This window comes from Oncorhynchus mykiss, chromosome 5 (assembly GCF_013265735.2).
Source record: "Oncorhynchus mykiss isolate Arlee chromosome 5, USDA_OmykA_1.1, whole genome shotgun sequence".
NCBI lineage: Eukaryota > Metazoa > Chordata > Actinopteri > Salmoniformes > Salmonidae > Oncorhynchus > Oncorhynchus mykiss.
The window spans coordinates 11,831,682-11,941,733 of record NC_048569.1 but is presented as its reverse complement, the minus strand read 5'-3'; the positions used below and the strand labels follow the sequence as shown (position 1 = coordinate 11,941,733).

The following is a 110,052-nucleotide window of genomic DNA, read 5'->3' as shown; positions in this document are numbered from 1 at the left end:
ACACATAAACTACTGTAGCATAAATACTGGAGGCTGAGTCAGGAGGGGTCGGAGACACTGTGGCCACATCCAACGACACCCCCGAACAGGGCCAAACAGGCTGGAATAACCCCATCCACTTTGCCAAAGCATATCTTCAACCACCAACTTACCATCCTGAGACAAGGCTGAGTATAGCCCACAAAGACAGGAAGATCACGTCAGTGACTCAGCCCACTCAAGTGATGCACCTCTCCTAGAGACGGCATGGAAGAGCACCAGTGAACCAGTAACTCAGCCCCTGTAATAGGGTTAGAGTCAGAGAATCCCAGTGGAGAGAGGGGAACCGGCCAGGCAGAGATGGCAAGGGTGGTTAGTTGTTCCAGTGCCTTTCCGTTCACCTTCACACTCCTGAGCCAGACTACACTCAATCATAGGACCTATTGAAGAGATGCGTCTTCAATGAAGACTTAAAGGTTGAGACAGAGTCTGCGTCTCTCACATGGGTAGGCAGACCATTCCATAAAAATGGAGCTCTGTAGGAGAAAGCCCTGCCTCCAGCAGTTTGCTTAGAAGTTCTAGGGACAGTTAGGAGGCTTGCGTCTTGTGACCGTAGCGTACATGTAGGTATGTACGGCAAGACCAAAAGGTGGACCACCAGTATTTCCCAGAGACGGAATGGATAGTGAGAGAAATACCTGAATAACTGTTGGTTAAGGGCTTGTAGGTAATAATTTCACGGGAAGGTGTACACTTGTTGTATTTGGCTCATGTGACAAATAAAGTTTGATTTGATTTTGATTACATTTCTCTAAAACAGGTTATAGGCTACATATGCACCACCAAGTCAGAACAGTAGGCAAAATTAAGAGGGGTAATATACCAAATTATTAGGGTGAGACACATGGGCTACTAACATCTTACTACACAACATACACTTAGTATTACTTTCTTAGCTACGGTATACAGTAGATATCTCCCTGGCATATTGCATCATTTACGCAGCAGCACACAATACATTTTTGGACTCAACTTGTGCTGTGCTCACTTGAACAGGAAGGTGGCGCGGCGGTCCTTGGTGGGCAAATTTTGTCATCAAAGTCTGGCATTCTCTGAATTTATGATGCTTTCAAAACAACAAGGTCGAATCATGATGATGTGACTGATCTTCAGGTCGTCGCTCTAGAAAGAGGCCGAATTTACAAATCCGAGTTGGATGACTGTTCAAAACATATTTTCCCATTCGGATCTCATTTATTCCCGACTTCCCAGTTGTATTGAACTCACTGAAGTCAAGTTTTCACAGTTCAGAGTTAACAGTTGTTTTGAGCGCGGCACAAATCATGCTTCATTGACAGCGTGGCCAATCTTGAATGTTTATCATTTTAAACTTGGAAAAGGGCCCCTTAAACCCAGATTTGGGACCACACAGTAAACTCCACTGAATAGCAGGCTAGTGATTGCTTTTCAATGCTTGCAGTTAGCCACTGTTAGCCACTTTCCAAGATGGCGTAGCAGTAGGACGTGTTGTCGTGTTCCTTGTATATATCGTTTGTTTTCGTTTCGTTTTCGTTTTTTTCTTCACATATCTTTAAAACTTTTTGCTGAACCTCAACTTCTTCTAAATACTCTCCTGCAACCCGCCTCACCCAACGTAGCTTTTTTCCTAAAGTATTTATATTTACTTCGGATCTGGAACCCCTCAACTGAAGCTAGCCAACTAGCCAACTAACTACCAGCTTCAGCAAAACATTGCTAGCGGTCTTCAGCTAACCGGTCAGCTAACCGGTCATCAGCTAACCTTTAGCTCGGAAAGCTCTCGCCAGTTCGAACAACGCGACTCTAACCAGAGCATAACGGACCTATCTTTTATTTTATTTTTCACCCCCGGATTCCCATCGCAAACGGAACATTTTGAACTCCTGGGCTACAATATCCAGACCCACGACCGGTCCATTGATGTCACCGCATGAAGAGGAATAAACAGACTCCCCCCATCGCGACGTCCCCAAAGGCTAACTCTCTAGCCCTTGCTATCTCCTTGCTTGCAAATTCGGCCTGCTAACTGCTAGCTTGTTTAGCCCGGTCCGCTAACTGCTACCGTGTTTAGCACCGTCTACTAACTGTTAGCTTGTTAGCACAGGCCTGCTAACCATCTGAATCGCCGCGTCCCAAACACTCACTGAACCCATATTTACTTTCTATCCCTTTTCGATTTTTAATTTGTTTATACCTTCCGGTAACCTGCCTCACCCAATGTGATACGGAACCGCTATTATCTTTACATTTTTAGAACACACTCAAGAACCTTCAGAAGCTAACCAGCTAACTGGCTACAAGCTATTTAGTCATTGTTAGTTTTCTAACCTGGATAACACTCGCCAGTCCAGCTTCCCTGCCCCATCCACCGCTGCCCCTTGGACACTGATCACTTGGCTACATAGCTGATGCAGGCTGGACTGTCCATTAATTCACGGTAATCCATTCTGCTTGTTTATGTTTTATCTGTCGGCCCCAGCCGCACTTAGGCTCTGTGTGTAGTTAATCCGACCCTCTCTGCCTAATCTATCGCCATTCTACCTGCTGTTGTTGTGCTAGCTGATTAGCTGTTGTTGTCTCACCTACTGTTTTAGCTAGCTCTCCCAATTCAACACCTGTGATTACTGTATGCCTTGCTGTATGTCTCTCTCAAATGTCAATATGCCTTGTATACTGTTGTGCAGGTTAGTTATCATTGTTTTAGTTTACAATGGAGCCCCTAGTTCCACTCTTTATACCCCTGATACCTCCTTTGTCCCACCCCCCACACATGCGGTGACCTCACCCATTACAACCAGCATGTCCAGAGATACAACCTCTCTCATCATCACCCAGTGCCTGGGCTTACCTCCGCTGTACCCGCACCCCACCATACCCCTGTTTGCGCATTATGCCCTGAATATATTCTACCATGCCCAGAAACCTGCTCCTCTTATTCTCTGTCCCCAACGCCCTAGGCGACCAGTTTTGATAGCCTTCAGCCGCACCCTCATACTACTCCTTCTCTGTTCCGCGGGTGATGTGGAGGTAAACCCAGGCCCTGCATGTCCCCAGGCACCCTCATTTGTTGACTTCTGTGATCGAAAAAGCCTTGGTTTCATGCATGTCAACATCAGAAGCCTCCTCCCTAAGTGTGTCTTACTCACTGCTCTAGCACACTCTGCTAACCCTGATGTCCTTGCCGTGTCTGAATCCTGGCTCAGGAAGGCCACCAAAAATTCTGAGATTTCCATACCCAACTATAACATCTTCCGTCAAGATAGAACTGCCAAAGGGGGAGGAGTTGCAGTCTACTGCAGAGATAGCCTGCAAAGTAATGTCATACTCTCCAGGTCCATACCCAAACAGTTCGAACTACTAATTTTGAAAATTACTCTCTCCAGAAATAAGTCTCTCACTGTTGCCGCCTGCTACCGACCCCCCTCAGCTCCCAGCTGTGCCCTGGACACCATTTGTGAATTGATCGCCCCCCATCTAGCTTCAGAGTTTGTTCTGTTAGGTGACCTAAACTGGGATATGCTTAACACCCCGGCAGTCCTACAATCTAAGCTAGATGCCCTCAATCTCACTCAAATCATCAAGGAACCCACCAGGTACAACCCTAACTCTGTAAACAAGGGCACCCTCATTGACGTCATCCTGACCAACTGGCCCTCCAAATACACCTCCGCTGTCTACAACCAGGATCTCAGCGATCACTGCCTCATTGCCTGTATCCGCTACGGAGCCGCAGTCAAACGACCACCCCTCATCACTGTCAAACGCTCCCTAAAACACTTCTGTGAGCAGGCCTTTCTAATCGACCTGGCCCGGGTATCCTGGAAGGACATTGACCTCATCCCGTCAGTTGAGGATGCCTGGTCTTTCTTTAAAAGTAACTTCCTCACCATTTTAGATAAGCATGCTCCGTTCAAAAAATGCAGAACTAAGAACAGATATAGCCCCTGGTTCACTCCAGACCTGACTGCCCTCGACCAGCACAAAAACATCCTGTGGCGGACTGCGCTAACATCGAATAGTCCCCGCGATATGCAACTGTTCAGGGAAGTCAGGAACCAATACACACAGTCAGTCAGGAAAGCTAAAGCCAACTTCTTCAGGCAGAAGTTTGCATCCTGTAGCTCCAACTCCAAAAAGTTCTGGGACACTGTGAAGTCCATGGAGAACAAGAGCACCTCCTCCCAGCTGCCCACTGCACTGAGACTAGGTAACATGGTCACCACCGATAAATCCATGATTATCGAAAACTTCAACAAGCATTTCTCAACGGCTGGCCATGCCTTCCGCCTGGCTACTCCAACCTCGGACAACAGCTCCCCCCCCCCCGCAGCTACTCGCCCAAGCCTCTCCAGGTTCTCCTTTACCCAAATCCAGATAGCAGATGTCCTGAAAGAGCTGCAAAACCTGGACCCGTACAAATCAGCTGGGCTGGACAATCTGGACCCTCTATTCCTGAAACTATCCGCCGCCATTGTCGCAACCCCTATTACCAGCCTGTTCAACCTCTCTTTCATATCGTCTGAGATCCCCAAGGATTGGAAAGCTGCCGCAGTCATCCCCCTCTTCAAAGGGGGCGACACCCTGGACCCAAACTGTTACAGACCTATATCCATCCTGCCCTGCCTATCTAAGGTCTTCGAAAGCCAAGTCAACAAACAGGTCACTGACCATCTTGAATCCCACCGTACCTTCTCCGCTGTGCAATCTGGTTTCCGAGCCGGTCACGGGTGTACCTCAGCCACGCTCAAGGTACTAAACGATATCATAACCGCCATCGATAAAAGACAGTACTGTGCAGCCGTCTTCATAGACCTTGCCAAGGCTTTCGACTCTGTCAATCACCGTATTCTTATCGGCAGACTCAGTAGCCTCGGTTTTTCGGATGACTGCCTTGCCTGGTTCACCAATTACTTTGCAGACAGAGTTCAGTGTGTCAAATCGGAGGGCATGCTGTCCGGTCCTCTGGCAGTCTCTATGGGGGTGCCACAGGGTTCAATTCTCGGGCCGACTCTTTTCTCTGTATATATCAATGATGTTTCTCATGCTGCGGGCGATTCCCTGATCCACCTCTACGCAGACGACACCATTCTATATACTTCCGGCCCGTCCTTGGACACTGTGCTATCTAACCTCCAAACGAGCTTCAATGCCATACAGCACTCCTTCCGTGGCCTCCAACTGCTCTTAAACGCTAGTAAAACCAAATGCATGCTTTTCAACCGTTCGCTGCCTGCACCCGCACGCCTGACCAGCATCACCACCCTGGATGGTTCCGACCTTGAATATGTGGACATCTATAAGTACCTAGGTGTCTGGCTAGACTCTAAACTCTCCTTCCAGACCCATATCAAACATCTCCAATCGAAAATCAAATCAAGAGTCGGCTTTCTATTCCGCAACAAAGCCTCCTTCACTCACGCCGCCAAACTTACCCTAGTAAAACTGACTATCTTACCGATCCTCGACTTCGGCGACGTCATCTACAAAATTGCTTCCAACACTCTACTCAGCAAACTGGATGCAGTTTATCACAGTGCCATCCGTTTTGTCACTAAAGCACCTTATACCACCCACCACTGCGACTTGTATGCTCTAGTCGGCTGGCCCTCGCTACATATTCGTCGCCAGACCCACTGGCTCCAGGTCATCTACAAGTCCATGCTAGGTAAAGCTCCGCCTTATCTCAGTTCACTGGTTACGATGGCAACACCCATCCGTAGCACGCGCTCCAGCAGGTGTATCTCACTGATCATCCCTAAAGCCAACACCTCATTTGGCCGCCTTTCGTTCCAGTTCTCTGCTGCCTGTGACTGGAACGAATTGCAAAAATCGCTGAAGTTGGAGACTTTTATCTCCCTCACCAACTTCAAACATCTGCTATCCGAGCAGCTAACCGATCGCTGCAGCTGTACATAGTCTATTGGTAAATAGCCCACCCATTTTCACCTACCTCATCCCCATACTGTTTTTATTTATTTATTTTTATTTTTCTGCTCTTTTGCACACCAATCTCTACCTGTACATAACCATCTGATCATTTATCACTCCAGTGTTAATCTGCATAATTGTAATTATTTGCCTACCTTCTCATGCCTTTTGCACACAATGTATATATAGACTCCCCTTTTTTCTACTGTGTTATTGACTTGTTAATTGTTTACTCCATGTGTAACTCTGTGTTGTCTGTTCACACTGCTATGCCTTATCTTGGCCAGGTCGCAGTTGCAAATGAGAACTTGTTCTCAACTAGCCTACCTGGTTAAATAAAGGTGAAATAAAAAAAATAAAATAAAAAACTGTCACTGATTCCTTCCAAACCACTCATTGTTGAATTAGAGATTTACAACTTGTTGTTTATGTCCAATGGCCGATGAGCACCGATATGTTTTATCTATAAATTCTCTTTATTATTTCTCTTCATATGACAAGGATTACAAATTATTTCCCAGTAGATTGTCGAGTTGATTCACGATGATTACTACTAGCTAAGATGTTGACATGATCAGTCCAATCAAAGCAACTGTACATATAACATTTCTGGGCAGTCTTTGACAACCCGCACGAGGGTAGAGAGGCGAGTGAACGTCTCTTCCCCCTGAGGCAGGGGATGAGGAGCGCCCAGGAGTTCACCCTGGACTTTCGGACCCTGGCCGCCGGAGCAGGATGGAGACAGGGCCCTTATCGACCACTATCGCTGCAGCCTGCGCAAGGATGTCCGTCAGGAGATGGCCTGCAGGGATATCACCCTCACCTTTGACCAGCTGGTGGACCTGTCCTGCTGGCCACCAGCAGACATTCAGAGAGGGCTCTGTCTGTTCCCTCTCCCAGCACCACTGCTCCAGTGCCCATGGAGCTGAGGTATCGATGACACGGGGGGAGGGATGGGGGATGGGCTTAGACACAGAAGTCAGAGGACTGTGAGACAAGGGCTTAATTCTGGACACATGAAAATTAGGGCGAACACGGAGGGTACGGGGCCACAGCAGGCGGACAGCAGTGGGACTAAGGACTATAGAAATGGGTGTCATGACGTTGGCCTGGGGGTAGGTTTATGACAGTCATAAATACCTTTTCTTCCCTTTTTTCTTCTCTCTACCCTACTGAGGTTACATTTGCAAAACCCTTGGTTAACATAGAGATTCTGAGAACATCAGAAGGCGAGGGGAAATTAACCATATTCTGGTAATCCGACCAATCGAACGGTATGCGGTGGTGCTTAATGAATATGATGTCAGTTCAGCTGTCATCTGAGACATTCTCATCAATGATAAGATGACATAAACTCTACAGTGGAAAGTCTACACATCAGAGTTATCGGATTCACATGGAATTGTTGTTCAATTTAAATGTTTGAATATGAAATTATTCGTGATGGGATGAAATGTGATTTTAGCTTCTAAAATGTGAGATTTGGGTTTTCATAAGATTCTCTGCTCAATCAGTGGCCCGCCCCTGTGAAGGGACATGGGCTATATAACGTTTCAAACACACCCTCCTCTCCCCCCCTATATAAGCCCTTGACGACAATATAACCTCCTGTTCCGAGGACGTGAGGACGACAGTCCTATGTCAGAATGGTTCAGATAATAACTACAGAACGAAGCCAACATAAGCGTGAGCTTTGGTTGCGAATGGTATTTACTTTGAACTCTTATTCACTACAGAAATGATACCTCCTAGCCGTTGAGTTAGCAACCGCAGCTGCAAACACAGGTTAGGAAGGAACAGACAGAGTATTCCACCTACACACAACTACATTACTACAACGTATCCAATTTACCAGCAGAGACATTCTTCAAAGGACTCGGTTGGGCAACACGGCCTTCCATCTACCACCAACCTACCGAAGCGCAGCTCAGAGTAAATATTTATTGCATTTTCCTTTTCCAAATGGGCGGTAATTTAGAATGTATAAGATACTGTATTTACGATAGCACAGCTTCTTCCCATTGTTCCTCAGTCTTCCCACTCTTTCACTCAAACCCAGCCCCTTTTCTTTTGTGTAACAAGCTGTCGTATCTGTTCCGCCCGCTAGGGACGTTTTCCTTTATGACGTAATTTGTAATCAAGTTATGATTTAATTATGTGTATATGTAATTCTGTGTGATTAGTTAGGTATTTAGTAAATGAATAATTCAATCAAATTTTGTATTGCTGATTCAACTTGTGAGCCAGGGTTCGTGCAGATAACCAAGAATTTGCAACTTTCAGATGAGACTGAATTAAGATGACGATTAATATGGACTGCTATTGATGTAAAATATTTCTAGGTCTTTAAGAGTTTATTCGGAAGATAACAGCTCTATAAATATTATTTTGTGGTGCCCCGACTCTCTAGTTAATTACATTTACATGATTAGCTCAATCAGGTAATATTGATTACGGATAAATTATTTTATAGAATAGCATGTCATATCACTTAATCCGGCATAGCCAAAGACACGCCATGGGGAAAGGACCAATGAAATGGGAGGAGAGTTTGTGGGATTTCACCTGGAGGGGCAGGTCCCGAGGAACAACAATACCCTCTGCCCGTTATGATAGCGGGGAGTCGGAGTCCGGTGGTGATCTTCTTGACAATACCTGGAGGTGGTCTTTAGAAGTGCCGCCCGAGCTCTTTTCCAGGTACGCCGACAGCGGCAGACGAACATCTGGGCTGAAGGTATGTTGACCTCAACTTCTTGCTCGGGGAAGAGCGGAGGCTGATACACCATGGAGCATTAAGTCTCTCACTGTTGCCACCAGCTACCGCCCCTTTCAGCTCCCCATTCAGCTGTGCCGTGGACACCATTTGTGAATTGATCGCCCCCCATCTAACTTCAGAGTTTGTTCTGTTAGGTGACCTAAACTGGGATATGCTTAATTTAACACCCCGGCAGTCCTACAATCTAAGCTAGATACCCTCAATCTCACACAAATCATCAAGGAACCCACCAGGTACAACCCTAAATCTGTAAACAAGGGCACCCTCATAGACGTTATCCTGACCAACTGGCCCTCCAAATACACCTCCGCTGTCTTCAATCAGGATCTCAGCGATCACTGCCTCATTGCCTGTATCCTCTACAGGTCAGCAGTCAAACGACCACCCTTAATCACTGTCAAACGCTCCCTAAAACACGAGCAGGCCTTTCTAATCGACCTGGCCCGGGTATCCTGGAAGGATATTGACCTCATCCCATCAGTTGAGGATGCCTGGTAATTCTTTAAAAGTAACTTCTTCACCATCTTAGATAAGCATGCTCCGTTCAAAAAATGCAGAACTAAGAACAGATATAGCCCCTGGTTCACTCCAGACCTGACTGCCCTCGACCAGCACAAAAACATTCTGTGGCAGAATAGTCCCCGCGAATAGTCCCTGCGATATGCAACTGTTCAGGAAAGTATGGAACCAATACACGCAGTCAGTCAGGAAAGCAAAGACCAGCTTTTTCAAGCAGAAATTTGCATCCTGTAGCTCTAGCTCCAAAAAGTTCTGGGATACTGTAAAGTCCATGGAGAACAAGAGCACCTCCTCCCAGCTGCCCACTGCACTGAGGCTAGGTAATACGGTCACCACCGATAAATCCATAATAATTGAAAACTTCAATAAGCATTTCTCAACGGCTGGCCATGCCTTCCTCCTGGCTACTCCAACCTCGGCCAACAGCTCCCCCCCCCCCCCCCCCCCACAACTACTCGCCCAAGCCTCCCCAGCTTCTCCTTTACCCAAATCCAGATAGCAGATGTTCTGAAAGTGCCACACCTGGACCCGTACAAATCAGCTGGGCTTGACCATCTGGACTCTCTATTTCTGAAACTATCCGCCGCCATTGTCGCAACCCCTATTACCAGCCTGTTCAACCTCTCTTTCATATCGTCTGAGATCCCCAAGGACTGGAAAGCTGCGCGGTCATCCCCCTCTTCAAAGGGGGAGACCCCCTGGACCCAAACTGTTACAGACCTATATCCATCCTGCCCTGCCTATCTAAGGTCTTCGAAAGCCAAGTCAAAAAACAGATCACTGACCATCTCGAATCCCACCGTACCTTCTCCGCTGTGCAATCTGGTTTCCGAGCCAGTCACGGGTGCACCTCAGCCACACTCAAGGTACTAAACGATATCATAACCGCCATTGATAAAAGACAGTACTGTGCAGCCGTCTTCATCGACCTGGCCAAGGCTTTCGACTCTGTCAATCACCATATTCTTATCGGCAGACTCAGTAGCCTCGGTTTTTCTAATGGCTGCCTTGCCTGGTTCACCAACTACTTTGCAGACAGAGTTCAGTGTGTCAAATCGGAGGGCATGTTGTCCGGTCCTCTGGCAGTCTCTATGGGAGTGCCACAGGGTTCAATTCTCGGGCCGACTCTTTTCTCTGTATATATCAATGATGTTGCTCTTGCTGCGGGTGATGCCCTGATCAACCTCTACGCAGACGACACCATTCTGTATACTTCTGGCCCTTCCTTGGACACTGTGCTATCTAACCTCCAAACGAGCTTCAACGCCATACAACACTCCTTCCGTGGCCTCCAACTGCTCTTAAACGCTAGTAAAACCAAATGCATGCTTTTCAACCGTTTGCTGCCTGCACCCGCACTCCCGATTAGCATCACCATTCTGGATGGTTCCGACCTAGAATATGTGGACATCTATAAGTACCTAGGTGTCTGGCTAGACTGTAAACTCTCCTTCCAGACTCATATCAAACATCTCCAATCCAAAATAAAATCTAGAATCGGCTTTCTATTTCGCAACAAAGCCTCCTTCACTCACGCCGCCAAACTTACCCTAGTAAAACTGACTATCCTACCAATCCTTGACTTTGGCGATGTCACCTACAAAATGGGTTCCAATACTCTACTCAGCAAACTGGATGCAGTTTATCACAGTGCCATCCGCTTTGTTACTAAAGCACCGTATACCACCCACCACTGCGACCTGGCTCTCGCTACATATTCGTCGCCAGACCCACTGGCTCACTGGTCATCTACAAGTCCATGCTAGGTAAAGCTCCGCCTTATCTCAGTTCACTGGTCACGATGGCAACACCCACCCGTAGCACGCGCTCCAGCAGGTGTATCTCACTGATCATCCCTAAAGCCAACACCTCATTTGGCCGCCTTTCCTTCCAGTTCTCTGCTGCCTGTGACTGGAACGAATTGCAAAAATCGTTGAAGTTGGAGACTTTTATCTCCCTCACCAACTTTAAACATCTGCTATCTGAGCAGCTAACTGATCGCTGCAGCTGTACACAGTCCATCGGTAAATAGCCCACCCAATTTACCTACCTCATCCCCATACTGTTTTCATTTATTTACTTTTCTGCTCTTTTGCACACCAGTATCTCTACCTGCACATGACCATCTGCTCATTTATCACTCCAGTGTTAATCTGCTAAAATTGTAATTATTTGTCTACATTGCACACAATGTATATTTTTTCTTTTTTTCTACTGTGTTATTGACTTGTTTATTGTTTACTCCATGTGTAACTCTGTGTTGCTGTCTGTTCACACTGCTATGCTTTATCTTGGCCAGGTCGCAGTTGTAAATGGGAACTTGTTCTCAACTAGCCTACCTGGTTAATCTCTTGAAACTAGCGGGCTGTTACGGTGCGTGAATGAGGACCCAAAAGCGAATTAACGTAAACAGAGCTTCTTTAATAACAAAACAAACGTAGGCTCAGATGGACCGGCAGATTCCGACAGGACAGGACAAGGTTGCAGCAAACATGACGATAGTCTGGTTCAGGCATGAATAACACAAACAAGAATCCGACAAAGACAGAAACAAAAACAGAGAGAGATATAGAGGACTAATCAGAGGGAAAAAGGGAACAGGTGGGAAAAGGGGTGACGAGGTAGTTAGGAGGAGACAAGGAACAGCTGGGGGAAAGAGGGGGAGAAAAGGTAACCTAATAACGACCAGCAGAGGGAGACAGGGTGAAGGGAAAGGACAGAAACAAGACACAACATGACAATACATGACAGTACCCCCCCACTCACCGAGCGCCTCCTGGCGCACTCGAGGAGGAAACCTGGCGGCAACGGAGGAAATCCTCGATCAGCGCACGGTCCAGCACGTCCCGAGAGGGAACCCAACTCCTCTCCTCAGGACCGTACCCCTCCCAATCTACTAGGTACTGATGACCACGGCCCCGAGGACGCATGTCCAAAATCCTACGGACCCTGTAGATGGGTGCGCCCTCGACAAGGATGGGGAGGGGGGGGAAGACGAGCGGGGGCGCGAAGAACGGGCTTGATACAGGAGACATGGAAGACCGGGTGGACGCGACGAAGATATCGCGGAAGAAGAAGTCGAACTGCGACAGGATTAATGATCTGAGAAATACGGAACGGACCAATGAACCGCGGGGTCAACTTGCGAGAAGCGGTCTTAAGGGGAAGGTTCTGAGTGGAGAGCCAAACTCTCTGACCGCGACAATATCTAGGACTCTTAGTTCTACGCTTATTAGCAGCCCTCACAGTCTGCGCCCTATAACGGCAAAGTGCAGACCTGACCCTCTTCCAGGTGCGCTCGCAACGTTGGACAAAAGCCTGAGCGGAGGGGACGCTGGACTCGGCGAACTGAGATGAGAACAGCGGAGGCTGGTACCCGAGGCTACTCTGAAAAGGAGATAGCCCGGTCGCAGACGAAGGAAGCGAGTTGTGGGCGTATTCTGCCCAGGGGAGCTGTTCTGACCAAGACGCAGGGTTGCGAAAAGAAAGACTGCGTAAGATGCGACCAATAGTCTGATTGGCCCGTTCTGCTTGACCGTTAGACTGGGGGTGAAAGCCGGAAGAGAGACTGACGGAAGCCCCAATCAAACGGCAAAACTCCCTCCAAAATTGAGACGTGAATTGCGGACCTCTGTCCGAAACGACGTCTGACGGAAGGCCATGAATTCTGAAAACATTCTCGATGATGATTTGTGCCGTCTCTTTAGCAGAAGGAAGCTTAGCAAGGGGAATAAAATGAGCCGCCTTAGAGAACCTGTCGACAACCGTAAGAATAACAGTCTTCCCCGCTGACGAAGGCAGTCCGGTGACAAAATCTAAGGCGATGTGAGACCACGGTCGAGAGGGAATGGGAAGCGGCCTGAGACGGCCGGCAGGAGGGGAGTTACCGGACTTAGTCTGCGCGCAGACCGAACAAGCAGCCACGAAGCGACGCGTGTCATGCTCCCGGGTGGGCCACCAAAAACGCTGGCGAATGGAAGCAAGCGTACCCCGAACGCCAGGGTGGCCGGCTAACTTGGCAGAGTGAGCCCACTGAAGAACGGCCAGACGAGTAGGAACGGGAACGAAAAGAAGGTTCCTAGGACAAGCGCGCGGCGACGGAGTTTGAGTGAGTGCTTGCTTTACCTGCCTCTCAATTCCCCAGACAGTCAACCCGACAACACGCCCCTCAGGGAGAATCCCCTCGGGGTCAGTGGAGGCTACTGAAGAACTGAAGAGACGAGATAAAGCATCAGGCTTGGTGTTCTTAGAGCCCGGACGATAAGAAATCACGAACTCGAAACGAGCGAAAAACAGCGCCCAGCGCGCCTGACGCGCATTAAGTCGTTTGGCAGAACGGATGTACTCAAGGTTCCTATGGTCAGTCCAAACGACAAAAGGAACGGTCGCCCCCTCCAACCACTGTCGCCATTCGCCTAGGGCTAAGCGGATGGCGAGCAGTTCGCGGTTTCCCACATCATAGTTACGTTCCGACGGCGACAGGCGATGAGAAAAATACGCGCAAGGGTGGACCTTGTCGTCAGAGAGGGAGCGCTGAGAAAGAATGGCTCCCACGCCCACCTCTGACGCGTCAACCTCGACAACGAACTGTCTAGTGACGTCAGGTGTAACAAGGATAGGTGCGGATGTAAAACGATTCTTGAGGAGATCAAAAGCTCCCTGGGCGGAAACGGACCACTTAAAGCACGTCTTGACAGAAGTAAGGGCTGTGAGAGGGGCTGCCACCTGACCGAAATTACGGATGAAACGACGATAGAAGTTCGCGAAGCCGAGAAAGCGCTGCAGCTCGACGCGTGACCTAGGGACGGGCCAATCAATGACAGCTTGGACCTTAGCGGGATCCATCTTAATGCCTTCAGCGGAAATAACAGAACCGAGAAATGTGACGGAGGAGGCATGAAAAGAGCACTTCTCAGCCTTCACAAAAAGACAATTCTCTAAAAGGCGCTGGAGGACACGTCGAACGTGCTGAACATGAATCTGGAGTGACGGTGAAAAAATCAGGATATCGTCAAGGTAAACGAAAACAAAGATGTTCAGCATGTCTCTCAGGACATCATTGACTAATGCCTGAAAGACAGCTGGAGCGTTAGCGAGGCCGAAAGGAAGAACCCGGTATTCAAAGTGCCCTAACGGAGTGTTAAACGCCGTCTTCCACTCGTCCCCCTCCCTGATGCGCACGAGATGGTAAGCGTTACGAAGGTCCAACTTAGTGAAAAACCTGGCTCCCTGCAGGATCTCGAAGGCTGAAGACATAAGAGGAAGCGGATAACGATTCTTCACTGTTATGTCATTCAGCCCTCGATAATCTATGCAGGGGCGCAGGGACCCGTCCGTCTTCTTAACAAAAAAAAACCCCGCTCCGGCGGGAGAGGAGGAGGGGACTATGGTACCGGCGGCAAGAGCTACAGACAAATAATCTTCGAGAGCCTTACGTTCGGGAGCCGACAGAGAGTATAGTCTACCCCGGGGGGGAGTGGTTCCCGGAAGGAGATCAATACTACAATCATACGACCGGTGTGGAGGAAGAGAGGTGGCCCTGGACCGACTGAACACCGTGCGCAGATCGTGATATTCCTCCGGCACCCCTGTCAAATCACCAGGCTCCTCCTGTGAAGAAGAGACAGAGGAAACAGGAGGGATAGCAGACATTAAACATTTCACATGACAAGAGACGTTCCAGGAGAGGATAGAATTACTAGACCAATTAATGGAAGGATTATGACAAACTAGCCAGGGATGGCCCAAAACAACAGGTGTAAAAGGTGAACGAAAAATTTAAAAAGAAATGGTTTCGCTATGATTACCAGAAACAGTGAGGGTTAAAGGTAGCGTCTCACGCTGAATCCTGGGGAGAGGACTACCATCCAGGGCGAACAAGGCCGTGGACTCCCTTAACTGTCTGAGAGGAATGTCATGTTCCCGAGCCCAGGTCTCGTCCATAAAACAGCCCTCCGCCCCAGAGTCTATTAAGGCACTGCAGGAAGCTGACGAACCGGTCCAGCGTAGATGGACCGACAAGGTAGTGCAGGATCTTGAAGGAGAGACAGGAGTAGTAGCGCTCACCAGTAGCCCTCCGCTTACTGATGAGCTCTGGCTTTTACTGGACATGAAGTGACAAAATGACCAGCAGAACCGCAATAGAGACAGAGGCGGTTGGTGATTCTCCGTTCCCTCTCCTTAGTCGAGATGCGGATACCTCCCAGCTGCATAGGCTCAGCACCCGAGCCGGCAGAGGAAGATGGTAGTGATGCGGAGAGGGGGGCAACGGAGAACGCGAGCTCCTTTCCACGAGCTCGGTGACGAAGATCAACCCGTCGCTCAATGCGAATAGCGAGTTCAATCAAGGAATCCACGCTGGAAGGAACCTCCCGGGAGAGAATCTCATCCTTTACCTCTGCGCGGAGACCCTCCAGAAAACGAGCGAGCAAAGCCGGCTCGTTCCAGCCACTGGAGGCAGCAAGAGTGCGAAACTCAATAGAGTAGTCTGTTATGGATCGATTACCTTGACATAGGGAAGACAGGACCCTGGAAGCCTCCTCCCCAAAAACAGATCGATCAAAAACCCGTATCATCTCCTCCTTAAAGTCCTGATACTGGTTAGTACACTCAGCCCTTGCCTCCCAGATTGCCGTGCCCCACTCACGAGCCCGTCCAATAAGGAGAGATATGACGTAGGCGACACGAGCAGTGCTCCTGGAGTAAGTGTTGGGCTGGAGAGAAAACACAATATCACACTGGGTGAGGAACGAGCGGCATTCCGTGGGCTCCCCAGAGTAACACGGCGGGTTATTGATTCTGGGCTCCGGAGATTCGAAAGCCCTGGAAGTGGCCGGTGGATCGAGGCGGAGATGGTGAACCTGTTCTGTGAGGTTGGAGACTTGGGTGGCCAGGGTCTCAACGGCATGTCGAGCAGCAGACAATTCCTGCTCGTGTCTGCCTAGCATCGCTCCCTGGATCTCGACGGCTGAGTGGAGAGGATCCGAAGTCGCTGGGTCCATTCTTGGTCGGATTCTTCTGTTACGGTGCGTGAATGAGGACCCAAAAGCGAATTAACGTAAACAGAGCTTCTTTAATAACAAAACAAACGTAGGCTCAGATGGACCGGCAGATTCCGACAGGACAGGACAAGGTTGCAGCAAACATGACGATAGTCTGGTTCAGGCATGAATAACACAAACAAGAATCCGACAAAGACAGAAACAAAAACAGAGAGAGATATAGAGGACTAATCAGAGGGAAAAAGGGAACAGGTGGGAAAAGGGGTGACGAGGTAGTTAGGAGGAGACAAGGAACAGCTGGGGGAAAGAGGGGGAGAAAAGGTAACCTAATAACGACCAGCAGAGGGAGACAGGGTGAAGGGAAAGGACAGAAACAAGACACAACATGACAATACATGACACGGGCACTATTTTCATTTTTGGAAAAATAATGTTCCCAAAGTAAACAGGCTATTTTGTCAGGACAAGATGATAGAATATGCATATAATTGACAGCTTAGGATGGAAAACACTCTAAAGTTTCCAAAACTGTAAAAATATTGTCTGTGAGTATAACAGAACTGTTTCTCTCGCTCCTACTAAGAAGCCAACTGTCCCAGTTGATATATTATCGAATAGATATTTGAAAAACACCTTGAGGATTAATTATAAAAAACGTTTGCCATGTTTCTGTCGATATTATGGATCTAATTTGGAATATTTTACACACACCATGCATCCGGCGATGAAGGCCGAGACATAAGGAGCCATGGTACGATGAGCACCAGGATGACAAGTAAGCCTGTAGGAGTGAGCCCATTCCAGGACTTGAGGTCGGGCCAAATCAATAACAAACATCCTGTCAGCTGGGCCCCCCCCAGGTTGGGAGCGTTGTGCTTTGCGGACCGGAGCCTCAGTACCCCAGACAACCGAAGCTACCAAACATGAGGCAGGAAGGGATGGTCTCTGATCCAGAGGGTGTGGCAGCGGAAGTGTACATGCGTGAAAGGGCATCCAGATTCACATTTTTGGACCCTGGGCGGTAGGAGATGGTGAAATTGAACCTGGTTAATAACAGGGCCCACTATTTGTTTACCAAATTGTGATTCCTACAGCCTTTCGGCAAAATGTGTTATCCCTTGCCCATGATCACCAGTGGTCCGGTCATTTAGGAATCACCAAGACTTATGATTGGGTCCTTCGACATTTCTTTTGGCCAGGTTTAAAACAAGATTTGGCTCAGTTCTGTAGGTTCTGCCACACATGTCAGATAAATGGAAAACCCAATCAGGTTATTCCTCCCGCTCCTCTTTGTCCAATACCTGCCATAGGTGAACCATTCGAACATGAGGTGGTTGATTGTGTTGGACCGTTATCGAAGACATAATCGGGTAACCAGCTTCTGTTAACGGTTATGTGTATGGTAACAAGATACCCGAGGCCATTCCTCTGCGAAGGATTACAGCTCCGGTAGTGAGTAAAGCCTTAATTAAATTCTTCAAGACATTTGGGTTACCTAAGGTGGTACAAACTGAGCAGGGTACCAATTTCCTATCCAAGCTTTTCAAGCAGGTGTTAAAATCCTTGTCAATTATGCACCGTGTGGCAAGCGCATATCACCCAGAGTCTCAGGGTGTGCTTGAAAGTTGGTATCAGACACTGAAGTCTATGCTACGTAAATATTGTTTGAAATCTGAGAAAGATTGGAATGAGGGAGTTCCTCTAGTTTTGTTTGCTGCTCATGAAACTGTATAGGAGACTCTAGGGTTCAGCCCGGCTGAACTAGTGTTCGGTCACACAGTGAGAGGACCAATGAAAGTCCTTAAAGAACAGTTTTTGTCCCAAGAGTTGTGTCCGGGAGATGAGAATGTGTTGGACTACGTTAGTCGCTTTCGTGAGCTCCTACACCAAGCCTGTGCTCTCGCAAAGGAAGCTCTGTCTTCCTCACAGAGGAGTACGAGAAAAGACACAATGATAAACAAGCTGTTTCTCGTCCACTGCTGCCGGGTGTGTCACGTTCTGACCTTAGTTCTTTTGTTATGTCTTTGTTTTAGTATGGTCAGGGCGTGAGTTGGGTGGGTTGTCTATGTTCGTTTTTCTATGATTTGGTTTTCTGTGTTTGGCCTGGTATGGTTCTCAATCAGAGGCAGCTGTCAATCGTTGTCCCTGATTGAGAAGCATGTTTAGGTAGCCTGTTTTCTATTGTGTTTTGTGGGTGGTTGTGTCCTGTGTTAGTGTTTTCACCATACGGGACTGTTTCGGTTGTTTGTTTGTACTTTTGTTATTTTGTTCAGTGTTCTGTTGATTTATTAAATATATCATTATGGACACTTACCACGCTGCACATTGGTCTGATCCTTGCTACTCCTGTATTTTATTGGTTAGTTAGCTAGCTGTGCTTGAAGCAGGTTAGAATAGCTTAGGGTTTTTTGGATATTCATTATTTATTTATGTCTTGTTCCTAGACTGCAGGGCCAAAGGGATTCGTAACAATCATTAACAGTTGAAGCGTATATGGTGTTTTCAAGCACACAACACAGAAACAATGTATTTGGGCAGAGACACAACTTTCTAACAATATCCTGATAGATTTTTATAGTTTATTAACAACGCATGCATTTTAACATATAAAACAGACAATAGTACAGTAAGACTATGATTCAGTATGTAAGATTAACAATGAAACAAAGTAAATCTGTCCCTTGGTCTCACCAAAGAGACCTATCTGTTTTCTACTCATCTTTAGTTTCAACACAGATTCAGTTTACTCTGAACTTCACAACAGCAATGATGGTACACAGGAGGAAAAGCACAGCATTACCAATTTTTGGCAGGTAGAAAAATGTTGTTTCCCATCTGTAGAAGATTTAAAAGATTTAGAACATGTTCCTCTGTAAATTGCTACAATATAATTATATTTTTAAGGGGAATTGTAAAGGGAAGATTTCCCTTTTCTAAAGGCAGTGTATATTTAGGCAATAAGGCCCGAGGGGGTGTGGCATATGGCCAATATACCACAGCTAAGGACTGTTCTTAGGACACAGCCCTTAGCCATGGTATTATTAACTATATACCACAAACCCCTGAGGTGCCTTATTGCTATTATAAACTGGTTACCAATGTCATCAGAGCAGTAAAAATAAATGTTTTGTCATACCAGTGGTATGCGGTCTGCTATACCACGGCTGTCAACAAATCAACATTCAAGGCTCAAACCACCCCGTGTATATTTAACAGTAGGACACCAGCTATCACCACCACCAACATGCCCAGAGGAATCAGTAGGACTTTTAGATCTATGGAACAGACAGTGAAACTGTCACGTCCTGACCATAGAAAGTGTTTATTTTCTATGGTAGAGTAGGTCAGGGTGTGACTGTGGGGTTGTTCTAGTTTATATTTTCTATGTGGGGTTCTAGGTTCATTTTCTCTGTTGGTGATTTGTATGATTCCCAATTAGAGGCAGCTGGTTATCGTTGTCTCTAATTGGGGATCCTACTTAAGTAGCATTTTTTCCACCTGTGGGTTATAGGATATTGTTTATATTTAGTTGCCTGTTAGCACTGCATTGTTGTCATGGTTTGTTTATTCTTTATTTGTTTTGTCTTAGCTTAAGTTTCACTTTATTAATTAAAATTATGTGGAACTCAACATACACTGCGCCTTGGTCTGACCATCATTATTATGAACATCGTGACAGAAAGTCTGTATAATGTAAAATGAATTCTCTGAAAACATCACAGATACATTTATTTGTTTGTGCTGCTCTGACGAAATGGAAACATTTGTTCAGCTCTTCACACCTTTTATGTGTGAAACTTGACAATAATGCTGCTACTTCAGCAAACCACAGAGATATGAGGAAGTGGTAAATGTCTCTATAAGTGTCTTGGCCTATACACGGTGTGAAAACATATGAGGGTGATTTTGTTCCCTAAACTGTAGTGTGAAAACCAGAAAATGTTACCTTCATATTTGTATTGTCTTCCAGTTGGAACAGTAAGTGTTAAATACAGCTGAATGAGTGATAATTACCTCATGGAGTCCTTCTCCTTGCCCCCCTCAGGTCCTTGGACTGTGTTGTCAGTCTGAACAGGCTCAGCAGTTGGAGAGAAAGAGGATTGTTCAGTGGTTGGAGCTTGAGTTACTGTGAGGTGAAAACAACAGTGGTATTATGACTGGTGTAACAACACATTGTGGCTAAGCTAAGACCTTCTTGTCCAGCTTATTTAATTTACCCAATGTGTGAATTTTGACTTTTTATTTTGTTGAGTTCAAACCAATGGTGGGACCGCTAATTATTCCCAAAAGCTTTTAATAAGGTTACAGTCCAATTTGTTTTAGATGATAAACCAGCAAGACTGGATAAACCAGGTTAATACTTAATTCTACAGTATCTGATTGTTCTCTACTCACTGGTCATAGTGGTGGTTTGTTGTCTGACAGTGATGTGAACAGGCATTATAAGGTCTCCCACTCCACACCTGTACCAGCCAGTGTTCTCCGTCTTCAGTCCACTCATAGTCACCGTTAAGACATTTCTTCTGGGGGCATCAGTGGTCTGCTGTAGGGTCACTGATGTTTCGCTTATAGTCCCAGAATTCCCATCCATACAGGAGACACTGACACCAATCCTGCACCACTTAATATTTACAGTGTCACTATAGTAACAATTTACAATGACACTCCCGCCTTCAACTCCAGTCACATCCTGTTGGTCCACATAGAGTTCTGGAGTACCTGAACACAGAGGTACAGACACCAAAGAAGGTCCTGAGTGATCAAGTGTTTTTTGTAACAACTGACCACAAATATCATAATGATGATATGATGGTTAAAGAATAGAAAGTAGACATATACCAACATTCCTCATAGTGATACAAGTAAATGAAACCAGAACACCAGTCATGTAATCATATGGAAGAGTTGCAGACATCTTACCTGGAGTGACAGATAGGTGGAATCTTTTTATAATGACATCTGATCCACCATTGATCTCCACAGCACATCGGTAACTTCCAGAGTCCTCTGTCCTCAGATCAGTCATGGTCACAGTGAAGGTTTGCTTGTTGATGTAATGAGAGATTGAGGCCTTATTTATGCTCTTAGAATGTACATCAGGGAAGCATCTTTGAAAATAATCTACTTCACACAGGTATTTCACATGTGTTTTGTATCTCAGATCATAGCGACATGGGATGGTGATGGAGCCTCCTGTCTTCACAGACACACGATAAGCACCTGTAGACAACAGAAAACACCTTAGATTGGAATTCAAGCAAATTCTCACAGCATGATAATGATATGTAATCTAGAACACATAATACAGGAAGTGTTATTGATAGGAGCAGTAGCTTGTCTTATCTTCAGAGTTTCAGCATGTGTCCAGTCCCAGTACCTGACATCAACTTCAGCACTTCATAGAAACATGTTACGTTTTTTTGTTGTTGTTGGCCTATCCAAAAATAACTTTGTTGTGCAGCTTTTTCCCGTTACTTTCACATTCTAGACCTACAGTTGAAGTTGGTGTCACGTCCGTTATAGCAATGAGACCAAGGCACAGCGTGAAGAGAATACATCTTTAATGAAATGAAGAAACTTAACCTTACAAAACCACCGTGACGCTATATTATAATAATAGTGCTGACACAGGGAACTAAACATAGACAATCACCCACAAAATACTCAAGGAATATGGCTGTCTAAATATGGTTCCCAATCAGAGACAACGATAAACAGCTGCCTCTAATTGAGAACCAATCTAGATAACCATAGACATACAAAACACCTAGACTAGTAAACAACCCCATAAACAAACAAAAACCCTAGAAAGGGCAAAAACACAACAAACCACCCCTTGTCGCACCCTGACCAAACCAAATAATAAAGAAAACAAAGATAACTAAGGTCAGGGCGTGACAGTTGGAAGTTTACATACACTTAGGTTGGAGTCATTAAAACTTGTTTTTCATTGACTCCACAAATTTCTTGTTAACAAACTATAGTTTTGGCAAGTTGGTTAGGACATCTACTTTTACAACAATTGTTTACAGGCAGATTATTTCACTTATAATTCACTGTATCACAATTCCAGTAGGTCAGAAGTTTACATACACTAAGTTGACTGTGCCTTGGAAAATGCTTGGAAAATTCCAGAAAATGATATCATGGCTTTAGAAGCTTCTGATAGGTTAATTGACATAATTTGAGTCAATTGGAGTTGGACCTGTGGATGTATTTCAAGGCCTACCTTCACAGTGCCTCTTTGCTTGACATCATGGGAAAATCAAAAGAAATCAACCAAGACCTCAGAAAAAAAATTGGAGACCTCCACAAGTTTGGTTCATCTTTGGGAGCAATTTCCAAACGCCTGAAGGTACCACGTTCATCTGTACTAACAATAAATAGTATGCAAGTATAAACACCATGGGACCACGCAGCAGTCATACCGCTCAGGAAGGAGACGCGTTCTGTCTCCTAGAGATGAACGTACTTTGGTGCGAAAAGTGCAAATCAAGCCCAGAACAACAGCAAAGATCCTTGTGAAGATGCTGGAGGAAATAGGTGCAAAAATATCTATATCCACAGTAAAACGAGTCCTATATCAACATAACCTGAAAGGCCGCTCAGCAAGGAAGAAGCCACTGTTCCAAAACCGCCATAAAAAAGCAAGACTAGGGTTTGCAACTGCACATGGGGACAAAGATCGTAGTTTTTGGAGAGATGTCCTCTGGTCTGATGAAACAAAAATATAATTGTTTGGACATAATGACCATCATTATGTTTGAGGAAAAAGGGGGAGGCTTGCAAGCCGATAAACACCATCCTAACCGTGAAGCACTGGGTGGCAGCATCATGTTGTGGGGGTGCTTTGCTGCAAGTTTGACCCAAGTTAAACAATTTAAAAGCAATGCTACCAAATGCTAAGTGAGTGTATATAAACTTCTGACCCACTGGGAATGTGATGAAATAAATAAAAGATTAAATAAATCATTCTCTCTGCTATTATTCTGACATTTCACATTCTTAAAACAAAGTGGTGATCCTAAATGACCTAAGACAGGGAATTTTTACGACGATAAAATGTCAGGAATTGTGAAAAACTGAGTTTAAATGTATTTGGCTACGGTGTATGTAAACTTCGACTTCAACTGTATATATAGTGTTTTCAGTAAGAACTATTATAGATCATGGGCTTCTAATCCCACCCCTCAGCTGCTCTCAGTCCATCCCACCTATCGGGTAGGCCGTCATTGTAAATAATAATTTGCCATTTTAAATTTGTATGGCTTGCCATTCCAAATATAGTGAAATGTTTTTTGCTCATATAATTTGAAAAACAAATCATTCAGCATAGGCAGGTTCATAAACTGGGATACGACTAAATAATGAATCAGGGTGATTGTTCCACAAATACAGGTATTTACCTATCCATGCTAGCAAGATCTTGTCTATTTTTTGTAACTTCATATTGAAATTTGTTTTAGGGATTTAATGTATTTCTTTAGGGATATGAATACTGAGTATGTCAACTTCAAGTCAGACAATGTTATTGGTAAACTACACGGTAATGTAAAAGCACTATTTTTGGGGGGTCCAATGCTTAGTTATCATTGTAATCCAGAGAGGCTAGAAAAATGATCTATATTCTCTATGAGGCTGTGCAGGGATCCAGAATGCAGATTGAAGAGGAAACATGAGTCATCAGCGTACAATGACATCTTTGTTTTTAAGCCCTGGATTACTAGCCCCTCTATATTATTATTGGATCTGATTTTAATAGCTAACATTTTGATGGCCATAATAAATAGATACACCAGCAGTGGACAACCTTGTTTAAGTCCTCTTGACAGCCTAATACTTTTTGAGAAGTAGCCATTATTTATTATTTTACACCTAAGGTTACTTACTATACATAACTCTAACCCATTGTATAACATATTCTCCAACATTTAAATAGTCCTGGCATGTTAATATAAATTCTAGTCATACTCTATTAAAAGCGTCCTATATTTTGTGTTCTATTGTTTCGAGTACTGTTCTTATACAATCTCCAATGTATCGTCAATGTAAAAAACCTGTCTGATCAGATTGAATAATATCCAACAACACCTTTTTAATTCAATGTGCTATGGATTTTGGATAACAACACTGAAGCTGAAGACTGTTTTAATAAATTGTTATTATTTAATGTCATCACCCCTGGTGAGTTTCTTTTCCTATGCCAGAAATATATTTCACCGTCAGAAGTTGTGCCTTTCCAAATCATGTCTAATCAATTGAACTGGTCACTGGTGGGCCCCAATCAAGTTGTAGTAACATCAAGGATGATCAATGGAAACAGAATGTACCTGAGCTCAATTTCCAGTCTCATAGCAAACTTATGTTTTTATTTTTAACACATTTGCAACATTTTCTAAGAACCTGTTTTTGCTTCGTCATTATGGGATGTTGTGTGAAGATTGATGAGGAAAAAAATTTATTGAATCCATTTTAGAACAAGGCTGTAACATTTAACGCAGTGTTAACCAGCCAGCCGTGCGTTAGCAGAGTTAACAGAACCCGTTGACACACCCAACCCAAATTGCCGGTGTGTATCGGTACAATAATATTTCCTTTGAATGTTTGAGATTGAGATTTATTGTTTACATGGTGTTAAAAAGATAGTGATACAAATTGTTATAGGATCACATAGTCCCACTCCAGTAGAGAACCTAGACAGGTTATTAACCCTCTTCCTCTATCAAAACTTTATCCTATCCTACTGTAGCCCCACAGAGCTGTCAATATTATTTTATCTTAAATTCTATTTGTTACGATTCACATCGGCCAAAAGGACAGCACAGTAAAACAGCCAATTTCGAGTCTCGCAGCAAACGGTCTGAATACTTAAGTAAATAAGGCATTTCTGTTTTATGTTTTCAATACATTTACACAAATGTTTAAAACCTGTTTTCACTTTGTCATTATGGAGTATTGTATGTAGATTGATGAGGATTTGTATTTATTTAATACATTTTTGAATAGGACTGTAGTGTAACAAATTGTGGAAAAATACTTTCCGAATGCATTGTATCTGCTCGGAGCCTTTTGAGAGTGGGTAGGGCACATCATCTCTCCACTATTTCATGGGGACATTTCTCATTAATAGAGAACGGTGTGTTCTTCAGCTCCCTACCCAGTTGTAGCAAGGCAATCTTAATTTTGAAGTGAGTTAGCCTATTCATTTTGTATTGAGTTAGCCAAGCTAATATCTGACAGTAGGACGGTGCCTTCCCTCCCCTCTGCCACCCAAACTGTGAGCCCTTTGAAAATAATTTGTGTCCACCTGTTCGTCCTTCATCTTGAGATTGTTTAATGAAAACCTTGACTTATTTCTCAGTTGCCTAATCGTTTTTATCCTCATTTATTGCCAGTATTACTATATTAGTCTTCATACTTCTACACTTCAGATTAAGTAATTATTTTTTAAATTGTGTTATTAACATACCATTGCTTCTCCGTAGTGCAGTGTTCCGCAACTGGTGGCCTACGAGCCAAATTTGACCCGCAGTTGATTTTATTTTGCCACCCAATTTTTTTTGAACAAAATGTATTTAGAGACTGTAAAGAGACCAGCAAATCAGCTCAAAGTGTTTTTAATTTTGGATATCTGTTCAATAGTATTACCATGCATAATAGAGATATATATGATTGTACACACATGTAAGCAAGGTTTGAAGTGATTATGTTTTAGTCCTCTGTTTCGGCATCTTGCGGTCAATTTGCAGTCTATAAATTATTTGTAATTATGTTCCGTCCCCCTGACCATCCACTCAAGAAAAGATCAGCCCGCAGCTGGATCTAGTTGATGATCCTTGCCATAGTGGCTTTTAGAGAGTCCACGGTGGTTTTCAATAACTTATTTTCAGCTCGTATTTCTTCCATAGTTTTATTGCTGTAAATCCATTATTGCTGTAATCCATTGTTATAAAAACCTCTTCTTCCATTGTTACATTTGGAAGCTTAGATGGTGGCTTCCCTTCAGTTTCACTCAAGGAGAGTTCTGCTCTTGTTCGCTTCGATGTGTTGATCAAAGTGTTGATCAATAAATAGTTGAAGGTTCTCTACATTATCCAGAATGTTTGTTTTCAAGTTATCAGATAATTCTCAATTTTACGATTAATTCATGGGACAAGCTATATGAGTCTACCACACTGCCACTCGCCACATAATTTTTCCCCTAAAGAACTTGTTACCCCTACCTGAGAGTCTGGAGAAGATGAGGAATACGATGGAGAGGGAGAGATGAGAATCCATTTCTGGGTGTGTGTCTCTGTATGTTATATGGTACCAATGTACAATGTGTGTGTCAAGGACCAAGACACCAAAGAGAATGACTGAACTTCCTAATAGTTATAGCTGTCTTTAACTCTCTTCCTGCTTCTGTTTGAGTGTCTATGTCCCCTCAGTGGCAGATAAACACCATTACATTATATCAACTAGTCGTAACAGAAGGCTCTAAGGCTCTACAATTGATATTTGTATTTTATTAGCACATTTTTACATCAAATAAAATCACTTATAATGTTAATAAAGATGGATGACCCGGCAGCCTATTTAGTTGGTGTTGAGCAGCAACAGTTGAGATGGAGTCAGAGGTTCAGGTGCAAAAAATATATAATTTATTTAAAAGTGCAGGTCATCTTTTTGGTATATGAATAAACTATGAACTCACTTTGTTGTAGACTCTTCATGGTAACAGAGAAGGTACTCTGGTTGATGTCATGAGAGATTGAGGCCTTATCAGGGCTCTTGGGATGATCAGTGCCCACTACATAAGAGCACATATCCTGGTAATATCCTTGACACAAGTATTTCACGTTTTTTATGTAATCCTGATGATAGGGACATCAAATCAAATTTGATTTGTAACATGCCCAAATATGCTTACTTATGAGCCCCTAACCTATGATGCAGTACAAGAAATAGCTTTAAGAAAATATTTACTAAATAAACTAAAGTAAAAACGAACCTAAAAAGTAACACAATAAAATTACAATAACGAGGCTATATACAGGCGGTACCGGTACCGAGTCAATGTGTGGGATTACAGGTTAGTCAAGGTATTTTGTACATGTAGGTAAGGGTAAAGTGCGGGGGGTCAATGTAAATAGTCCGCATGGCCATTTATTAATTGTTCAGCAGTCTTATGGCTTGGGGGTAGAAGCTGTTTAGGAGCCTTTTGGACCAAAACTTGGCACTCCGGTATCACGTGCCATGAGGTAGCAGAGAGAACAGTCTATGACTTGGGTGACTGGAGTGTTTGACAATATTTTGGGCCTTCATCTGACACAGCCTAGTATTTATGTGGATCCTGGATGGCAGGAAGCTTGGCCCCAGTGATGTTCTGGGCCATACGCACTACCCTCTGTAGCGCCGTATGATCGGATGTAGAGCAGTTGCCATACCAGGCGGTGAAGCAACCGGTCAGGGTGTTCTTGGTGCAGCTGTAGAACTTTTTGATGCCAAATCTTTTCAGTCTCCTGAGGGGAAAAGGTGTTGTCGTGCCTTCTTCACAGCTGTCTTGGTGTGTTAGGACCATGATAGTTTGTTGGTGATGTGGACACCAAGGAACTTGAAACTCTCGACCAGCTCCATCACTATCATAGGATGGTGATGTTGCCTCCTGTCTGTACAGACACACAAGTTTGACCACCAGTACCTGCAGACACAAAAAACAGACACAGTATTGACTGGAATTTAAGAAAATACACAATACAGAGAAATCACATTGCACCTGCAGTGTTTTTGTCCCCCCTATTGACTAAAGGGTACTTTTAATGTTTAAAGGACAAATGTGATTGAAAACCAGAAAGCACAAAAAATTATACAAAGATACAAAAAATAAATAAATGGACACACATGACAACAGACAATAATCCTGTCCTGTCTTCAGAGTTTCAGCATTTACCCAAACCCTGTCTTCAAACAGCAGTGAACTGAACCATGACTGAATTCCATCATAGAAACATGGTGCACTTACCTGAGTCTGGAGAAGATGAGGGAGAGATGCAACCATGTCAGCATTTTGTATGATTTCATATTATTTATCCGTTATTTTACCAGGTAAGTTGACTGAGAACACATTCTCATTTGCAGCAACAACCTGGGGAATAGTTACAGGGGAGAGGAGGGGGATGAATGAGCCAATTGTAAACTGGGGATTATTAGGTGACCGTGATGGTATGAGGGACAGATTGGGAATTTAGCCAGGACACCGGGGTTAAAACCCCTACTCTTACGATAAGTGCCATGGGACCTTTAATGACCGCAGAGAGTCAGGACACCGGGGTTAAAACCCTACTCTTACGATAAGTGCCATGGGACCTTTAATGACCGCAGAGAGTCAGGACACCGGGGTTAAAACCCCTACTCTTACGATAAGTGCCATGGGATCTTTAATGACCGCAGAGAGTCAGGACACCGGGGTTAAAACCCCTACTCTTACGATAAGTGCCATGGGACCTTTAATGACCGCAGAGAGTCAGGACACCGGGGTTAAAACCCCTACTCTTACGATAAGTGCCATGGGATCTTTAATGACCTCAGAGATCTTTAATGACCGCAGAGAGTCAGGACACCGGGGTTAAAACCCCTACTCTTACGATAAGTGCCATGGGATCTTTAATGACCTCAGAGATCTTTAATGACCGCAGAGAGTCAGGACACCGGGGTTAAAACCCCTACTCTTACGATAAGTGCCATGGGATCTTTAATGACCTCAGAGATCTTTAATGACCTCAGAGAGTCAGGACACCCGTTTAACATCCCATTCAAAAGAAGGCACCCTTCACAGGGCAGTATCACTGCCCTGAGGCATTGGGATACATTTGTTTCTAGACCAGAGGAAAGAGTGCCTCCTACTGGCCCTCCAAAACAACTTCCAGCAGCATCTGGTCTCCCATCCAGGGACTGACCAGTACCAACCCTGCTTAGCTTCAGAAGCAAGCCAGCAATGGTATGCAGGGTGGTATGCTGCGTGGTATGCTGCTGGCATACCATACCTCATACATATGATTCTGTAAGTAAATACAAGACACTCCATTTAGTATGGTATGGTATGTATTATTTTGTGGATGTTCATCAACCATTACGTATGATATGTTACGAATTACAAATCGTACAATATGATATGAATTTGTAAAACGTATAATGTGTTACGAATTCCAATTTGTTGAGGCTAATGTCAGCTAGGTGGCTAACATTTGAGTTGAGGGACAGCGCAAATTAATCAACATTTCGTTACCGTTAGCAATAACTTTATTTAGCCTAGGGGTTAGGGTTAGTGGTTAAGGTTAGGTTATGATTAAGGTTAAAGTGTTAAGGTGAGATTTATGTTTAGATAAAAGGGGTAAGGTTAGGTTTAGCTAAGATACTAAATACTTGCAAAGTATGCAGTAATATCCCAAAATACACGTAAATCTAAGTAAGGAATGGATTAACAAAATATACATATATGTCAGAGTGGCATTGGACTAAGATACAGTGGCATAGTATAGAATACAGTACATACATATGAGATGGATGATGCAATATTTACACACAATTAAAGTGACTAAGATACTGTAGAGTACAGAGATACCGTAGAGTAGAGAGTACAGTTTACACAGATGAGGTGAGTAATGCAAGATACGGAGACATTATTAAAGTGGCTACTGTTTCATTTCCTTAAAGTGGCCAGTGATTCCTAATCTATGTCTATAAGCAGCCGCCTCTGATGTGCTAGTGATGGCTGTTGAAGAGTCTGATGGCCTTGAGATAGAAGCTGCTTTTCAATCTCTCGGTCCCAGCTTTGATGCACCTGTACTGACCTTGCCTTCTTAGATGATAGCGGGGTGAACAGGCAGTGGCTCGGGTGGTTGATGCCCTTGATGATCTTTTTGGCCTTCCTATGGCATTGGGTGCTGTAGGTGTCCAGGAGGGCAGGAAGTTTTCCCCCGATAATGCTTTGGGCAGACCGCACCACTCTCTGGAGAGCTTTGAGGTTGTGGGCGGTACAGTTGCCGTACCAGGCGGTGATTGTGCATCAATTGTGCATCTATAAAAGTTTGTGAGGGTTTTAGGTGTTAAGTCAAATTTCTTTAGCCTCCTGAGGTTGAAGAGGCGCTGCTGCGCCTTCTTCACCACATTGTCTGTGTGGGTGGACCATTTCAGTTTGTCGATGATGTGTACGCCGAGGAACTTCTCCACTGCGGTCCCATCGATGTGGATAGGGGGGTGCTCCCTCTACTGTTTCCTGAAATCCACAATCATCTCCTCAGTTTTGTTTATGTTGAGTGAGAGGTTATTTTCCTGGCACCACATACCCAGAGCCCTCACCTTCTTCCTGTAGGCTGTCTTATCGTTGTTGGTAATCAAGCCTACTACTGTTGTGTCGCCTGCAAACTTGATGATTGAGTTGGAAGCGTGCTTGGCCATGCAGTCACGGGTGAACTGGGAGAACATGAGGGGCTGAGCATGCACCCGTATGGGACTCCAGTGTTTAAAAAAATGGCACCCGGTGTGGAGGGCTGCTGTTTTATTGGCTTTCAACAAACTGTGCTATTTTGTTTGTTTTTTTCACAATTCAAAATGAGCTGTATTCCGCCATAAGCAAACAGGACAAAGCTCATCCAGGGGCGGTGCTCCTAGTGGCCGGGAAGTTTAATGCAGGGAAACTTAAATCAGTTCCACCTCATTTCTATCAGCATGTTAAATGTGCAACCAGAGGAAAAATAACTCTGGACCACCTACACTCCACACACAGAGATGCATACAAAGCTCTCCCTCGCCCTCCATTTGGCAAATCTTACCAAAATTCTATCCTCCTGATTCCTGCTTACAACAAAAATTAAATCAGAAAGCACCAGTGACTAGATCAATAAAAAAGTGGTCAGATGAAGCAGATGCTAAACTACAGGACTGTTTTGCTAGCACAGACTGGAATATGTTCTGGGATTCTTTTGATGGCATTGAGGAGTACACCACATCAGTCACTGCCGTTATCAATAAGTGAGGACGTCGTCCCCACAGTGACTGTACGTACATACCCCAACCAGACACCATGGATTACAGGCAACATTCGCACTGAGCTAAAGGGTAAGGCTGCCGCTTTCAAGGAGTGGGACTCTAACCCGGAAGCTTATAAGAAATCCTGCTATGCCCTCCGACGAACCATCAAACAAGCAGAGTGTCAATACAGGACTAAGATTGAATCATACTACACCGGCTCCGACGCTCATCAGATGTGGCAGGGCTTGCAAACTATTACAGACTACAAAGGGAAGCACAGTCAAGAGGTGCCCAGTGACACGAGCCTACCAGATGAGCTAAATAACTTATATGCTCGCATCAAGGCAAGTAACACTGAAACATGCATGAGAGCATCAGCTGTTCCGGACGACTGTGTGATCATGCTCTCCGCATCCGATGTGTGTAAGACCTTTAAGCAGGTCAACATTCACAAGGCCACAAGGCCAGACGGATTACCAGGATGTGTACTCCAAGCATGAGCTGAGCAACTGGCAAAGGTTTTCACTGACATTTTCAACCTCTCTCTGTCTGAGTCAGTAATACCAACATGTTTCAAGCAGACCAGCTGCCTAAATGACTTCCTAAATGACTAAGCACCTCCCTCTGCAACTTGATCCTGGACTTCCTGGTGGGCCGCCCCCAGGTGGTGAGGGTAGGCAACAACACATCCACCACGCTGATCCTCCACACAGGGTCCTGTCAGGGGTGCGTGCTCTGTCCCCTCCTGTACTCCCTGTTCTCTCATGACTGCATGGCCAGGCACGACTCCAACACCATCATTAAGTTTGTTGATGACAGAACAGTTGTAGGCCTGATCACCGACAACGATAAGACAGCCTATAGGAAGGAGGTCAGAGACCTGATATTGTGGTGCAAGGACAACAACCTCTCCCTTAATGTAATCAAGACAAAGGAGATTATTGTTGACTACAGGAAAAGGAGAACCAAGCACGCCCCCATTCTCAACGACGGGGCTGTAGTGGAGCAGGTTGAGAGCTTCAAGTTCCTTGGCGTCCACATCAACAACAAACTAACATGGTCCAAGCACACCAAGACAGTCGTGAAGAGGGCACGACAAAACCTATTCCCCCTCAGGAGACTGACCCCCACTTCTATGCTGCTGCTACTCTCTGTTATTATCTATGCATAGTCACTTTAATAACTCTGCCTACATGTACATATTACTTCAATTACCTCGACACTGATTCCCCCGACCATTGACTCTGTACCGGTACCCCTTGTATATAGCCCCGCTATTGTTATTTACTGCTGCTCTTTCATTATTTGTAGTTCCTATCTCTTACTTTTTTTGTTGGTATTTTCTTAAAACTGCATTGTTGGTTAAGGGCTTGTAAGTAAGCATTTCACTTGATTTTATTTGTTGAGTATCAGCGAAGAGGAGGTGTTGTTTCCTACCTTCTCCACCTGGGGGTAACCCGTTAGGGAGTCCAGGACCAGTTGCACAGGGCGGGGTTCAGACCCAGGGCCTCAAGCTTGATGATGAGCTTGGAGGGTACTATGGTGTTGAATGCTGAGATATAGTCAATGAACAGCATTCTGACATAGGTATGCCTCTTGTTCAGATGGGATAGGGCAGTGTGCAGTATGGTGGCGATTGCATCGTCTGTGGAGCTATTGGGTCGGTAAGCAAATTGAAGTGGGTCTAGGGTGGCAGGTAAGTTGGAGGTGATATGATCCTTGACTAGTCTTTCAAAGCACTTCATGATGACAAAGGTGAGTGCCACGGGGCTATAGTTATTTAGTTCAATTACCTTTGCTTTCTTAGGTTCAGGGACAATGGTGGCCTTCTTGAAGCACGTGGGGACAACAGACTGGGATAGGGAGAGATTGAATAGATCTGTAAATACACCAGCCAGCTGGTCTGCACATGTGCTGAGGACGCTGCTAGGGATACCATCTGGGCCGGCAGTCTTGCGAAGGTTAACATGCTTAAATGTCTTACTCATTTCGGCCACGGAGAAGGATAGCCCATATTTCTTGATAGCGGGCTGCGTCAGTAACACTCTATTAACCTCAAAGCGAATAACTACACTGTTTGTATTCTTACATATTCCCGGTCTTCTTGCCCTGGTTAAATTCGGTGTCTTGCGATTTCTGTTTTGTGCGACCAATCTATCCACGGTAACTGGTTTGGGTAGGTTTTAATAGTCACAGTGGGTGCAACATCTCCTATGCACTTCCTGATAAACTCATTCACCGTGTCGGTTTATATGTTAATATTATTTTTGATCCTACTCTGAACATATCACACGTGAAAACAATCTTGAAGCGTGGATTCAGATTGGTCAGATCAGCGTTGACTAGACCTTACCACGGGTTCTTCCTGTTTGAGTATCTGCCTATAGGAAGGGAGGAGCAAGATGGAATTGTGGTCCGATTTGCCGAATGGAGGGTGGGGGACGGCCTTATGTGCATTCTGGAAGGTAATATAACAATGATCAAGAGTTTTAGCAGCGCGAGTACAACAATTAACATGTTGATAGAATTTCAGGACCCTTTTCCTCAAATTTGCTTTGTTAAAATCCCCAGTGACAGTAAATGCTGCCTCAGGATATGTGGTTTCCAGTTTGCATAAAGTCCAGTGAAGAGTCTTTGAGGGCCGCCGTGGTATCAGCTTGAGGGGGGACATAGACCCCTGTGGCTATTATTGACGAAAATTATCTCTGAAGATATTACGGCGGCATTTGTTTGTGAGATATTCTAGGTCGGTGAACAGAAGAACTTGAGTTCCTGTATGTTATCACAGTTACACCATAAGTCATTAATCATAAAACATACCTCCAACCTTCTGTTTCCCGGAGAGATGTTTGTTCCTGTCGGCATGATATACTGAGAACCCAACTGGCTTTACAGAGTCAGACAGTATATCTCGATAGAGCCATGTTTCCATGAAGCAGAGTATGTTACAATCCCTGGTGTCTCTCTGAAAAGCAACTCTCGCCTTGAGCTCATCAACTTTATTATCCAGAGTCGTGGCCAAAACTTTTGAGAATTACACAAATATTAATTTTCACAAAGTTTGCTGCTTCAGTGTCTTTAGATATTTTTGTCAGATGTTACTGTGGAATACTGAAGTATAATTACAAGCATTTCATGTGTCAAAGGTGTCAAAGGCTTTTATTGACAATTACATGAAGTTGATGCAAAGAGTCAATATTTGCAGTGTTGACCCTTCTTTTTCAAGACCTCTGCAATCCACCCTGGCATGCTGTCAATTAACTTCTGGGCCACATCCTGACTGATGGCAGCCCATTCTTGCATAATCAATGCTTGGAGTTTGTCAGAATTTGTGTGTTTTTGTTTGTCCACCCACCTCTTGAGGATTGACCACAAGTTCTCAATGGGATAAAGGTCTGGGGAGTTTCCTGGCCATGGACTGAAAATATAGATGTTTTGTTCCCCGAGCCACTTAGTTATCACTTTTGCCTTATGGCAAGGTGCTCCATCATGCTGGAAAAGGCATTGTTCGTCACCAATCTGTTCCTGGATGGTTGGGAGAAGTTGCTCTCGGAGGATGAATAAAGAATGTTAGTACCATTCTTTATTCATGGCTGTGTTCTTAGGCAAAATTGTGAGTGAGCTCACTCCCTTGGCTGAGAAACAACCTGACACATGAATGGTCTCAGGATGCTTTACTGTTGGCATGACACAGGACTGATGGTAACACTCACCTTGTCTTTTCCGGACAAGCTTTTTTTCCGGATGCCCCAAACAATCGGAAAGGGGATTCATCAGAGAAAATTACTTTACCCCAGTCCTCAGCAGTCCAATCCCTGTACCTTTTGCAGAATATCAGTCGGTCCCTTATGTTTTTCCTGGAGAGAAGTGGCTTCTTTGCTACCCTTCTTGACACCAGGCCATCCTCCAAAAGTCTTCACCTCACTGTGCATGCAGATGCACTTACACCTGCCTGCTACGATTCCTGAGCATGCTCTGTACTGGTGGTGCCCCGATCCCGCAGCTGAATCAACTTTAGGTCCTGGCACTTGCTGGGCGCCCTGAAGCCTTCTTCACAATAATTGAACCGTTCTCTTTGAAGTTCTTGATGATCCGATAAATGGTTGATTTAGGTTCAATCTTACTGGCAGCAATATCCTTTTTGTGCAAAGCAATGATGGCAAGTGTTTCCTTGCACATAACGATGGATGACGGAGGAAGAACAATGATTCCAAGCACCACCTTTCCTTTTGAAGCTTCCAGTCTGTTATTCGAACTCAATCAGCATGACAGAGTGATCTCCAGCCTTGTCCTCGTCAACACTCACACCTGTGCTAATGAGAGAATCACTGACATGTTTGTCTTCTCTCTTCTTGCATCTGTTTGACTGTATATGCCCCGCTCAGTGGCAGATAACTAGTCCCCATTATATAGTAATTGCTAACAACCTTTAAAAAACTAATACAAATAACAATCCATTTTGCATTCAGCATTAGCCTTTTATTTTGTTCATTTAATATACATATTTGATCATAATCAGTTATTTGACTAGATACATGATATCAGTAAGATTAAAAAGTGACAAGGGCATTGGAGTACTGTAGGTGGGCGGGACATGACAAATATAACAGATACTTTAGGTCATGTAGTGTATGTGGACACCTGCTCGTCAAACATCTCATTCTAAAATAATGGGCATTAATATGGAGTTGGTCCACCCTTTGCTGCTATAAACAGCCTCCACTCTTCTGGGAAGGCTTTCACCTAGATGCTGGAACATTCAGCCACAAAACCATTAGTGAGGTCAGGCGATTCTACTGCCAGTGTTTGTGTAATGAGATTGCATGGCTGTGTGCTCAATGTTATACACCTGTCAGTAACGGGTGTGGCTGAAATCCAGAAATTTGAAGGGGTGTCCACATACTATTGTGTATATGGTGATAATCAAAACAAGCACAGCAGACTGTCTTCAGTAGTTTATGGACACAACAAGGAGACAGGTGGGTTAGAAGGTGTGGGCAGAAGCATATTGGAGGCAGGTAGATGGTCATGACTCATGTTTTGACACAGGAGGGGAGTGGGCTATCCTTCCAGGATGACGGTTCTTTTGGACCAAGATCTTCACTCAGTCAGTCACTGCTGTGTTGCTGCCCTCTGCTGGACAGAAAGTAGATTGGTGCACAATACAGGCATGCTACAGAAATGATAACAATGTAGTCAGCTTCTCTATATGATAAGGATAACAAAGTGAGAGGCTAAAGAGTGATGCATTGTACACATACAGTAGTAATTTATGGTATTGTCTGTTTGTTTCTTTGTTAAGAGATTAGCATCATCTGAGAGAGAAGATAAGTCAACACTGACCTGCGGTGTGGGACTAGTGAGCTGTAGACCACATTATCATCTGGTTCTGTCTAGAAGAGAGGAGGGACACACAGGTAGAGAGGAGAAGAGGGACAATTTAGGCAACTGCTTGGAAACACTTCAACCATTTGTTGCAGAATAGCTGACAGGGAAGAGACACATAAAAACATTAAAACTCAGAAATGTTTACAGCATAACACATTTTCAGTGTCTTCAACTTATACACCAATGACTGACAAAGCACAGACCACAAAACCCTCCTTTTCAAGTATTCTGATGACGACCCCCCCACCTCCCAGCAATATCAATCAATTTCCTAATTCAGTGACTGATGCTACAATAATTACCAGGATCTCAACTTCTCCTAAACAAAACAAAAAAAACACGGACTTTCCCAAAGACCCCACCTGTGATGTCCCTGTCCTCAGAGGGTGTTGAAATGGTTCCTTAATTTAAATGAGTTTGAGTTACAGTTGACCACAAGCTCACTTTTGATCAACAGACCACTGAAATAACACAGAAGTCCCAGCAACGTATCCGCTACCACAACATGCTCACCGTCTCACACCACAATAAACTATTAAGGATCCACGACACGGCATCTAAACGGATTGGACTCTACACTCCAAAACAGTTCCTTAATGAAGGAGCTATCCAGCATAAAGCCCACCACATGATCTCCAGTCCAGACCACCTCCCTACACCACTGCTTTGATCTTCTCCCATCAGGTCAGAGATATCAGACTATTAAATATCTCACTGCAGGCTTCAGGAGGAGTTTCATCCCAGGGACCATCACAATTATAAACAGTTCCTTGTATCTTCCTCCTATGGGCAGGTGGGTGGTACTGTAACGGTAAATGAGTGAATAGGTGTGGAGTCAGGCGCAGTGAGCAAAGGATACGGGAAAAACACGCTTTAATGTCCAGAAAATCACACAAACAAAAATCAGGCGAACAACACATGTGAAGAAAATAAAGGACAGTGAAAAAAAACTGAAAATGCAAAACACAAACCACTAACAAATACAGATGAACAAGCCCGCACAAACAGAAGCGGGCTGAACTTACTTAAATAACCCCACCCTAACAACCAAACAAGAAACAGGTGAAACCAATTAGACAAAACCAAACGAACACAGAACAATGGATCGGTGGCAACTAGTAGACCGGCGACGACGAGCGCCGAGCGCCACCCGAACCAGAAGGGGAGTCACCCTCGGTAATTTTTGTGACAGGTACTATATATATATATATATGTCCTGATGTTCCTCTTATCGGACAATAAACCTGATTCTGATATGTGACTTCATCTATAACCCCACCGGTCTGCCACATAGCTGACAGCACAACACAGATACAACTTCATATATAACCCCACGGTCAGCCACATAGCTGACAGCACAACACAGGTACAACTTCATCTATAACCCCACGGTCAGCCACATAGCTGACAGCACAACACAGATACAACTTCATCTATAACCCCACCGGTCAGCCACATAGCTGACAGTACAACACAGATACAACTTCATCTATAACCCCACCGGTCTGCCACATAGCTGACAGCACAACACAGATACAACTTCATCTATAACCCCACCGGTCAGCCACATAGCTGACAGCACAACACAGGTACAACTTCATCTATAACCCCACCGGTCTGCCACATAGCTGACAGTACAACACAGATACAACTTCATCTATAACCCCACCTGTCTGCCACATAGCTGACAGTACAACACAGATACAACTTCATCTATTAATATCAAAGTGATCAGAAAAGCAACGTTACCTTGGTCTGTACATTTAGCTGGTTCCTTCGCTTGGGGACAACAGTGCTGTACGTCACATCATCACCATTGGCAGGAAATGGCTTCAGCTGTAGGATGAGAGAGCTGTAGACCACATTATCATCTGGTTCTGCCTATAAGAGAGGAGCGGCACACACAGGTAGAGAGGTGAAGAGGGACAATGGAATATAGACTACAGCTTGGAAACACACTGGAATAGGGACATAAAGAATCGCAAGGCTGCCGGCCCACACAGCATCCCTAGCCACGTCTTCAGAGCATGCGCAGATCAGCTGGCTGGTGTTTACAGACATATTCAATCTCCCCCTATCTGCTGTCCCCACTAGCTTCAAGTTGTCCACCATTGTTCCTGTACCCAAGAAAGCGAAGGAAACAGAACTAAATGACCATTGCCCTGTAGCACGCAATTCTCTCATAATGAAATGCTTTGAGAGGCTAGTTAAGGATCATATCACCACCTTACCTGACACCCTAAACCCAGCTCAATTTCATACCGCCCCTATAGATCCACAGACGACTCAATTGCCGTAGCACTGCCCTAACCCATCTGGACAACAGGAATACCAATGTAAGAATGCTGTTCATTGACTACAGCTCAGCCTTCAACACCATAGTACCCTCCAAGCTCATCATTTAGCTCTGGGTCTAAACTCCGCCCTGTGCAAATGGGTCCTGGACTTCCTGACGGGCCGCCCCCAGGTGGTGAAGGTAGGAAACACCTCCACTAAGCTGATCCTCAACACAGGGGCCCACCACAGTGTGTGCTCAGCCCTCTCCTGTACTCTCTGTTCACCCAGTACTGTGTGGCCACGCACGCCTCCAACTCAATCATCAAGTTTGCAGATGACAACAATAGTAGCCTGATTGCCAAAAATGACGAGACAGTCTACAGGGAGGAGGTGAAGGCCCTGGCAAAGTGATGCCAGGTAGATAACCTCTCCCTTAAAAAAAAACTAAGGAGCGGATTGTGGACTTCAGGAGACTGCAGAGGGAGCATGCCCCCATCCACAGGGCCGCAGTGGAGAAAGTTAACAGCTTCCCATTCCTTGGTGTACACGTCACTGACAATCTGATATGTTCTACCCACACAGACGATGTAGTGAATAAGGCACAACAGTGCCTCTTCAACCTAAGGACACTGAAGAAATTTAGCTTGGCCCCTAAGACCCTCGAGAGCATCCTGTATCAGCACCTGGTATGGCAACTGCAAGCGCAGGGCTCTCCAGAGGGTGTTTCAGTCTGCCCAACGCATCACCGGGGGCACACCACTGCCTGCCCTCCATGACACCTACAGCACCTGATGTCATAGGAAGACCAAAACGATAAAAGGACATCAACCACCCGAGCCACGGCCTGTTCACCCCGCTATCATCCAGAAGGAGAGACTGAAAAACAGCTTCGAACACAAGGCCGTCAGACTCTTAAATAGCCATCACTGGGTGAAATCCACCCAGTGCCCTGAACTTAGTTTCCGTCACTCGCGGCTACAACCCGGTTACTCAACCCTGCACCTTAGAGGCTGCTGCTCTATGAACATAGAATCACTGGTCCCTTTAATGTTTACTTACTGTTTTACTCATTTTAAATGTATATGCTGTATTCTAGTCAATGTCATCCTATTCAACTAATATATAACACACACACACTTCTATCCTACAGATATGTGGATAGAATATTTAGTATACTAGTCATAATGTCTATACATCACACACACACGTATTTATACTCCGAATTCCAACATTGCTCGTCCTAATGTTTTTATATTTCTTAATTCCATTATTTTACTTTTAGATCTGTGTGTATTGTTAGATTCCACTGCACTGCTGTAGCTAGAAACACAAGCATTATGCTACATCTGCTAATTATGTTTGCGGCCTATAAAATTGGATTTGATAAAGACATTAAAACTCCAAAATGTTTACAGTGTAAGACATTTAAATTGTCTGACAAATGTGACTTAATCTATAATTTATCCTCATGCACCAGTCTGCTACATAGCCGACAGTACAACACAGCTACAACTTCATCTATTAACATCATAGTGATCAGAATAGCAGCGTTACCTTGGTCTGTACGTTTAGCTGGTTCCTCCTCTTGGGGACAACAGTGCTGTATGTCACATCATCACCATTGGCAGGAAATGGGTCCTGCACAAGTTTATTTCCTCAGAACAGTTCAGAAAACTAATACAAAATACTATTTTACTTAGAACATGTTTTTTTAAAACTTTAAGTATGTGTATTTAAGCTTGGACTATCCTTTTTCAATTGGATTAGTTCAGAAATATCTGGAGTGGTAATTTAACCAGTGACTGTTCAACAGATCCTATTATTATCTCTACATTGCAAACCAATTTGACATCACACTGTCTCAACAGTCCTCGGTATGTAGCATTGACTGTAAAAATAGAGATAACATGTTTAAATTGTACAGTTACAATGGACATGAAGCTGTAGCTGAAGAGCTAATGTGTGATTTAAGTCCATCTGATGTTCATGTCCTGTAACGCTCGTCTGATGAAGAAGGACCAAAGCGCAGCGCGTGTTCATGATATTTATTTAAATCTGACCACTAGAACAAAAATAACAACGCAAGAAACGAACAGTTCTGTAAGGTAACTAAAACTATACAGAAAACAACTACCCACAAACCCAGGTGGGGAAAAAGGCTACCTAAGTATGATTCTCAATCAGAGACAACAATAGACAGCTGCCTCTGATTGAGAACCACACCCGGCCAAACACAAAGAAATAGAAAACATAGAAATAAAGAAACTAGAATGCCCACCCTAATCACACCCTGGCCTAACCAAAATAGAGAATAAAAGAGAGAATAAAAGCCTCTCTATGGCCATAGAGAGGCTTTTATTCTCACAAGACCTTGAGTCAGATGAGAGGAACATGAGTGTAGCCTACCACTGAGGTGTTTGTTGTCTGGTCCATGGCCTTATTGTCCTCTAGAATAAAGACATATGCAGTATTAGAGACCTAAGATATACTTGAATAATACTGAATACATTCATCATAGAGTAATACTTTTGAGTCTCCTCCACTTATGTTAAGATATATTGGTTATAACATATGCTAATACAGTTGTTGAAAAAATCTCCAGAATCAAACTTATCACTTTTTCATGATAGTAATTATAGAATGAATACTTACTATACTTTCTCCACATCTTCCATGTGACTGGGACCCCAGCTATCACCACCACCAACATGCCCAGAGGAATCAGTAGGACATTTAGATCTATGGAACTGATAGTGATACTGTGTTTATCTTCCATGTGACTGGGACCCCAGCTATCACCACCACCAACATGCCCAGATGAATCAGTAGGACATTTAGATCTATTGAACTGATAGTGATACTGTGTTTATTGTACAGTCCATGAAACAGATTTTTTAAATATATATATATGAAGGTGCAAGACTATGTTTAGTGTAAAATACAGCCCATAAAACATCAAAGATAAATAGATTAGAACACAATTATATGATGTTTTTTCTACTGCTAAGAGAACATGGAAACATGTGTTCAGCCCTTCACACCTTCACACCTTTTACATCCAATAATAGAATGCTGCTAGTTCTACAAACCTGAGGAAGTGGTAAATGTCTATAACAGTGTCTTGGCCTATACACGGTGTGAAAACATATAAGGAGGGTCTTTTTGTGACCTAAACGCTCGTGTCAAAACCAGAAAATGTTAACTTTTTTCCTATTTCTATTGTCATCCATTTGGAAGAGTAAGTGTGAAATACAGCTGAATGAGTGATAATTACCTCATGGAGTCGTTCTCCTTGCCCCCCTCAGGTCCTTGGACTGTGTTGTCAGTCTGAACAGGCTCAGCAGCTGGAGAGAAAGAGGATTGTTCAGTGGCAAAACTGGATAAAACCAGGTTAATACTTAATTCTGTGCATCTGATTGTACTCTACTCACTGGTCATAGTGGTGGTACTGTGTGTGGTAGTTTGTTGTCTGACAGTGATGTGAACAGGCATTATAAGGTCTCCCACTCCACACCTGTACCAGCCAGTGTTCTCCATCTTCAGTCCACTCATAGTCACCATTAAGACGTTTCTTCTGGTGGCCTGCTGTAGAGTCACTGATGTTCCGTTTATTGTCCCAGAATCCACCCCCACACAGCAGCCACTACTGCCACCAATCCTGCACCACCCCTTCCTATTTTCAGTGTTACTATAGTAACAATTTACAATGACACTCCCTCTTTCAACTCCTGTCACCTCCTGTTGGTCCACATAGAGTTCTGGAGTACCTGAACAGAGGTACAGACACCAAAGTTCCTGAGTGATCAAGTGTGTTTTGTAACAACTGACCACAAATATCATAATGATGATATGATGGATAGAGAACAGAAAGTAGACATATACCAACATTCCTCATGTCAACTTGAACAATAATAGTGATACCAGTAAATAAAACCAGAACACCAGTCATGTGATCATATGGAAGAGTTGCAGAGATCTTACCTGGAATGACAGATAGGTGGAACCATTCTGCCCTGACATTTATTCCACCATTGACCTCCACAGCACAATAGTAACGTGCAGAGTCCCCTGGCTCCAGATCAGTCATGGTCACGATCATGGTTAGCTGGTTGATGTCATCAAAGACTGAGGCCTTAGCTGTGCCCTTAGGAGGTTTAGCGTGTACAACATGGGAGCAACTATCAAAATGATCTCCTTTACATAAGTATTTAGAATGTTTGATATAATAATGATGATAGGGACATGGGATGGTGATGGAGTCTCCTGTCTTCACAGACACACGATAAGCACCTGAAGACGCAACAGAAAACACAGATTAGAATTCAGAATCTCACAACAGAAAAATGACATTCCATCTGGACTATAACACAAATAATACAGGAAGTGTTATTGATAAGACAAGCTACTGTTCCTGTCTTAAGAGTTTCAGCATGTGTCCAGTCCCAGTCCCTGACCTCAACTTCAGCACGTCATATAAACATGTTACCCTTTCATTTAAAAAAACAAATTGTTGGCACATCCAGCCCCCCCCCCCCTCCTCCTCAGAGGGCAGAAACAACAGTTGAAGTCAGAAGTTTACATACACCTTAGCCGAATACATTTAAACTCAGTTTCACACTTCTTGACATTTAATTCTAGTAAAAATTCCCTGTCTTAGGTCATTTAGGATCACCACTTTATTTTAAGAATGTGAAATGTCAGAATAGTAGCAGAGAGAATGATTTACAGTGCCTTGCGAAAGTATTCGGCCCCCTTGAACTTTGCGACCTTTTGCCAGAACTGAAAACTGCTGTTCACAAATGCTCTCCATCCAACCTCACTGAGCTCGAGCTGTTTTGCAAGGAGGAATGGGAAAAAATGTCAGTCTCTCGATGTGCAAAACTGATAGAGACATACCCCAAGCGACTTACAGCTGTAATCGCAGCAAAAGGTGGCGCTACAAAGTATTAACTTAAGGGGGCTGAATAATTTTGCACGCCCAATTTTTCAGTTTTTGATTTGTTAAATATTTTGAAATATCCAATAAATGTCGTTCCACTTCATGATTGTGTCCCACTTGTTGTTGATTCTTCACAAAAAAATACAGTTTTATATCTTTATGTTTGAAGCCTGAAATGTCGCAAAGTTCAAGGGGGCCGAATACTTTCGCAAGGCACTGTATTTCAGCTTTTATTTATTTCATCACATTCCCCGTGGGTCAGAAGTTTATATACACTCAATTAATATTTGGTAGCTTGCCTTTAAATTGTTTAACTTGGGTCAAACGTTTTGGGTCGCCTTCCACAAGTTTCCCACAATAAGTTGGATGAATTCTGGCCCATTCCTCCTGACAGAGCCGGTGTAACTGAGTCAGGTTTGTAGGCTTCCTTGCTCACACACTCTTTTTCAGTTCTGCCCACACATTTTCTACGGGATTGAGGTCAGGGCTTTCTGATGGCCACTCCAATACCTTGACTTTGTTGTCCTTGAGCCATTTTGCCACAACTTTGGAAGTATACTTGGGGTCATTGTCCATTTGGAAGACCCATTTGCGACCAAGCTTTAACTTCCTGACTGATGTCTTGAGATGTTGCTCAATATATCCACATAATTTTCCTACCTCATGATGCCATCTATTTTGTGAAGTGCACCAGTCCCTACTGCAGCAAAGCACCCCCACAACATGATGCTGCCAGCCTGTGCTTCACGGTTGGGAGGGTGTTCTTCGGCTTGCAAGCATCCCCCTTTTTCCTCCAAACAAAAACAACGGTCATTATGGCCAAACAGTTCTATTTTTGTTTCATCAGACCAGAGGACATTTCACCAAAAAGTATGATTTTCGTCCCCATGTGCAGTTGCAAACCATAGTCTGGCTTTTATATGGAGGTTTTGGAGCAGTGGCTTCTTCCTTGTTGAGCGGCCTTTCAGGTTATGTCGATATAGGACTTGTTTTACTGTGGATATAGCTACTTTTGTACCCGTTTCCTCCAGCATCTTCACAGGGTCCTTTGCTGTTGTTCAGGGATTGATTTGCACTTTTCGGACCAAAGTACGTTCATCTCTAGGAGACAGAACATGTCTCCTTCCTGAGCGGTTTGATGGCTGCGTGGTCCCATGGTGTTTATACTTGCGTACTATTGTTTGTACAGATGAACGTGGTACCTTCAGGCATTTGGAAATTGTTCCCAAGGATGAACCACACTTGTGGAGGCCTACAATTTTATTTCTGAGGTCTTGACTGATTTCTTTTGATTTTCCCATATCAAGCAACCAGACACTGAGTTTGAAGGTAGAGTTACCTGTCTAACAGAACACAGAGGGTGTTCTTTAATGGAAGCCTCTCCAACATAATCCATGTAGAATCCGGAATTCCCCAGGGCAGCAGTCTAGGCCCCTTACTTTTTTCAATATTTTCTAATGACATAACGCTGGCTTTGAGTAAAGCCAGTGTGTCTATGTATGCGGATTACTCAACACTATACACGTCAGCTACTACAGCGACTGAAATGACTGCTACACTTAACAAAGACCTGCAGTTCGTTTCAGAATGGGTGACAAGGAATAAGTTAGTCCTAAATATTATTAAAACTAAAAGCATTGTATTTGGGACATTCACTCAACCCTAAACCTCAACAAAATCTTGTAATAAATAATGTGGAAATTGAGCGATTTGGGCAGACTAAATTGCTTGGAGTAACCCTGGATTGTAAACTGTCATGGTCAAAACATATTGATTTAACAATGGCTAAGATTGGGGGAAGTCTGTTCATAATAAAGTGCAGCTCTACCTTCTTAACAGCACTATCAACAAGGCAGGTCCTACAGGCTTTAGTTTTGTCGTACCTAGACTACTGTTCAGTCGTGTGGTCAGGTGCCACAAAGAGGGACTTAGAAAAATTGAAATTGGCTCAGAACAGGACATCACAGCTGGCCCTTGGATGTACACAGAGAGCAAACATTAATAATATGCATGTCAATCTCTCCTGGCTTAAAGTGGAGAGATTGACTTCATCACTACTTGTATTTGTTAGAGGTATTGACATGTTGAAAGCACGGAGCTGTCTGTTTTAACGACTACCACACAGCTCAGACACCCATGCATACCCCACAAGACATGTCACCAGAGGTATTTTCACAGTCCCCAAGTCCAGAACAGACTAAGGGAGGAGCACAAGACTACATAGATCCATGACTACATGGAACTCTATTCCACATAAAGTAACTCATGCAAGCAGTAAAATTATATTTAAAAAACAGATACAAATACACCTTATGGAACTGCAGGGACAGTTAAGCAACAAAACATAGACACAGACACATGCATACACACACATGATTACATATGTAAACGTACACATGGATTTTGTGTTGTATATATGCGGTAGTGGAGGGCACACGCTTAGCTATGTGGTAGTGTAGGGCCCTGAGGGCACACACTGAAATCTGATATGAATGTATTGTAATGTTTTTAAAATTGCCTTAATTTTTGCCGGACCCCACGAATATAAGCTGCTGCCTTGGCATCCATAATAAATACAAATACAAATATAACAGGTAAAAAGGAGATATAAAATATAATGAAATAATATATAACCAATAATAATAAAAATAGATAATAATAATTCAAAATAGTAACAACTGCACAATATTTTAGATTCATGTTCATATTAAGAAAATCATAGCAAAGGCATATGCAATTGTTCATAAAATACAATACATTTTTTTAAATTATAAACAACATAAAGAAAATACACTGAACAAAAATCTAAATGCAATATGCAACAATTTCAAAGATTGTACTGAATTACAGTTCATATAAGAACATCAGTCATTTGAAATAAATCCAAGTCTATGGATTTCACAATTTGTGGCATCTTTCATTTCAGCTCATGAAACATGGGAGGGAATTCACTTTACATGTTGTGTATATACACTATAATATCGGAAGAACAGTTCTTAATGTCGATTTCCTGCACGCTGCCTATCGGCAGAGAGACATATTTCATGTAGTTCTTATTATATCCTATTATATTCCTATCAGCAGAGAGACATATTTCATGTAGTTCTTATTATATCCTATTATATTCCTATCAGCAGAGAGACATATTTCATGTAGTTCTTATTATGTCCTGTTATATTCCAATCATCAGAAATACATATTTAATGTAGTTCTTATTATGTCCTGTTATATTCCTATCAGCAGAGAGACATATTTCATGTAGTTCTTATTATGTCCTGTTATATTCCTATCAGCAGAGAGACATATTTCATGTAGTTCTTATTATGTCCTGTTATATTCCTATCAGCAGAGACATATTTCATGTAGTTCTTATTATATCCTATTATATTCCTATCAGCAGAGAGACATATTTCATGTAGTTCTTATTATGTCCTGTTATATTCCTATAATCAGAGAGACATATTTCATGTAGTTCTTATTATGTCCTGTTATATTCCAATCATCAGAAATACATATTTAATGTAGTTCTTATTATGTCCTGTTATATTCCTATCAGCAGAGAGACATATTTCATGTAGTTCTTATTATATCCTGTTATATTCCTATCAGCGGAGAGACATATTTCATGTAGTTCTTATTATATCCTATTATATTCCTATCAGCAGAGACATATTTCATGTAGTTCCGTAAAAAGCAAGAAAGAAGAAGGAAAATGCATTTTAACAGCCGCTAATGACTGCTAGTAAATATTTGTCTTATGTATCCTGTGTAGTGAGATACATTGACGTATAATTAACACAGCCAGGGCAAGATAGCAATACAGCACATGCAGTTCTGACAATCTACAGCAGAGTTCCACAACTGGCGATGACTTTATTTGTCCCCAGCATTTTTCTGAGCAAAAACACTTACGTTTTTTAAAACATTTATTGTTGTACATAAAATATTGTAAAAAGACCAGCAAATCAGCTCTAAGTGATTTCAATTTGGGAAAAATGTTCCAAAGTATTAACACGCATAATAGTGAGAAATATGTGATTGTATTCAAATGTAAGCAAATGTAAGTGACTCCGCTTTAGTCATCATTTTAGGCTTCTTGCAGTCAATTCGCAGTATATGAATTATTTGTAATTATGTTCCGACCCCCTGACCATCCACTCAAGAAGAAAAATCGGCCCACAGCTGAATCTAGATGATGATCCCTGTCGTAGTGGCTTTTAGGGAGTCCACGGTCATTTTCAATGACAATAGTTCTTATTTCTTTCATCATTTTATTGCTGTAATCCATTCCTGATTTGAGGGCCTCAACCTCCTCCATTAATCCAAGCAATATATCCAGCTTTTCTAACTGCTCGCTCATGCTTGTCAGCAATGCCCATCTTCTGCTGACATTGCTATAAAAACCTCTTGTTCCATGGTTATATTTGGAAGTTTAAATTGTGGCTTCCCTTCAGTTTCGCAGGAGAGTTCTGCTCTTATTCACTTCGATGTGTATGATTCTTATTGGAGCAAATCCAAGTGTTGATCAATAAATAGTTGAAGGTTCTCTATATTATCCAGAATGTTTGTTTTGTAGTTATCAGCTAATCCTCAATGTTATGATTAATTCATGGGACAAGCTGTGCATACCAAACTGCCACTTGCCAAATAATGTCCCCCTAAATAAATAGTTACCCTTACCTGAGAGTCTGGAGAAGATGAGGAGGAGGATGGAGAGGGAGAGATGAGAAACCATTTCTGGGTATGTGTCTCTGTATGTTATATGGTACCAATGCACAATGTGTGTGTCAAGGACCAAGACACCAAAGAGAATGACTGAACTTCCTAATAGCTACAGCTGTCTTTAACTCTCTTCCTGCTTCTGTTTGAGTGTCTATGTCCCCTCAGTGGCAGATAAACACCATTACATTATATCAACTAGTCGTAACATAAGGCTCTAAGGCACTACAATTATTACTTATGTAATTAGCACATTTGTATATCTTATATCAAATAATATCACGTATACTGTTAATTACCCAGCAGCCTTTTTAGTTGGTGTTCAGCAGCAAAAGTTGAGACGGAGTCAGAAGTTCAGGTGCAAGAAATATATTTTTAAACTGGGTGGTTTGAGCCCTGAATGCTGATTGGCTGACAGCCATGGTATCTCACACCACATACCACAGGTATGACAAAACATTTATTTTTACTGTTCTTATTACATTTGTAACCAGTTTATAATAGCAATTAGACACCTCTGGGATTTGTGGTATATGGCCAATAAACCAAGGCCAAGGGCTGTATCCAGGCCCTCACCGTTGCTCGTGCCTAAGAAAATCCCTTAGCCATGGTATATTGGCCGTATACCACAACCCCTCGGGCCTTATTGCTTAAATATATATTTTACAGTTTAGGTGATGAAGACTGGATCCAGAGGTTGTATTTACAAAAATTTACATATGACAAAAATAATGAACAATTTTTAAAAAGTACATTTACTTGGCCAATAGCAATATATAACCTCAAATCAAGGACTAAGGAAAAACAGTCTGCATGAAATATTTATAATCCTCCTCCTGAATAGATTGTCAGTTGTAAACTCACTGAGGGGTGAAATATGCTTTGAAGACCATGTCTCAGGTGCACAATAGAAAATGGCAGTCTTGCCAAACAGTCTTGCCAAACAGTCTTGCCAATCTCGGTAATGGCCCTGGGGACTTGAAGTAACATCCACCTGGTAGACCGTGTCTGGTAACTGCTAGTGGTGAAGGAGGACAGGCTATAGAGGTAGTGGGGGAGTTTACCCAGAAGGGATTTGTATATGAACACTCAAATGTAGCTCTCTGCGCATTTAATGCAAGGTCCAGCCCACCATTTGATACAAGGTGCAATGGTGGATGAGCGACTTGGCATTTGTAACAAAGCACACGGATGGATGCATGATAGTGTCCAGACTTTGTTGCACAAAGGAGGCTTAATAATGTGTGTACATTAAGTCACCACAATCAATGAAAGAAAATTGGCTTGAACAAGCCTTATAGCGAATTACAATAAATATATATATATATATATATATTTCAGTTTAAGCTTCTTCATAAGATTATCAATCTGAACTTTGTAATACAGTTTCTTGTCCAACCATATACCTAGGTATTTGTAAGATGACACCTTTTTTAATGGAGCTAAAATGGAGCCTGGGGGTACACCTCTAAAAATCTCAAGGAGGCTAGACTTGTAATTCTCAGCATAGATGTATTGTGTTCTGTCTATGAGATACTTTCTAACCAATTGACACCCACTGAGACCAATGTTATTGAGTCTGGCTAGCAACAGTTTGCTGCCAACTGAAGCCAGACTGAACCCCACACAGGTTGTTTTCAAGCAGGAATTTATTTAGCTGAGAGTTCACCAGGGATTCAAAGACTTTGACCATGATAGGGAGCTTGGAAATAGGGCAATAGTTTTTCACATCTGGTTCTCCACCCTTTAGTAGGGGGTGAACATATGTTGATTTACACATTTTGGGTGTTAAAGAGTTAATTCATCATTTTTAAATAGATGTTTTAAATTTATGCATAATCATTAACAGTTCAATCATGTATAGTGCTTGCAAACACACACAACTCAGAAACAATGTAAATCTGTCCCTTGGTCTCACCAGGGACAGATTCCACCAGTGTCTGGTTTCTACTCATCTTTAGTTTCACCGTGGAGTCTGTTTGCCCTGAACATTACCACAGCAATGATGTTGCACAGGACGAAAAGTACTGCATTACCAATGTTTGGCATGTAGAATAATGTTTCGCCCCCATCTGTAAAATAATTAAAACATTTCCTCTGTACATTTCTGCAAGACAATGCCTTTTTTTTTTAGGGGAATTGAAAAGGGAAGACTTCCTATTTCTAGAGGCATTTAAAGGTTTGCAGTGGCAGTGATGAGATTGACCACTCAAGGTATTTAATGAATGTGGATCATTGAAAGTGGTAGTACAGACATCTTCCATGTGACTAGGACACCAACTATCACCACCACCAACCTGCCCAGAGGAATCAGTAGGACTTTTAGATCTATGGAACTGATAGTGAAAGACTATGTTTACTGTGAATTTACAGTCCATAAAAGAACACAGATAAATACATATTTTTTATTATATTTTTGTGCTGCTATGACAAAATTGACTAAATGGAGATATTCACACCTTTTATGTGAAAAGTGTCCATCCAATAATAGAATGCTGCGACTTCTACAACCACAGAGATATGAGGAAGTGGTAATTGTACCTGTCTCCGTGATGGTAAATGTTTCTATAACAGAGTCTGGGGAAGTGTCTTAGCCTGTACTCTGTGTGAAAAGGTGTAAGGAGGGTGTTTTTGTGCCCTAAACTCTAGAGTGAAAAACATTGATCTTCATCTTCAGTCCACTATTAGTCAACGTTAAGACTTTTCTTCTGGTGACATCAGTGGTCTGTTGTAATGTCCTCTCCACACAGGAGACACTGCCACCAAGTCAAGACCGAGACTGGAGCGTGACGAGGAGTCAGAGACCGGGGCAAGACTGAGACCAGTAAAATGCAAGTCCAATTGAAGACCACGATTGTTATACTGTCAAATCGCCCTCGTAATAAGAGTTAAAATGTCCAGTATTTCTGTGTTCATATTTCAGAAGAACATGTGGATTCTTTAGACATTCAAAATTGTGGAAAAATGCATGTTGAGGACTGTGGCAGACCAGGGGTTGGGTCAAAACGTTTACACAGATCAGACACGAACAGAGTAGGATTAGCTGAGTTTCAAAGGTGTTATTAAAATAATAGTTCAGCACCAATTAGTCCAGTCCGGAGAGCCCGTCGAGACCTGGCACGTGGAGCAGATGGAGCCATCGCCTCGTGATGTATACTCCGTCTGTCACCAGGCCTCGACGAGTCTCCCCCTGGTATCTGACCTGCTGTACCCCACAGGACAAATAGAGCTACTCTACAAATTATTTTAAAAATGTAAGCCTATGTGTAATCATAGAATTACATACACAATCCCTATTATTTTCATATATGATCTCTGTGGCTCTTTTAGCTTAGAACTAGTAAAGATTTCTCACATCACTTTTAACATGCATTACCTTTTAATGTGGCAGAAATACAAACCACAGAGGTGGGAGGAAGTGGTAACTGTCTATGTCTCTGTGATGGTGAATGTCTCTATGAAAACACTGCCTTGGCCTATACTCTGTGTGAACATGTTTAAGGAGGGTGTTTTTGTGCTGTAAACCTTAGTGTGAAAAACAGAAAATGTTATCTTTCTTCATATTGCCATCCATTTGGAAGAGTAAGTATGAAATACAGATGAATGAGTGATGATTACCTCATGGTGACCTTCTCCTTGCTCCCCTCAGGTCCTTGGACTGTGTTGTCAGTCTGAACAGGCTCAGCAGTTGGAGAGAAAGAGGATTGTTCAGTGGTTTGAGCTTGGGTTGCTGTGAGGTAAAAACAACAATGTCATTATGACTGGTGTACCAGAGAGACACAGGGTAGACTGAACTGCAACAATACATTGTGGATGTATTTGTCCAGTTGAATCTTTTGTCCAGTTTATTGTCCAGTTTATTTCATTTACACCAACTTGGAAATGTTGACTTAGTATTCCCAAAAGCTTTGAATCATGTTGCAATTAGATGATCAGCCAGCAAGACTGGATAAACCAGGTTAATACTTAATTCTACAGTATCTGATTGTACTCTACTCACTGGTCATAGTGGTGGTACTGTGTGTGGTAGTTTGTTGTCTGACAGTGATGTGAACAGGCATCCCAAGGTCTCCCACTCCACACCTGTACCAGCCAGTGTTCTCCGTCTTCAGTCCACTCATAGTCACCGTTATAGTCACGTTATAGTCACTCATAGTCACGTTTCTTCTGGGGGCATCAGTGGTCTGCTGTAGGGTCACTGATGTTCCATCAAGAGCCCCTGAATTCCTCTCCACACAGGACCCACTGCCACCAATCCTGCACCACCCCTTCCTATTTCCAGTGTTACTATAGTAACAATTTACAATGACACTCCCTCTTTCAACTCCTGTCACCTCCTGTTGGTCCACATAGAGTTCTGGAGTACCTGAACACAGAGCGGCAGGGTAGCCTTGTGGTTAGAGCGTTGGACTAGTAATCGAAATCCCCAAGCTGACAAGGTATAAATAAGTCTGTTGTTCTGCCCCTGAACTAGGCAGTTAACCCACTGTTTTGAGACTGTCATTGAAAATAAGAATTGGTTCTTAAATGACTTGCCTAGTAAAATAAAAATTAGGTCTTGAGTGATGAAGTATTTTTTTGTAACAAATATCATAATGTATAGAGAACAGAAAGTAGACAAATACCAACTTTACCAACTCCTCATGTCAACTTGAACAATAGTAGTGATAGCAGTAAATGAAACCAGAACACCAGTCATGTAATCATTTGGATGAGTTGCAGCGATCTTACCAGGAGTGACAGATAGGTAGAACCTTTCTATCCAGACATTTTGTCCACCATTGATCTCCACAACACACCAGTAACGTACAGATTCCTCTGGCTCCAGATCAGTCATGGTCACAGTGATGGTTTGCTGGTTGATGTCATCAGAGATTGAGGACTTATCTATGCTCTTGGGAGGGTCAGCAGGTACAACAGGGGAGCAACTATACAAATGATCTCCTTTACACAGGTATTTCACATGGGTTTTGTATTTCTGAACATAGTGACATGGGATGGTGGTGGAGCCTCCTGTCTGTACAGACACACGATAAGCAACTGTAGACAGAACAGAAAACACATTAGATTGGAATCCAACTGAATTCTCACAGCAGAAAAATGACATTCCATCTGGACTCTAACACACATAATACAGGAAGTGTTATTGGTAAGACAAGCTACTGTTCCTGTCTTCAGAGTTTCAGCATGTGTCCAGTCTCAGTCCCTGACCTCAACTTCAGCACTTCATAGAAACATGTTACCCTAACCTGAAAGTCTGGAGAAGATGAGGAGGAGGGAGAGGGAGAGGGAGAGATGAGAATCCATTTCTGGGTATATGTCTCTGTATGTTACATGGTACCAATGCACAATGTGTGTGTCAAGGACCAAGGCCCCAAATCGAATGACTGAACTTCCTAATATCTATAAGGCTCACACAAGATAGTATGAATTTCTGTGGAGCAGGTGGTCTTTATTTGGCCTGTATTTTAGTGTCAACAGTTCCAAACAGTGTATTTGTAAAACAAACAGAACCAATGACCATAATAGTGCCAAATGATGGGACAAATCCTTTCCCTTCTTGTAGTTTCTCCTAAGGAGCTGGTTCATAGTAGCTCCCATTCATCTCCACAGTCATTCGTTGCATGAAGCAAAGCGACGATCACGGATTCTTCCACCAACGTCGTTTCATCCTGAAGTATGTTTTGTCTGCTGGAAAACATTTATCTGTCCTCTGCTTGACATTCTGTTGACGTGCCTGGAAGAATGATGGACACCCTAAGCAACACAGTATACTGAGAAAATCTTTTATCAAAGTTAAAACAGCAAGAGGGAGGAACTTTCATACTAATTAATAGGCTCCTCCTCTTCGTTGGGCTAAGATTTGACTACATTTCCCATAATGTAACAGTGTTAATGCGCAGACCCCATCTATAGTAAATTGTGGCCACATTCAGTGAGGTAAGCTGTTTCTGGATACTGTTTAAGGAGGGTCATGTTCACTATGCATCAAATTATATTTTGGGGGCTTGTCCAATTAAGAAATATTTTTTGTTTGTTTACAGTTTGTCTATGGTGTGTCTTACTGAACACGACCCAGGATGATTCATTTTGTAGTACTCCAGCACATTAGTACAGTCAAAGAGACCTTTGCCAAGACATTCAATAGTAGCATGGTCTAAATTAGTGTATTTGGACCATTCTCTCTCGGGTCTCTCTCTCTGTGTGTCTGTTTCACTGAAGCAGTAACTTACATGAGGTGTCTTCACTGTCAACTGATACGGGTGGCTCACGAGGCAACATGACAATCTGCTGTATTGGCCTCAAACAGTTCTAATGCCACGTGACATGGACAGAGAGGACAAGACAGAGAACAGTTTACTCCATTACCAACTTCTTCAACCAGATACACTGAAAACAACATTACAAACCATGTGCATTTGTGAGAATGTGAGAAATATAAATTGTGACACTATACTTCAGAGAATTAAATTTCAAAGTTTTCCAGTGTTCTCCCATAAGTAGGCTCCTATATTATATTTGCCTAATTATGATCTAAAAGAGAGCAGAGAGGACAGAGTGGTTGCCCATCTCCTCAAAGTGTATGACTAGGTCCTTGAAGGCATCCTCACGGTATAGGTTGCTTGCCCAGTGTCAGACGGCATCCAAGAATGTGTGTAGGTCTTCCACCTACAGTGTGAAATATAGAGGGACTTGTGTGAACCCTGAACCCTGAACCGTTAGGCTACCTCATGTCCTTGTGAAATGCATTGAGTCCTTCGGATTTAAAGCCTGCTACAAAACATAAATTGAAAATGTGTCACATTTATAATCTTGCATTCATGATATTGAGTTTCATGTGCTGTTGCTTTTAAAATCCTATAGATGGTAGTACAGTTTAATACAGAGCCTTACAGAATAGACAGCTCTGACTTTTCACATCCTGTGTGTTGCGGCATTTTCTCTGTGCTGGACCATAGCTCATCTTATTCCTCCATCTGGTTAAGAAGCTGCTCTCAAACCTTCAGCTCTGGATAGACAACACACTTTCACGCTCAAATAAGAGAGTCAAAATGAAAAATGTTCACACCTGAAGTGTCAGGTTGGGAAAAGTGAAAACTAGAATGGGTGCTCCAGCACACAGTGCAGAGAGAACATTAATAAACATGTAACGTTCCGGTCAAAGAGACCTTTCATTAGCAGCCTAAGACATTCATTAGCAGCCTAAGACATTCATTAGCAGCCTAAATATTCTGTTTGGCAAAGAGGCCTACAGGAGACACAACCAAACCTCATACTGCTAAAAGACGGACATAAGTTCTGCACTTGTGGACATATATTATGTCAACTTTAAGTTAAAAAAAAAAAAGATGTGTGCCTCACTCCTCACGATACATGTTCATAACTTTTGAAATGACTGTCCATGCACACCTGGGTGTAAATTAGTCATTGATGAGAATTATTCCATATTGCACGAATGAATAGTCTATGGCTACATGTGTAGTCTGTAAAGGCACAATCAAATGACAACTGTCCTAGTCCGTTGTCCTAGTAACATAATGGATACAGGTGATGATGAAGGTGGAAAGGCTTAAAATGTTTCATCAGATCAATATACATTGTGTTATATTACTCTACTCCTTTAAAAGCAGCAGGCTTAGGAGAGCTAAATCACAGTTTGAGAGCCGCGCGGTCTCGTCCATGACACTAGCCGTGGCTGCACGCTCTCAGCAGCCAAAGAAACTCCATGCTGTGCATTAGTAGTCTCGAAAACCCAACCTGACTGGTCACTGTTGCCTAGAGTCAGGTTTTCGATATTAGTGGATTAGCCGCACCAAATCATTAGTTATTTGTTTCAGATTGTTGTATTTACGCTGAGGTTGGATTCAGTGTGGCACACCTTGATCATCCAATCCCAAAATAACTGCATAAAGCATATCAGTCTTTATGCAGTTATCTTGGCCAGGTCGCAGTTGCAAATGATAACTTGTTCTCAACTAGCCTACCTGGTTAAATAAAGGTGAAATAAAAAATATTAATAAATAAATGAGGTGTTATTAGGCTACTGACTCTTTGACATTTGTTTACTAAATGTAGTACATGTGTAATAAGGTAAAAGCGTGTGTGTGTTTGTGTCAAATGATGGGGCTTGACCTCGCTTAGTTGTCAACATTCAAAAGGTCTTTGTTATTATTATTATATATTTCAGTGCAGACAGTGAGCCTTCAGCTGACATATTTTCAATACCAGGATTGTTTTGAGGGGGTTTACATGCAGCATGAATATCTAGGATATAGGTCATCACTGTAAAATAGTATTATTTGTTAATACAAGTAATACCCATTTCCAAATTATGTCCATTATCAATATTGATTGGAAAAGAAATGCACTGCAAATTAAGGTTTGTCATATACAAAAGGCTAAACACTTGCTACTGTTTAACAAATGGGGGCACCCATCTATCTGACTGTCATTTGTCATTTTATGAATGGAAACTTTGTAACCGCTGATTGTACACGTTTCCACAATACTGCCGCGTGTAGGTTTAACTTTATTTGATGGACAGAAAATTGTCCAATAGTGGCACTCCCTTGAACAGGAAGTAAAATGACAGTCAACCAATAGGTATCACCTACATTTGTGTTCCTTTTTCCTCTGTTTTGTCACGCCTGGTTGTCCTCTCATAGGTGAGATATTTCATAAACTCTACTCTTTTACACAAATAACTAAAATACTGCCAGGCTTTTGACGTGCATACATTTTTATACTGGATAAAAACATTTCATAGAGAAACATAAACATAGATACAGCGGTAGGTTTATTTACTACCTCAAGGCACAGGTCTACGCTAAAAATACACTTTGCAGCCAAACTGGTCCTACGCAATCGGCGCTACTGTTTTTAAAAATTAGTTGATTTCTGACAGATTTACCCAGTGCTTTAGATTTATATGTGGAGAAATTTGAGAGGAAATATGGCTGTCTTAATACTCTGGTCACCCTTCACAATGCAAAGAGAGGTCATTATAGCAATCGAAATGCTTTTGAAATACAAGAATGTCTGTAGCCGTAATATTTTTGACATACAGTATATATGATAGTATAAATATCTCACATGTGACTAGTAATAAGACTAAGCAATTAGCCAATTAAAATGTTTATCTGACTCCATAAAGATGATTTAGCAATATGGAAGAACAATATATTTGAGTTACACTAATAAGCTATCAATAAATGTCTGAGAATGGAATCCTAAATACAAGTGTATTTAATTACTTTGGAAAATGAAGGGATTACATACAAGGCATCAAGCTTAAGTTATAAAGCATTAACAAGCATTACAAGGCATTCAATGCTGGACCATAGCTAATTTTCTTCCATCTGGTTAAGAAGCAGCTCACCAACCATCAGCTCTGGACAGACAACACACTTTCACTCAGAAATAAGTGAGTAGAAAAATAAATAAAAAATACGCACAGGTCACAGGTTGGGAAAAGTGAAAACTAGAATGGGTGCTCCAGCACACAGTGCAGAGAGAACATTAAACATGTAACGTTCCGGTCAAAGATACTTTTCATTAGCAGCCTAAGACATTCATTAGCAGCCTAAATATTAGCAGCCTAATCAAGTATTTCATCACTTGTCGAAGTAATGTTAAGACCATTATTTTTCTTGATCTGCATTTGAGCTAACTCAAGAATACGAGATTCCCTCAACTTAAAAAGGTCTGTAGCTGGCACCTTATTAATTACAGAGGATGTGTATTCATTATATATCATGGAATCTAATGGAATAAATCATCTAAACTTCCTACGGACCCACGGATGCAAATATGAAGGATACGACCTGAACCGGACATTCAGAGTAATCAAGAATACTCCTAAGTATCCAATCGCCGTTTACCGAACTTCCAAAGTTATCAAAATAATCCACAATTTCCTAATGATATATCACGTTGGGGTCACCATTTACTGTAGTGGGCATTGTACTTGTGTACCTGGACCATTTGTCATGCAACTCCAGGTAACAGAGAGCATATAAAGTAGTGCCAAGCCTACATGTCTGATGCAGTAATTGTCTACTTTGCAGACAGACAATGCATTTGGTCTTGCCGAGGACTCTCCACAGGACAAAGAGTTCTGCTCATCTGCTTAGAAGACTCTTCTCCCAAAAGTACTTACCTACTTTAACGCTTTTTACCAAGGTAATGTGAATTGTTGAGTAATTTAAATTAATCAGATAATATTCATATTTTAATTAATAATGTTCATATTAGTGGTCCCTCTCAAGGTTTTGCTTGACACATTTTTTGTGTGCTTTTTATAGGCAAAGTGATGAATGCATTAGTTAGCACTACTGATATGTGTATTTAACCATTTTCCAGGATCCATGCCCATTGTGTGATGAAGCAAAAGACGTCCTTGAACCATACAAACACAGGGTGAGGTTATGTTTCTCAGAAATGCACCTTAAATGTTTGCTGAACAATTGGATAAGTGTCTGCTAAATGGCACCTTGACTTTTTCCACATTTTATTACATTACAGCCTGTTTCAAAAATCATCAATCTACACACAATACCCCATAATGACAAAGTACATATCCATAAGTATTCAGATCCTTTGCTATGAGACTCGAAATTGAGCTCAGGTGCATCCTGTTTCCATTGATCATCCTTGAGATGTTTCTACAACTTGATTGGAGTCCACCTGTGGTAAATTAAATTGATTGGACATGATTTCGAAAGGCACACACACCTGTCTATATAAGGTCCCACAGTTGACAGTGCATGTCAATGCAAAAACCAAGCCATGAGGTCGAGGGAATTGTCCTTAGAGTCGAGACAGGATTGTGTCGAGGCACAGAGCTGGGGAAGGGTACCAAAACATTTCTGCAGCATTGAAGGTCCCCAAGAAGTTTGGAACCACCAAGACTCTTCCTAGAGCTGGCCACCCTGCCCAACCAATCAATCGGGGGAGAAGGGCCTTGGTCAGGGAGGTGACCAAGAACCCAGTGGTCACTTTGACAGAGCTCAAGAGTTCCTCTGTGGAGATGTGAGAACCTTACAGAAGGACAACCATCTCTGCAGCACTCCACCATTCAGGCCTTTATGGTAGAGTGGCCAGACGGAAGCCACTCCTCAGTAAAAGGCACATGACAGCCTGCTTGGAGTTTGCCAAAGGTCATCTGAAGGACTCTCAGACCATAAGAAACAAGATTCTCTGGTCTGATGAAACCAAGATTGAACTCTTTGGCCTAAATGCCAAGTGGAACGTCTGGAGGAAACCTGGCACCATCCCTATGGTGAGGGATGTTTTTCAGCAGCAGGGACTGGGACATTAGTCAGGATCGAGGGAAAGATAAACGGATCAAAGTACAGAGAGATCCTTGATGAAAACCTGCTCCAGAGCGCTGAGGAAGGTTCACCTTCCAACAGGGCAATGACCCTAAGCACACAGCCAAGACAATGCAGGAATGGCTTTGGGACAAGTCTCTGGATGTCCTTGAGTGGCCCAGCCAGAGCCCGGACTTGAACCCGATCGAACCTCTCTGGAGAGACCTGAAAATAGCTGTGCAGCGATGCTCCCCATCCAACCTGACAGAGCTCAAGAGGATCTGCAGAGAAGAATGGGAGAAACTCCCCAAATACAGGTGTGCCAAGTTTGTAGCGTCATACCCAAGAAGACTCGGTGCTGTAATTGCTGCCAAAGGTATATCAACAAAGTACTGAGAATAAGGTCTGAATACCTATTTAAATGTGATATTTTGGGGGGGAAAAAAACAAACATTTTCAAACATTTCAAAATACCTTTTTTTGCTTTGTCATTATGGGGTATTGTGGATTGAAGAGGAAAGAAAACAATGTAATACATTTTAGAGTAAGGCTGTAACGTACCAAAATGTGTAAAAAGTAAAGTGATCTGAATACTTTCCGTATGCACTGAGTGTACAAAACATTAAGAACACCTGCTCTTTCCATGACATAGACTGACCAGGTGATTCCAGGTGAAAGCAATGATCCCTTATTGATGTCACTTGTTAAATCCACTTAAATCAGTGTACATGAAAGGCAGTAGACAGGTTAAAGAAGGATTTGTACGCTTTGAGACATGGATTGTGTATGTGTGCCATTCAGAGGGTGAATGGGCAAGACAAAAGATTGAAGTTCCTTTGAACGGTGTATGGTAGTATGTACCATGTGCACTGGTTTGTGTCAAGAACGGCAACACAGCTGGGCATTTTACTACGCTCAACAGTTTCCTGTGTATATCGAGAATGGTCCACCACCCAAAGGACATCCAGCCAACTTGACGCAACTGTGGGAAGCATAGTAGTTACCATGTGCCAGCTTCTCTGTGGAACGCTGGACACATTGGAGAGTCCAGGCCCCGACGAATTGAGGCTGTTCTGAGGGCAAAAAGGGGGCGGTGCAACTCCATATTCGGAAGATGTGTCTAATGTTTGGTATACTCAGTGTATTATCAAAAGGTCAATTTACTAATGAATGTCTTCTCTTATTTCTGTTATTTACAGTATATTTTTCTGCAGGTAGATATCACACTGCCGGAGAACAAAATTTGGTGGGACAGATACAAATACGACATCCCAGTCTTCCATCTGAATGGACAGTTTCTAATGATGCACAGAGTTAGCACTTCACTCCTGGAGAAACGGTTGGCTGAAGTGGATGAAGAACAACAATAAAATTACTTTGCAATAGTGTAGCCTACTTAAAGCTAGAATCCAGGTCACCCCACCTGTGTTTTGGTAAAGAGCTGAGGGATGGGCACTATAACCACACTCAAATTCATGGACAGAGATATGGATGCAAGGTCAGACCATGCATGATATTAAAATTATAGTTTGAACCATTTTTTTTTTAGGGTATTCAGTGTTTGTTTGCATTTACATTGTTTACAATTATTGGGAGTAAAATAAGCTTCTATTTCGGGTTCTCATGGAGTGTGACAGTTGAACAAAGCTCATGAGGCATTTATAAGTTATATTCTTCAAAAATTAATGTGTATATATATATATATATATATATATATATATATATATATATATATATATATATATATATATATCATTATTTTATAGGTCCAAAAATGAAAGTAGCAACTAAGCATTCCATCTTTAAATATACAGTTAAGGCCTACTGGCTCCCGAGTGGCCCAGCGTCATCCAGGTTTGGCCGGGGTAGGCCGTCATTTAAAATAAGAATTTGTTCTTAACTGACTTGCCTAGTTAAATAAAGGTTAAATAAAAAATTATATGTACAGTTGAAGTCGGAAGTTTACATACACCTTAGCCAAATACATTTAAACTCAGTTTTTCACAATTCCTGACATTTAATCCTAGTAAGAATTCCCTATTTTAAGTCAGTTAGGATCACCACTTTATTTAAAGAATGTGAAATGTCAGAATAATAGTTGAGAGAATGATTTATTTCAGCTTTTATTTCTTTCATCACATTCTCAGTGGGTCAAAAGTTTACATACACTCAATTAGTATTTTGTAGCATTGCCTTTAAATTGTTTAACTTGGGTCAAACGTTTCGGGTAGCCTTCCACAAGCGTCCCACAATAAATTGGGTACATTTTGGCCCATTCCTCCTGACAGAGCTGGTGAAACTGAATCAGGTTTGTAGGCCTCCTTGCTCGCACACGCTTTTTCAATTCTGCCCACACATTTTCTATGGGATTGAGGTCAGGGCTTTGTGATGGCCACTCCAATACGTTGACTTTGTTGTCCTTAAGCCATTTTGCCACAACTTTGGAAGTATGCTTGGGGTCATTGTCCATTTGGAAGACCCATTTGCGACCAAGCTTTAACTGATGTCTTGAGATGTTGCTCAATATATCCACATCATTTTCCTCCATCATGATGCCATCTATTTTGTAACGTGCACCAGTCCCTCCTGCAGCAAAGCACCCCCACAACATGATGCTGCCACCCCCGTGCTTCACGGTTGGGATGGTGTTCCTCAGCTTGCAAGCCTCCCCCTTTTTCCTCCAAACATAACGATGGTCATTATGGCCAAACAGTTCTATTTTGTTTCATAAGACCAGAGGACATTTCTCCAAAAAGTACGATCTTTGTCCCCATGTGCAGTTGCAAACCGTAGTCTGGCTTTTTTATGGCGGTTTTGGAGCAGTGGCTTCTTCCTTGCTGAGTGGCCTTTCAGGTTATGTCAATATAGGACTCGTTTTAGTGTGGATATAAATACTTTTGTACCCGTTTCCTCCAGCATCTTCACACCAAAGTACGTTCATCTCTAGGAGACAGAATGCATCTCCTTCCTGAGCAGTATGACGGCTGCATGGTCCCATGGTGTTTATACTTGCGTACTATTGTTTGTACAGATGAACGTGGTACCTTCAGGCTTTTGGAAATAGCTCCCAAGGATGAACTAGACTTGTGGAGGTCTACAATTTTTCTTTCTGAGGTTTTGGCTGATTTCTTTTGATTTTCCCATGTCAAGCAAAGAGGCACTGAGTTTGAAGGTAGGCCTTGACATACATCCACAGGTACACCTCCAATTGACTCAAATTATGTCAATTAGCCTATCAGAAGCTTCTAAAGCCATGACATAATTTTTAAAATATTTTCCAAGCTGTTTAAATGCACAGTCAACTTAGTGTATGTAAACTTCTGACCCACTGGAATTGTCATACAGTGAATTATAAGTGAAATAATCTGTCTGTAAACAATTGTTGGAAAAATTACTTGTGTCATGCACAAGGTAGATATCCTAACCGACTTGCCAAAACTATAGTTTGTTATTAACTAGAAATGTGTGGTGGCTGAAAAACGAGTTTTAATGACCTAAGTGTATGTAAACTTCCGACTTCAGCTGTAGGCAATTTTTTATTTGACTGAAATAAATATAGGCCTATCATTTTCTTACGTGAAATGCATGCGTATGGTGATGATTATCTTTTGTCAATACATTTTAAATATCAAAAAGACAGCCGTCTTACATTGGATGAATAATTTCCAAGTACCGGTAATGGATTTGAAAGTGAAAGTTCCTGGATAGACCACCAGGATGCGCCACGGTACCCGAGATCATCATTCCGCCGAGGACCCTCCCATTGGTGGCAAGTTTTGTTACTGCAATAATCTGATTGGATGGGGGAGACCGTTATTGTATGTCTGACTGGCTAGACGGCTTGATTTACCAGCTGACCGGGGTGGAAGTTGGCGTGGATCACTGACATTAAACCAAACGATTATTTGATCATCCTGCGTCGCAGTGTGTATAATCATAATTTGAAGATTTGGGATCTCACAATGAAGGTATGTATAGTTTAGATATTAGTAAGTACAAATGGTAAAATGTAAGGTGTGGCACATGAGTTAACAAAATTAACATTTCGTTTTGTGTCTGGCTCAATACACCCACACACCCTGCTGTCAAAACAATGCAATGGGGTTCACCATGCATAAAGCTAATGTTAGTTACAGTGTTACAATCTAACAGTGTTTTGACAACAGAGCGTTTTGGATACGTGTACTGTGTATGTTATTACTTGTCTTTATGAACAATGGCAATAGTCACCGTGAAAGCGTGTGATTTTTGTACATGGTCTGATAAATTGCGAGGCTACTTTCATTTATCTAACATGTACAGTGCATTCAATTTTCTGAAAACGGTATCTGCTCTTTGAGTCTTCTTGGCAGCTCTCTCTTTGGGACTTGCCTGTGATAATCCCAAAAATGCTGTCATGAGACCGAGGGCGCATTTGCTCCAGAACGTTAGTTAATTAGTCAGAGCATTTCTCGTACAGTTGTCATTGCGTTCAGCTGTTGCATTATTGTTGACTCGTGTAGGCTTCTTCAATTGGACAGCCAAGCCAATGATGATATACAGACTGAAAAACATGACAATATTATATTTTTAATAAAAAATAAATACATATTTTATTTTAAACTTTAACACACTCTTTTAAAGTGTGTCTATTACAGCAAAACGTTCAAATGACCCTTTTCAATTTCACGTTGAGTGCACAGACCGCACACACACTAGATAGTTAGCGACAAGTAACTGCCAAAATAAAGGAAACACCAACTTGGTGTTAATACGGCGTTGGGCCAACACAAGCCAGAACAGCTGTCTGGAATTCTATTGGAGGGATGCGACACCATTGTTCCACCATAAATTCCATAATTTGGTGTTTTGTTGTTGATGGTGGTGGAAAGTGCTGTCTCAGAGCCGCCACTCTAGAATCTCCCATAAGTGTTCAATTAGGCTGAGATCTTTTAACTGAGACATCAGCATATGGTTTTCATGCTCATAAAACCATTCAGTGACCACTCGTGCCCTGTGGATGGGGGCATTGTCATCCTGTGGGGGGCTTAGCCATGGTAGCCAAAGTAATAGTCTGCCCAGCATTTTTATACATGACCCTAAGCATTATGGTATGTTATTGCTTAATTAACTCAAGAACCACACCTGTGTGGAAGCACCTGCTTTCAATATACTTTGTATCTATCCCTCATTTACTCAAAAGTTTCCATTATTTTGGCAGCTACCTGTATATCATAACTAATACTGAAGTTTCTACTGGAGTTATTAAGAGACGCACATATGTCTGTGTCTATCTGGTTATTCATCACGCAATAGATAGGTGATCTTTTGTCGAGAGGGTCAAACAATATGGTCATTGGTCCGTGCCATAAGGGCACTAGACTGAAAGATTCATTATGTTTCACAGAAAACGTATGCAACATGGTGCTGCTTTAAGGAATCCAGTCCCTGCGGTGTGTCATGAGTGTACTTTGGCCCTTTAAAAAAAAGGCATTGTTTGGCATTGCTTTGTTTACAGTTGTTCAGCTTATCATGTCATCAAAATACTCCCGAACATACAACACACAGAAAATATGTTCATTTATACAGCATTTCTAACTAAATATGAATTTGTGGTTATGAACGTCTGATTGTAGAGGCCAATTTAATCTCTTGCTGGAAAGTATAGAATAAAAAAAATAGCTTGAACGGTTTTGGTGAAATGCTAATTTGGCTGTGTAATACCAATATTCACATTGCACTGTGCTGTATGTGGAGAGTTTATCATTACTAATGATCTCTGTGGTGTATCATTTGGATTAAAATGTGAATTACACTAAAGGTTAGACTAGAACTTGTGTGAAACACATGGTGAACGGATATCGTTGTGGCTATAAAAATGTTAGATGGATTAATACTATTCTGTTGTCTGCCTGAGCCTCATAGACAACAATGATGCAAAGCATCCTGGGGGATCACAACAACAGAAGTTGTCATGTAACAGAGAACAGTCAGGTTCTAATAGGCTGGGGTGTAAAATAAAGGCTGATATTATATGCCTTTCCTATGTTTGGAAGACTATATAGTAACAACGAGGAAATAAGATGTCAAAGAGAATGTTAGATTGAGGCAAGGGGTCACTCACAGACGGTGCGGAGGTCAATTGTAATCAAATTCATTTAGTCAACAAAAATTATATTTTTCCTTAATGGAAAAAAAGGAATTTCAGTTAACTTCCTGAATTGACCGACTAGCAATGGCATTGACACCAACCATGCTCACAGAACACAGCCCCAGGGAGCAAACAAGTAGATTTACAGTGCAGTATGTGGAAGGACGGCATAGTGTTATAGTGTCCTACAATGTGTGTACTGTGAAAATATCTATTGATCAGTGCTGTGGCTACCAGGTCTCACAATCCACTGTTGTAGCAGGCATTGTGCCAATTCTCAATGGCTGTCCGCCATCATGAAAAGGGAAAAGTACCCATCTGAAGTGGAGACTGTGCAGAGGACAATCACTCCCAAGGTTTCTCTGAAGTGTCAGTTTCCTTAGTGTGTTTTATAGCTATTGTACATCTGTACGTGCCTTGGTAAGATGGAGGGATAAAATAGTGAAGAATAGTGAAGAATTGGATATGGCTCTATTTCCCAGATGCACCAAAATAGTATTCTCAGTGTGTGTTTGAATTTACGTGTGTGGGTGTGTTAAATAGATAGATAGTAGTAGTAGTAGTTATTTGAATCTATCTAAATGGGCACCCTGCCAGCACAAGGCCAATGTTGTTTTTTACCCCTGAAAACATCTGTACAGCGGTTTTGGTCAAGTAGTATCTCTAGTTTTCCATTGGATTTAACTGATCATTCAAAATCCCTATTTCGCCAAAGAGCTTGTTGCTATGCAATGGGATAGCTTGTCACTCCTCTGATTGGCCCAGAAGAGTAAACAAATCATGACATGTTGATGTTGTTTATCTCAGACTTGATCTACTACTTGACAGCTGGCACACAGCCAAACTAATCCCCTGCAGTTTCACATTAAACTGACAATGACGCGCAATACAAGTTATTATTACATTAAGTAATTCTGTGGTGATACAGTAATATCCTCTGATTGACAGGGGTAATCCCTCCGAGTTAAAGGCACTAGCCCCTATGGGCTGAATCCATATCCGCGTTGGTTTCCCCTCCCCTTGTCTGTTCAGAGCCACGACAGTTCGACGCCTTCTATTAATTGCACAAAGCACAGTGACATCACAGGCAGTTAGAAAAAAAAACACAGACAATCAGGCCTTCATGCCAATGACATGTATGTCAACTCATAGATTATGTGTCAGCCAGGGCCTAAACACAGATAATGTTCTAGTAACAGATGACATTCATATTCTGACTATCTCTAACCCATTTAGATAATACCTTAGATGATACAGTAGTAGCAATACACGGTTATAACATTTACAGAAAATACAGAAATGCCAGTGGTGGAGGTGTAGCTGTTTTATATTCAGAACCACATTCCTGTAAAGATTAGAGAGGATCTCATGTTAAATACTGTTGAAGTAATATGACTACAGGTTCATCTGCCTCACCTAAAGACCATTCTGGTGGGAAGCTGCTATAAAGTGATAACAGTCAGTATATGTATTTGATATCAACAGAGAGGTATATTTTCTGGGTGATTTAAATATTGACTGGCTTTCATCAAGTTGCCCAATCAAAAAAAATAAAAAATTAAACTGTAACCAGTGCCTGCAACCTGGTTCAGGTTGTCAGTCAACCTACCAGGGTAGTTACAAACAGCACAGGAATAAAATCATCAACACGTATTGATCACATCTTTACTAAGGCTGCAGAAATGTGCTTGAAAGCAGTATCCAGATCCATCGGATGTAGTGATCACAATATAGTAGCCATATCTAGGAAAACCAAAGTTCCAAAGGCTGGGTCTAATATAATGTAGAAGAGGTCATACAATAAGTTTTGTGGTGATTCCTATGTTGATGTAAATAATATTTGTCAGTCCGTGGTGTGTAATGAGGAGCAAAAAGACGCTGCACTTGACACATTTATTAAATTCCTTATTCCAGTTACTGATAAGCACGCACCCATTAAGAACATGACTATAAAAACGGTTAAATCCCTGTGGATTGGTGAGGAATTAAAAAATTGTATGGTTGAGAGTGATGAGGAATGGTAAATAAGTCTGGCTGCACAACCGATTGGCAAACATATTGCAAATTGAGAAGTCATGTGACTAAACTAAATAAAAAATAAACTACACTATGTAACAAAGATAAATGACATAAAGAATGATAGTAAAGCTTTGGAGCACCTTCAATGACATTTTGGGGAAAAATGCAAACTTTGAATCATATGGCTCATTCATCACAAAATTGACTGATATTGCCAACTACTTTAATGATCATTCATTAGCAAACTTAGGCATGACATGCCAGCAACAAACACTGACACTACACATCCAAGTATATCTGACCAGATTATGAAAGACAAGCATTGTAATTTTGAGTTATGTAAAGTGAGTATGGAAGAGGTGAAGCAATTATTGTTGTCTATCAACAATGACAAGCCACTGGGGTCTGACAGCTTGGATGGAAAATTACTGAGGATAATAGCGGACAATATCGCCACTCCTATTTGACATATTTTCAATTTAAGCCTACTAGAAAATGTGTGTGGCCCCAGGCCTGGAGAGAAGCAAAAGTAATTCCACCACCTAAGAATATTAATGCCCCCTTTACTGTCTCAAATAGCCGACCAATCAGCCTGTTAACAACCCTTAGTAAACTTTTAGAAAAAATTGTGTTTGACCAGATACAATGCTATTTTTACAGTAAACAAATTGACAACAGACTTTCAGCACTCTTATATGGAAGGACATTCAACAAGCACAGCACTTACACAAATGACTGATGATTGGCTGAGAGAAATTGATGATAACAGCCCCCATAATCTTTTTTTGTTAGACTTCAGTGCGGCTTTTGACATTATCGATCATAGTCTGCTGCTGGAAAAACATGTGTTATGGCTTTACACAACATATCTATATTGTAGATAGAGTTACCTGTCTAACAGAACACAGAGGGTGTTCTTTAATGGAAGCCTCTCCAACATAATCTAGGTTGAATTAGGAATTCCCCAAGGCAGCAATCTAGGCCCCTTACTTTTTTCAATCTTTATGAAAACGACATGCCATTGGCTTTGAGTAAAGCCATTGTGTCTATGTATATGCAGAGGACTCAACACTATACACATCAGCTACTACAGCGACTGCAACACTTAACAAAGAGCTGCAGTTTGTTTCAGAATGGGTGGCAAGGAATAAGTTGGTCCTCAATATTTCTAAAACTAAATACGTTGTATTTGGGACAAATCATTCACTAAACCTCAACTATCAACTAAATCTTGTAATAAATAATGTGGAAATTGAGCAAGAAACCCTGGATTGTAAACTGTCATGGTCAAAACATATTGGGGAGAAGTCTGTCCATAATAAAGTGCGACTCTAACAGCACTAACAAAAATTATATTCCACATCAAGTAACTGATGTAAGCAGTAAAATTTTGATTTTAAAAAACAGGGAGTAATACACCTTATGGAACAGCGGAGACTGCGAAGCAACACAAACTGGCATCCACACAATTACATGTTTTATTTAACTAGGCAAGTCAGTTAAGAACAAATTCTTATTTACAATGACGGCCTACCCCGGCCAAACCCAGACAACAATGGGCCAATTGTGCGCCGGCTTATGGGGTTCCCAATCACGGCTGGTTGTCGAACCAGGGTCTGTCTTGACCCCTCTATCACTGAGATGCAGTGTCTTAGACAGCCGCGCCACTCGGAAGCCCACACTATACACACACGTACACATGGATTTTGTATTGTAGAGATGTGGTAGTGGAGTAGTCTGTTGTGAATGTATTGTAATGTTTCTAAAATTGTATAAGGCAGTTGCTGCCTTGGTAGGAACTAATGGGGATCCATAATAAATGCAAATACAGATACTACACAGCAGCCATGCCACTCTAGATACAGTGGTTTTGCTCATGTTGTGGTAAGATATAGGATGCCAATTCTTGTTTTAGGAGGTTAGCTAGGCCACAGTTTAAGCCATACTTTGAGCAGTTCTGTACTAAACGCTAGCCCTGTCTAGCCCTTTCCCACTATAACCGAAGAGATATACTGTAGCCTATTTATACATGTGGGATTTCTGTTGAGAAGTTGGAGTTAAAAGGGCATCTGAAAAACAAAAGGGCAGATTTTTTCCTCTAATTTGTGCCCCGGGGCAGCATGTCATGCAAAAGGCAGCATGGAGTCCTTTTCCTGCCATGCCACAATGGTCGGTTGGCAGCACACGCAGAGCTGGGTGGGCACTGTCCCTGGCACACACAGTCAAAGCCCCTTTGTACTCAGTCCCACATTGGCTATTTATATCCATTAACTTCCTTATTGCGGTAGATTAACCATAAACGAGTCGCTATGGGGTTTTATCTCAGAAAAGTATGCAGCTATGTTATGGTCAAACACTAGTTGAAGAGGAATGCTGTAGTGTAGTTGTGTGGGAACAGTAGATAATTGTGCCGGCCTAGAGTCAGTGGATGCTCACAGGCATTTGAAATAGGATATTCTCAATAAGAAATGAGTTAAATGCTCGAAAACGCAAAAATGTTAACCATGTGTGTAGAGATGTTTGGAAAATGAATTTGTCTGCTGGCACGCTGTTGAAAGGTGTGAGTAAAACTAAAAAGCTAAATTGTGTTTAAAACAAACAGGCTATACAAGAGTTGGAAGTTCTCATGTGTGTGGTTTGGCACTGGCCAATGCATGTCCACTGTCTTTGAAACAATTATTTTTGGTCTAATGTGAAAAGCCTTTGTGGTGCGTTTCACTTGGCTGAGTGAAAATGAATAAACAAATGGAAAAAAGAGCCTCCTACACATCTCTTGAGGTCCAAAAAAATGACCACCACCTACGGAAACCACCTTAATACATTGTGTTTGGCATCAGTACACTATAGCAGTTATTGTTTTAAACCTTTTACTACCAAAACCAGAAAGGTGTTTAAATGCAGTTTTCACAGACAGTATTATTAGCCAATTAGTCTTAAAGATGAGACATTTGGAAAGATTTAAGACACCACAACTATTGTGTGTGTGTGTGTGTGTGTGTGGGGGGGGGGGGGGGTCATGAAAGCTTAGGGAGAACCCAGAAGTGCAGTCTTTTGCAGAGCTAGTTCTCACCAAACTGGCTCACTTCCTATGTGCCCCTTCCTCTAGCTGTTTAAATTAACCACACTTTGTCCCAAAGGACACTGAGAAGGGAAGGAAGAGGAGGGGGGGGAGGGTCTACGACTCTGCGTCCTTAAGGATGGAATTAAGACTGGCTAGAGGTTACCGGCTGTGGTCAGCGGGGTGGTGGAAAGCAGTCTGTCAAACAAGCTATATTTAAGTCTCTCTGGTCCCTTTCCCACAGTGCTAGAGCTCAGAAAATGTGAGAGGGGGAGAGACCTCAAGTTGAAGCCAAACAGCATGGCTAGCTAGCGTGGAATGCTATCGTGCTATCCTATCCTCTACTCAGTTTACTGTTTCAGTTGGGGGCTGATTCACAAGTACTCTAACTGTGTGATTTGGGTCAGGCCTAGATGGCTTAGAATGCCATCGTGCTACACTATACTCTGTTTCAGTTGAGGACTGATTCACAAGTACTGTAACTCACAAACCCCCTATCTGAGACATCTACTGCAGCCCTCATCCTCCACATACAACACCCGTTCTGCCAGTCACATTCTGTTAAAGGTCTCCAAAGCACACACATCCCTGGGTAGCTCCTCTTTTCAGTTCGCTGCCGCTAGCAACTGGAACAAGCTGCAACAAACACTCAAACTGGACAGTTTTATCTCAATCTCTTCATTCAAAGACTCAATCATGGACACTCTTACTGACAGTTCTGGCTGCTTTGAGTGTTGTTTTGTTGTCTCTACCTTCTTTCCTTTTGTGCTGTTGTCTGTGCTCAATAATGTTTGTACCGTGTTTAGTGCTGCTACCATGTTGTGTTGCTACCATGTTGTTGTCATGTTGTGTTGCTACCACGCTGTGTTGTTGTCTTAGGTCTCTCTTTATATAGTGTTGTGTTGTCTCTCTTGCAGTGATGTGTGTTTTGTCCTATATTTATATTTTATAAAAATATATATATTTTTAATCCCAGCCACTGTCCCCGCAGGAGGCCTTTTGGTAGGTCGTCATTGTAAATAAGAATTTGTTGTTAACTGACTTGCCTAGTTAAATAAAGGTTACATAAAAAATGTAATAAACGGTGATTGGGGTCAGGACTAGCTAGCTTAGAATGCTATCGTGCTACACTATACTCTGTTTCAGTTGAGAGCTGATTCACATGTAGCCCACTGAATGATTTGTTTTTGGGGAGGGCTGAGGAAATCTGCATGGAATAAAGCCATTGTTTATCCATTGTGATGGCAAAATTTGGGAATTCCTAGTTACACAACATTTTACTGGAAGAATTCAAGCCAATCCGATAACTGTGAGTCACAATTTGATAAAAGCACAGTCTTTCCTCTCTGTCCTTTATCTTATAAGGATCGGTGACTAGAAAGACCAAACACAGGGTAAATTTAGCCGATACATTGTTGCTGCAGAGAGATTGACCTCTGAAAGATGGGGAACCGAGTTAATAGGCCTTTGCACAATGGTTCCTCAATAAAAGGCACACCACAGTGTTATGACGCACTTTAACTATGTTATTGGTCAAACCTAAAAACAATATTAACAATAGAGATCTATTCTATTGATATGGACATGACACTGTTTCATTGAATAAGTAACATTTAACTTGAAGGTGTTGGATATTGGTTGTCACCAACTCTGTAACAACGTATACACTTAGACTACTGTTTCTTACAACTGAGGGACTTGACTGACCAAGGGCCTAGACAAAACAGTGTGAAACAATCTACAACCCAACAAAACGTTATACACTTGACCATAAGTCACATTCTTTCATTGTTAAATACTTCACCCTGTCAAGGCTTGATCTACCCTGGTTGAAGCAGACTGACGTGAGCGTTCAGTTCAGTTTAACCAGGCTAGGCTTGACCACAGCTTGTGAGTAAATCACTGATGAGAGTTAAGTGCCTGGTCCGAAGGCTTCGGCAGCAGAAGTGGCTGCCAACTGTTACACACAGAGCCACAGCTGTGACTTGAATGCAGGACAGGAGTGGTATCCTGTCCACTGAACAGCTTATCATTTGATGCCGCTCTCGTCCACTGGAACCAGCCCAAAGCTCCTTTAACACACTGTAACACATACTGTAGCACACTGACAAGTAATTTAATGGGAGATAGAGACAGCAACACTATGCCATAGTGGGATTGACTGGGAAAGGCTTACAGTATAACCTCGTTTATCACTTTATTCCATCGTTCCAGAGCCTCCAAATATTGTAGTGAATAGGGAGGATAGCCGATATGAACCGAAGGACCTCGACACACTAGACTCTGGGCCTCTTCGCAGGGTGACATGCAGGCCTGGAGTGGCTTATTCTGTGGGCTGCAACTTGTAAAAAACATAGCAGGAACATAGCTCTTTATTCTAGTTGAGAGAGGGGCATGTATGTTCTACACAATACATGTTCTACAACATTCTGTAACATTGAATGCTCCTGAATAAGCCTATGACTATGTCCCAGTATCCACACTATGTATAAGGCCCATGACTGTTCCCAGTATCCATACTATGTATAAGGCCCATGACTGTTCCCAGTATCCATACTATGTATGAGGCCTATGACTATGTCCCAGTATCCACACTATGTATAAGGCCCATAACTATGTCCCAGTATCCACACTATGTATAAGGCCCATGACTGTTCCCAGTATCCACACTATGTATGAGGCCCATGACTGTTCCCAGTATCCACACTATGTATAAGCCCCATGACTGTTCCCAGTATCCACGCTATGTATAAGCCCCATGACTGTTCCCAGTATCCACACTATGTATAAGGCCCATGACTGTTCCCAGTATCCACACTATGTATGAGGCCCATGACTGTTCCCAGTATCCACACTATGTATGAGGCCCATGACTGTTCCCAGTATCCACACTATGTATAAGCCCCATGACTGTTCCCAGTATCCACACTATGTATAAGCCCCATGACTGTTCCCAGTATCCACACTATGTATAAGCCCCATGACTGTTCCCAGTATCCACACTATGTATAAGCCCCATGACTGTTCCCAGTATCCACACTATGTATAAGCCCCATGACTGTTCCCAGTATCCACACTATGTATGAGGCCCATGACTGTTCCCAGTATCCACACTATGTATAAGCACCATGACTGTTCCCATACCCACACTAGAACACTACTTAGAATGAACCAATGTATTTGCCATGCATTCTAATGCTAGTCTGTGTGTTAGTGTGGATACTGGCACAAAGCCAGTGTCTCCATATGATTAAGTAGAGTAGGTGAGTGAGTGAGGGTCTAGGAGGCAGTAAGGGATAAATTAAACTTCAGAGGAATCTCCACCTCGCTTATCAATGACACTCAGGCTTATCTAGGCACAACAGTGCTTTCACTGTGTGACTAGGTCCTATTGACTGACAAGAATTGCATTTCATGCTCTTGTTTTTGAAGACTTAGTCCAGTCAGATTCAAAGCTGTCATCGCACTAAGCGAGTTAGCATGGTCTAATATTTAGAAGTTAGCTTAGCTATGTCAGTTAATTTTAAACTGTGATGTCCACACCCAGTGCTTAACAGCTCTCTGAGTTGTTATTTGCAGTATTTCGAAACATACAGCATGTCGACATGGGTCATCATTCACAATTTATAGGATATTCTCACATGCAGATGTCCTTAACGTTCACTGTGTATCACTGTCCTTGTCTAACTTTATTCTGGTGTACAGGTTTAAGGCAGGAGAGTCAATTTTTTAAAAACCACCTTTTCTAATGCACTTTGACGGTCTTTCCCAAAAGCATGACTCATAATATGTTTACATCCTTTTCTCCACCATGGGCACTTGAGTCAAATAGTTTTACATTGAGTGACTGATTTACAAAGAATGATAAAAATTATAGAAAGTACCATGAGTAAAGTGTTCCTGAAAGTCGACCAACAATGATTAATGTTCCTGTTTTGGAGGTCTGACTAGTCATTACTGGAGGTCTGACTAGTCATTAGTCTCCTGCTACGGTCATAGTTAGTCTCTTGCCTCAATTGGTCAAACCTTGTGACATGGTTGGAGATCACAGGTTCTCACAGGGGAAACATTCTGTTGCTGCACCGTGGCTTTGAAATGTAGTTTATGGCATTAACGAGAGCTGCTGTAGTCCACCCTGGCATGGGTTGCCTCGCTCCTATGCCCCGACGATGAGGTCAACAACAACATGTGAGGTCACCCAGTGCCAAACCACAACTTTTCAAAGCACATTGGTCCTGACCTGGAAAATGGCTACCCAAAAAGGTGGAGTGAGGGGCACACCGGGGTGGAGCAAGTTACCATTCAAGGTGTGTGTGTGTGCAAAACAAATCAGTCAATGAAGTTTTGTTTTCTGCATTTGCAACCTTAGTTGCAGGTTTGCAACTTAGGCTTATTTAAAGTACATCTCACAACCACTATCTCCACACCCACTTAAAGCATCTATAAGGGTCTACAGTAGGCCTATGTTTCCATGGTTTGTCTGCACACCAGGTTGCATGAATGACGCAACAGGAAGTGGTTTGACATTATTCACTGACAGTTGAATACGCAACACCACCCACAGAGTGCCAAGGAGGCTCTGCTTCCTCTGTATCCAAACACAATGTGAAACAACTGTGTTCTTGCCCTTCCCTTTCGTATGTCTGTACCAAATACTATTCTAAATCATTTCAAATACTTTAGCTGTTCTTGATTGAACTTGCCTAGCACAATGGAACCAATGGAAAAGTCCAGAAAGTGAAAACCCCACCCACTTGACACTTCAGGCATGCTAAAGCAAACGCTCAAAGTATTTGAAAGATTTCAAATAGTATTTGAACCCAGGTCTCGTCCCTACCACTTCTCCACCATTTATATTTTTACATCAGCTCACAAACGGTTGCGTTGTGTAATCTGATAGGCATTGTGAAGAATTTAAAAAGTCACTATCCTGTTGTCTCACTGGTCCTAGTCAGGAAGAGTTCATTGGCATGGTTGAACGTACAATACTGAAAGCTCTATCTGTGTCCAATAGCATGTCATTCACATTTCTTTGTACTGTAATAGGGAGTGCCAGAATTATAGTGCGTGGTTCCAGGGCAAAAGATCATTATCTGAAAGTCCTCTGTGGACGTGTTAACAACGTGTCTAGTAATATTACGTCTTCTCTAAAGCTCTTTAGCGAAAACTCTCGGGGAAAATCAGCTGAAGGGCTCTACTGTCTCAGCTGTATACGGTTATAAAGATGCCATTGTTTATCGTTCGCTGCTAGTTTACAGTTAAAACCCTTGTGTTATTTACGTGTCTTGTTTAATGTTGATTAATTGCTATGCTGGCATACGGATGCATTTCAATAGGGTTCGGTTGCATGCTTAGGTAGCTTCAAATGTTTACAATTAAAATCTTTGTGTTTATAATGTGTCTTGTTTAATGTCGGTTAATTTACATGCTATCATATGGATGTGTTTAGTGTGGTTACGTTGTATGCTTAGTTAGCTACAAATATGGTGAGTTATATTTAATCATTGTTCAACCAACCACATCTTTAGCCTGCAACACTGGGTATTGTTGTCAGTGTGGCCTTCCTCCAATCTGCTGCGTTGACAGAATGTTTACCTGAACACCAGACATATGACCTCAGCCGCATTGATGCAAATTAGTTTTGTGTTGACATCATTGTTTAGTTGTGTTGTCGCAGCCACCCTCTCTGTCTGTTTTCACTTTCCCTAGTTGTTCGGTGCGGTCTGGAATAGCCGAACTAGGACACGGTTAATGCCGGCGCACTGAATAGACAGACATCTGTGTTTAGTCTGTTGCAGTTGGAATGTGATCGCTGTCTGTTCGCATGTTCATTTTTGTGGTAAATATCAACACAAGCTAGAGGGATTTGTACATTTTTAAGCGAGTAAGCATTAAGAGAAAACATTGACAGATCCCAAACATCTATCTCTCAATACAGTCAATCAAAAACGTAGAATATATTAAGACACTGCCTTTTGTTTATTTTGAGTGTGGTATGTTATGTTAGTGTTACTCTGTTTGGAGTAGCAAAGAAACTTAATTCTTCTTCTGTATAGTTTATCTATCCTCTGTCACAGGGAAGCAAGGAGATCTATACAGGTTAGTAAAGCCTCCGTCATTTGAGAGTGGTTTTATACTAATAACCTATATAGATCTCCAGCATCTCAAGAGAGATGACCTTTAGTATAATTCTAACAGAAACATGGTAGGGAGGCCCTGCATATTACAGTAGGTCAAACATTGACTGGCATGTCTAACAATATTGATGTAACACAGGAAATGGAAAGGATTCTACTTGACTATGGACTATAGTTGACTGAATGTTCTCAGGTGAACTTTACTAATTTCATATCTTTGTAATTACTACACCACAAAATATAGCTTTTAACAAAGGCAGATAGGCCTATTCAGCAAATCACATTTTTTATTGGTCACACACATATTTAGCACATGTTATTGCGGGTGTAGCGAAATGCTGGTGTAGTGGCAGATTCAAAGCATTGAGTCTGACCTTCAAGATTTCACACCAAAAGAAGATACTGTATTCAATCCCATTGTGCCACCTGTATGTATGACGCATCAACACACACACTTTATGATGCTTGAAACCCTTGTCAATATCACTGTATCTCTCCCTTCCTCTACTCCAGACAGATGATGCTCAGTAACCAAGCCAGACGCCAATGAAAGATAACCGTCTGCTGCCATGACGACCAGTCGCTGCACTCTGTTGCCGGAGGTGCTGCCAGAGCGTTCTGACTCTGCCCACACAGGGAGTTGCTTGAGCGACAGGGACTTTGATCCAATGGGTAGCCTGGACTACCCGACAGAGCCTGACCTCCCAGGAAAAGCAATGGAAGAGCAGAACAGTCCGGCCAATGGAGAGCCGCAGTACTACATGCAAGTGTCTGCCAAGGATGGGCAGCTGCTGTCACCTATCGTGGGAGCGTACGCCAAACAGAGGTATGGACCTGCCAAACATGGATGGAATAGAGTTTTGTACGAGTGTGGAGGGGAGGGGTTGGTGGGGGTCAGAGGTAAAGTGAAGCTAGTTTTAAATATATACCCAAATATAACCAAACACGATTTCTGAATGGTAACAAATCAAGTGCCTCTCAAAAGGATTTCCCCCCTCTATCTGTCTGGGAAGTCCTTCTTGTTCTCTGTGCAGTGAAAGAGGACTATATAGATCCTATAGATGAGTAACTATGGCTTCAGACAGCTACATAACTTACATACCAATCACACTAACTGGCCCTGTGGGGTAAATGTCTGTACATTTGAAACACAACAAATGTCCTGTTCTGGCCGGATGGTGCAGAGTCTAAATTTAGCACCTTGATTAGCATGTACGCCTGACGGGACTCTGTCACTCACACACACTATGGGAGACAAAGGGGGGCTTTAGCGGCAACAGCTGCAGTCATGCAGACTGGGTCACAACTGTTAGCCCCCCCCAAAGCCCTCTTAATAATCAGCCTGTGGCATAGAGCTAGATAGCATAGGGTAGCTTAGCTTAGAGATAGATAGCATAGGGTAGCTTAGCTTAGAGATAGATAGCATAGGGTAGCTTAGCTTAGAGATAGATAGCATAGTAGCAAAGCGGTAGCTAGCATAGATTGGCATACAGTAGAGCTGGTAGCATACATTATAGAATTGGGATCAACTTAATTTGCTACCTATTACAGAATAAATATTACAGAATAAATTTCCATGGTAGCTACAATCTACAATGTATTATTTAATAAATACTGATTGAAGAGTATGTGCTATCCGAGTCCAAGGTCTACTTGTGCCGTCTTTCCAACTCTATGTCTGGCCATTGGCAAGACAACACAAACAGATCTGGGACCAGGTTATAAATCTGTATTTTTGTCATATATGTCTAATATAAACTAAATCAACAAACATTATCGCCATAGATGTTTATTAGTTGTTTTCGTATCCAGTGACGTTGTCGTCATGTTTGTTCTGTTGATGATCAACATGAAAAATAATTTCCAGATTAGGTTTAAAGGCATTTATTACTTCAAACTGACAACGAGTTTTTTTGTTCTAGCAAAATCGTATTATTAATTCATTTGTCTGACAAAATGATGTTCATTCTGTTGTGTTAGTTATTGGCAGCGACGAGTGTTTATGTTCAAGGGGAGGTTTGTTGAGTGAGGGGCTCATTCATTCCGTCAAAGACATCGGCTTAGTTTCCTGATGAAATCAAGGCGATCAACAACCCAACATAATCATCATCCAGATTAGAGGATTAGATGCCATATAGGAGATTGGTGAATCATAGATTACAGTCCATATAGTAAATGAAAGTAATAATCCTCCTTGCATATGTTGTTTTAATCCAGAAAATGTTTGATTTGAGTCTGTAATCTAAGAGATGTACTGTATGTATGCATAGTACAGAGACAGAATAGACAGGGTATTCTAACAATGTGTGACAGCGTCAAATTACACCAACTCCCTCCCAGGGTTTTGTTATTTAACCAGCTAGTTTTCTATCCACTGAAATATTGACCTGATATTTTTGAAAACCTCTAGTCAGTGAATTGTGATGTCCAATCTTAGTTGTTATTGTTCTCAGAAAGGGAGGGAAGAGATACTTAGTTGTTATTGTTCTCAGAAAAGGGGAAGGGAAAGGTGGATACCTAGTCAGTTGTCTAACTGAATGCCTTCAACTGAAATGTGTCTTCCGCATTTAACCTAATCTCTGAATCAGAGAGGTGCGGGGGCTGCCTTAATCGACATCCATGTCTTCATTGCCCAAGGAACAGTGGGTTAACTGCCTTGCTCAGGGGCAGAAAGACAGACTTTTACCTTGTCAGCTTGGGGATTCAATCCAGCAACCTTCCGGTTACTGGCACAATGCTCTAACCACTAGGCTACCTGCCCAGATACTTAGTCAGATGTTATTGTTCTCAGAAAGGGGGAAGTAGGATCCCTAGTCAGTTGTTATTATTCTCAGAAAGGGGGAAGTAGGATCCCTAGTCAGCTGTTATTGTTCTCAGGAAGGAGGAAGTAGGATCCCTAGTCAGCTGTTATTGTTCTCAGGAAGGGGGAAGGGGAATACCTAGTCAGTTGCACAACTGAATGCATTCAGCTGTGTCTTCTGCATTTAACCCAACCCCTCTAAATCAGAGAGGTGCGGGGGTGCTGCCTTAATCGACGTCCACATCATCAGCGCACGGGGAGCAGTTGTGTTGGGGGTTAATTTCCTTGCTCAGGGGTGGAACGGCACATTTTTCCACCTGCGGTCCCAAGCTTCAAGGGGAACAGAAAACACCAGCCTGTGAAAACATCAGCGTATCTAAAGACAATTTCTTTCTGTTCCTCTTTTCCTCACCTCGTTCCATATCGCCAAAGCCCTCTGCCTGAGCGGCCCATGTGTCGGATCTGTCATGACGGAGGGGGTCAGGAGGAGCTGCTCTCCCCCTGTGAGTGTGCCGGGACCCTGGGTACCATCCACCGGAGCTGCCTGGAGCACTGGCTCTCTGCCTCTGGCACCAGCGCCTGTGAGCTCTGCCACTACCAGTTCACTGTACAGAGGAAGAACCGGCCACTGATGGAGGTACAGTATACAGACGCAGAAATACACACATGCACACACAAAATGCAGCATGTTAATAAACCATTGTCATAATCACATGCTACCCATACACATACGGTGCATGGCCCTTCTCGCTGTGCATGGCCCTTCTGTCCCCATCTGTCCACATAATCCCAACAAACACATATATGTTTGTCCGCGCTGGGCTTAAAACCAGGCCTAGGGCCTGTCCTGTTTTTCCATGTTATTTTCATGTTACATCAAAACAACATGCCAAAGGATTTTCTTGGCTCTTGCTATCTTTTAGGAAGAACACAGTCTAGTAAATCTGTCATTTATAGTTAGTTATAAGCTGTGGTGTGTGTGTGTGTTGTGAAGTTTGGTCTATATGCACAGATGGAATATGAAGTGAAGGGGGTTGAAGACACTTTGGGCTTCTGGTAAACATTCCATGACACTTCACACACCCCACTTCCTCTACATTCTCAGCAGGTACACTAGTTGTCAACCAATCCTCCATGTTACTGTGGGTTATATCATCACACTGATGTTACTGTGTGTCTTATTAGCAATGTGACAGTTAAAAGTCTTTCAGGGGTGAGTTTCCCAAAAGCTCTTAAATCGCAAAATAATTGTCAACACATAGCAAAAACACCTAGTCATCTGTAAATTAATACTGCAAGTGAATTAATAAATCAACTCCAAATGAGTTTTGGTTCTCGTGGTAATAAGTAAGCTCACTGCTAATATCGGTTGTATTTATGAATTTCTTTACCCCTCATTTCCCCTTTTATTTTAAGAAGATTTCACCCCATATTTTTGTGGAATGAATTCGACCACAATAATAATGTGTGTGTGTGTTAGTGTCCTCGTCTCCACAATAACCTCTAGCTAACATGTTATTACCCCCTAGCATCTCCTTCATTCTTTCAGAAATCAGGACACTGCCTCCATATATAATAGGATAGCGGTGGTGCAAAGTGGTTGCTTGGTGGCAATTACACCCGTACCATGCATACCATGGTAGCATTTCTCATCAGACCTGGGTTCAACAACTATTCCAAAACGTTCAAATACTTTGATAGTTTTCTTAAACTTGTCTGGTGTGCCGAATTGGTGGGATTTGCGATTTTGGGACAGTTCTATTGGTTCCACTGTGCTAGGTGAGCTCAATCAAGCACAGCTGAAGTAACTAAAAATATTTAAAATCGTATTTGAACCCAGGTCTGATTCCTCATGAATATAATATCTCATCTATATATCGTGCGCGTATAAAGAGAGCTTTGTTCCATGAGGTTTTGAGGATGCACCAGGATTTTAATTTTATATTCTTGGAGCCATAGACTTTTAATATTGACAAAACCACAGACATTGTGGGTTGGTTTGCGATTGAATTTCTCGTTATGTTCAGGAGAAGTCTACTTTCCAAATATTTGAAGAATGGGCTTTAGTTAAAAATGAACTCTGGAACTTTTGTATAATTTCATCCAGTAGTTTTGAAAATGATGCTCACGAGCCAAAAGTGTTCCCTGGTTTTTGTGTACTATGTCAACAAATTGTGCAATATGTTGTCTATTTCGTATATGTTACGCCCTGAAAATCATACAAATGTTGAACTATAGGTTACCAATTTGTTGCGCTTAAGATCCTGGAGTGCATCTTTAATATACTGAAACCAAAGATATTGTTGGGTAGTTGGCAATCCAAGCTAGCTGTCTATCAAAGCGCATGTTGCTTTGGAATAGAGGTTGTATGAGGGAGAAAATGGCATAGCTAAATCAGCAAGGCATCATTTGGTTGGCTCTAGCCCAACCTAGCCCAGTCCCCGAAGACCTGACTGGCATCCTGTTTTAGAGTAAATCCAGTTACACTCTCTTACCTCTCAACATATTGCTATCAAACTCAGTTAGCAATTTTCTGCTAGCAATACACTGTTCCTGTTAGCTGGAAGACCATAAAACAATATACTGGTGTTAGCTGAGCAAATATAGAATTTACTGTAACAAAACCTCGAGAACCCAAGGGTGGTTACCAGAGCCCTATACTACAGTACATACCTGGTTTGAGGAATTAGCGAGGTAACTTTGGTCAATTGAGTTCAACTCGGGATAACCAATATCAAGAGAGTGGCTCATATTTTAGCCAGCTACATTTCTATGGCAATGAATCCTCCTGGGTAGGCTAACTCCATTTATCCTGAATTAAGTGTTGAGTCGCGAGTTGAGGAACAATGAAATCAGATTCCCTCCCTCTCGCAAAGATTGCGTCATCACCCCCTTCATTTGAGAAAGACAAGTGACAAAATATTTTATTAATCAATCAAGCAAATGCTTTTTTAGTGTGTTAAAAAATAGCAATGTTAAAACACCTATCACATTACACATTTAGTGTCGATGCACGCGCATCATTTTCATGACGTTGTCAGCCAACCCGTCTATAAAGACTTCAACAAGCCTATTTCACAACAGCCTGTTGAACTTTATTTAATTTTAATTTCGGCACAAATGAAAATGTGGCATTGACTCGCCCATTGATTGATGTTTCGGTTGTCAGCAAACGTGACATTTTCTCTCCTCTCTCCGTCTCTAGTGGGTGCGTAACCCGGGCCTGCGCCAGGAAAAACGGACGCTGTTCGGCGACATGGTGTGCTTCCTGCTCATCACGCCTCTGGCCACAATCTCCGGGTGGCTGTGTCTGCGGGGGGCCGTGGACCACCTGCACTTTTCCAGCCGCCTGGAGGCCGTGGGCCTCATCGCCCTCACCGTGGCCCTCTTCACCATCTACCTCTTCTGGACCCTGGTGAGTGGTGGAGGGTGACAGCCAGTACATCTCAGCAGAGGTCAGACTGATTTTGGGCGTTTCTTGTGCATTTTGCGCAAATTCGTTCCCGTTTTCCCTTGGATGTGTCTGTGACGCAAAACCCTTGCACAGATACATCGCATTATTCACAAATGCCTCATAAGGAGTACACATACAAGCCATTTGACTGGTAAAAAACAATCTAACAAGTATAAACATTAGTTGACTCTGGATCCTCCATTCCTATTGTGTATACTGTAGGATCCTCTTTTCAGGGTGCTATGCAGGAAATAGGAATGCAACCCTGGGAATTTAGCACTTTTAGTCAGCTACTTGGTTTGCTCATGGTAAAAGATGCCGTTAGGCACAGATCTAGGATCAGCTTACCCTGTCCCAATTCTAGACATTACTCAACACAAAACCAACATCAGACCAGTGTCTAGTGCAGGGATGGGGAACTTTGATGGGGGTGAGGATCACAAAAAATCTGAACTCATCATGAGGGGCTGCAGTTGCTTGCGGGTCTTCGTACCCCCCAGATAGCTGGCTGCTAGACTAATTTACCAATCTGAAAGTTAGCTGACATTGGCTAATTGAGTGACTATCAGTGACTGACAAAATAAACTGCTGATGCACAACCAAATTTCACCTTGTGTATTGTACTATTCTAACTTGGTAAGTTGAGACTGCATTTTAAATGGATTGATCAGAGGGCCTTCAAAAGGGGCGGTCGCATGCAGCCTGCCAGCTGTCCATCTCTGGTCCAGGGGCTTTAAAAAAAAAGTTTTTTTAAACATTTAACCATTATTTAACTAGTCAAGTCAGTTAAGAACAAATTCTTATTTACAATGACAGCCTACCAGGGAACAGTAGGTTAACTACCTTGTTCAGGGGCAGAATGACAGATTTTTACCTTGTCAGCTCGGGAATTAGATTCAACAACCTTTCGGTTACTGGCCCAACGCCCTAACCAGTAGGCCATCTGCCACCCCAACATCTTCCTCTTCCACTTGTTTGGGCTTGCATAATGCATTACAGTAATGGGCTCAGTATATACAGTATTTAAACCTGAATTTGCCTCTCTACCACAGGTGTCGCTCAGGTATCACTGTCGGCTGTACAACGAATGGCGGCAGACCAATCAGAGGGTGGTGCTTCTCCTCCCCAGGTCACATGGTGAGCCGTCTGCTCCGCCCTCTTCACGAGGCCCATCTCGTGAAAAATGGCCATCCAAAGAGACTATTGTCTGAGCAGCCCTTTCTTCAAAAGCCATGAAGGACAAACACTGAGGAAGAATGGGGATAGTTCCATAGGCGCCAGAACAGTATTTGCTTCTGGTGCCCTCCAGTGCTGAACTTTGAATTGCCCACACGAGTGTGGAATTGCCACCAAATGTCATTAATGGGCACCTAGGAATGGTTTAAACACACATTTACTAAGGCGGTAGAGTTACTGTACAACAGAGACCTTCTCTTCGGGGAAGCATCCATTTTGGACTCAAAATGCAGCATTACATCCCACCACTGCCACCAATATGTCATACAGGGATGGACATTTGGTGATATAGAAGTGGTGGAGTGCGTAGTTGGTCATGAAGCATTTGGACTGAAGGACAGCCAGGAAAAGTTTGCCACTGTGACCATATGCTGTGATTGGTGATTCCTGTGAAGTGCAGAAAACATTGTCTGGTTCATATAACATACCAACATAAACCTGTGTATAGTATTACTATATTAGTCACATTCTACCAATCAACAAGTCAAAGCCCAGAGTGTAAATAAGTACTTCAACTACTTCAGTATTTTACATAGTATTAAACTCTTACCTTTACATGTATGGGTCTCTGTGCCTCAAACCAAGGTCATGTTCATTATGCACCAGAGAACTTACTGAAACAGTGGGGGACTACACTCATTTTTCAAAAGTATTTAAAACGTTTCACTACGGTGTGCCCTGCTGAACACGATCCAACTTAAGACAGGCTTTGTGGAGTGTTAAACAGGGCATAGGTTGATGTAGGCCTATACTAGCTGCTCAGTCGTTCTTTGCAAGTCCTCCCCTTAGATAAGAACACCATTAACAGTTTAAGTATATTGAGGTTGACCTTAACATATCAAAGGGACATTTTTAATTAATTTATATTTTGGCTACAAAGTAGTTTTGTGTGAAAAATACAATATGGTCTCAGTTGAGAACTGGTTGACTGTGGTATATGTTAGTGTTAGTCATTCACTTCACTTACAAATAGCTGTGTTTGTTAGACACCCCATCTTTGACTCATGAGTGGTCATATGTCATTGTGTTAATGATTTTCTTTTGTTCAAGGATTTTGTAGTCGCTGCCTTGTAAAGTATTCTGTGATGGTTGTATAGACTATTCAGGTTGATTAGAAGGGCCAAAAACACTTACATGTTCTGTCTAGAGAACTTCTTGTTATACCAGATGCATTAACCTATCAAAGTTTTTTTATTTTATCATTGAGTACATGGTGCACTTATTTAACTCTTCAGCATCTTCATTTGATTAAATGTCAGGCTTCACTTTGAGCTTGTTGGTGAAGTGGAATAAACTTCCGTTATGTTTGTGTGTGTCGGGGTGGCAGTTTGATCAAATGTATTCTCTCTACAGTTATTTTATCAGCTGTTTCCAATAAAAATATGAACTTAAGGACTCCAGAGCTGTTCTAAATGTTACATTTCCATTAAAGTAGAAGTGATTAACTGAATCAGCTCACAACCATCCTTCCAGATAGTGTTAGATTGGTAACCTTAATGCATACTCCGATTTGAACATGCAATGGGTATTACTTGACTTTCATAAAGCATTAATGAATACAATTTCAAGTGCCAAGCCATAGAAAAGGATAGGATACTGTTCTCTATTCAAAAGATAATTAAGATTGAGTCAAAAAAAGAATGGCTTTGAATAACAAAAAGGCTAGATAAACTAGCTAGGGGTGTATTCGTCAGTGCACTATCTAGAAAAACATTTTGCAACTGACAATGTTTCGGAACAAAAACTAGTTTAATTGGATAAGTTCTGTTTGATCCCTCCATGTCTACCGTTTGCATCCTAGTTAAATGCACCCCAGTTGCTTGGTCTTGGCTAGATGGGATCCAGCTTGACACATGTTTGTTTGCATTTGAGCCAACGCTAACCCTGTTCCTAATTCTCCTAACTCGCTACATTAAATCATCCTAACTTGCTGCGTAAATTCAAACCTGCTACGAAAAGTCAAATAGGACTTTAATTTGACAAAAGCAGAATCCTTCTAGCCATGACCCAATTGCTTCAGAATAACCATCAAACAGATCAGGGCCCCTTTATACACAAAGCATCTCAAAGGAGGAGTGCCGATGTAGGTTCAAGATGACTGATTAAACATGTAATCCTATACGATACGCTTCGAATATGGGCAAAGATTTTTAAAATGTATACAATATTCCTGTTTAATGGAAATACAACAAAATCAATAGTTTATTTTTTCATTAAATGTGAAGGTTACAGAAAGTCAAACAACGCATGCATATGACCACAAATCTGATGGAGCAAATAAAAATCGGTCCGCTAAAACTTTAAATGTATGCATATGACCGACGCCCAAATGACTTAAGAAATATTGGCAAGGTAATCTGAGTTTCTGAAAAGGTATGTCTAGTACAGCATAAAAACGCATTTTTGCATTCAGATTCATAAATTAACATGAGTATACACAGTCATGCTAAATTCAAAATTGATAAATCTTCAATTGACATTTGTTAGAGTACAATCATGATCACAGACCCATTGGTTTGAGGAATAATGCCAAAACAGCCATCTAACTATTACTTGGCTGCTTGCTGAGTTTGTTAATACAGAAAATACTAACCCTCGACACATTAAGCTAATGCCAAGCTATTATATGGACATTAAACCTGTACCAGACATGGATCCAGCAATTAGTGGTTATTTTTTTTAAAGGGGGCTCCTGGAAGAAAGTCTGACCAAGACAGCAGGCTCGAGTTAACCATTTCTGCATCAAAGCTGATGTGATACAATTAAATAAAATGAAAACAATTTTCCCACAGAGTCAACTGGTAGTATAAAGCATTGTCTTGTAAAACAGTCTTGGCTGTAGAATATCGAGTCAAATATATGAAGAATATAGCAGACAGGAAATTCTTCTCAGTAACCAGGTTTCCATCCAACCATTCCATGCAGATGAATGACCAGATGCAAAAAAAGTTATGACAGGCCTTAAGGAAACAGCAAATGTGTCAGTAAAACGTCCCAATGTCGACAACAAAATAAGCTAGGCAAGGTGAGATATTTTGTCAGTGAAATTGTGATAATTGCGGTTGAAATGCTTTTATGAGCAAATATTTGTATAAAAACCGTCATGTCGCAGTAAACTTGGGAGTCACACAATGTAGCCTACTACCAAGGAAATAAAACTATCTTTAGAGTTGAATGCTATGGAAACGCATGTTGTTTTTTTGTTCGATACAGGAAACACTACATCGTCACGCACAGCCTTTTATCCGCAGCAAGTCAGTTTGATGGAAACACGCCTGGTGGGAAAATTGCCATATTTTTTCTTTGCTGACTTCAGAATATTCACGTGAAAACCTCAACTATTGGATGGAAACTTAGCTAATGGAACACTGACACCTTGTGGTGTAGTGTGTAATGTTCAGACAAACTTTGCCAATACCTGCAATACCAAAAGCGGTCATCCATAAGTACACGAATGGAGGACCATTTCTGAAAGCTGCGTGCTTCTTTCAAATTGGAAAGCTTTATTATTTCTAGTTTCACATAAACATTTACTACATTCTGAAGTATGCAACAACCTGGCTGTCTAACTAGTATCTGAGCGAGAGAAAAAAACACTAATAAAATTACCTTCTATAAAAGAGGCCGTTAAAATGTTATATTTATCGAAAATCAGATGTAAAAACAAAACAAAGTCACAGCACCTCGAGGTACAGATTCATTCTGCAAGCTGCCTCTCCTGCACAGAGCTGTCCAAAGTAATACTCTACAAAAGAAACTACTGGGACTAGAAAACATTATTTGGTTCAGAAAAATGCAAGTAGTGATGGTTCATTTTAAGATTACACATAAAAAAATAATGTAGGGAAAGAAAAAAAACAGTTTTACAATCTTGAGATATGAGGAATTTCAAACTAAAAAGAGCAGAATAGAAATTCACACGGTTCTTATAATACACTAAAAAGATACAAAATAGTTCTGTGGTAGTTCGGTTGGCAGCTGAGACTGGTTGAGAGAGAGGGGTGTGAAGGGGTGGGGGTGTACTGGTAAGATCACATTATGGAGCAACCCCTCTTGGTGGCACGTGGGTCTCCCTGGAAAGCCACAAAACAACCACATTTCAGTCGATCTACACAATATCAACAAAAAATATTTTGTTGAAAAAAGTTGGATGCCAATACCACAGTATATTCTCGGCCAGTCTAAAACAACTATCAAACATGGTGATTTTTGCAAGACAGTGTTGCGTGGGCTTTCTCCTTGCAGTTATTTATTTTCAGTCCATAATTACTCAATTCTAATCCAAATAAATATTTAATTGCTGAAAATAGCTATGGTTGTCCATTTACCTGCTGGTGGAAGAGATCTTCCTCAATGACCTCCACTCCCTCGTCATCCTCATCATCATCTTCCTCCATGGCTGTCTTGTACGAGGTGCTCCTCCTGGCCACCTCCTGGAAACAGGAAGAAACCAAGGTTGTGTTCATTAGGCACCGAACGGAAGAAAATTAACTGAAACGAGGGACTACAGGAACTTGTCCAGCAAGAAATATTTGATTCCGTAAATTTAAATAAAAAATAAAAATAATTCTACAGTGCGCCCTATGGAACATCACCCTACGGAATGGAGGTGCGTTACACTCCATAACATTGGTTCCAGGGGACTAAGGAAAGCTGATTATAATACTGCTCTGACAGCAGCAGTAAAAGGTGGAACAGGGCACCACCTGCTGGTAAAAAAAACAATTACAGCAGACTAGGGGTTGTTTATAGCCAGGGCCAAAGACATAAATAACATATGGGGCCCACTTTAACCTCTTGAAGCTAGGGGGCACTATTTTTATGTTTGGAAAAATAACGTTCCCAAAGTAAACTGCCTATTTCTCAGGACCAGATGCTAGAATATGCATATAATTGACAGATTAGGATAGAAAACACAAAGGGAACATTTATTGTGTAACTGGGAGTCTCGTGAGTGAAAACATCCGAAGATCAAAGGTAAATGATTCATTTGATTGCTTTTCGTGACCAAGCTACTTGATGCTAGGTGTACATAATGTTTTGTCGGGCGATCGATAAATTTACAAACGCTTGGATTGCTTTCGCTGTAAAGCATATTTTCTAAATCTGACACGACGGGTGGATTAACAAAAAGGATAAAGTGTTTTGCTATATTGATTATTTGAATATAAATATTTGTAGTAATATTATTTTTATGTGGCGCTATGAAATTCAGCGGTTGTTGATGACAATTATCCCAGGATTGGTAGCGTCAAGAAGTTAAAGAGACAACTTAACAATATCTCAGCCCTCCATAAATCCTTTATAAGACTTGTATAAATGCTACATAAAGTGGATTAAAGGTTCTGTACCTCTCCCTGAGGGTTGAGCAGCAGCACCTGGACATCCTCCCCTGTGCCCCAGGACGCCTGGCTCTTCCACACCAAGTCTGTGGGGGGGTTGGAGGCCACACCCGCATTGGACGCCCACACCTGGGACAGAGGTTTCAAGGTTATGGGAATGTGATGTAAAGTAACTAAACAGGCTACAATTCTAAAATGGATATTCTCCATAGAGTGTTCTCTTTAGTCCAGGGCTAGGTTTAATCTATGTCCAGGAAATCTGCCCATACAAACATTATCAAATATCTGCTTGTTGTTCCTCCTCACCATTGATAAATCTAACTCTGCTCTACAGTGTTATACCACAGTGAAGAACATAATTAATATCTACTTTCCTGTGTATTAACTACCAGAAAATGCAGTCTTACCGTGACTTTCTGGCCTGCCTTCAAGACATATTTGGGAGTAAACTTGTAGGTGGCAGAAACTTCTCCGATGGTCCTGTTCAGCTCATAGCCCACCATGGCCTGGTTCTGGGGAAGAGGACACAAGTAAAAACAAGTTCATTATAATAACTATATGTACCCTTTATTTACGGTACCACTGACATGAATCTCTTTTTCAAGGGAGCCCTGGCCACGAGTTTGATTAACTCTGTGTGTATAGTTTAAGTGATAATACCAGAGGCTGTGGTTTAAGCTGTAGTATTCGCAGTCATGGTTGGGGGAATTGCAGTGGAACAAAATTATGTTTCAGAAAATATAATTTGAAATAAAATTGAAAATGTATACTGGTTCTCTTAATTTTAAGGTTGAGATTAGATTTGGGGAGGGAGGAGGGGTCACCAGAAATGCTGGAGAAAGAAATGGGATCCCCGCAGCGAGTTGGAGTTGCTAGGCTCAGATGCAGTTGAGCACCTTGTCATGTCTGCACCACACATACTCAACACTATGGCTGTGTTCCAGACAGCGTTACAGACCATCTGCAAAGCAGTCATGCACCATCTCACACCTGGACAAGGGTTTCAAATGTCAGTGACAGCATTGATAGGATGTTGCAATCAGACGCACAAATGGTTTATAGACATTCTGGAACACAACCTTCATTATTAAATAACAATTTGACTCGCCTAGTTAAAAGGTTACATTACCGGTAAAGTTCTGCTGTCAAACAAAAGCAAACATGTGTCTGAGCGCACACTAATGTTTGAGAACAAATGCAAACACATTCAAATGTATGCGAGAACATTAGATCGCTCAGTGCACGTCCCGCTACCCTCACCTCATTGGCGGTGTTGTGCAGGCGGATGAACTTCCCGTCAGTGTCGAGCTCATCAATGCACACTGGGCCGGTGGTGGAGGCGGAGTGGGCGATGGAGACGGAGCTGCTGGCCTCCTGCTCTTCCACATCCACACGCTTTCTCTTTCCCCGGGCGGTACGCACGCTGCGAGAGCTGGACTGGGCACGGGAGACGGTGACACGGGACGACGGGCTGGGGGACAGCTTCAGTCTAGTGAAGGGAGAGAGAAAGATTGGGTATGAGAGATTAGTCAAATTAACACCATTATATTCTCGGTAACAGCTCGACGACAAGCTGGGAAGTTAACATTTCTCCTGCATGAAGAATCTACATCGATGTGTACATGTCCGGCCAGTTGGAACACTACCTACACAACTTTTAAACTCAACACCACATCAGCCTGGGACCTGACCCAGAACAGGAGAGAGGAGCCAAACATTGAAGCGCTCCACTCCAAAGAGAAGATGACACTGACTGTATCTGAATTATGTGTTGGTTTCACCCCCACCCTAAAGTGTGCTCACCCTAAAGTCAATTTTTACATCCGCATTTATACAGGATTTTGTGTGTGCATAAGTGTGACTGTTGCATGAGTCACTCTCCTCTCCTCCCTCCAGTAGTTTCCTGTAGGCATTGATCTCTGTATGCATCTCTCTTCACCCTCACCTCTCCTCCTCTCCCTCCAGTAGCTTCCTGTAGGCATTGATCTCCATGTCCAAGGCCAATTTGACATCCAGCAGCTGCTCGTACTCGTCCAGCTGCATCTGCATTTTGGCCCGGATCTCCGCGATCTCCCGCTCTTTCTCCCCCAGCATCCTGCGGCTGGTGTCCCTCTCCTGGGCCAGGGCTGACTCCAGCTCGTGGATCCGGTCCTGCCATCCACGGGTCTAGAGAGATATTTTACAGGTTAGGGTTGTGTTCAGTGGGACACACAAGTTAGACACATTATGTGTTCAGGTAGTACCTCATTTCACCTCAACATTGTTATTCCTGTGTAACATTACTCCTGTATCCTCCATATAATCTCTCACCCCTTTCTGCATTCTGGCTAGTTTAAGTATCAGGCTCTAGTCTAAATGTGTAGACCAAACCATCAACCTCTTTAAAAAGTAACTGGGTAGCATCGTAACCATTGTCAGTAGATAGTAATAATGGTACAACCGTCACCTTAAATCATGTAAAAACACCTTTCCAATACATTTGATTAATGAGATCTCACCTCTTTCTGCATGCTGGCCAGCTGGGCGGCTAGGCTCTCCACACGCAGGCACGACTCCCGGAGCTCCTCACGGGCCATGCTGGCCGACGAGCTGTTCATCTCCGACGACAGGCGCACGTTCTCCAGCTGCCCCCGGGGTACACAGGAGGACAGAGCAGAGTTAAAATGGGTTGTGTGGGTACAAGCAATGTTAATTTCACACATACGGAAGGATGGATAGTGCAACGCCTCACAAAGAGGAAGTGAACGTCACAGAGAGGGCTTCCTGACCAGCCAGAGAGGAAGTGCAACACCAGAAATGGGTCTTTTTAGATTTACTGTGTAACGCTGCGCTTGATGACGTGACTTTACTGGTATCCAACAACTAGTAAGTTTGACACAGATTTACATGCAATTTTCCCAATAGGTCACCCCAGCATGGCGAGACCCACTGAAATGAGGTTAACTTTATGGTCAATACCACAGCAAGTCAGGAACAGAATCTCCTAAAAAGCCTTGGTATATGACCAAACAATAATGGGCCCTCCAGTCTGCATCAAGGATCTTGGATGTTGTGTTTTCTGTCTCACCTTGGCCACGTAAGTGTTCTCCATCTCGTCCTTGTACAGTTTGACCTGCTCGTCGTGCTGCCCCCTCATCTCAGTCAGGGCCTGGGCCAGCTTGAACTCGTACTCCACAGCCCGGCCAGAGTCCACCTCCACCAGACGAGTCTCGTGTCTACTCCTTGTCTCCTTGATCTCCTACAACACAGACGGGGTGGGGGGGGGGGGTTTAGGGGTCATTGTAGCGATGTGTGTGCCCTGCTGTGGGTTCCTCCATTCCTCAGAAGGAGAGACCCGTTTTAAAGGAAGTACTAGCTATTCAGTATGGAAATTGGGACAGAAGAGCCCATACACTAAAAACAGTCTCAGACGAAGACATAAGACTAAAATGAGCTAGGGTTGCCTGAACGGTACCTAACAAACTCACCTTCATGAAAAGGAGAAGACAACACTTTTTTAGATCTCAGCCTCTGCATCTCAGAGGAAGCAACAATCCAAAGGGAACCTGAATGGCGCAGCGCTCTAAAGCACCATCAGTGCTAGAGGCGTCACTACAGACCCAGGTTCGATCCCAGCGTCGTTCGGGTTAGGGGAGGGTTTGGCCGGGGTAGGCCGTCATTGTAAGTAAGAATTTGTTCTTAACTGACTTGCCTAATTAAAATAAAGGAGCAGCCCAAGGAATGAGCCAACAAACACAGCCATGTTCAGGATCTCCAGGTCTTCAATTCTCTAACTTTTCACAATCATTATGTTTGTAGTTTTTTTGATTAGTGTTAAAATGTTGATTCTATAAAGAGCTTGTGTTCATCTTGATATTATGGGGGAAAACTTCAATCAATTCATATCTTTGAGTAATAATGTATTACAATAACTTGACTAAAATTAGAATAAAGGCCAACTTTGTCCAAGAAAGGACTGGTGCCCTGTTAATACCGTCAGTATAAACTGGGTGGACTGTCAGTATAAACTGGGTGGTTCGAACTCAATGCTGAAAGCAGTGGTATATCAGACCATATACCACTTGTATGACAATACATGCATTTGTACTGCTCTAATTACATTGTTAACCAGTTTATAAAATCAAACCTTTGCGGTTTGTGGTATATTTGTGGTATACTTATTGCTTAAGTAAACCCTACAACTTGGTGCCTCCTCAAAAGGTTCAGTCAGTGTTGAACAAAGACAAAAAAATCAAAAGATGGTTCACGGCAGAGCCATGTATTTAGAGAGTAGGGACATTGAGGTTTCTGCATTATGATGCAGTTAAATGACACTACAACGTTCTATGGCAGCCATGTTAGCTCCCCATTAACATGACATGGGGAATATAAAAATACAAAAAGATATGTAACTATGTCGATAATTAGAACCATACTCTAAAAGTTAGCCCAACTCCAAATACATGGCTCTGGTTCAAGGTAGTACACACACATTCTGGGAAAGGTGTATGACCATATGGCACTCTGGAGGGTCTGCTTAGCAATATAACGCTACAGGCATGTTGAGACTGACCACGTGTGTGGGGTGGCTTGTTTTACCATAACATTGTGCCGTACACAACATCGCATACTCAATTGTTGCGTCCAGAGGACACAGAGCCAAGTCTGATCAGAGTAATTGTTTGACATTGGACAAGTAAACCAAATCACATTTGGACAACTCAAATATATATTCTTCTTGTCCGTCTACATATATTTTTACTTGTCTAGGACAAGTGTTGTCAAGCCCTGTATACTATACTTCTATACCTGATTCACATAAGATACACCACCGTTCAAAAGTTTGGGGGTCACATGTTGTCCATGAAAACATAGATGTAATCAGTTGCAAAATGAATAGGAAAGTCAAGACTTTGACAAGGTTATAAATAATGATTTTTAATTGAAATAATTGTCCTTCAAACTTTTCTTTCGTCAAAGAATCCTCCATTTGCAGCAATTACAGCCTTGCAGACCTTTTGGCATTCTAGTTGTCAATTTGTTGAGGTAATCTGAAGAGATTTCACCCCATGCTTCCTGAAGCACCTCCCACAAATTGGATTTGCTTGATGGGCAATTCTTACGTATTCTTACGGTCAAGCTGCTCCCACAACAGCTCAATGGGGTTGAGATGCGGTGACTGTGCTGGCCACTCCAATATAGACAGAATACAAGCTGACTGCTTCTTCCCTAAATAGTTATTGCATAGTTTAGAGCTGTGCTTTGGGTCATTGTCCTGTTGTAGGAGGAAATTGGCTCCAATTAAGTGCCGTCCAAAGGGTATGGCGTTGCAAAATGGAGTGATCGCCTTCCTTCAAGATCGCTTTTATCCTGTAAAAATCTCCCACTTTACCATCACCAAAGCACCCCCATACCACCACATTGCCTCCACCATGTTTGCCAGACGGCGTCAAGCACTCCTCCAGCATATTTTCTGCTTCTCACAAATGTTCTTTGTGATGCGAACACCTAAAACTTAGATTAATCTGTCCATAGACAATGTTGTAAATGACTATTATAGCTGGAAACGGCAGATTTTTAATGGAATATCTACATAGGCGTACCATCACTCCTGTGTTCCAATGGTACGTTGTGTTAGCTTATCCAAGTTTATGATTTTAAAAGACTAATTCCAATAGTGCTCTATCCAGCATCAGTTATTTTGCCCATCTTAATCTTGTATTTTGATTGGCCAGTCTGAAGTATGGCTTTTTCTTTGCAATTCTGCCTAGAAGGCCAGCACCCCGGAGTCGCCTCTTCACTGTTGACGTTGAGACTGGTGTTTTGTGGGTACTATTTAATGAAGCTGCCAGTTGAGGACTTGTCTGTTTCTCAAACTATACCTCCCACTTTCTATTCTGGTTAGAAACGGTTTGCGCTGTTCTGTGAAGGGAGTAGTACACAGGGTTGTACCAGATCTTCACTTTCTTGGCAATTACTCGCATGGAATAGCCTTCATATCTCAGAACAAAAATTGACTGACGAGTTACAGAAGAAAGTTTTGTTTCTGACCATTTTGAGCCTGTAATCGAAACCACAAATGCTGATGCTCCAGATACTCAACTAGTCTAAGGCCAGTTTTATTGCTTCTTTAAAATCAGAACAGTTTTCAGCTGTGCTAACATAATTGCAAAAGGGTTTCCTAGTGATTAATTAGCCTTTTAAAATGATAAACTTGGATTAACTAACACACCATGCCATTGGATCACAGGAGTGATGGTTGCTGATAATGAGCCTCTGTACGCCGATGTGGATATTCCATTAAAAATCAACCGTTTCCAGCTATAATAGTAATTTACAACATTGTCTATGCTGTTTTTCGGATTAATTTCATGTTATTTTAAATGGACAATAAAAATAGATTTTTTTATGTGACACCAAACTTTTGAACGGTAGTGTATGTCACCTTTCCCCTTAGTTACCCTGGTTAAGCAGTCTTTATACTGAAAACTGTCCACGACATCAACCTGCTGTTGTGTATACTGTGAGATTTGCATTTGCTGCACCAAACATTCCCACTAAAAGACAGCTGTGCTATAACTAAATGAATGAATGTGAACATGTGTATAGCTATAACTAATGGAGGTGTTGGACAATTCTCTGACCTCCTCGAACATGTTCTTGCGGAACTCGAGCTCCTCAGACAGGCTCTGGTAACGGTTCTCCAGGTCGATGCGAAGCAGAGTCTCCTCTCCCAGCTGCTTCTTGGCAAAGATCAAGCCAGAATCCAACTGTAGGAGAAGAACAAGAGGGTTACGTGAATGAGTTCTAATCTACTGGATGTTTTGAAGTTGTTGTGGACTATGAAAAGACAATGGAGTTAAATTGTCAAAATGTTGCAGATCGTAAATGGCAAAGAAGATCTCCAATTCCGCAAAGTAAAAATCCGATATACTGAATAAGGCTTAGGAAAGAACAAGACTGGGTACATGTGTGTGCAAGAGCTATGATAGGATGGGCTCATGGCTGTAATAAAACTTGGTTTCTATATGTTCGATGTGTTTGACTCCATTCCATAATTCCATTCCAGCCATTACACTGAGCCCATCCTCCTATAACCTCTTTTAATGTAATGTAATTAAGATGGAGGAGAGTTAGATTGCCACCTTCTGGTTAGTGATGCAAAATCTCCTCAGATAAGGTCTCCATCCAAATGTAAGTTTCACTCAAGCAACAATTGAACAAAAATTGTATAAAGATGATTGCATTTAAGCATGGCAATTTCAGTGCAGCTAGTCATCAATAGGCTGACCAACAGCTGCCATGACAAATCACAATCTTGATAGGATAGGAAAAAAAGTTAAACGTAAACAGTAACTTATCTTTGTCTGATTGATCCATACTGCCATCACTTTGAGGAAAGCCTGTTACAAATTAAAAGTATCGTTATCATCATCGTTTGATCGTTTACCTCCTGGACAGTTCCCTGCAGGTCAGCCAGGCTGGCTTCCAGGGCCCTCTTCTCTGACAGTGTGGTGGCCAACACCGCTTCCTTTGAGTTCAGCTGGGTCTCCATGTCCCTGAGCCGGGCCAGGGCGCCAGCCGCATCAGACTCCTTCTTGGCAAAGCTGCAGGCAGAAGTGGAGGCATAGCAGCATTGAGTACGGCCCAGCCACGGAGGTAGTGTGTGTGTTTTAAAACGCCAAGAGGGGATTTCAATGACTGAAGTCCCCATTGTCATATAGTCATAAAGGTGCCTTTGAGTAAAAACACGTGAAACATATCAGCAACGTTGCATACCATAGCCTTGCAGGGGTGGTGAGAGTTATGTCATCAGATCACCATTTCTCTTAGTATTCAAATACCAAGACACGAGGCCTGTTGTCTTCAATTGAAATAGCATAAACAGTGGGGTTGCAAAAGTCCATTGGATCTAAGGATTGCTCACTGGCCATAAACCATAAAGTCACAGTAAATTGGACATTTGGGTGAACTAACCGTTTAAACTAGCCTGGTTAAAGCCAACCATGGTAATAATGAGCGTAGATTTTAGTTGTGTTTACCCAGGCTACATATAAACAGTCAAACGTAAACAGCATCTCATAACGTATTGCATAAACTATCCTGTGATTTCACTGAAAGAAAATCTGCTATTTCTCATGCCATAATTCAAGTGCAACAGGCCATATTTGGTTTGAGATTAATATCAAACTCCACATTCAATCTGGAGTTCCTGTGCACACAACTGACTGCTCTGAGTAGCAGAAAGGGAAACAGGATGAGGTTATTCTATTGGCTATTTGTTGAGGCTCATATCTAGACCGCTAAGTATGAAGGCTCCAGATGAGACCGACATAGCAGTCCTCCTCTGGGGCGTGCCCTCCATATACAATACTGCGGAGTTCACGCTGTGTACTGACTGGGGTTGAATGGCGGGAACCCAGTTCCCGAGATTTACCACCCAAAACCACTCCCCTTTTCCTGGGATAAATAACTGAGAAACCGGTAAATTAAATAAGAAATTATTTCTATGAACAGCATGGCGTGAAATGGAACTGTTAAATGATACGTGTTGTCTAAATTTGGCTTCTCCACGGCCTCTGCATGGTGAATCATCAATGCTCAGGGTTTGATGGACTTGTTGGAAAGGTGACATCCTATGACGGTGACACTTTGAAAGTCACTGAGCACTTCAGTACGGGCCATTCTACTGCCAATGTCAATGGAGATTGCATGGCTGTGCGCTCAATTTTATACACCTGACAGCAACAAGTGTGGCTGAAATAGTCAAATCCACACATTTGAAGGTTTGTCCACATACTTTATGTAGTGTACTTTAATAATGCTTTTGAAAGACAGTTCCGGTTTTTGGCGGGAAATACCGGGTTACCCGAGTGGGGCTCCCGAGTGGCACAGTGGTCTAAGGCAGTGCATCGCAGTGCTAGAGCCGTCACTACAGACACCCTGGTTCGAATCCAGGTTGTATCACAACTGGCCATGATTGGGAGTCCCATAGGGCGGCACACAATTGGCCTAGCGTCGTCTGGGTTTGTAAAAAAATAATTGATTCTTAACTGACTTGCCTAGTTAAATAAAACCCAAATAAAAATTTAATAAAACGCGGGAGAAAAGTGAGTTACTCTCAGGACAGAAGATTTGTAAAATAACAGGAAAATATTTAACCCTAGTACTGACTAGGATCATAGGATGATTCAAAACATGCAGTAAATACGTGTCTAAAGGTCAATGTAAATGGTGCTTCTGGAACAGTAGAGAGTTCAAGGGGAAAAGGGGTGTGGAGTTATTTCACCAGTAGCCACTGAGGATTTTACAAACATCACATGACGTAGGCGTAAAGCTTTGCGGATGCCAGGTGTGTTTGAAATTAAGATTATTTTTTTTTTAAAGGGAGGCGTGGTGTGTATACGTCAGTGGGAGGGAAGCATTCCTGCCGAGCGCAGGCATTTCCTGTCTCACACTCGACTTGGGGGCATGAGGTATGCGTAGGTAGAGCACACTGTGTGGAATACAGGGGGAATGTCTGGTATTTCACACACAGCTGAATGCAGGGGGGGGAAATGTCTTATCCGACACAGGCTTTCATGTTACAGAATAATTCTCTAGGTAGACGAAATGCATTACAGAAGAACAAAGCTGCTTCTTTCAGACAAAGACCAACAATAACATGTTACTACGTAGTGACAGGCTTACTTTATTCTATAGTTAATGAGTGCTTGCTTCATTGTTTTTCCCAGTACCTGCGCTAGGGCGTGATTTTCTATCTTGCTTTACAAAAATAAAAAAACACACAAGAAAAAAGTTACAGTTCCTATCCACCATGGTTCCAAATCTGCATTGATTGCCGTTTGGGGTTTTAGACTGGGTTTCTGTATAGCACTTTGACATCGGCTGATGTAACAAGGGCTTTATAAATACAATTGATTGAATTTGAATAAGGAAACCAGTCCCTTGAAATAATTCCATTCTGCCCTAATTTATGGATATGCATCTGTTGATCACAGATTCAAAAAAAGTAGGTGTGTGGATCAGAAAACCAGTCGGTATCTGGTGTGACCATTTGCCTCATGCAGCGCGACATCTTTGCATAGAGTTGATCAGGCTGTTGATTGCAGCCTGTGTAATGTTGTCCCACTCCTATTCAATGGTTGTGCGAATTCTGTATATTGGCGGGACCTGGAACACGCTGTCGTACACATTGATACAGAGCATCCCAAGGGGTGGCATGTCTGGTGAATATACAGGCCATGGAAGAACTGGGTCATTTTCAGCTTCCAAGAATTGTGTACAGATCCTTGCAACATGGGGCCGAGCATTACGCTGAAACATGAGATGATGGCGGTGAATGAATAGCACGACAATGGGCCTCAGGATCTCGTCACGGTATCCCTGTGCATTCAAATTGCTATCGATAAAACACAATTGTGTTTGTGGTCCACAGTTTCTGCCTGTCCATACCATAACCGCACCATAGGGCACTCTGTTCACAACATTGACATGAGCAAACCGCTCGACCACACAATGCCAACTGCCCTGTGCAGTTGAAACTGTGATTTATCCACGACGTGCATGATTCTCCAGCACGCCAGTGGCCATCAAAGGTCAACATTTTCCCACTGAAGTCCGTTACAACGCTGAACTGCAGTCAGGTCAAGACAACGAGCTTCCCTGAGACAGTTTGTGAAGAAATTCTTTGGTTGTGCAAATCCAGTTGTGTCAGCCGTCCGGGTGGATGGTCTCAGACGATCCCGCAGGTGAAAAAGCCGGATGTGGAGGTCCTGGGCAGGTGTGGTTACACGTGGTCTGCGGTTATGAAGCAGGTTGGACGCTCTGACGTCATCATTAGCTAAACATAGCTTAATTTCTACCTTGTTTGCCATGGCATTAGCTAGCAAGCTAACCAAGCAAACCAGATGAAAAATTCCTGTTAGCTTACGTGAGCTAACATGTTTAAACTGATTTGTTAAGCTAACAAATTGCATTTGAGGGCTGACTTCTCATAAGTTTGTGTAGTGCAAAAATTAAGGAAGGATCCAACTATGGTGGTAATTTGTGTCATGTCTGACTACTGCAGTATGGCTTGTCCATGTGGTAGCCAACAGCAACAAGCTCAGACGAGCTATATAAACGTTGTGTCAGCATCCAGCAGTGATCAGCTTGGTGGTTGCATAGTAATGGTGTCATTAATTAATTCTAAATCGAGTTGGCACCAGTCGTGAAACTGGGATGCACTGGCCCAGGTTTCCCTCGACCCAGCTCGAATTTGGCCCTAATTTTAAGTGCCAGTGGAAACGGGGCTTTATTGTCCTCAGCACAAGGTGCACCTGTGTAATGATCATGCCATTTAAATCAGTGTTAATATGCCACACCTGTCAGGTGGATGGATTATCTTGGCAAAAGGATAAATACTCACAAACAGGGATTTAAACAAATTTGTACAAACAATTTGAGAGAAATAAGCTTTTTCTGCTTTCGGAAACATTTCTGGTCTCTTTTATTTCAGCGTATGAAACCAACACTTTACAAGTTGTAATGATATTTTTGTTCAGTATTCCACCGACATAACCCAACAAATGCAACACATTGAAAAGTACATAAGGTGGTCAAGCACTACTGTTTTAAATGTAAGCAAAGTAGCTGCTAGCTTGGTTGGCAGAGCTGGACAAAAGGCTACTTTCTTTAGGAAATGGGCTGAACAACTGGTTCAATGAGGAGGACCGAACACAGACATCTTGCAGCTGCCATGTCACTCTTTGCTGAGGGTTGAAAAGCCATTTTATATCCAAGATGTCCTGCCACCACAGCACACAACCTCCAACCCACCCATGCACTGAAACTACCCAGAGTACTGGAGAGAAGAGTTCATTAGAGTAGCAAAACTTCCGACAGGCCTGGTTTCAGAACTGGTCGAATATGACTAGTATCAGAGGACTTTCATGCATGCATTGACTGAGCTGAACAGAAATGTCTCCATTAACATTCCATATTACGACATAAGTACAGTACCAAAACAATATTGCAGTTAACTGTGGTATTTTGGACACAGTAATGACAGAATAACTGCAGTTATACTGCAAAATTAATGCAGTAAAAAAATATTTTAAACAGTACTTTCTGCATACGGTAATCTTTTTTAAGGGTAGTCCAAAAGTTTAGTAAAACACTATTTCAAGCAAGGTTAACTTTCAACTAGTCTAGCTTGATTTCCCCAAGATGTGGACAATTTGATAGAAGTTTGTCAACTTAACATAAAATGAGAGGGGTAGGTCAAGTCCACGCTCAGGTTATCTAGTGAGTACTGGGCTGGAAAGAGACCGTTGGAGACTGGAGTCAATGGCACACATGCTGCAGCAGGATTACTGGCAAATAATGGGCATCTGTTGTTCAATGTAATCTTCCAACAGGTGTAGAGTCTGCTTGATGCTTCAGTCAATCAAAATGGCTTCCAACAACACTTCCTAGTTCAATTAAAAGATGTCACATGTTTGTCACCATACTTTGCCAAGAGGGAGAAACAAAATGATTATCATAGGCTGTAGAAAAATGTGGTACATTTCCAAGTTGTGTGTGAAAGGAGGACTTCTGGAATGTTCCCTTTGCGAATCACAAGTAGAAATGCATTTCTTAAATTGCTACGTCCCAAAGTCTTGAGGGCAAATATGCATAGCTGTGCAAAGCCACTAGGCAGATGTTCTGAGGAACCAGTAAACCATGTGTTTGCACACACTTCAGTGCAACTGCCTGCTACTTCATCTTCAGCGATAACGCATTAAAATCTTCATAGTGGAACAAGTAATGTTCTAACGTTAGTCTAGACTACAAAATGACAACATATGGCCACCATCCTTTTTAATGGAGCACAGGTGTTAAAGCTAGAGGTCGACCAATTATGATTTTTCAACGCCGATACCGATTATTGGAGGACCAAAAAAGCTGATACATTATTTTATTTGTAATAATGACAATTACAACAATGCTGAATGAACACTTATTTTAACTTAACATAATACATCAATAAAATAAATTTAGCCTCAAATAAATAATGAAACATGTTCAATTTGGTTTAAATAATGTAAAAACAAAGTGTTGGAGAAGAAAGTAAAAGTGCCATGTAAGAAAGCGAACGTTTCAGTTCCTTGTTCAGAACATGAGAACATATGAAAGCTGGTGGTTCCTTTTAACACGAGTCTTCAATATTCCCAGGTAAGAAGTTTTAGGTTGTACTTATTATAGGAATTATAGGACTATTTCTCTCTATACCATTTGTATTTCATTAACCTTTGACTATTGGATGTTCTTATAGGCACTTTAGTATTGCCAGTGTAACAGTATAGCTTCCGTCCCTGTCTTCGCTCCTCCCTGGGCTCGAACAAGAAAAACGACAACAGCCACCTTCGAAGCAGCGTTACCCATGCAGAGCAAGGGAAACAACCACTCCAAGGCTCAGAGTGAGTGATGTTTGAAACGCTATTAGCGCGCGCTAACTAGCTAGCCATTTCACTTCAATTACACCGGCCTCATCTCGGGAGTTGATAGGCTTGAAGTCATAAACGGCATGATGCTTGACACACAACGAAGAGCTGCTGGAAAAACGCAAAGAAAGTCCTGTTTGAATGAATGTTTACGCGCCTGCTTCTGCCTACCACCGCCCAGTCAGATACTTAGATACTTGTATGCTCAGTCAGATTACATGCAACGCAGGACACGCTAGATAATATCTAGTAATATCATCAACCATGTGTAGTTAACTAGTGATTATGATTGATTGTTTTTTATAAGATAAGTTTAATGCTAGCTAGCAACTTACCTTGGCTTACTGCATTCGCGTAACAGTCTCCTTGTGGAGTGCAACAAGAGAGAGGCAAGCCGTTATAGCGTTGAACTAGTTAACTGTAAGGGTGCAAGATTGGATCCCCCGAGCTGACAAGGTGAAAATCTGTCGTTCTGCCCCTGAACGACGCAGTTAACCCACCGTTCCTAGGCCGTCATTGAAAATAAAAATGTGTTCTTAACTGACTTGCCTAGTTAAATAAAGGTGTTATATATATAAAAAAAATCAAATCAGTGCTCAAAAATACTGATTTCCGATTGTTAATTGCTAAATAATCAATTGCTAAATAATTAATTGCTAATTAAAAATCGGCCATTCCGATTAATCGGTCGACCTCCAATACAAACTGAAGTTCCACAGACATGTGACTAACAGAAAGGGAATAATGGGTCCCGAACAAAGGGGGGTTCAAAATCAAAAAAGTAAGTCAGTATCTGGTGTGGCCACCAGATGCATTAAGTGCTGCAGTGCATCTCCTCCTCATGGACTACCAGATTTGCCCGCTCTTGCTGTGAGATGTTACCCCAATCTTCCACCAACGCACCTGCAGATCCCAGACATTTCTGGGGGGAATGGATGGCCCTAGCCCTCACCCTCCATTCCAACAGTTCCCAGACATGCTCAATGGGATTGAGATTCGGGCTCTTCACTGGCCATGGCAGAACACTGACATTCCTGACTTGCAGGAAATCATGCACAGAACGAGCAGTATGGCTGGTGGCATTGCCATGGAGGGTCACGTCAGGATGAGCCTGCAGGAAGGGTACCACATGAGGGAGGAGGTAGTCTTCCCTGTAACGCACAGCGTTGAGATTTCCTGCAATGACAAGCTCAGTCCAATGATGCTGTGACACACCGCCCCAGACCATGACAGACTCTCCACCTCCAAATCGACCCTGCTCAAGAGTACAAGCCTCTGTGTTACGCTCATTCCTTTGACGATAAACACGAATCCGACCATCACCCCAAGTGAGACAAAATAGCGACTCATCAGTGAAGAGCACTTTTTTGCCAGTCCTATCCGGTCCAGCGACGGTGGGATTGTGCCCATAGGCGACGTTGTTGCCCGTGATGTCCTGGCTTACAACAGGCCTACAAGCTCTCAGCCCAGCCTCTCTCAGCCTATTGCAGACAGTCTGAGCACTGATGGAGGGATTGTGCGTTCCTGGTGTAACTCTGGCAGTTGTTGTTGCCATCCTGTACCTGTCCCGCAAGGGTGATCTTTGAATGTACCAATCCTGTGCAGGATGTAATCTTTGGATGTACCGATCCTGTGTTGTTACACGTGGTCTGCCACTGCGATGACGATCAGCTGTCCATCCTGTCTCCCTGTAGTGCTGTCTTAGACATTGTCCTGGCCACATCTGCAGTCCTCATGCCTCCTTGCAGCATGCCTAAGGCACGTTCACGCAGATGAGCAGGGACCCTGGGCATCTTTCTTTTGGTGTTTTTCAGAGTCAGTAGAAAGGCCTCTTTAGTGTCCTCCGTTTTCATAACTGTGGCCTTAATTGCCTACCATCTATGAGCGGTTAGTGTCTTAACGACCGTTTCACAGGTGCCTGTTCATTAATTGTTTATGGTTCATTGAACAAGCATGGGAAACAGTGTTTAAACCCTTCACAATGAAGATCTGTCAAGTAATTTGGATTTTTACAAATTATCTTTGAAAGACAGGGTCCTAAATAAGGGACGTTTCTTTTTTTGCTGATTTTAAATGCATGTGTGGTGCAGGTACAATATAAGTATTGCGTTCTAAACTGGAACATGGTCCATAAAATGAAACTAGAGACCCTTGAATATTGTTCATATTTTTCATATGGAACACGTGCAATATGCATCCTTAGCGATAACTACATTACCATGTGTACTGTAAATGCATGTTGTCAACAGTAGACTGCTGATCAGGAAGTACCGTGTTTTAACACTCCCCAATAGAAATCTATATGGAATAGTAGTATGTGTGTGAACTTTATTGCTGTTCAAATGACTCTTATAGGCAAAACCTAACAAAACCTGCCACGTGACTGTATAATCACATGATCAGGAATAGTACACAAAGCTTAATTATTTCTGAATATTCAAATAGCCCATCTGGTCAGTCTTCCAAACTGACCCCAGTCTAGTTCTGCCCAGAAAAACAAGCCTTTATCTGGCAATAGAGTATGCAAATGAGCAACTAATTGGATAAAGCATTAGTAGAGGAAATAAGAGGCAAGACATGTCAGGAATTGGTTTGCGGATTATAGACCCCTTTCCAGTTGACACACTGACGTCACGCAGATATGCGCGCGAACTCTCGATGGCAGTAAGATAACCGTCGCCATCCGTTTCCATTCAACATAGCCTAGATTTAAATTTGTATTACTTCTAAAAATTACTTTTTGCGATTCTCATACGCTTACGATGTTTTGATTCTTGCTTCAGTCACTAAGATTATATTTGGTTGTGATCTTTGCAAAGTAACTATTTTGGATGCAGCATTTGTTAGCTAGAATGCTAACGCTCATTGATATAGTCTGTAGCAAAAGTTAGACAAAGAGCTATTTTACTGGTTGAAGTGTTTTTTTAAAGTATAATAATTTGCGATGACAAAACATTAAGCAGTACAGCATTAAAATCCAAAAGTAGCGTGAAATGCACCCATAAACAACATGTAAAGAGAGGCTAATTTTGCTGGTGTTTTAAGAACTCCTCCTTGATCTGCCGCCCTCATGCGACAATGTTTGCAAACACAGAAAGGGTCTACTGTGAACTCAGATGGACGAAATAAGCATTTTCCCTATACTTTCAATTGATATGAATGTACTGGTTGTTTTTATTCTTAGACAAACTCAAGGATTGTAAATGTGTGGATATTATCCAAATGAGTCAAGCCCTCTAATATACTAACTGTAACCAGCTGGTAGAGATTTGTCGTACTAATTTTTAAAGTCACATGTACATGCTACTTTGTTAGCCCTAAACACCAAAACAAGTCCGTGGCAATCAAGCGTAAACAGTCATTCAGGCTTGTCAAGTGACTTCTACCTGCCTCTCGTACCATTGACTTACAGCATTTACATGAAGACAGAGGGTGGGGATAAGGATAGTGGACAGTTCATGTGGTACTGTAGTAAATTCCTACAACATTCATCATAATCATTGGTTCATTTCATTCCCCTCTTCCTTCGATGACTATGAATAATTGTTGTGGGAATGACTACTTCTGAATCCTCTCCCAGACTCAAATAGCTCTGGGCCATCTACACCTCAGGAGAACCACAAAATTCCCTGCATTTTTCACAGCTTACAACTTTATAGGCAGGAAGTTAGTAGAGAGAAAAGTAGAAAGTGAAGTGACCAAGCCCAAAAGCATTTACAGCACCAAGGGCTCAAATGTCAAGTGAGATAAGGGCTTGTAAGTAAGCATTTCCTTGTAAGGTCTACTACACCTGTTGTAGTCGCACATGTAGTCGACAAAATTTGATTTGAAAAGTCATGATTTTGGAGTTACAGTCCACTTTAGTAGGATACTATAGAAATTCTGTCGTATAAGAGTTTATATTGTATCATGTTACTTTTTGAAAGAAAACAAATGACAATGAGTTTGTATACACTCAAGTTGTATTTTGACTGGGCAGTGGTCGCTTGGAATGGCTCAGATTTCAAGATTGAGACAATGACGCTATGAGATCCATTCAACCGTTAGGATGGGGGAGGGGCGCCTACCTTAATTCCTATCAAAAAGGTGTGGCACTTGGAAAAGACAGAGTAACACCCATGCTTGAATTTATACGGAAATAAAAAACTGACTCAATAGAAAAACAAAAACGAATAAAAGTTACTGTTTGTATACATTAGTGTTCTACTAAAACCAGTTATAAAAAGGGAACAAACCAACTGTGTGTTTTCAACGTAGGCTACTTGTTCACATTCTCTTGGGTAGACCATTCGTGAACAGTAAATAAATTGGATACATTTGAAACAACTTTACCGAGATTATCGGTCTGACGTTGCAACCACTTGGCTCCAATGTTGCAATTCACCGTTTTAAGTGTTCAAATGTGCAACACTTCGGCGACAAATCGGCGAATTTTCACATAGGTCTAATTTCAACAAATGTTCTCGTAAATAAAAAAAAGTTACTTACTTCTGCAATAACTGCTCATGGTCGGATTTGATCTTTCCCAATTCAATCTGCAACCTCGCGCGTTCTTTGGCGGTGTCATCGAGAGATCTTCTAGCGTCAGCGAGCTCGGTTTCATACAGTGATTTCAAACCAGTAAGCTCCCGGGTTCTTACATCTTCCTTCTCAGAAATCTGCAGGTGAAGAACGCTGTTCTCGGACTCTAGACTCCGGACTTTGTCGATATAAATGGCTAGACGGTCGTTCAAATTGCAGAGGTCCTCTTTCTCCTGCAACCTGGATATCCTCGTGGGGCTCAATGGAGTGCTACCGGCGGCGGAGCGGGTGCTTATTCTTTGGCCGGCCGGAGTTGAAGTTGCGGTTGCCATTATGAAGCAAAAATGCTGAATCAAATAGAGAAATATACATTCAATTAAATACGGTTTAAAAACGACAAAATATATATTTTAAACGGTGGGAAAATTATGGCCACGGCAGACTAAATTTGGCAAAGCTGTAGGACATGAAATACAGGTCGCTTATCCGCTAACCTAAGCAACAACAAAAAAGGTTACAAAATACATCAATTTACAACAGAAGGAAGTAAACCAAAAGTAGCTCACGTAAGGCAATATAAAACAGGCAGGCGGTGGAATGGGGTTAGAAATATAAGAAAGCCGCAAAGCTCATGCAAGTATCTTACTTTGTCTCAACCAAAAGAAAGCAGGCTTGACGAATATGGCCGCTCATGAATATGTAAAACTAACGTGACCTCAACCAACCAATGGTAACATGCAACGCAATATGTCCTTTCAACTTTAGCATTCGAGACAAAATTCAAAATAGATGGAATGCGTTTTCATGCTGCGCATCGTGTACTCCCTAGGCGGACGGTTGCCTCCCACAATGTATCCAATGTTGCGCCAAAATAACCACTAAAACAACCACACATGGTCAGTATGAGAAACCTCTGTATTTTATGCAACATATATGTATATATATTTATGCGTGTGTTTCTTATATATATATATATATATGGTCTAATATTTAATTTTTATGGATTTACTTTGCGTTTAATTAGATATCCATATTATTAAATATTTAATTTGTAGTCCATTGTGACACTTTTAGTGTAGGCTACATGACACACACAAAATGTATGTTTGATGATGACCATTTAAGCTATAACCTCTTGCCTCATATGAAAGATTTGAAATATTTAATTAACAGAGTTGGTAAGCTCAGTGTAGTGTTGTAAACTGTGAAGGCATGTAGGCCTATGTAAAAGTATATAAGCCCCCCATCACACCTGTCACTAGGCTACCACAAGAGCTCCTGCCAGATGGTCAACTTCACAGCACCGACAGACAACAACAAGCAGTGGAGGCTGCTGAGGGTGGACAGCTCATAATAATGGCTGTAAAGGAGCGTATGGAATGACAGTATTTGATACAATTCGAATAATTCCGCACCAGCCATTACCACAAGCCTGCCCTCCCCAATTAAGGTGCCACCAACTCCTGTGACAACAAGGCTTAACAGGGCATGTGATAAATAACATACTAGTCAAGAGATCTTTTCTCTGGGTTTCCAAGATATTACACAGAAGTTTATAGGCTTGTCATTGCTCTCAAGTAGCCTAATCAAAGTAGTAACTTTGTCATTGGTGTTATTTTAAATATGCCAGTGAGTGAATAGATCATTCATACAATCCACAAAACATCACAATATAATAATATGGGGTAGTACAGAACATGTACTGTAGGTGTAGTACTGTACAGTTGTGGGACACATTGACACTTTATTTTGTCAACAGTCAACCCTGTTCACTGCCTCAGGCTTGTATTTCCTGGCACGTCTGCTGCCTGTCTACTGTACAGTACAATATGGTAATGAATCAATACATGCATCTCACAGTAATGACCTTTGTACAGAAGCTGCCTGTATTTTTTGGGGGTTTGTTCAAGTTGCATGGTGTTTATTTCTTATTATCATAATTGTAACTTTCTTTTCATTTGATTCTTTCTGCTTGTATTTATATTTTGATGTATTTTCTGTAATTTATGTTATTCAGG

The 110,052-nt window shown here is 42.2% G+C and overlaps 4 protein-coding genes across 9 annotated transcripts; 2 read left to right on the top strand and 2 right to left on the bottom strand.

Moving 5' to 3' along the window:
• Positions 1-18,807: 18,807 nt before the first annotated feature.
• On the bottom strand, positions 18,808-21,996 carry LOC110523202 (CMRF35-like molecule 8). 4 transcript variants are annotated; one of them, XM_036979094.1, is made up of 5 exons: positions 21,549-21,996; positions 21,163-21,462; positions 20,638-20,961; positions 20,257-20,368; positions 18,808-19,077 (listed from the first exon to the last, which is right to left on the bottom strand). In XM_036979094.1, the coding sequence occupies exons 2-5, from the start codon at positions 21,266-21,268 to the stop codon at positions 18,981-18,983; spliced, it is 639 nt and encodes a 212-aa protein (XP_036834989.1). In that variant the 5' UTR covers positions 21,269-21,462; positions 21,549-21,996; the 3' UTR covers positions 18,808-18,980. The 4 variants fall into 4 exon arrangements, with proteins under 4 accessions (XP_036834989.1, XP_036834988.1, XP_036834990.1 ...); XM_036979093.1 differs by having other exon boundaries at positions 21,620-21,996; XM_036979095.1 differs by having other exon boundaries at positions 21,826-21,996.
• A 35,162-nt stretch (positions 21,997-57,158) lies between these two features.
• c5h5orf63 (chromosome 5 C5orf63 homolog) lies at positions 57,159-61,428 on the top strand. 2 transcript variants are annotated; one of them, XM_021601683.2, is made up of 4 exons: positions 57,159-57,243; positions 58,645-58,759; positions 58,940-58,996; positions 61,089-61,428. In XM_021601683.2, exons 2-4 carry the CDS (start codon positions 58,652-58,654, stop codon positions 61,257-61,259), a joined length of 336 nt encoding a protein of 111 aa, XP_021457358.1. In that variant the 5' UTR covers positions 57,159-57,243; positions 58,645-58,651; the 3' UTR covers positions 61,260-61,428. The 2 variants fall into 2 exon arrangements, with proteins under 2 accessions (XP_021457358.1, XP_021457360.1); XM_021601685.2 differs by lacking the exon at positions 57,159-57,243 and adding an exon at positions 57,949-58,001.
• Positions 61,429-63,732: 2,304 nt separating this feature from the next.
• marchf3 (membrane associated ring-CH-type finger 3) lies at positions 63,733-85,434 on the top strand. Its single transcript, NM_001246354.2, is given in 5 exon segments — positions 63,733-63,857; positions 77,747-78,059; positions 80,466-80,670; positions 83,239-83,448; positions 84,540-85,434. Coding segments are annotated over 4 exon segments (831 nt in total). The 5' UTR covers positions 63,733-63,857; positions 77,747-77,802; the 3' UTR covers positions 84,699-85,434.
• A 1,467-nt stretch (positions 85,435-86,901) lies between these two features.
• Positions 86,902-108,825, bottom strand: lmnb1 (lamin B1). Of its 2 annotated transcripts, none has more exons than XM_021601682.2 (12): positions 108,681-108,825; positions 108,002-108,381; positions 97,495-97,651; positions 96,689-96,814; positions 93,133-93,303; positions 92,564-92,689; positions 92,011-92,231; positions 91,326-91,554; positions 90,473-90,577; positions 90,075-90,194; positions 89,052-89,156; positions 86,902-88,796 (listed from the first exon to the last, which is right to left on the bottom strand). In XM_021601682.2, exons 2-12 carry the CDS (start codon positions 108,364-108,366, stop codon positions 88,755-88,757), a joined length of 1,767 nt encoding a protein of 588 aa, XP_021457357.1. In that variant the 5' UTR covers positions 108,367-108,381; positions 108,681-108,825; the 3' UTR covers positions 86,902-88,754. The 2 variants fall into 2 exon arrangements, with proteins under 2 accessions (XP_021457357.1, XP_021457356.1); XM_021601681.2 differs by having other exon boundaries at positions 108,601-108,758.
• Positions 108,826-110,052: the final 1,227 nt, after the last annotated feature.

Excerpts from the sequence above, each read along its gene's own strand:
- LOC110523202 (XM_036979093.1), bottom strand. Across the intron at positions 20,369-20,637 it reads ACAAACCACCACTATGACCA|TAACTCAAGCTCCAACCACT; the intron begins GTGAGTAGAGAA and ends TTCACCTCACAG. Across the intron at positions 19,078-20,256 it reads AAGGAGAAGGACTCCATGAG|ATGGGAAACAACATTTTTCT; the intron begins GTAATTATCACT and ends AATCTTCTACAG.
- lmnb1 (XM_021601682.2), bottom strand. The coding sequence starts at position 108,366 with ATGGCAACCGCAACTTCAACTCCGGCCGGCCAAAGAATAAGCACCCGC. Across the intron at positions 96,815-97,494 it reads TGCAGGGAACTGTCCAGGAG|TTGGATTCTGGCTTGATCTT; the intron begins GTAAACGATCAA and ends CTTCTCCTACAG. Across the intron at positions 90,578-91,325 it reads TGCACAACACCGCCAATGAG|AACCAGGCCATGGTGGGCTA; the intron begins GTGAGGGTAGCG and ends CCTCTTCCCCAG.
- c5h5orf63 (XM_021601683.2), top strand. The coding sequence starts at position 58,652 with ATGCATTTGGTCTTGCCGAGGACTCTCCACAGGACAAAGAGTTCTGCT. Across the intron at positions 58,760-58,939 it reads CTTTAACGCTTTTTACCAAG|GATCCATGCCCATTGTGTGA; the intron begins GTAATGTGAATT and ends ACCATTTTCCAG. Across the intron at positions 58,997-61,088 it reads TTGAACCATACAAACACAGG|TATATTTTTCTGCAGGTAGA; the intron begins GTGAGGTTATGT and ends TGTTATTTACAG.